Source organism: Antechinus flavipes, chromosome 2, assembly GCF_016432865.1.
Source record: "Antechinus flavipes isolate AdamAnt ecotype Samford, QLD, Australia chromosome 2, AdamAnt_v2, whole genome shotgun sequence".
Lineage (NCBI taxonomy): Eukaryota > Metazoa > Chordata > Mammalia > Dasyuromorphia > Dasyuridae > Antechinus > Antechinus flavipes.
Genome location: NC_067399.1, coordinates 569657547 through 569772908, shown reverse-complemented (window position 1 = coordinate 569772908; position 115362 = coordinate 569657547). Strand labels below are relative to the sequence as shown.

General features: G+C 37.9%; 4 protein-coding genes across 9 annotated transcripts; 2 read left to right on the top strand and 2 right to left on the bottom strand.

The window, feature by feature from the left end:
* The first annotated feature begins 18146 nt into the window (after positions 1-18146).
* On the top strand, positions 18147-37013 carry UNC45A (unc-45 myosin chaperone A). The gene is made up of 20 exons (XM_051981127.1): positions 18147-19265; positions 19393-19554; positions 20439-20475; positions 20778-20953; positions 23868-23960; positions 25445-25612; positions 26053-26221; positions 26566-26736; positions 29465-29636; positions 30079-30379; positions 31705-31799; positions 32120-32261; positions 32889-33029; positions 33445-33572; positions 33759-33825; positions 34777-34890; positions 35056-35171; positions 35475-35592; positions 36107-36262; positions 36384-37013. The coding sequence occupies exons 1-20, from the start codon at positions 19251-19253 to the stop codon at positions 36639-36641; spliced, it is 2799 nt and encodes a 932-aa protein (XP_051837087.1). The 5' UTR covers positions 18147-19250; the 3' UTR covers positions 36642-37013.
* A 101-nt stretch (positions 37014-37114) lies between these two features.
* LOC127546911 (protein regulator of cytokinesis 1-like) lies at positions 37115-65351 on the bottom strand. Its single transcript, XM_051973808.1, has 12 exons — positions 65317-65351; positions 61966-62098; positions 61637-61759; positions 55450-55683; positions 55201-55371; positions 48575-48724; positions 47853-48000; positions 42125-42261; positions 39983-40078; positions 38971-39117; positions 38676-38783; positions 37115-37822 (listed from the first exon to the last, which is right to left on the bottom strand). Exons 1-12 carry the CDS (start codon positions 65349-65351, stop codon positions 37820-37822), a joined length of 1485 nt encoding a protein of 494 aa, XP_051829768.1. The 3' UTR covers positions 37115-37819.
* A 15417-nt stretch (positions 65352-80768) lies between these two features.
* On the top strand, positions 80769-89836 carry RCCD1 (RCC1 domain containing 1). 3 transcript variants are annotated; one of them, XM_051981126.1, is made up of 7 exons: positions 80769-81764; positions 82868-83240; positions 83330-83451; positions 86353-86448; positions 86646-86816; positions 87154-87183; positions 87669-89836. In XM_051981126.1, exons 1-7 carry the CDS (start codon positions 81551-81553, stop codon positions 87815-87817), a joined length of 1155 nt encoding a protein of 384 aa, XP_051837086.1. In that variant the 5' UTR covers positions 80769-81550; the 3' UTR covers positions 87818-89836. The 3 variants fall into 3 exon arrangements, 2 of the variants coding, with proteins under 2 accessions (XP_051837086.1, XP_051837085.1); XR_007951079.1 differs by lacking the exon at positions 80769-81764 and having other exon boundaries at positions 81802-83240; positions 87154-87332; positions 87669-87765; XM_051981125.1 differs by lacking the exon at positions 80769-81764 and having other exon boundaries at positions 81810-83240.
* On the bottom strand, positions 89092-114936 carry PRC1 (protein regulator of cytokinesis 1). 4 transcript variants are annotated; one of them, XM_051981121.1, is made up of 15 exons: positions 114772-114936; positions 107648-107780; positions 107185-107307; positions 105153-105386; positions 104902-105072; positions 103386-103535; positions 102561-102708; positions 95549-95685; positions 95091-95186; positions 94150-94296; positions 93864-93971; positions 93387-93497; positions 92444-92620; positions 92093-92134; positions 89092-90274 (listed from the first exon to the last, which is right to left on the bottom strand). In XM_051981121.1, exons 1-15 carry the CDS (start codon positions 114780-114782, stop codon positions 90203-90205), a joined length of 1860 nt encoding a protein of 619 aa, XP_051837081.1. In that variant the 5' UTR covers positions 114783-114936; the 3' UTR covers positions 89092-90202. The 4 variants fall into 4 exon arrangements, with proteins under 4 accessions (XP_051837081.1, XP_051837080.1, XP_051837082.1 ...); XM_051981120.1 differs by having other exon boundaries at positions 93864-93974; positions 114772-114933; XM_051981122.1 differs by lacking the exon at positions 92093-92134 and having other exon boundaries at positions 93864-93974; positions 114772-114932.
* Positions 114937-115362: the final 426 nt, after the last annotated feature.

Below are 115362 nucleotides of genomic sequence, written 5' to 3'. Positions count from 1 at the left end.
GGGTAAATGTTGAAAATTATCCATGTATATATTTTGAAAATAAAAAGCTGTAATTAAAAAAAAGAAGAAATGATCAGCAGGATGATTTCACAAAAGCCAGTAGAGACTCACAAACTGAAGTTAAATGAAGTGAGTAGAACCAAGAGAACAGCAACAAGATTATACATCGATCAACTCTGATGGATGCGGCTCTTTTCAATAATGTGATGATTTGGGCCAGTTTCAATGATCTTGTGATGGGAGAGCCAGAGAGAGGACTATGGAAACAGTGTGGATCAAAATATAGTATTTTCACTTTTTGTTGTATTGTTTGGTTGTTTTTTGTTTTTTTTCTCATTTTTTTTCCTTTTTGATCTGATTTTTCTTGTGCAGCATGATAACTGTGGAAATTTGTATAGAAGAATTGTACATGTTTAACATATATTGGATTATTTGCCTTCTAGGGGAGAAGGTGGAGGGAAGGGAGAGAAAAAAAATTTAGAACACAAGGTTTTACAAGGGTGAATGTTGAAAATTACCTATGCATCTGTTTTGAAAATAAGAAGCTTTAATAAAAACAAAGAATATAGAAAAAAATAAGTAAACATGACAGTATAAAGCAGGTTGATTACCACATGAATTCTACTGATCAGTATTTCTCACAATGTGTTCCAGGGAACCCTGGTGGTTCCATGTGATGTGAACAGGAAATACATTGGAAAATAAGAATATTATATTTTCCCCCTAAAATACTATGCCCCCTTCTCTCCTCTATAACTGCCTCCCTTGTGGTGCAAGCTATTATCACTTCATATTCATCATCTGATAGATCTGTCTTAAGTGTCTTCCCACTCCAGTCTATCCTCCACTCATCTATCAAAGTTATCATAAATTACCTTCCTTAATCCCACATCTGACAGCGTCAGCCCCTATTCAATCAATTCTTCTCCTCCTCTCCATGTACTCTATCCAGTGACTTTGGTCATCTCCCAACTATACATTTTCACTGGCTGAATTCCACACCTAGAATTTTCTACCTCCTGGCTTCCTTAAAATCTCAGTTAAAGTCTCTTTAACCATTGGTCTTTCCTGACCCTACTCCCCCATAATGCTAGAGCCTTTCCTCTGAGATTATCTTGTCTATAACTCCTTTGTATATAATTGTTTGCATGTTGTATTCCCAGTTAAACTATTAGTTCTTTAAGAGCAAGGATAATCTTTTGCCTTTCTTTGTATCTCCAGGACTTAACATTCTCTGACACAGCACTTAATAAATGCTGGCTAAGCAAAATAACTGTTTGGACATATATACTTATTTTGTATTTAATTTATACTTTAACATATTTAACATATATTGGTCAACCTGCCATCTGGAGGAGGGGGTGGAGGGAAGGAGGGGAAAATTTGGAACAAAAGGTTTGGCAACTGTCAATGCTGTAAAATTACCCATGCATATAACTTGTAAATAAAAGGCTATAATTTTTAAAAGCTAATCAAAATAATAAACAACTTTATCACAATTACAAAATATAAAATAAAAAAATAAATGCGGCTAACTTGTTGACTTATTTCTTTCGATTCTAATAGGAAAGACATGTTGGTCTAACATCAGTTTACCCAACTGTCACTCATTCATCTCAAAAAACTAATCAAAATTGTTTTGATGTATTCAGCCCTCATCAACTTTACTCACATTCCCTAGCATCCTTCTGTCTTCAGCTTTTCAGTCTTACTTGTGTGAGTTTCAATAAGGAACATGCATTCCGATTACAGAATTCTCATTGCCAAATGTTCTTTTCCCTCCAATAAATTATTTTGTCTTGCATATAAATATGTATTTATATATGTGTGTATCTGCATATACATGTGATACATGTATTCACACTTATGTGTATATACAGTTTGCTATTTTCCCCAGGATTTATCTCCATTCATCACTCACAGAATCACAAAATCTCAGAGTTGGAAGGAATCACAAAAACACAATCTGTACCTGAACAACAATAGCCTCTATCATCAATCAACAATTGAGCATCTATCAGGCACTGTACTACATTCTGGGCAAATAGTTATCTATTTTTGGTTTCAAGACTTCCTTTTAATTGTATAAATATGTATGCTTATATTTTGTATATATATATATATATTTACCATGTTTAACATATATTGGATTACTTGCCATGGGGGGGGGAGGGATGCAGAAAATTGGAACACAAGGTTTTGCAAGGGTCAATGGTGAAAAATTATCCTTGTTGTGAAAATAAAAAGCTTGAATAAAAAAAAAATTTTAAGCTTTCTTGGAAGGGGAACCTACTATCTTCCAAGTCAATACATTCCATCATAGGATAGCTAAAGGTTGTATTTTTCCCCCTTATTTTAAGCCTAAATATTCTTCTTTGGATCTCTCCATGTTTCCCCTGGTTCTGCCCTCTAAAGCAAAGCAGAAAAAGCTTAATTCATCTTCAAATGATGAGCCTTGAAACACCTGAAAACGGCAATCATATCCTGCTTCAGTCTTCCCTTAAATCCCACGTCACAACTCAAGCTTCATATACCAGTGTGGTTGCCATATATCAGCATATAATCTAGTTTATATAAAATCCTTCCTAAAATTTGGCATTCAATAGCAATATCATGATGAGGGAGCTATAAACTGGTTCAACTATTCTGTATTCGAGTTTGGAATGATTCAAGAATAATAAATAAAACTAACCATATTTTTGATCCACCAACTACTTTACTGGATATATAACCCCAAAGAAACCAAAAACAGGCATAAAAAGATCCAATAAATACCAAAATTTTCAAAGAAGCACTTGATAACAATCAATTCACAAGTACACATTAAGCACCTATTATGTACTCCACACTTTACTTGACTCTGAAGATAGAAAGACAGAAGTAAAGGCATCCCTAGCTTCAAAAAGTATTGTATCATTGTATCAGGGGAGACAACCAATATATATGTAGATGCATACCAAATACATACAAAATAGATCGAAGACCATTTTGAGAGGAAGGCATTAGCAGTTGAGGGAAACAGTTGAGGAATTAGGATAAGTTCCATGTAGAAAGTGATTCCTGATGGAAACCAGGGATTCTAAAAGGCAGAGGAGAGAAGGGAGTTCATCCTAACTATTAGAAGCAGTCTTGTATGGGGCAGCTAGGTGGTGTAGTAGATAGAGCACCAGGAGATCAGGAGCACTGAGTTCAAATCTAATCTCAGACACTTAACACATCCTAGCTGTGTGAGCCTGGGCAAGTCGCTTAACCCCAATTGCCTCAGTTAAAAAAAAAGAAGAAGAAGAAGAAAAAGTGGTCTGTACGAAGTCAGGGGGAAAGGAGTTTAAGTGACACACGAAAGGACCACCATCTATACCATCAGATTTATATTATCAAGTATGTAAAAGTAACATGTAAAAACATGTTTAAAGGGAAGGCAGGAAAAAAAGGAAACAATCACTTATCAAGCATCTACTATATACCAAGCATTGTGCTAAGCACACTACAAATATTATCTCATTTGATGCTCATGTAAATGCTCTCATAATTTCCATTTTATAGTTAAGGAAATGGAGGCAAACATTTAAGTGACTTACCCAGGTCCATAAACTAGCAAGTATCTGGGGCTGGATTTGAACTCAGGTCTTCCTCACTCCAGCCCAATAATTCACCGTACCACCTAGCCACCTTAGGTTGTCCCTTGGTTTGGAGTCAGTTTATGATGGGCTTTAAATACACAAAAGAGTTTAAATGTATCTTAGAATCAAACTGATTTTAATAAATATGGGAGTGACATGGTCAGACCTGCGTTTTGAGAAGATCACTTTGGCCTCTGGGTGGAAGAGGATCTGGAGAAAGGAGAAATACGGTACAGACAACAAATGGAAGGCTTCTATAAGAAATTAGAGTAAATAAGCAGAAACAAAAGTGAACACTGAGATAGAGGTCTAGTAACTATGTCCGAGAGAAATACAGAACCACAGGAGCAATATATACAAGAACAACAACAATATAAATTAAAAGATCACAAAGAAAAGCTGAGCTCCAAATCATGAAAAAATCAATCATGAGCTTGGAGAAAAAGTAATGAAACATACCTCCCTCCTGATGGCAGAGACATGGGGAGCTAACGGAAGAAACTTGTATACATTGTTAAAGCAGATCATTAGATTAGATGTCTGTGCTTAATTGTTTTTCTTGGTTATAAAAGAGGAACCAATCTGGTCAATAGATAACTACAATTTTTTTTAAATTAAAGTTTTTTATTTTCAAAATATATACATGGGTATTTTCAATCTTCACCCTTACAAAACCTTATATTCTAACTTCTTTTCTCTCCCTTTTCCCTACCCCTTCCCAAGATTCAAATGATTCAATATATGTTAAATATACATATAATTTTTCTAAAGATATTTATGAAATTTTTTTTAATTAGTAAGATGTGCTTTTTAAAAAATATTTTGAGAAAACCAAAATAAATAAACTGTGGATCTTCTGCCTCTTCTTATGTAGCCTCAGATTATACTCAGGGTTTGGGGGATTTGTTAAGTCTTTTTTTATATTGAGTTCGCAGAACATTCAAACTCATAGATCTTTCATTTTAATAAGATTTTGAATTCCCAATTTTCCTCCCTTTTCCCCTTCCCTCTTTCTAAAATAGCAACAATCTGCTTTCAAGATACATTTATCTCATTTTGTATTTGTGAGATTGGTGTTTAAAACCAAATTTATCTTTAAAATGTTGTCTAATTATATTTGGCCCAATATTCTGATCCGTGAAAATAATTTTTAATCCTAAATCTTTCATCCAATTTATTAGTAAATTTGTTACCAGCAAATTTGATAAGCACCTTTGTATGCCTTTATCTAAATCATTAGTTAAAAAATATATATATATATATTTAAGAGCAAAGTACCAAACACAGATCCCTGAACTGCTGACAACCACTAATGCATATTTAAGTTTATTTAATGAGTTCTGAATTAATTTTTTGCTATATTCCTTATCTTTCTATCTTTTGTACAAAAAGAGTGTTAAAAGTCTCTCTCATGTTTTATTAAAGTCTACATAAGCAATATTTGCAATATTCCTTGGTTCTGCTAATCTAGTAACATTGAAAGCTATGCTGACTCAGTGGAGAGGGAATGCCACTCAGGCTGCAGCTTTCCTTATTATCTACTATCTAGAATGTATCTGGTCACCTGTAAAGTAACAATACCAGCAAGGGAGAGGAGCTGAGACAAGATGGCCCATTACTGACTTACCTAAATTGTCAATCTCAACATGAAAATCGTCGGAGCAGATAGGTGCTGCAATGGATAGAGCACCAGCCCTGAAGTCAGGAGGACCTAAGTTCAAATCGGATCCCAGACACTTAAATACTTCCTGGCTGTGTGACCTTAGGCAAGTCACTTAACCCCAATTGCCTCAGGGGAAAAAATTATCAAAGTTGACTCCATGGATAAATGTAAAATATGTTTAGAAAAACTGCACATGTTTTACCTATATTGGATTACTTGCTATTCTAGAGATGAATGATGGGCAGAAGGGAGGGAGAAAAATTTGGAACACAAGGTTTTACACAAGTGAATATTGAAAACTATCTTTACAGGTATTTTGAAAACAAAATTCTATGCTATCTAGGGGAGGGGAAAGGGAGAGAGAAAAACTTGGAACAAGGTTTTGCAAAGAGTGAATGTTGAAAACTCTCTTGGCATGTATTTGGAAAACTAAAAGCTATTATTAAAAAGAAAAAAGGAAAAAAGAAAAGAAAAAGCTATTATTAAAAAAAAAAGCTGATTCCATCTTAAATCTCTTGCTGATCTCTATAGTGATCAACCCTAAAATATATTGTTACTTTAACATTTTTAACATTATTTTTTTCCAATTATATGTTAAGACAATTTTTAGTGTTCATTTTAATAAGATTTTGAATTCCCAATTTTCCTCCCTTTTCCCCTTCCCTCTTTCTAAAATAGCAGGCAATCTGATATAGGTTATACATGAACTATCATGTAAAATATATTTCTGGTTGTGAAAGAAGAAACAGATCTAAAGAAAAAAAGAACATGAAAAAGAATAAAGTTTAAAAAAAAGTATACTTTGAACCACATTCAGAGTGAGTCCATCAGTTTTTTATCTAAATATGGACAGCATTTTCCTCCATGAGTCTTTTGTACTTGTTAGGCATATTTTTTAATAAATTTGTTTTAATTGTCTTTTTCCTGAGTTTTGCCTCATTGATCAGGACAAAAACCTGAATAAATAATTTCCCTTTTAACAGTAATCTTGTCAAAAAAGGGGGGTGTGTGTGTAAGATATTCATCTGGCATGATCTATTCTGCTCTAATTTGTTTATGATATCATCTTTTATATCTAAGTCACTCAACCTATTTGGACATTGTTTTAAAGTATGATAGAAAAATCTGACATAATCTATTCTTAAAAGGTTGGCTAGGGGGCATAATGGATAGAGTGCTGGATCTTTGTGAGTTTAAATCTGGCGTCAGACACTAAGTCATATAATCCTGTCTGTGTCAGTTTCCTCATTTGTAAAATGAACTAGAAAAAGAAAATGGCAAACTACTTCAGTATTTTTGCTGAAAAAAAACCCAAACAGGCTCATAAAGAGTCAGATAGAATTGAAAAACAACATTCTTAATAAAACCTAACTGGTTTTCTGTGATCTCTGCTTCCTTTTCTAGATAGATGTTAACAATCCATTCCTTTATCATGTTCTAGAATTTTGACAAGAAACAAAAGCAAGCTCACCGATTCCATTCTCTTTATGGAAAATCAGAACAACTGAATTTCTTGATCCTATAGCATCTCTCCAATTTTCTTCAATCTTTCAAAAATCACCGAGTAGCTGAACAATAACAATTGCCAAATATTTCAGTACTCCTCTAGATAAATTATCTGTCCTGGGTGACTTTAAACTCACCAAGGATAAGCAGGCTCTTTTATTTGAGTGTCAAATCCCTATTAGTAATTTTCATTCTATCCTTGCCAATTCAAAGATTATTCTCATCAAAGAAAGTAAAAATAAACCAAGAATCAAAAAATTCTGGCACCAGTTTTCAATACCCCTACCCTCTCAAAGCAATTGGCCTAAGCTTTATTTGATCATCCTTTTCCCCAAATTAGCTTTCAAAGCCTTTTTTATTGGCCTTAGGGATTCATCAGCAGGCTTGGCTGATTCTGAGCTTTTAGTACTCCTGAACCTATTCTTATAACCATATCCATACAAAAAAGCCTTCCTTCTGTATTCATCTTCTGTTACCAAACTTCCAACAAGGGCTCTAGTATTCCAGTCCAGAATTTGAATGACCTCATTTCCCAACTGTTTTACTTGACCATTCAAAAGCCACTCCCCTAAAAAGTTCATAGACTACTTATAGAAGTTGAGCCAACAACTCTGCAAAGCTGGCAGCAGGAAATGAGTGGTCAAAGAATTAATGCAACCATGGTGACTGAGATTACTAGAATTTAAAACCTTCATGAAGAAAGTTGGGGGTGGTGGGGGAACTAGAAAGATGAAAGGGGAGAGACACAGACTCACCAGAAGCAAGGTTGAAGAGAGAATCAAGTCAGATGCATGTGGAAGCTCTTTTTTGTTGTTCCTAATAGAACTGAGCTGTCCTCCGGGATTCAATACAATTCAATAAATATTCCAGGAGGAAAAGACTTACCAGGGCAATTGTGGTATTTAGCTTTTGAAGAAAATATATACAAGCCACAAATCTAGTTCTATTCAGCATTAAGTCAGAACCACAAAACTGCCTAAAACTGAGGTGCTAATTCTATTTTCTCAAAGAACCTTGGCTAAATTTACTTAGTTCTGAAAAGCAGCACCCTAATAAAGCAAAGGGGAAGATAATAAAGCAGAAGTTATCTTCAATGTCTATCCTAAATAAAACATCTAAGGAAAGTATTTTCATTTTAAAATTAATTTTAACTAAAATTTATTTAAAATTTTTATTTTATTTATTTTATTTTAATCTTACATTTTTCAATAAACAAAAATATTCTCTCTCTTCCCCCCAATTAAAAAAACACACAAAAATCCCAAAACTTTGTAACAAATAAAACATAGAAAAGGAAACAAATTCCTGCATTAATAGGTCAAAGAATGAGTTCCTAAACTAGGGGTACACAGATTCAGGACCTGTGAAATTCAATAGGGAAAATACACACACACACACACACACACACACATATAAATATTACATATATAATATATGTGTGTGTGCGTATATATATATATATATATACATATACATATGTATATATATCTTTACTTCCATTAACATCTAACTGAAATTTATCATTTCCCTCGATTATTTTAAAAACAGGATTCTGAGAGAGTCTATAGACTTCACCAGACTGTCAGAGTGGCACATGGAAGGAAGAGGATCCCAGATCTAGGGCAGTGTTCTGGTCAATATACTCTATATCCCCTGTGATTGAAGCTTCTGAAAATGTATGCTTTCTTTCTACCTGTTCCCTACATGCTAAGAGTTAACAGTTATTGGCAGTATTGAGTAGCCAAACTCCACCTCCCCTTATCAAATCTGCAGCTTCATTAACTAGAGAGAGAAATCTACCTGATTTTTTTTTTAAATGGCTTGTTAGAAAGTTATTTTAAGTGATGAAATGAAGAGTTAGCCTATGAGTAAAAGGAGCTTAACTGCAGAGGCTTGGAATGCCTTGGTTACTCAGAAATCTGGGGACAAAACTACTTTCTAAACCAGGGGTTCCTAATCATTTTTGTCATGGACTACTTTGGCTGTATAGTCAAACCTACAGACCCCTTCTCTGAATGTTTTTAAATGTACAAAACAAAACACATAGGATTAAAATGGAAATCAATTATATTGAAATAGTTATCAAAGCAGTTTAAAACAACTTTAGAGACCCCAAATTAAGAGAATTAAGCTATAGCTTGCAGTTGTGGTCTCCATATAATCTCATTTCTAGATTAAAGAAATCTTTGGGAAGTATGCCTTAAGGTGTTGGTATTTAATATTGTCTTCTCTTAAAAAAAAAAAAAACACAATGTTTATAAGCTCCTCTTCCAAATTTCACTGTATTTTAAAATGTCCTAGATCATGAGATAGAAGGTCACATCTTTAAGGACACACCCCTTTAAAAAAAACTCTTGTAGAGCTGATGTTCAAATCAGTAGTTTAAATTGCAGGCTCCCCACACTCTTTAGCATGATAAATAGTAACAGTGTATCTTCTTCAATTCAGTCACTGTTCTCCAATTTTCCAAACCGTCTGAGGTCAACAAATGGGCTAGAAATGCAAACCAGCCTAACCAATTCTTCCTAGAATTTTCATGGCAACTGCTCTGTGTCCACAGATGTTTACCTTGCTCTTGATCAGTGGAAATACCTGAAATGAAAAATGTCCTTGGCTCCCTATTTTATATTCTTATGCTGAACTTTGAGCTAAAGATCTGTGGCTGGTTGCCTTGTGTGTGGCTTCTACTGGCACACCAAAGATAAAGATAAGCTAACGGGTTTTCTAGTTTTGTTCTACATATACTATCTCACTTGACCTCACAACCCTGCAAAGGAATGACTATAGTACTTGGGGATTAGCCTTATTTCACAAAAGGTATATAAACCTATGATCCTATTTAGAAAATTAAGGGTCAGGCCAGTTGATTACTTGGCCAGTCATGCAAATGAGTAGGATTTCAATCCTTAAATATTTATTAAGTACCGACTATATGCTAAGTACTGAGTTAGGCAATGGATTTAAACCCAGATCTCTCCCAACTCCAAGTACAGACTTGTTTCCCACACTGAGACTCAACAATGAATAGCACTTTGTGGGAGATTATTCCATTTTTCTCTTTTCTTCTCAAAAGGTGGCAGTTAAGAAATATCTATTGAGTGTTAGTTAGGTTCCCTCAATTATCTCCTTGTCATGCAGCTGTACTTCAGCCTCCATCTCCAACTCCTGGGATTTGAGGTTCTGATTGGTGAATCTTAACCATTTCTAATTTGACCCACCACCGCCCTTTTACTAACCTCCTGCTTTCTAGAAATAATCATCCAATCGACCTACCCTTCTTGGAAGAGAGTCCAAACAACGGTTCTATAGCTCCACACTTGATGCCCTTGATTTCTCTGAAAGTACTCCGCTAGTTATGGGCCACGGACCTCCCTCCCAATGATGTAAGTTTCGTAAAAGCAAGGGAGGTAATATTTCTACACGCATTCGTTAAAGATTCAAAACTTTAATCTGCTCAAGCCCTAATCTCAGCTCAGAGATCACAATGTGACATTTACAAAGTACGCTAACAAATGTCTGCAAAACACTTTGCATGCATTATTTATCTCACTTGAACTTCACAACTCAGATAATATACATAATATTCCCATTCCATACGTAAGAAAACAGCCTCAGAAAAGTTAAATCAATTGCCTGGTTAAGTGACCCAGATAACCGGATGCAAAATTCGAATTCAGGTGTTCCAAGGCAACCATTTTTCCCACACTGCCTTTAAACTTTGTATCTTCGTAAGCACCTAATCCAGTGTTCTGCACGTGTCGACCTCTTAGTTTGCTGAATGCTTGCTTAAAATTAACATCAATAACAGGGAGGGGAGAGAGAAGAAGAGAACGGAGGGAGGGAAAGGAAGGCCATATCGAGATCGGAAAAACGCAGGTGCAACCTAAAAGGGAAGGGGCAAATAACCTACCCAGCAGAACAAGCTGCTTCCTGCCCCATCCGCACAAGTTCTGGCAGCCCAGAGGTCTCTGACCTCTCTATCCCCTCCGCAAGCCCGCACCTCATAGCTGCAGTTTCGAGCCGCTCCCAGCGAGGCTTACAGTCCCGATGGAGCTAGCAGGCAGGTCCGATTCCGGACAGTAAGCAACCTCTGCCCTCGCCCTCACCCGCCCAGTCCTCACACTTGCTCAGATTCCCGGCAAAGCCTTCGAAAAACTGAGCGGCGCAAATTTCAATCAGAACCGCTGGGAGGACCCGCGCTGCAATTGGCCTACGGGTGGGATGCTCCTCCCCTTGCCGGGAAGCGCAGCCCCAGCCGCATTTGAGCCAGAGAAAAGTGGCCGCGATAAAGGCTTAGACTGATTTAAGTTTTGTCCAGTAACTTGGAAGGGCCGAGGAGGAAGGGAGGATGTCCCAGGAACTAAGTATTGTGGAAAAGATAAATTAGGGACCAAATTTCATCACGAACTATGCATAAGATTTAATTCCTTCCCTTCTTCAAACAGTTAACCCCATCAGTGGTTTTTTTTTGTTTTTTTTTTTTCAGTTAACCCTTTGGAAAAGGAAGGATCACTGTGTCGGCGTCCCTCGCAGTGCATTCAGACTTTTTATCGTGAGCTGCTGCAACGTCCTATTTTCAATCTTAACAACTGCACTCTATTCCTCCTCCAATCCCACCTTCATACCACTGCTAAAACAAGCTACCTTTTACACAAATCTGGCTCCGTCATTCTTCCGATCTAAAAACTCCCGTGGCTCCCTATTGTCCACCAAATACAATTCTAAATCTTTTGCCTGGATTAAGGCCTTCCACTCACCTTTCCCACAGAATCTCATACCGTGATCCTTCTACAGTCGAGTCAAAATATACTAGTTCACTTTCTAAATAGACCCAGCACTTAGAAATTTCCTCAAACTTTGCTCAAAATTCTCTTCAGTTGTAGAATTCCTACCCCACTCATATGCCTTTTAAGGGATGAAGTTATTTACTATTTTCCTACACTGATCAGCTGTTTGCATCACACTTACCAGTAAATTAACCTAATTAATGGTGCTGTCACAACCTAATTAGTCAACATTTCAGGATTATCATGTTTTTTGCATGCAATAATCTGTTGGTATGTCTTTCTCCCTTTTTTGCTTCAAATGGTATTTTAACATATTCTAAATTCATTTAAATATATCAAATAACAGTTTTTTCTTAATTTTTTTATTCTGAACTTAAACATAGAAAAGCACTTTCAAATGCACAGCAGCACACATGGGGGGGGGAGGGGTTATATGTAATACCAAGAATTTCCATTACATACTGCTTGGGTTTGTTTTCTTTAACTATAAATTTCACACATTCTTTTCAAAACTGCCTGCATGTCTGTGATTTCTTCTGAACGTCCTTCTATTCTTTTCCTTTCTGTATTTTTTAAAATGCTTCAATTGCCCTTTTTGACATCACTATAACTAAACCCTACTTTCTCTACCTAAATTTCTTCTCCAATTAAAAACTGCAAGAAAAAACCCTTTTAAGAAATAAGCATGAGCACATAAAATGACTCTACAATAGCCGTGTCCAAAAAAAACTATATCTTTTTACCCTGAGTACTCTGAGTCTGTCACCTCAGTGTCAGGAAGTAGATAATATGCTTTATCATAGGTCCTCTCCAAGGAAGACTGCAATTCCTTCACTGAATTTCTGAAGGCAGTAAAAGGATGATGAGACTGGGCTCTCTGCAGTCTTTGAGTACTATATATTGAGTTCATATAAATATTGCTGGTTTGGGGCAAGATTTTTAGGTTCAAAACATAAAGCTACTTTCTTAGTTGCTATGTCTTATTTTAAAGGGGAAGGAGTATTCCCAGCCTTTTAATCAATGCCATGGGTCTTTCCCACAAAAACTGGTTACATAAAAGACCATAATAAATAGCAAGTAAAACTATCAAATCAAATAACCAATATAAAGTAGAGATGCTCTACAATTTAGAATATATCAGAAAATACACAAGCGTGAATGAACACTCTGCCTGAGTATATTTTAAGTCAAAACAAGAAAAAGGCTAGATCTCATGCAAAGGAAAATTCTCCAGCTTCCCAGGGGAAAGGGGGAAGCTGAAAATCAGGGACATTTGTTGAAAAATAATATTCCTCCAATCTACAACTTCCAAAGCTTCTCTTCCTTCTTTCTCTCCCCAGAAAGTGTCTCCCAATGTATTTACAATCTTTAAAAATGACTCTCCTTACCAAAAGCTCCAGTACCAATTCTACCATTCGCTCTCATAGTTCTGCTAGATAGTAATTAGGTCAATTTCAAGCAAAATGCTCCAGCTTTTCCTGAGTTGTATACACAATAACACTATAAATACATACAACTTTGAAAGACTTATTAACTAATTACAAAGATCAAACATAATTCTAGAGGACCAAAGATGCTATTTCCTGACAGAGATACAATGGAGTCAAGTTGCAATTTGAGACATTTTCAGACAAAATGTGGTAATTTGTTTTTCTTTGTTATGAATATTTTTACAAATAATTGTTCTTTTTTTTCTCAAATTGGAAGAGGAGGGGAAAGTGAGAGAAATGAGAGCTAAAGATAAGAAGGAAGGAGGAAAGGAGAACAGGAAGGAAGGAAAGAAGAAAAGGAAGGAAGGAGGGAGAGAAGGAAGGAAGAAAGGAAGGAAGGAAACGAGGGAGGGGGGAGGGGAAGAAGAAGGAAGGAAGCAAAGGAAGAAAGGAGTCACTGAATCACATTTTTTAAAAGTACAGAAAGAAGACCAGAGGAATCACAAACAGGACATCTTTGAAAGTAGCATTAAAAAAAAGAAAAAGATCCACATTTAAAAAAAAAAATGTACATAGCAGCTCTCTTTGTCGAGGCAAAGAATTGGAAACTGAGGAGATGCCCATCAATTGGGGAATGGCTGAACAAATTGTGGTATATGAAAGTAATGTAATACTATTGTGCTATAAGAAATGATGAGCAGATTTCAGAAAAATCTGGAAAGACATTGATGCTGAATGAATTGAACAGAACCAGGAGAGCACTGTACACAGTATTGCCAACATTGTGTTGTTGATCAACTTTGACAGACTTTACTCTTCTTAGCAACATAATGATCTAAGACAGTTCCAAGACTCACGACAGAAGATGCTGACCACAACCAGAGAAAGAACTATGGAGTCTGAACGTAGATCAAAACATACTGTTTTTGCCTTTTTTTTTTTTAAGTTTTTTTCTTTCTTGTGTGCCTTTCCCCTTTTCTTCTGATTCTTCTTTCACAACATGACTAATATGGAAAATTTTTTAATATGACTGTACATGTATAAACTATATAAGGTTGCCTACTGTTTTGGGAGAGATGGAAGGAGAAAAAAATGGAAATCAAAATCTTACAAAAGTAAATGTTGAAAACTAATTAACCAAAAAAAATTGAATTTATTATATACTTAAAAAGAAAGCAAGAGCTAGACACAATATTGGCAATTTCATGTTCAATTTCTCAGTTCTACAGTTTATATAATAGTGCTTGTTTTATTTACTATTTGTTGAGTTTAGTATTAAAAAATAACAAGAAAAAAATAAATTCATGTAATATTCCCATTCTGGTATTACTATTATAAAATTACATTCCTAAAATACAGGCAATCAAATATAACTCCAGCCTTGCTTTGCCAATCTTTAAATGTACATTTGTAACAAGAAAAATCAAATATTTTTAGTATTGTTATGTAACTATCAGACAGATATTACTATAGTCCTTAATTATTCAAAGACTAAACATTTAATTTAAGGGGCAGAGAGGTGGCGCAGTGGATAGAGCACCATCCCTGAAGTCGAGGACCTGAGTTCAAATTTGATCTCAGACACTTAACACTTCCTAGCTGTGTGATCCTGGGCAAGTCACTCAACCCCAAATGCCTTAAAAAAAAAAAAAAAAAAACCATTTAATTTTAATATTATTACCAGATTCAACACAGGCTTGAGAAAAAAAGGCAGGCAGAAGATTGAATTAAAAATTTCCAATTTACCTTAGAAGCAAGATGGGATAGAGCCAATGGAAAGCAATTATCCTTCTCTAGAGGAAAGGATAGACTCAGCTGGATGGGTGTTTTCCAAGCCCCAGAAGTACCAAATGCTGTATTTGGTCTTACATCGTCTTCTTTTAATCTCATGAGGATTTGACTAGGGGTACTTCCTTTCCCCCAGGAAAGGGACTCTCAATTTACCAAGTTTCAGAAAAACCCCTGAGGTGCTTTTTAAACACTTCTCCCAACAGGTTTAGATCCGGTTGCTATGGGGACCAAATCCTAACCCTTAAACCCAAAAGAACTCATTAATAAGAAAATTGCCTAAGATCTAAGCACCAATTATGACTGTTTTCAAATTAGGGCTACAACAAAGGATGATCCTGATAATTATTTTTTATTTGATTTAGGACACATTTTAGATTTAGGAGGATATTTCTGTGGAATCTTCTCTTTCCTCTCTTGTCCAGTGCCTAGGATTGAGCGTTGAGGATGCTGATTTAAATTTCTACTGTTTTCTTCTGTCACTGGGCTATTTCCCCAAACCTTACACACCTGTCCCATGCCTCCTGGGGCTAATCGAGTCTGCTGCTACATTGAGAGGGTAATGTTGTCAAGTTGTATTGTGTTATTGGAATGAGACTTCAGAAACTGGTGGCTGGCCACAAGTCTTACAAACATATCAGCTTTCAATCTGTACCTCAAACCTGTGACTCAAAGGTAAGAGAAATCCAGAGACTAGCAGTTAATGGAATATAAGAGCTCTATTTGGAGATTTAGAAGATGAGACTTCGGGAGTTTCATGGAAGGTATAATGAAAGAACATTTAATTTGCAATGTTTTAGTGCTAAATTCTATGAAACTGATAATCCTAAAGCCCTTTCCTGCAACTGAGAAAAAATACTTAAAAGTGCTGCAAAGTAGTGTACCTCTGAGCCTTTAGAGAATGCTGTTGAGGTCCCTGGGAATTTTAATGTAATGGTTAGAGCTTCCTTCAGTCAAATGCCAAGTTGATAGGGAAGGGTGATAAAGGAATATATATGATGTATATATACACACATTAAAACGTCTATTTTTTAATTTATAAGCATTTATTTTTTTCTCCCTCCCACTTTTTCCTACTCCTATTACTAAAAACAAAAACAAAAAAACTCCTGTAGCAATTATGCCTAGTCAAGCAAAACAAATTCTGAGGGAATATATTTCCAGCATCTGATTTCACTGTAAGAGAGAACTATGCTCACCAAATCGAATTAAAACCTCTTTCTACTTAAAAAGATTTTTAGGAGCTCCGATGAAAATTCAACATCTGGTACCCAAGTCTTTGGTAATCACCCTCTTTGAATTTAGCTATTCTACTTCTCCAATAAAATGTGTTGCTGACCCCACCCTATTTAGTCTTTCCAGCATGATGGGATTTGCCAGAATTTGTATTCCATTGGCATAGCCTTTTAAGAACTCAGGGTCACCTCAAACGGCACAATAAAGCACCAGAGTAGGACTGAATAGGATGATGTCTGTTTTAAAAGTCAGCCAACCACAACTTCTATTTCATTTTACCTTCTTTTCCCCAAATATTATTGCGTTTAACCTAGATAACTGGATAATTTGAACTACTGCCACAAAATCTTGTAAAATCAGGGTTATTAGGCAGCAATTGTGGAGGAAAACAATCTTCTATCCTTACCTAAGTAAGACCTAAGAACCTATAGTGCTTCGGGTCTTTTTTTTTTTTTTTTTAGACTTTCTGCCTGTGGGCCTGGCTAAAGGATCAACAGGAATAATGGCATGTCTAATATTTGAGTTAACATAAAACTGCATGCTTATGAGCTCTGAAACCATGAAGTTGACTCCTTCATTTCTGTCCATTGGGCTGTTATTATACAACTCCTGGGTGGGCTTCGCCTATTTGACCTCTTCTTCAGGTACAGTTTTCTTCCTGACATCTCCTGCCCTTATGAAACACTACCCTAAAGTTTTAAAGGAAATGCTTTCCTACACATGGTTACTTATTGGGGAGGGTGACACTAACACTGCCCACATCATAGAACAGATCTTGGAAACATCCAACACTTTTCTCATTCCCTACAGTTCTGATCCATTATCCACACCTGTGCCAGGCTTCCCGGGACCAGAGTGGGCATTATTATCCAGGTTTCTTCTGTCCTCGGCTTTCTGATGACCCAGAGGAAGCCTACTGCTGCCACTTCCAAGCTTCTCAAGGTTCCTGTTGCACCCAAGCAGACTTTGAGGCACTCAATCAGGTCAACTTGTCAGCACTGCCACCTCCACCCATCTTAAGGTAAGTCACCTACAAAGTCATCCTGGTGTTACCAATAGTCACACAGCCCTAAAACTGAATCAATTTCTAAAGGACTCTCTTCCTTTACTTAGGGCCCATCTTGTACACCAGTTGGAAGGGACCCCAAGGCCATCTAGTTCAAACTATACTGGAACAGAGACCTCTCTACATTACCCACATGCAGTGGTCCAGCCTCTGAAAACCTATAATGAGACAGGCTCACTAGCTTCTAAGGCTGTCCATTCCAATTTTAGATAATTCTAATTCTCTCAGCAGGTTATGGATATTGCTCTTAGTTTCTAGGGAAGATGAGGAAGCAGAAAAAGAATGAATGAAAAAGCATCTATTAAGTGTTGCTATTTGCCAATTGTGGTGCTAAATGCTCAGAATATGACAAAGAAAAAAAACTTTTTAGCTCTTGAAGAACTCGTACTCTTGTGGGAGACAACACATAAAAATTAGTAGCAAGGCAGATTAAAAAGCCTAGAAGTAGGGGCAGCTAGTTTGTGTAGTGGATAGAGCACTAGCCGTGAAGTCAGGACCTGAATTTAAATACGGCTTCAGACACCACACTTCCTGGTTTTGTGAACCTAAGCAAGTCACTTAATCCCAATTGCGGAAGGGAGGAAGGGAGGAAGGGAGGAAAGGAGGAAGGGAAGAATCAGAAAGATTCTGCTTCAGGGGTAGATGGAAAAATCAGGTTAGATGACAGTATTTAGAGGGCATAGAGGTTTGAAGGACATGAGATGCATCAGGAAAGGGGAAAAAAGTTAAGATTTAGGGGTCCTCTACTGGAAGGAACAGAGTAGCTAACTCCCATCTAAGGGTTATAAGTAAACAACACCAGCTGGAAACAAGAGAGTTGGAGGTAACCCCCTTACTCCCCAAACTGAATTTGCCCATGGTCTCTAAAATCCTGACTTCCAGCCTCTTTTTCCAGAGCTCTATTCCTTTTTATTAGAATTACAGGACCTACACCGAAAGTCAACTCTTCCCTATTGGGCTAAATCCCACGGTGATTGGGATTAAGTGTATTTGGATTAGACTCTTTCCACCGAGTCCAGTTCTTGGGGTTGAGGAAGAGGTATTCCTAGGAACTCTGAGGTTTGTAACATTCAAGTGAAAAAAAAACTGGGTGCAGATTTTATTATATCTGATTGATAAATCAAATCTAAGGTCCTGTGTTTCTTTAACTACTCGGTTCCAGAGGAGAAAAACCGAGCCTAATATGGCAATGAAAACCTTTGCAATGATGTAATAGGAGGGGCTCCCAGTAGCGGTGTAACAGCTGAGGCTTTCTCAAAAACTCAGAGGCTAAGGGCAACTTAGAGATTACTTAGTCCCGACACCCTCATTTTACAGATGAGGAAACAGCGTACCGGACTTTATACATGAAGCCCCGGGTTGGCGCCCCAAACACACACCTTTATCAGGTGTATGACCTGGAGCCAGTCGCTTAACTCGTCCCTCACCCGCAAAATGGGGACAACGCTGACCCGACTCTGACTCAGAGAGGGAAGCTGGGTCACGCTCCGGCTACGGCGGCCGCACACGCCCAGTCCCAGCGCGGGGAGACCAAGGCCAGCCGACAAGCGGGCGGGCTCGCGACTCCCCTTTTCTTCTGTCCCCATTTCCCGCAGGGGTCCGGGTCCGCTCGTGGCGCTTGGCCTGTACAGCCTGCTCCTCGTGGCCCTCATGACCACGGACCTCCTGCACTTCTGCTGGGACAAAGGCCGGAGCCGCCAGCTGCACACCTCCGGCCGTGCCAGCCGTCAGAGACGGCGTACGGGAATCCGGAGGGAAGAGGTGGAAAAGTACAGAGCTCGCGGAGCCCCGCAGCACCAGCTTCGCACCCTGCTGCGCCGAGCTGGGTGGGGCCGAGGCGGGCGACGTGCGCGTTCCGCACCCTGAAGGAGAGGAGACGGGGAGCGAGGATTCCCGACCAGGCGCGGCCTCTCGCTCCTGCGCGCTCTGCGGACTATACGTGCGCGCCCGTGCGTGCGGCGAGAGAAATCCTTACAGGCGCGGCTTCCGGCGTTGTGTGGGCCGAGTAGGGCGGAGCCAAGACGAACTTTACGCGCGCGCTACTTAACCTTGTGGGGGCGCGCACGCCTACTGCGTGCCAAGAGAGGGCGGGGCGAGGATTCTTGAAAGGTTCGGGCGACTGCCCCTACACCTTAGCACTTTCTAGGCGGCGCGATGGCAGCAACCGAGGTGAGTGCAGAGGGCCCTGGGGTTTCCCGCACTAATCTTACTCCACCTGGCCATGGTCGCCTGTCCCTCCCTTCTTTCTCCCGGACCTCCCAGTCCCCCGGCTGCTCAGCCTCCTTTCCGTTCCCAGGTGAGCCCGGCGGCGGAACTGCGGGAGGAAGGCAATGAGCTCTTCAAGGGCGGGGACTATGCGGGAGCCCTGTCCTCCTACACGATGGCCCTCAGCCTGGCAGCCACTCCACAGGAGCAGGCAGTCCTGCATCGGAACCGGGCCGCCTGCCACCTTAAGCTGGTGAGTGACCGAGCCGGACCCGGGGAGCGTGAAGTACCTACTGGGTGCCAGGCAGCGCGCCTGGAGGAAGACGGAGAAAGGGGAAGGGAAAAATAAAAAGTAACCCAGCTCCAGCTCTCAAGGAACCCCCTTTTCTAATGGGGAAAAAGTGCAACCGACTGTACCAGCAAGAGCCATCTAGAATGTTAGAAATCATCTTAAAAGGAAGGCACCGAAGTTAAGGAGAACGTTAAGCTTCTTGCTGAAGAAACAAGTTCCTTGACCACTTTGGATTCACTTGGGCTGGGTGATCTTTAAAGTCCCTTCCAGCTCTGAATTCCGAGATCGTAATTGAACTGCTTTGCTACGGGAGGGGGGCTGCCAATTCGAAGTCTCTGAGGAGAAAAACAGTGAATTTATGAATCGAGCTAGTAAAATCCTAGATTTTACTTGTAGAAGTGCAGTCCAGACCTGTCATTTTAAAGATATGGTAACTGTGGCCCAGAGAAGTGAAAAAAAAAAAATCTGACCAAGATTCCAGAGCTAATTAGTGATAGAGCTGAAACTAAAACTCAACTTGCCTCACTTTTTCTACTCTACTAAGCGATTTTGGGCTTTAGGTTTGTAGATCACTCAGATTTTCAGTGGTTTCCTAAAGAGAACTTCCTGATCAATTATCTGGCCATTTGCCCATCTCCAGGTCCATGCTCCATTTGTAACATCCAGAAATTGAGGCTCAGATATTTGTTGTAGATAGCACTGTAATGGTTGTTTAGTAAAATATAAAACAGTTACCTTTTCCTGTCCCTTCCATCATTCCTCCAATACCCACAGTTTAGCACCTAGTTATTTTTTTTTCTTCTCATAAATTAAATGAGTAATTTCATTGTTTATCTATTCTATAGGAAGATTATTCCAAAGCTGAAGCTGATGCATCCAAAGGTAAGGCAAATTAGTCTTTATTATCAGGTTGTGGAATTTTTCTTAAGAAAGAGATTCATTGTATCTATTGGGGCATGGTGCTGGTCACAAGGTTTTCTCCTCTCCTAGGACCACACTTTTCTTCTCTCTTTCCCACTTCCTGGAGCATTTCCTTTTCTGCAGCTGCCTCACCTTTTCTGATGCTGAAGTGCCAAGCCCTGCATCAGTCCCCTTCCACTTCTGGCCCTTGAGATCTTTCCTTGATGCTCTTCTCTGGAGATGGTGGCCTCATGAGTGCTGACACAACTCCTATTTGTGCTCAGCCATTGCAACCGATGGTGGGGATGTGAAAGCGCTTTTTCGACGGAGTCAAGCATTAGAGAAACTGGGCTGCCTTGATCAGGCCATCCTTGACCTGCAGAGGTGTGTAAGCCTGGAACCCAAGAACAAAGTCTTCCAGGAAGCCCTACGGAGTCTAGGAGGCCACATTCAAGAGAAGGTAAGTAAATAATTACAGATGGGGACTGTAAATGAAGCATATCAGGAAAAGATCTGGGGGTCACAGTGAATCAGAAACTGAACATAAGTCATCAAGGTAGTTCTGAATTTTAAGTATGGTAAGTTTTCACATCCTTATTATTTGTATACTTGTCTTATATCTTCTCCTGGACTGCCATCTTCAAGAGAGCAGAGACTCTGTTTACATCTTTGTATGCTTTGCAATCCTAAATCAGGGTCTTCCATATATTTCTTGATTATTAGAATAACAGAATCATAGAATTTTAGAGTGAAAAGGAACTTCAGCATCCATTTAATATAGCCATATCTGAAAAGAATTCTATCTATAACATATCTGACAAATGGACATCCACCCTAAGATTGGAGACTTTCTAGGAGAAAGACCCTACAGCTTCCTGAGGCAGCCCATTATATTTTTGGACAAGTCTGAATTTTAGGAAGTTCCTGCCTTTTCCTGCCTTCCTCTCTTCTTCCCTTCCTCCCTTCCTTCTTTTCTCCCTTCCTCCCTCCTTCCATCCCTCCTCCCTCTTCCTCACTCCTTTCCCCCTTCCTCCTTTCCCCCCCCCCCCCCGCCTCCCCACCCTGAGGCAATTGGGGTTAAGTTACTTGGCCAGAGTCACACAGCTAGGAAGTATTAAGTAACTGAGGCCAGATTTGAACTCAAGTCCTCCTGACTTCAGGGCTAGTGTTCTATCCACTGTGTTACCTAGCTGCCCCAGGAAGTTTTTTTTTCTGACAAATATAAATTTCCCCTTTTTCATACATTGTTCCTCATTCTGCTGTCAAAAGAAATGCAATCCCTTTTCCACATGATAACCCTTCAAATGCTTGAATACAGCTATCATTTCTTCTCTGATTCTTCTTTTTAAACTAAACTTCTCCAGTTCTTTCCTACAGCATAGACTAAGGGCCTTTCACTTTCTTTATTGCCCTCATCTTGACTGATATTTTCTGGTTTATCAATATTTTATACTGTAGTACCTATAGTTGAATACAGTACTCCACATTTATGGTTTGATAAGTTTGATAAATACAGAGACCCTCATATTATTCTGGGAAGCTATCTCTCACTTAATGTTGCCCAAGTTCACATTAAATTTAGAGGCTGCCATATCACATTGCTGACTCACTTTCAGCTTTCATTACATCAAATTCCCACCCCAACTCTTATATTTTTCATATGAACTAGTGTCTAATCATGCCTTGTATTGTACTTGTGAAGTTGATTTTTAATTTAATTGTGAAAATTTACATTCACCTCCTTTGAATTGTCCTATTTTAAATTCAGACCAATGCTCTGTATCTCTTTGGATCCTGGATTTGTCATCCAGTGTGTTAATTATCCCCGCCAGCTTTGTGCTATATGTAATTTTGCTGAACCCATCATCTATACCTTTAGCCAAGACATTTATAAAAATATTAATTAGAACTCATAATCTCTGGGGCTCTCCACTGGAAATTTCCTGTCAAGTTGACATCGAATCATTAAAGATAACTTTTTGAGTTCTGGATAGGTATAAATAGAGAATGGGCCTGTGATTATTCTGAAACAGGGAACTTCTACTACTGCCAATTACTACCTTCTCTGCAACTTACAAATTTAGAGAGTTGCCTAAATTACTGACAGGTTGTGACTTGCTCAGGGCCATACAGCCAGTATATGTCACAGGTAAGTCATGAACATGGAACTTTTCTGTTTTTCAGACCAGCTGTTTATCTGCTGTGCCATACTGCTTCTCCAGCACTTCTAGATCTAATTATATTATCATATAAATCAGTTCTTTCCCCCCCCCCCCACAAAAACAGAATGCAATACTTATCATATGTTTGCTAAAATCTAGGTAAATTATATCTGTAGCATTCCTTTGATCCAGTTTAGTAGCCCTGTTAAAAGGCAATTAGGTTGGTCCAGTATGACTTACTCTTGATGAAGCTATGCTTCTTGCTTTGTAATCACTGCTTTCTATGTCAGACATTCACTAATCATTTTATTAATGATCTGTTCCAAAATTTCCCAGCATTAAAAGTTGAGCTCATTGGCTTATATTTTACCAAACCTTTGATCTTGTCGAATATTATTGTCAGTGGCTTGATTATCACCATTTTTTTACTACCCAAGTAGATAGGTCATCCACATCAGATACCTTGAATTCATCAGGGGCAACTAGGTGCTATCTTAGTAACTTCTGACTTAATCTAGATTATCATCTCCTTGTTGCTATTTTTGTTCTTTTATTTCCAATGCAAAGGTCACGACAAAAGGAAAGCCATAGGGGAGTATCTAGGACTAAAGGTACTTTCATAGATGAAAATAATTAAAAAACAAGGCAAACTAAATGATCAAAGTTAAGTAATATTTTAAGTAATTAATTTAAAGTAATTAAGTAATATTAAGTAATATTTGTAGTAATATACTTTTACCCATATACATCTCTTTTTTTAGAGTTCTAGATTATAGGACCTCTTTGAGCACCCATTAAAAATATTTACTGTAGGTAATGATTCTACTACAATTCTTACTTAGACTTTGTCACACATGGGTGTGAAGGTTGCCAAAGAACTAAATAATAATCTTCCTGTTAATAATATCCTACTTGAGCATTAATACAAGTTGCTACTGTTTTAGTTGCTTATAGTTTTAGCTTACAAGAAAAAGGAACCCCTATAATGTCTGAGAGGGTCTGGTAGGCAAACATTTTCTTGTTTTAAGAATCAGTTTAACCTGGTGGTCATTCCTAGCAGTGGAGATGCTAAATAGGCAACCTATATCTGCTCCTTAAAGATAGTAATTGAAGGATACTGGATTGGGAAAAGTAATAGAAGAGATAGATATCTATCCTTCATCCAAGAACTATGCAGCAGTGATTTTCTCTGTGCTTTTTTGGTTTTTCCAGGTTCGGTACATGTCTTCAACAGATGCTAAAGTGGATCAGATGTTCCAGATTTTACTGGATCCAGAAGAGAAGGGCACTGAAAAAAAACAGAAGGTATATACCTGATACAGTAAATATTGGGGTAAAACTTGTCCAGTGCTCTTTTTATTTTAGAGTTTGCCATAAGTGTTTTTGACATCTGTATATTGCATCTCAAGATGTTTGGATAACTGGTAGCCCTAACTCCAGAAGAAGTTTTACTTCTTATTGTTTATTCCTCTCCAATGTCTAGTTCTGGATAAATTGGTCCACTGCTATATGTCTCTTTCTGTTCTGGTTTATCATAGTAGAGCTGAGGGCAGAGATTATTATTGGGCTTTTGGTTTGAGCATCCTTTGAATACTTTCCCAAAGGACATAGTGGTTTCCTTTTAGAAGCCAAATTAGTACATCAAATTTATTTTGCTCATTTGTAATTATGCTCAAAAAGTTATCCAACTGTGCATACCCTTTGATCCAGCAATGTTTCTACTGGTCTTATATCCCAAAAAGATCTCCCAAAGAGATCTTTAAGGAGGAAAAGGGACGCACATATGCAAAAATGTTTGTGGCAGCTTTTTTTATAGTGGCTAGAAGCTGGAAAATGAATGGATGCTCATTATTTGGAGAATGGCTGAATAAATTGTGATATATGAATGTTATGGAATATTATTGCTCTGTAAGAAATGACCACAGGAGGATTTCATAGAGGTCTGGAGAGACTTACAGGAACTGATGCTAAGTGAAATGAGCACGGCAACAAGACTATACAAAGATCAATTCTGATAGATGTGGCTCTCTTTAACAATGATGATTCAACCCAGTTCCAATTGTTCAGTAATGAAGAGAGCCATCTACACCCAGAGCGAGAACTATGGGAAATGAGTGTGGACCACAACGTAGCATTTTTGCTCTTTCTGTTACTGTTTGCTTGCATTTTTGTTTTCCTTCTCAGTTTTTTTTTCTTTCTTTCTAGATCCGATTTTTCTTGTGCAGCAAGATAACTGTATAAATATGTATACATCTATTGGATGTAACATATACTTTAACATATTTAACATATATTGGACTACCTGCCATCTGGGGAAGGGGTGGGGGGAAGGAGGGGAAAATTTGGAACAGGTTTTGCAAGAGTCAATGTTGAAAAATAACCATATGTTTTAAAAACTAATAATTTTTTTAAAAAATTCATTTTGTTCTCTACAGCTCCTTTCATCCTTTATTTACCTGATGCAAAAGGGGGCAATTGTCAAGTATAGGTAGAGATAAGAGATACATAGAGAACAAGAGCTATGTTGGAAAGACAGAAGATTTCAGGAAGTACCTGGGGGGAAGGGGGGGGAGCACCAGGAAGACATTTACTATCCTTCCTGTAGTTCAAGGAAGGATATGACCTCTTGGTCTGTAGAGTTTGATGTCAAGAAAGAATATATCCTATGTCTCCCAATTCCTTGTCTAGTACTTTGTACTGTACAATCCTGCTTCTGGCCTGTGGTTATTTCTAGGCTGGTGGGATCCCTGGACTAATTTTGAATATTTTTTCTTTTTCCTTTGCTGTAGGCTTCTCAGAATCTTGTTGTACTAGCACGAGAAGATGCTGGGGCTGAGAGAATCTTCCAGAGTAATGGGGTCCAGCTCTTACAACGCCTTTTAGACACAGGAGAGACAGACCTGATGTTAGCAGCTCTACGCACATTGGTTGGAATATGCTCTGAACACCAGTCACGGGTAAGTATGGAGAAATTATTGAAAACTGTAGTTAACTAAGTTAATTACTTCTCTTAATCACAGAGTTCTCCTAAATGTTCAGGTAACACTGAGAATGGAGATAGGTTGATATGTTCTTTAGGATAGGCCGTTAAAACAAGTTTGAATTGTTTCTGTATTTCAGTTTCAAGTTCATTCTAGTTAGGATTTATAAAACTTGCCCTGTCCCAACTTCAACTTCTGTAATGTCCCAGAGTAGACCAATTTGGGGGCTCATCCAGCACCAAAGTAGACCTCAAGACTAGAGAGATCTTCTTTTATTTAAATCCAGATTTCTAGGGCTACTCTGGAATTTTGGTGACTGAGGTGAGGAATAAGGAGTTCTTTGGCCTTATTATTAATAGTAAGAACTATCAATAGGAATAGTTCTCAAGCTGAAGTAGTTGTTCCTTCTATTATAGACAGTAGCAACCCTAAGTGTGTTGGGCACGCGTCGAGTAGTGGCTATGCTTGGGGTCAAGAACCAGTCGGTGTCCCTTGCTACTTGCCACCTACTGCAAGTCATATTTGATGCTCTCAAAGAAGGAGTAAAGAAGGGTTTCCGAGGAAAAGAAGGTGCTATCATTGTGGGTGAGTCAATCAGTTTTTATTTGGGGGTTTTTCTCCGTAGTGCTTCAATGTTATAGATTATATAAAGAGCCCACTTGACAATACAGGTATACTTATGGATGGATCCTAATTATAAGCATTCTAAGCAATAAGGAGAACCAAATAAAAGAGCTCGGGGAGGAACAAAGGCCCTTAATAGAAATGGAAGTCTGTCCAGATCTCAACAACACACATTCTGTCCTATTAGTTCCCTTTCTCTACCCTTTTCCCTTTCCTCTTAGCCTCTTTACTAGGTTGTTTGATAAGCATAGCATTCACATTGGCTATTATGCACCATAGAACTTTTTTTGTTGTTGTTTTTGCAGATCCTTCAAGGGAACTGAAGTTATTGATCAGTAACCTTTTGGAGTTACTGACTGAAGTGGGCGTTTCAGCCCAAGGTCGAGATAATGCCTTAACTCTCCTGATTAAAGTGGTTCCTCGGAAATCACTTCGAGATCCCAACAATAGCCTCACTCTTTGGGTCATTGACCAAGGTAAGAGATTCAAACTTAGGCAATTTCTTTGAGAGTCTGTTTGGTATCTGTCCTTTTGCTTTTGTAAGCTCAGCTGACAATCTTTCTTGTCTTATCCAGAGCTGGTTATTGCTAGTAATAATAATAATTTGAGCTTATATAATGATGTCTTTTTAATTGGAAAAAAATTATACCATTATATTTTATTTTTATATTGCCTTCATTTTCAAATAGATGCCATTTCTTATAATGAAAAATTTAAAGGAGGGTTGAAGAGACACGGGCAGTAACACTGATCAGAAAAACCCCAATTCTGACAGCATATGCCCCTATCTTTACCAAGAAGGAAAAAACATTTTTATTCATTTCTTTGGGGCCAAAATTGGTCATTAAAATTATATAACCTTTAGTTTCTTTTTTAAAATCCTATTTTCCATTTGCACATTTTTAACTTATTTGCTTATAAATAAGATCTGCTGTCTTGGGGAGAGGGGAAGTGAGGGAAGGAGAGAGAAAAATCTAGAATACGTAGTTTTAAAAAAACAAATATTGAAAACTATCTTTACATGTATTCAGAAAAATAAAATACTGTTTTAAAGAGTACGTAAATAACTAATAAAACATACAATTGGAAAAAAATTCTTTCCATTTACATTATGTGTGTTTATTTCCTGGTTCTCTCTATATCGGTTTAAATATTTACTGTGCTTTTCTGAATTTTTAATATTCATTATTTTTTGTAGCACAATAATATCCATCCCATTCATATACCACAGTTTGTTTAGCCATTCCCTAATTGATGGCTATCTAATTTGTTTTTAGTTCTTTGCTACCATAAAAAAGTTCTATGCCATGTTTACAATAATGTAAATGGAAGGAACAAATAATGTAAATAGAAGGAACTTCACACTGTATTATTATTGTAACCTGACTGATCTATGAAGAAGGGAAGGAAAATGTCCCTTCCTCCTTGGTTGGCCAAAATTAGGAGATAATAGTTGTAGAACATGATATATGCTGTCAAATTCAGTTTGTTAGAGACAGTTTCCAAAGGAGAGGGGAAGGTCAATCTTTCATTCAGAAATGAAGGTGACACATGTACAAAAATGTTTATGGCAGCCCTTTTTGTAGTGGCAAGAAACTGGGAACTGGATGCCCATCATTTGGGGAATGGCTGAATAAGTTATGGTATATGAATATTATAGAATATTATTGTTCTATAAGAAACAATCAGCAGGATAATTTCAGAGAGGCTTGGAGAGAACTGCATGAACTGATACTGAGTGAAATGAGCAGAACCCAGGAGATCATTGTCCACGGCAACAACAAGATTATACAATGATCAATTCTAATAGACATTTCAACACTGAGATGATTCAGGCCTGTTCCAATGATCTTGTGATGATGAGAACCATCTACATGCAGATAGAGAAATTGAGGGTGGATTACAACATAGCATTTCACTCTTATTGTTGTGGTTTGCTTGAATTTTTTCTTCTTATTTTTTTGATCAGATTTTTCTTTTGTAGCAAGATAATTGTATAACTATGTATGCCTATTTTGGATTTAACATATTGGATTACATGCCATCTAAGGGGAGGAGGTGGGAGGAAGGAAAGGAAAAATCGAAACACAAGGTTTTTCAAGGGTCAGTGTTGAAAAAAATTGCATATGTTTTGACAATAAAAAACTTCAATAAAAAGAAATGAAGGTGATGTAAAAACAAGATGTCAATAATTAAATTTTAAGTGTTGCTATGAATGTTTTGAATTTTCTTTAGTCAGGCAATAAGCATTTTTAAAAAATTCTATAGTATTGTTTTCCAAATATTTGTAAAGATAATTTTCAACATTTATCCTTGTAAGACTTTGTGTTCCAAATTTTTCTCTCTCCTTCCTCCTCCCCAAAGACAGCAAGTAATCTGATAGAAGTTAGATAAGTGTAATTCTTTTAAACATGTTGGCATGTTGTAGCAAGAGAAATTAAGTCAAAAAGTAAAAAACCATGTGAAAGAAAAAAACAAACAAAAGGTGACAATACAATGCTTTGATCTATATCTCTTCATAGATCTCTCCCTCTGGATGCTTGTGGCATTTTCCATCCCAAATCAATAAGGAAGGCAATAAGCACTTATTACCCTGTATTAGGCATTATGTTAAGGGCTGGATATAAAGAAAAGCAAAAAACGATCCTGCTCTCAAGGAACTTACTTCTAGAGCGGGAGAAAACCTGTAAATAACCAAATACACACAAGATACATACAAAGTAAATGAAAAGAAATCTGAGTATCTTGGCAGCTGGGTAACCTGGGAAATGCCTCCTGCAGAAGGTAGAATTTCATCTGCATCTTGAAAGATGCCTGGGAAACTGAGAGGCAGAGGTATAGAAGGAGAACATTCCAGGCATGGGGAACGGCCAATTCCAAGGCACAGAGATAAGAAATGGAGTGTTGTATTCAAGTAGGCCATGGGAATAAAATATAAGAAGACCAGAAAGGTAGGAGATGATAAGGAACTTTTAAGTGTCATGTTCAATTGTATTAATGGAAATTCTATTGCTGTCTTTTCACTGTGGTTCTGGCTTTGCCACCAGAGCTACTGTTTCCAGTTCCTGCCAATATGTGTGTTTCCAAACTTGTGCAGCGTTCCTTCCTGAAACAATGTCTTTGCCACTCCAGATTGCTACGTGGAAATCTGTTCCTTATGACCTTATACAGACAGCAATTGTGTCTAAATAAAGTCCTTTTCAGGTTTAAAAAAGATTCTGGAAGTGGGAGGTTCAGTTCAGGACTCTCCTGGAGATATTGCTGTGACAGAGAATAGCCGAATGAGTGCTTCCGTTCTCCTTAATAAGCTCTTTGATGATCTGAAGTGTGATGCAGAGAGAGAAAATTTCCACCGACTCTGTGAAAGTTACATCAAGTAAGAAAACATTCACAAACTTAGATTTCCAATGTCAAGCAAAAACAAAAAAACCAAACCTAGTCCCAGGGCAGGGCTTTCAGCATAGAGCAGCTTTGGAAAAGAATATCAGGGTCTAGAAAATAACCCCAGGTTCATTTCCCCATTCCCACGTAACTTCACGGCAGAAGTTTCTTTTTTTGACTTCAAAATAATGTTCATCTTTTATGTCTGTTTCATGTCTGGAAGTAGATGGTGTGTCTCAGATTCTTAGATGACTGAGCCACCATAGTTAGAGTCAAAGTTCTTTCACATTCCTATTTTTTTCATACTTTTATTGTTCAAACGTCCTCTTCTCTGGGTATCCTCATAATGAAGGAATAACCTAGAAGATTAATCAGGGAGGAATAACAAAATGGGGAAGCTCTGGTCTGCACATGGCCATCAGATCTCTTTTCCCCAGGAGCTGGTTCGAGGGCCGAGGGCTGGAAGGGAAGCTACGGGCTATTCAGACGGTCTCCTGCCTCCTGCAGGGCCCTTGTGAAGCTGGCAACCGGGCCCTGGAACTGAGTGGTGTCATGGAGAGTGTGATTGCCCTGTGTGCCTCGGAAAATGAGGCAGAACAGCTGGTAGCTGTGGAGGCATTGATCTACGCAGCTGGGAAGGCCAAGCGGGCTTCATTTATTACTGCCAATGGCGTTTCCCTTCTTAAGGATCTTTACAAGCGAAGTGAAAAGGACAGCATCCGAATTCGGGCCCTAGTGGTGAGGCTGGCTGGCAGTGGGAGGGACAATCCTGTTTTCACTTTCATCATCAAATATGTATTAACATCTATTTATGTATTTATTCAAGAAGCTGACAATCTAGCTAGAGAGACATCCATTTTAAAAAATAACATTGCAAAGTAATTAAGTAATTAAACCAAATGTCATTTAAAGATAACCCATTTTATGCATAAGGAAACAGTTTCACAAAGATGAAGTGGCCTGCCCATGGTAATACAATTAGTATGTGGCAAAGCTGGGATTTGAACTTAGGTTTTCTGACTCCGAACTCTTTCTACTGCTTCTGAGGCAGAGCAATAAGTGCTACAACAGTAAAAAGGGAAAGTTAGGGTTAGTCAGGAAGGTTTTGTGGTAGAGGAGAAACATGAATTGGGTTTTAGATGAATCAAGTCTTCATCAGAAGCAGCTTTTGTGAGGGAAGTTATTTTTCCTAATATTAGTATCTGGATATTTTAAGTATACAAGATAGGAAAATACAAAGGAAACTAATTATATTGAAATTAAAGATGTAATTTTTCACCATCCCTTTCACCTCCCATGAAATCTCTCCATAATTTCCATGGAAGTCCAGCTATCTCAGATTAATAACTGTTAGTGTAGGGGAAAATCAGAAAATTCATTCCTCTCATTCGTATTACTTCACACAGGTTGTTTCACCTCATAATGAGCCAGTTCTATTTGTAAAATGAGGACAATAAAACTTATCTTGCTTCTCCCAGAATTATTGTAAGGGCCAAATGAGATTATATTTACAAAAGATCTAAAGATAGATAAAGCTATTTTGAAAAGAGCTAAAGATAACTATCTGTAACTGTAAATTAATTTTTTAAAAATAACTAAACTAATCTAGCCATGCTTCTGGGATATTTGCTTCCTGAAGGTTTATTATTTAGAATTTATTTGGAGTTTCTATTCCCACAAATCTCTGGGCTAAAAACTGGTAGTTTTTAAGAGTGTGTTGAGAACTAAGATTGAGTGCCACATAAGTTGTGGATACAGGACCTATAGTTGCTGACAAATGAGTTCTCCTCCTCTAGATACCCACTATAGGGTATCTTTTAGATACCTGAATGAATATCCTTCCAAAATAAATGACATCAAGTGCTGATGATTTGTTATGATAGCAGAAGATTTCTTAGGTTTTGTAAAAACCTCCTGGTCTCTTTGATCTTCAAGGAAATGTCATAGAACATCCCAATAAGCACCTCAAAAGTTTTATAATACTGAAATACAATAAGGCAAATCCCTTCCTATATCCTATAGACTAGAGCCTATCAAAAGTTGTATTTTCCTTTCTCTTCCAGGGGCTCTGTAAGCTAGGATCAGCTGGAGGGACTGATTTTAGCATGAAGCAGTTTGCAGAAGGCTCCACCCTCAAGCTGGCCAAGCAGTGTCGAAAGTGAGTTTGACATATTTACAGAATCCAAATGTCATTGCCCACTCAATCCAGCTTAGTTAAATAAATTTTATGGAAAGAATAGGGATATATGTCTTTGTTGAAGAGTATGACATGAATGTAGAAGGGATAGTCTTCTATTTTGTAAACTATCTTTTTTTTTTTTTTCAGCTTTTCAACCTTTCTATTTCATGTATTTGTCTGTTGCAAATGAACTCCCTCTAAGAGCGTTAGAATACATAAACCAAATATGCTTGGGTTTTCCTCTTATATCTTATATCTTACCCCGAACTGAATTTATTGAATTCACCTATTACCTCCAGGTGGTTGTGTAATGATGGAATTGATTCAAGCACACGGCGCTGGGCAGTGGAGGGCCTTGCCTACTTGACTTTTGATGCAGATGTGAAAGAAGAGTTTGTAGAAGATGAGGCGGCTTTGAAGGCCATGTTCCAGCTCAGTAAGGTAATCTAAGTTTTCAGCTGGCAGTGTTGAGGAGCTTCCATACCAGAACTTGTTCATTCTCTTCTCAGAAGTACTCCAATCTCACCCTCCTCCCTCCGCCAATCCCTTTGCTTCGCTGGCCTGAACTTAATGGAAGAATTAGCGAGACTAACAAAGTAGTTTTGGCTACTATTTTTGGAATCTAGCAAATAGAAATCATTCTCCTAAGGTAGTTCTACTCTGTTGAATAAGGTGTACTTTTAGTGTCCATTGTATGCAACTCAAGAAATTTTAGAAATTGGACTACTATTGATGAGGATAGTAAACTGTTTACTTTTATAAAACCCGAGACCATTTTTGCCCTTTGGGAATAATAAATTAATACTATATTTGGGCACAAAGAAGTTACTAGAAAAGGGTGACCCAATTTTTCTTAGTTGAATTTTGGATTAAGCAGTATATGTAGAGGAGAAATGAACCACTCATATATCTAAGGGTAGAACTTTGTACCTGACTGTGGCTTTTCTAGGTTTTCTAATATTTTCTAATCTGAAAAATGTTTCCTCTGAAATAGTTTTTTGTGTGGTCAATCTCCAGGGATTTTCTCCAAAGACAGGTCTAGTTAAATTCCTTTTCCATTCTTTGCAGTTGGAGGACAGGTCAGTACTCTTTGCTGTGGCCTCAACATTAGTGAACTGTACCAATAGCTATGACCATGAAGAGCCTGACCCCCAGATGTTGGAGTTGGCTAAGTATGCTAAACAACACGTACCTGAGCAGCACCCTAAGGTGAGCTGTAAGGGTAAGTGAGAGAGACTCAGTTGGGCACTTTAAATCACAGGAGCATTAGGCTAAAAGGGACACAGAATCCCTAACTCTAGGCAGTATTATTCCCAAATCATAGAATTTTAGAGTTGAAAAAGATCTTGAAATAACAATTGGTTCAAAGTTATCAACTTGTAGTTAAGGTAATAAGAGACCTCAAAAAGTTAAATTATCCTAAACAAATGAGTGTTAGCTATTTTTAAAGATTAACTGGGAAAGATTTTTTGGTAATTAGTGTTTAACAATTCATTATCACTAAATTCTTTTGTTTTTAATTGTCTAATAGTATTATTTAATAGCTCTACTGACATTAAGAATGGGATGCTGTATGTGGTATTTGTTCGTTGTGGTTTTCTGATTAACTCTAATTTTTCCCCAGGATAAACCAAACTTTGTTCGATCTCGAGTAAAGAAGTTGCTTACAGCTGGTGTAGTATCAGCTCTCACATGCATGGTGAAAAATGAAAACCCAGTGCTCACCAATTCCTGCCGAGAGCTACTCTCCAGGTACTCTGGGGGAGAGGGATAGATAACCCATTCAGGGCTAACAGAAGAAAATCTTTGCTTGGGGCAAACACAATAAAACTGATCATTTGACTGTTATATCTAGCATAAGAACAAAAACTTAGGCCAGGAAAGAACTTTGTTCCCTCAAACTCCAAGCCATGACTAAATTAGGTTTCTACCCAACAGGGTCTTCCTAGCCTTGGTAGAAGAAGCAGAAGACCGTGGGAGTGTTGTTGCTCAGGGAGGAGGCAAGGTAAGCTACCACTGGGTGGTTACTTTCTTCTGCTGACCTAAGACCATTAGTTGTAAAAGTGACACTGTATATTAGAGAAAAAGACTTACAGAGCCAGAATTTTAGCAGTTAAAAGGGATCTTCTCAGACATAATCATGTCTAATCCTTTTACAAACCACACAAAACAAGAAAACTGAGGTCAAAATTAACATTTTTGACTAAGACCTCATGACTCTTTTTGCAATGTTGCTTTTTCATGTTCAGAAACTTACCTCAATTCTATTCTGTGTTAAACTGAATAGAAAAAATTGTCACTTTGAAAATCACAATGTACTTACTCCTTGTTCTGGGAATTTTGCTTTGGCCTTAGGTCCAAAACAAGAAAATCTTGACTGAAGAGCATAGATTTCAGTCCGTATTGAGCTTTCATTTGTTTGTATGTATGCATATATGTAGATATATGTATAAAACAGTGAGCTTTCATTTGTTTGGATGTATAGATATCTGTAGATCGTATACATTTGTAGCTTATTATTTGAATGTCATTACCAAATAAAATGAGTGTTTCCATATACAATATAGATGTACATTACATCCCTAACATATTTTGCTAGATTTCTTGAACAAAGATTATATCTTTGAGCCCAATTAAGCATCTTAAGAAAATTTCTGCCAAGTTATAAGAATAACTAAAAAACATTTTGAACAAATTAATGCAGACCCCAGCCACCAGTATTGGAAAAATTATTTCGAGTTTATTCCTTTATTGAAAAGGAGCTATTATTGGTCCATTTATAAAGTGTTCTGTCTAGAAGAAAGTCTTAAAATCAGAACTAATACTTGGTTATTGAGCAACTGACTTACTCTGTCATTTTTCTCATCTTAAAATGAGGATATTACCATGTGTTTCCAAAACCAAATGAGATAAATATTTGAATGTAAACTATTTTTTTGGCCATATTGCTTTTCAGGCTTTACTGCCGCTTGCTCTGGAGGGCACAGATATTGGGCAGACTAAAGCAGCACAGGCTCTTGCCAAGATTACTATCACCTCTAACCCTGAAATGACATTTCCTGGAGAACGGGTATGTTTTTTCTTTTCTCTTTTCTACTTTAACTTCTTCCTTCACCTTCAAAATTGGAATGAATGTAATGCACTTAGTAATGTAATCCTACTCCACTGTCTCTCCGGAGAGATATTCTCTGAGGTAAGGAAAAAAGCTCTAACATACCAGTATTTTGTGTTTCAGGTCTATGAGGTTGTCCGCCCCCTTGTCTCCCTGTTACATCTCAACTGCTCAGGGCTTCAGAACTTTGAGGCACTTATGGCTTTAACCAACCTTGCAGGGATCAGTGAGAGGCTTAGGTAAGATGAATATCCCTGTGCCTCAAACTCATAGCCAGCAAAGTGAGTTCCCTCCTTTTGCAAGTAGGGCTTAGTCTCTTATTCTTGCTTTTTCAGCTTACTTAAATCCTGCTGCATTAATGAATCAGAGCTAATAGGAAATTGAAATCTCTGGATTTTAGTGAGTGATGGTGAACCTCTATTGGAAAATGAGGTTTTCACTACTACTGAGTAAAGTCTCTGGCCTGGGAATACTGAGTTGAGTACGTTAAGAGATGAATATATGTGGTGGGACCTTCAGATTGCTGGTGTCTACTCCCACAGGCAGAAGATCCTCAAGGAGAAGGCAGTGCCGATGATTGAGGGCTACATGTTTGAGGATCATGAAATGATCCGCCGAGCAGCCACTGAGTGCATGTGCAACATGGCCATGAGCAAGGAGGTAAGGGCTGGAGAGGGAGAGTCAGGGTAAGACGGATTTCAAACATAGGGGGCATAAGGGTGTTTTTTTATACCTTACAAGATTTTTACATACTTTGTCTCTGGTACTGAAAACATACTTCTGAGGCACTAGAGACATTATCATATCATATTATGGTTCCTCACTTTCTGCATCATGCTTGATGCCTATTGCTGCACGTGGAACACAGATGTAGAAGCAGCTATCCCTGGCTGGAAAGGCAGTCAGCTTACATAGGGTATCTGGCCTCCCGACACAAGGCATGAATATGACATGAAACAACTGGCCTGAGGTAGATTATAGTTGTCAGGCAAGATGTGAATTCTCCAATGTTTTCTAACTCCAGTGTGAGTATTCTTTCCACTCTGTGTATCAGACAGTTATATATGATCTCCATCATACATGTATCAACTATGTAAACTCCATAAAATTTTTTTAAGAAGGCACATTCTTTTCACTACTCTAGGTTATTCTTCACTGACTTTTGCCATTTTAGGTGCAAGATTTGTTTCTGGCTGAAGGTAATGACCGACTGAAGTTACTGGTGCTGTATAGTGGAGAAGAAGATGAGCTGCTCCGCCGGGCAGCGTCGGGTGGACTCGCCATGCTGACCTCCCTGCTTCCTTCTCTTTGCATTCGAATCACCCAAGTGGTGAGTGTCGTCCTAGGCCCGGTACCTTCCTGTAGGTCTGTGAGAGTGAGAGCCTGTTGGAAGGACCAGCTCCTTCTTTCTCAGGGTAAACCTGTGACCAGGTCTTTTTCCTGTTTCCTAGACAACCCATTGGCTAGAGATCCTACAAGCCCTACTTTTGAGTCCTAATGTGGAACTGCAGCACCGCGGTGCTGTAGTGGTGCTGAACATGGTGGAGGCGTCGAGGGAAATCGCAGTGAAGCTAATGGAGAGTGAGATGTTGGAGATCCTCTCTGTGCTGGCCAAGGGTGAGGCGGGGCCAGTCACCAGGGCAGCAACTGCCTGTCTTGCAAAGGCCGTGGAATATGGACTTATCAAACCCAACAAGGAGCAGGAGTGAGTGGGGGAGTTCACTTCATTAGAGCCTTTCAGCCCTTGGTTCTTCACCTTCTGCATCGTGCTTAATGCACACAGTGCCTGTTGCTGCCCATGGAACAAAGATGTAGAGGCAGCTACTACTGGCTGGAAAGGCAGCCAAATTAGGGAGGGTGTCTAGCTTCCTCCCATCACAAGGCAGCTTTTTGGCCCACAACTGCATGTAGTAGATTTCCCCCCAGGGGACAATCAAATGTGGGCACCTGGGAAGGGCAGTGAGTGGACCATCACTGCCATCAGTCCTATGGTTCTCCAGTACCCTAAAAGGGATTCCAGGATTACTACTTCTGCGTGAGCATCACCTGCTTCCAATGTCATAATAAAATGTGTGAAATTCTCCACTTGTCGCTTGTTTATAGAAAAAGAAAGTGTTCTGGTACCTGGATTCATTCACATAAAACCTCCTTTTCTAATTTTGTATATGTTCAAGCCATGAATAGGCCAAGAAAGAAGGGACCAACAATCCCAGCTAGCTTGATTGATTTTTCCCCCAACTTCACCCTTTCTACTCCTGTGGTTCTTTCCATGTTACATACTTCTATCTAAGGAATGAAAAAAATCCCCTTTCCTTCCAGGACAAGATTTTAATTCCTCTATCCATGTTAGTTTTAAATCTCCTTTTCTATGAACTTTTTGAAGGCATGGACTTTTACTTTACACTTTTTTTGTATACACAACAACAAATCCTTTACAGAACTACTGCTTCTTCCTTTATCTGTGAACTGCCTTCTGTATCTCTAATAACTAGTGATCACCCTAGTGATTGTTCTGTGAAAGGTCAAAGATATTTCTTAGATACTGCAAATTAGTTACTAAATCTCATCTTAATGAATAGAAAGATGACAGGGCAGAGAAGTATTTTATACATTAAAAAATAATTGAAAATATAAAACATGTCAAATACATATGCATATATATTTATAAAAATTACAAACAATAAGTATTAGTCATTAAGGTTAAATTCTGAGGACAATGTGGGCTTACTAACGGACTTTTACAGCAAATCATTTAAAATTTTTCTTGTCCAGTATGAGCAAAAAGAAAAAGCCAAAAACAAAATCTTGTAATGAAGTCCAGGAAATATGAAGAAATAAAAACTAAGAGAACACTGAAGAAATCAAAGTTGGAAGCCTCTGATGATGTTTACTGTTGGAAGAGAAATAAAAAGCAGATGAGAAAAGTGAGGAGTCAGAAGTACATTCCTAGAGAAGCCCAGAAATCTGGCAGTCTTCCTTCTTGTCCCACCCTTCCAGCCCAGCAGCTGCACTGGCAAACCTGGGCTTTATGTCAGAGGGAATGATGTCATGGATCATATCTTAGTTGCCTATACCAGCAGGAATCATGTAAAAACATAAGGTAAGCCGGTTTATACAGTCACATAGCTATGCCGCAGGGCATGCTGAACTATACAAGAAGGCATCAAAGAAATTAGCTATGTCCAGAGGGCACTTTTTAGTGAAGAACTAGTACCAGGAAGGCAGGAAGGGCTGAAACCCCGACACTTAAGCTCCTCTCACAAAGACAAGGTGTGTTCATCACTTTGAGGCTGGGAGTCCTGTTCGGACCTGCTGACAAGCTAATCTTAGCCTGAAGTACATGACTTGAAAGAAATTAGAAGCAAAAGGTAAAGATAGAGGAAGAAGTTAATGGATATTTAACTAAACCATAATAACTAGAAAGAAACATGGTTCCTCAGAGTAAGGGCTGGGAGGAATAGTAGTAGCTATGCAACAGGGAATCCTGTTTCATGAATGTATCTGGCTTGAACCTGACCAAAGGAATAAGCATAATGAGAACACTTGGAGTCAAATAGTGAAAGCCCTAACTAGAGAAAATATGCACTGATTAAGTGAATTGTTCTGTACTTGGGGGGCACTCGCTTAACCAACTTGGATTAAACTTAACAAGCCAGCAAGCAGCCATTTCGGATGTCATTCCTATTATCTTTCCAAATGATTTTTCTGTGACTAGTGTCTGACCTTTTAATAAGCTTTGTTACCTTGCAGGCTTTGCCTAATGCATTAGGCCCCAGTTCTTGCTTCTTGCAGATTGTTTTGGATCTGCTACTATGCATCTCTGCTCCTGTTTGCTGGTTCTTCTTTAGTTGCTATGGAAATAAGAGTCACCAGTAATAAGCACAACATCAAAGCAAAATGGGAGTGGGAAGGTAGAGCCCCAAAAGTAGTAGTCTACAGCACAAAATGGGAGGCAAAGGATGGACATGGGTTATATACTCTTATCATTCATATGGTTTACCATATAATTAAAAACTCAGTTTTCTGTTTTTCACTTACGCGCTGCATCTTTTCTTTGTCTTTCTTCAAATGAAAGGTCTCCCACTCTTCCATCACATATTCTGTGAATTTCTGGCCATTTACCACAAAAGCCTTAGAATATTCTTTTTCCCACATTTCAATCTGTCCTTTTAGCTCCTCTTCCAGCTGAGGTCATTTAAAAAAAAAAAAAGGAAAAAGTTTACTATTAATAACTTGCTAATATCCTATTAATCTTGCTCTGATTTCTTCCTTTTGGAGGCTGATTGTGCTATTTCAGTATGTTTGTGACTAAGCAAAACATAAGAGCAAGACAGAATATGTAAAATTGACCATTAGGAAACAAAACTCTGGTTTATTTAAAAAACACATGATGGATGAAAGAGAAATAAATTGCAGGAATCCCTTCTAAAATTTTCCTGCTTTGATGGCACCTGATGCTATGGTATTCATCAAAATCCAAATCTCAATGGCAGGAAGTCTTCAAGAGAATTCAAACAATTACTGTATACAACTGATTTTCTTTGTTACCCAATGGACAACTCTAGAAGATTTATTCTGCTCAGAGAAATAAATATAGGAAGACCTTTTTATTGGGTAGAAAACTTAAAAAATGGATTTTAAAAGACATTTTATTGGTTTCTTATTTTTTAGCCCATTTATTCCTGAATTTATCACTCTCATTCTTTTCCTTCTCCCGTAAGTCATCTCTTTTAACAAAGAACAAAATGGGGAAGGGAAGCAAAAACAGTTCAGCAAAACTAAACAAGATATCACCTGAGACAAAGCATATGATATATACCACAGCTAAAGACCCCATTTTTACAAAGAAGAGATGTTAAAGGACATTTTCCTAACTTTCCAGACCAAATTTGATCATTATCATTAAGTAACATTCAGCTTCAAACTTTTGTTCTTTCCATTTATATTGTAACCAATGTTTGTTGTTTTCCTGGTTCTGCTTTTGTCAAAGATTTTGAAATGAGGTACTTTCATGCAAAATATGAGGAGTACTCCAAAAAGCATCATCTACCTTAGAAAGTGTTTTTTGGAACTTGGATCGTTGCTTTTCTTCTTTCAAGAGATTTCCACCACGATTCATAAACCGGCTTGGATCTGAAGCTTTTCTCTGTGGAGACAATATATTCTATTTTAATTTGTTTTATTATAAATTTGCTATACTGAAATAGCACAATCAGCCTCCAAAAGGATGAAATCAGAGCAAGATTAATAGGATATTAGCAATCAATTTTATAATGTAGTAAAATAGAAAAAAAGTACTTGCATATGAAACTGCAAATCTATGTATAATTTTCTATTCCTTTAAAATATATATTAAAATTATCACGTAACTTTTTTTTCTTCCTTCTCTACCCTCTCCTAATCTAGAGATGGCTACCAAAACAGAAATATTTATTTATATATAAAATTATTTTACACATACCTTTTATTTATTGATTCTTTCTCTGGATGCAGATAGCATCTTCCTTCATAGGTCATGTGTAGTTAATATGGGTATTTATAACAGTCAAAATGACTTACTTGCTCCAAGTCATTCTTAAAACAATATTGCTGTTACTGCATATTTTGGTTCTGCTCATTTTGCTCTTCATTATTTCATGCAAGTATATCCATGTTTTTCTAGGATCACTGAGCTCTTCAGTTTTTATTGCACAGTAGTATTCCATCACAATCATATACCACAACTTGTTCAACCATTCCCCAATTGATGAACATCTCCACAATTTTCAGTTCTTTGCCACCAAAAAGAGCTGCTATAAATATTTTAGAACCTACAGATATTTTCATTTTTTTCTAATCATCTTTGGAAACACAATAGTATTGCTAAGTCAAAGGTATAGGCAGTTTAATCATTCTTTGGGCATAATTTGCTCTCCAAAATGTTTGAATCATTTCACAGTTCCAGCAACAATGAATTAGTGTCCACATCCCTTCCAACATTTGTCACTTTTCCCTTCAATCATTTTAAGTGTAAAATAACAAAGTTGTTTTAATTTTCTCTCTTTAATCAATAATGATTTAGAATATTTTTACATGACTAAGTATTATTCTGATTTCTTCCTTCTTCTGCCTGTTCATATCCTTTGATCATTTATCAATTAGGGAATGACATTGTATTCTTAGAGACTTGACAGTTCTTTATATATTTGAGTTGCATCTAAGAAACGATAAAATTTTGTTCTCAATTTTGTGCTTTCCTTCTGATCTTGATATGTTTGTTTTATTTGTCCCCAAATTTTTAAATTTAATGTATTTTAAAGTATTTATTTTTCTGAAGCAATCCCAATAGACTTTGGACAGAAAATGCCATCTGCACCCAGGAAAGGATCTAAGGAGACTGAATGTAAATCAACATATAGTATGTTTGCTTCTTTTTTCTGTTTTTTTTATCTCTCCCATGATTTTTCCCTTTTGCTCTGATTTTTCTCTCCCAACATGATTCATAAAGCAATATGTATTAAAAATAAATTTACTGCAATAAAAAATTTCTTTTTAAAAGTTAAAGTATTTATTTTTACACTTCATACTGCTCTCTATTGCTTGTTTATTCATAAACTGTTTACCTCTCTACAAGTCTGATAAGTAACATATTCCATGTTCTTAAATTTTTCTTGTACTATCTCTTTATATCTAATCATGTATCCATTTTTATCTTATTTGGTAAATGTTTTGGGTTTTGGGTTTGTGCCCAATTTCTGTTAAAGTGCTTTCTAGCTTTAACAGTTTTTACTAAATAATAAATTTTTGTCCTGAAAACTTTTACACTTGTCAAACACAAGGTTACATAATTATTTGCTGCTGTAAATTGAGATTAATATATTTTAATTAGAACTACTATTTTACCAATAACTCCAAGTACAGATGGAAGAATTTAGTTTTTGGAAGTCAATTCAATTCCAAAAAACCATGCCTTCCAAGAGCAAGAAAGTTGCTTGCTGAACTTCTATTAGTTCTTTGAACTAATAGAAAAATAATCCAAAGTATCACCCCAAGGAGAACTAACCTTTAAGTAGGTTTGTGAAAAGTCAACAAAACATGGTTTCAGAAATCTCATTAGACCAGAGGAAGGGGGTTTAAACAATTGGGTTTGGGGAAATTTATTTATACTCTTCTTTTCTTGCCTTTCCCTATCTCCTTTCCTCCAAAAAAGTACCTCAAATTCCAGGAAAAATCTCCAGTTCTTTTCCCACTTCAGAACACCTTCAAAGAGTTCTTTGTGCTTCTCATAATACTGTTTTAGCTTCACAATTTCTGCATCATGGAACTGAAGTAAGGTCTCTGAGTAGTCCTCTGTGTGAGAGTAATAACAGTAAAATTTTAAGTCCTCTAAATTTTAGTAGCCTAGTTTCACTAGTTTTTCCTGTTTCCAATACAGCAAAATGCCCAATTTTCCAAGTATAATGAGTCACTTATACTCTTTATTATCACAAAATATTATTTATTATCTCTGCATAATTATAGCTTCACTTGATCCATTTCATCCTGTCTTTTCTAGCAGATTTCCCTGTCTCATCTCTTTCTTCCAAATCTTTCATTTCTCCCTGTGTACTATATGCTTCCATAAAGCATGTCCAATGTCACCTCCATCCTTAAACTCTCCCTTGTATTCCTGATAGCTATTAATCTATATAGCTTTCCTTTCTTTTGTGGCTAACCTTAAGGAAGCTGTCGGCAATCCAAACCTTTGCTTCCTTTCTTCTTACTTTTAAATAAGATTTTTTGCAGTCTGGTTTCTGACCTCATCATTCAACACAGCTACCTATGACTCTTTATTTGAATTTTAACATTTTATTTTCCCCAATGACCATGTAAAAACAATTTTTAAACCTTTACTTTTTACAGTTCTAAGTACCAAATTCTCTCCTACCCTTCCCCTCCCCGCAAGAAAGCAAGCAATGTGATAAAGGTTCTATAGATGTAGTAATGCAAAATACATTTCCATATTAGTCATCTTGTAAAAGGAAGCACAGACAAGGAAAAGTCTAAAAAATTAGCATGCTTTGATCTGCACTGAGATTTCTTTAGTTCTTCTTCTGTAGATGGATAGAATTTTTTATCATAGGTCTATTAGAATTGTCTTGGATCTGTAACAAGACTATCCAATGATCAATTCTGGTGAATGTGGCTCTTCTTAACAATGAGATAATTCAGGCAGTTCCAATGAGTTTGTGATGATGAGACCCATATACACTCAGAGAGAGGACTATGGAATTGCATGTGAAATCACAACATAGCATTTTCACTTTTGTTGTTTGTTTGAATTTTATTTTCTTTCTCATTTTTTCTTCATTTTGATCTAATTTTTTTTGATCTAAGATAATTGTATAAATATGTATGCCTATATTGGATTTACATATTTTTTTTATCATGCTTAACATATATTGTTTTACTTGCCATCTAGGGAAAGGAATAGGAGGAAAGGGCAGGGAGAAATTGGAACACAAGGTTTTGCAAGAGTCGATGGTGAATTCATATGAAAGAGTGTTCCAAATCACTATTGATCAGAGAAATGCAAATTAAGACAACTCTGAGATATCACTACATACCTGTCAGATTGGCTAAGATGACAGGAAAAAATAATGATGAATGTTGGAGGGGATGTGGGAAAACGGGGACACTAATGCATTGTTGGTGGAGTTGTGAATGAACCCAACCATTCTGGAGAGCAATCTGGAATTATGCCCAAAAAGTTATCAAACTGTGCATACCCTTTGATCCAGCAGTATTTCTACTGGGCTTGTACCCCAAAGAGATACTAAAAAAGGGAAAGGGACCTGTATGCGCCAAAATGTTTGTGGCAGCCCTGTTTGTAGTGGCTAGAAACTGGAAAATGAATGGAGAATCAATCAATTGGAGAATGGCTGAGTAAAGTGTGGTATATGAATATTATGGAATATTATTGTTCTATAAGGAATGACCAGCAGGATGAATACAGAGAGGACTGGCGAGACTTACATGGACTGATGCTGAGTGAGATGAGCAGAACCAGGAGATCATTATACACTTCGACAACGATACTGTATGAGGATGTATTCTGATGGAAGTGGATTTCTTTGACAAAGAGACCTAACTGAGTTTCAATGGATAAATGATGGACAGAGACAGGTACACCCAAAGAAAGAACACTGGGAAACGAATGTGAACTATTTGCATTTTTGATTTTCTTCCTGAGTTATTTTTATCTTCTGAATCCAATTCTCCCTGTGCAACAGGAGAACTGTTCGGTTCTACAAATATGTATTGTATCTAGGATATACTGCAACATATTTAACATATATAGGACTGCTTGCCATCTTGGGGAGAGGGTGGAGGGAGGGAGGGGAAAAATCAAAACATAAGCGCACTAGTGCAAGGGATAATGTTGTAAAAAATTAGCCTGGCATGGATTCTGTCAATATAAAGTTATTATTAAATAAAATAAAATTAAAATTAAAAAAAAAAAGAGTTGATGGTGAAAAATTATCCTTGCATGTTTTGAAAATAAAAAGTTACAATAAAAAATAAGAAAGAATTGTCTTGGATCACTATATTGCTGAGAATAGCTAAGTAATTCATAGTTGATCATTATATAATATTACTGTTGCTAAGAACAGCTAAGATAAGAACTGGGTTCTATCACTTCACTTTTGCATCAATTCCTTTAAGTCCAGGTTTTTCTGAAAGCTTCCTGCTCATCATTTCTTACAGCACAATAGCATTCCATCACAATCCTATGGTTTCTTAATTGCCAGATGTAATGGTCTTTCCTCAGTCTTCCTCCTTCTCAAACTCTCTGTGGTCTTGGACACTGTTAATCTACCCTCCTCTCCTAGACATGCTTTTTTCTCTCTAGGTTTCCATGACACTGCTCTCCCGTTGCTCTACCATGACACATTGCTCTACCAATCTGACTGATCTTCCATACTTATCGGATCTTCATCCAGTTTGAATCCACTAGCTACAAGTATTCCCCAAAATCTCTATTCTGGGCCTTCTCCCTCTATACATTTTTGCCTAGAAATCTCATCGGTTGTCATAGATTCAATTATCATCTCTACGCTAATGACTCCTAAATCTATTTATCCAGTTCTAAAAGCCTCTTTTAAATTCCATTCTCATATCTCCAACTGCCTTTTAGACACTCAACTCATGTGGGCCAAACTGAATTTATCTTTCTTCCATCTTCCCCCAAACTCTCCCTTCTTCCACTCACATTATTGTTCTAAGACATCACCATCCTCCTGCTAATCAGGCCCATGATTCCTAATTCTATCTCCCAATATCCCATATGTTGCCAAATCTTATCAATTATATACATTTCATGTATACTCTTTTCTCTCCTCTGACATTTCCAATACCCTACTGCAGGTTCTCAACTCATTACACCTGGACTACTGCAACAGCCTTCTGGTCTCCCTGTCTCGAGTCTCTTTCCCACTCCAGTCCCTCTTCCACTCACCTATCCAAGTGATCTGCCTAAAGAGCAAGTCTTTGTTATCTTTTCTTCAGTAAAATTCAATAAAGCCACACCAGTAGTTCTCTTTACCTCCAGGATCAAACAGAATAGCTCCTATTTGATTTTGAAACTCTTCATGAGCTGGCCCCTATCCACCTTTCCAGTTTTATTTTCTTACATGTAGTTTATGGTCCAGTGACACTGATCTCCTTGTTGTTCCCAGCACAAGATCCTCTCTCTCTCCATTCTAGGCATTTTTACTGACTTTCTTTCCCTCTTCATTTCTGCTTCTTGGTTTCCCTAATTTTCCTTGCCTTTTTTTCTCAATAGAATTTTGTTTTTTTCCAAATACATGTAAAGATAGTTTTCAATAATCATTTTTATAACATTTTGTGTATCAAGTTTTTCTACCTTCCTCCCTTACCTTTCCCTTCCCCAAGACAGCAAAAAATCTGATATAGGTTAAACATGTACAGTTATTTTAAATATTCAATATTCACCCTTGCAAAACCTTGTTTTCCAAACTTTTCTCCCTTCTTTCCCTCTCCCTCCTCCCCACACAGCAAACAATCCAATATATATTAAACATGTGCAATTCTACTATACATATTTCCACATTTATCATGCTGCATAAGAAAAACCAGATAAACAAGTAAAAAAAAAGAAAGAAAAAAATTAATGAAAGCCTTAACTAAAGAGAAAGGAAAGCAGCCTTTCCCCTTAATACTAGTTTCTTCCCTCAGATTATTTCCAATTTGTCTCATATCTTGCTTGTATATAATTGTTTGCATGTAGTTTCTCCCATTAGTTGTGAACTCCTTGTTGAGGACAAGGAGTTGCTTTTATGTTGTTTTTTGTATCCCCAGTGCTTAGCAGAGGGTACATGACAATCTCTATCTAAACTGACCTTAATAAAACACAATAATTACCATATGATCAAAAGTTTTTGAGTCTTAATCCACAGAATAAATTCCATACGCTTTAATTTATTACTTCTAGAGTCAGTAATATTTTTAACCTGAAGCCTGTAAAGTTGTTTAAAAAAAATACATACATGCATATATTGAGTGTGTGTATGTGTATGTATATGATTTCCTTTGAAATCTTTTATGTTTTATTTTATGTAGTTAAAAACACTATTTCGATTAAGGGTCCATAGACTTCAGACTGACAATGGGATCTATGACACAGAAACTAAGAATACATGTTCTCTATGTGACCCTGGGCAAGTCATTCAAACCCAAATGCCTTGCAAAACAAAAAAAGAAAGAAAGAAAGAAAATGTATATTCTAAACCCTCTAATAGCATAGCCTTACCTTTCCCACTCCTCTCCTAAATAGATAATGCTATGTTCATCCTAACCTCCATGCTTTTATTCATACCATATATATTCTATTCCATCCTTTTTTATCAAAGTACCCATCCTTTATGGCTGAGGTCAAATGCTAACTACTACTTTCAGTTTTCCCCTGCCATTTCATCTCAGTTACTGTTTCTCTAGTATTTAATTGTACTATCACTTTTTATATAGCACATTTCTTCTGTTGTATATGGTTATTTCCTGATATTCATCATGTTTATATGCCAGCCACTTCTAATGAAAATAAAAGTTTTCTAAACTACTTTTGCATTCCTAATCTCAAGGTTAAGCATAGTAGGAATTCAGATACTTGATAAGCACAGATGCTTGGATGTATGTATCCTAAAATAGTCTCATCCCAGGTGGTCAGTTATATTAAGAGAATCAAGAGAGAAAATGTTTCTACTCATGACAGCTCTGTCATCTCATTTCTACAGGAAATGCTTCAAATTAGAAAAATTGAAAATCTCTTCCAACAGTCTTACAAATTGTCATCTACTGATCAATTCTGATGGATGGGCCATCTCCAGCAATGAGATGAACCAAATGAGTTCCAATAGAGCAGTAATGAAGAGAACCAGCTACACCCAGTGAAAGAACTCTGGGAGATGATTATGAACCACTACATAGAATTCCCAATCCCTCTATTTTTGTCCGCCTGCATTTTTGATTTCCTTCACAGGCAAATTATACACTATCTCAAAGTCCGATTCTTTCTGTACAGCAAAATAACTGTTTGGACATGTATACATATATTGTATTTAATTTATACTTGAACATATTTAACATAATATTAGTCAACCTGCCTTCTGGGGGAGAGGATGAGGGAAAGGAGGGGGAAAATTGGAACAAAAGGTTTAGCAATTGTCAATGCTATAAAATTACCCATGCATATAACTTGTAAATAAAAAAGCTATAATAATTTTTTTTAAAAAAGATGAAATAAAAAAAATTATCAATTTATGATGATAACCTGAAAAATAATTGACTTTAATTCTTTTTCAAATGTATGTTCTTGTCAGGACATCTAGCTTATAGAAATACAATAGTAAACAAGTCTATTTTGATATATTCCCCTTACTAACCTTCATAATAATGGGTAAAGGCTTCCTTTTCTTGCTGGCTGTAAAAGCATTTTTCCCAATATAGTGCCATCTCCACCCTGATTTCTTCAATCATTTTTTTCACATTCTCAACCTTCAGCTTCTCCAATCGATCCAATTCTGATTGTAGCTACAAAGAGAAGTGTCCATAAGATACATTTCATTTTTCTCTACAACAAGCTTAACACTAGTTTTATGCCAAGCTTCTTCTGCTTACTCAAGTCTCAGTTTAGAGTTTGATTTCACTTAATAATCTACCAAGTTTTCAAGGTTCCAATTAACAGAGAAGAGAACTGGCAGTAAAAGACTGGTTCATAATTCAAGATATTCGATGACTTAAAAGTTGGCTTCCAAGAATGAAGAAGAATGGCTTCCTAAATCTTCCACAAAGTGGAAGCTGTAAATAATTTTCATAGAATAGTAACCAAAACCCAGAAAATCATGAAGATAGAAAATGGTCTGGAAAAAAAGTGCTGGAAAAATATTGTAACTTCTCTCATAAGAGTTGGCGATCCTATGGTATACCCACCAAAGATAATGCACTTTAAGAGACTTAAAAAATTGTCTCACAGCTCAGAGGCTTGACAGCAACAGGCAATCAGTCCCTTCTTTCTACCATGTTTGGAATCCTAATGAAAAGAACCAGCACCTTGACATATCAGGATCCAAATGTTGCCCATTTCTGACCTGTTGCATTTTCTTACCACTTTTCTGATCTTGGTCTTGGAGCCAGTCATGAGCATGGCCAGAGCCTCTCTCTCCTGGGCAGAGATGTATAACCATTCCCAGAGCTCCCTGATCTGTGAGAGTAGCCCTTCACACGCAGCTTCGGTCTCAGCTTTCTTCATTTCTAGCTACAACCGAAAAATGAGATCCAAATCAAAGCAAAATGCCTCCTTGTAAAGAGAAATAGCTGATAATGTGGAAGCAACAAGGTAGAAGACAGGACTGGGTGTCTAAAATCTGACCAGTCTAAAACAGAGTGAATTAATGAAAAAAAAGTTATGTGTTTACTATGGACCAGACCCTGTGCTCAGCACAGGGCAAGCAAGTGTGATAGGTTACTAGGCTCAAGGAGCCCAGTTGTTGTTGTTTTTTTTTTAATAGTTTTTTATTTACAAAACATATGCATGGGTAATTTTTCAACACTGACCCTTGCAAAACCTTCTGTTCCAACTCCCTCCCCCCCCGTCCCCCACTCCCTCCCCTAGATAGATATGTTAAATCCAACATATGTATACATATTTATACAGTTATCTTGCTGCAAAAGGAACATCAGATCTAGAAAGAAAGGAAAAAACCTGAAAAGAAAAACAAAATGCAAGCAAACAATAACAGAGAGTGGAAATGCTGTGTTGTGTTCCACACTCTGTTCCCATGGTTCTCTCTCTGGGTGTAGATGGCTCCCTCCATTACTGAACAATTGGAACTGGTTTGAATCATCTCATTGTTGAAGAGAGACACAACTATCAGAATTGATTGTTGTATAATTTTGTTATTGCCGTGTATAATGATCTCCTGGTTCTGCTCATTTCACTTAGCATCAATTCATGTAAGTCTCAAGGAGCCTATGTTCTAATGTAAGATAAAAGGGAGATATAAAAAACACACAACTGGCAACATGACTTAGAAATGGCTGGAAGTACTATGGAGGTCTGATCATTCTATGACTCCAGGGAATATATAACAAAAGCTCATCCGTCAGAATTCTAGGGACAGAAACCATTCCAATGGGAAAGGGTTAAAGCTGATGTTAGAGTGCAGGCAACATGGTTTGGAAATAATTAGGAAGTAGGTAGAAATTGGCTAGAAATAGGATTCCTCTTCAAAGCCTTTCAGACAACAGTTCAGTCCTGCTTCTGTTTGTGTTAGGGCTTTAACAGAAATATTAACAAAAATCCAAAGTAAACTGATGGAGCAAACTGATGAAAAAAGCTGGAAATCTTACTAAAATAAAGTTCTTTCAGGAGCCCAGAGGGAGTGAATGGGTAGGAACAAACAGCCATTCACCACAAGTTATTTAAAAGAACAAAAAACAACTGGGACTATCACTTCCCACAAGTTTGAAGAACAAAGGGAATTTTATAATAATCTCAAGAAAATGCATTATGCTTATTTGTTAGTGCCAAGGACATATGCACAAAATGCAAGTTGATCCCCATGCTATAGAATAAAATATAAGGGCTAATGGCATGCCTCTCCCCAAATAGTCAACAAGCATTTATTGAATAACTGCGAGATGTGAGGAATAATTTGAAACAAATGAGTTGAGGCTACTGATGAATCCTAAAGAAAATGAAAGGGTCTTTTTTTAGTCGTGTAGGGACAAAAAAATTAAAAAGAACAGAGATAGGACTACTATTTGTGATGGAATAGAAAAAAAAGGATAAAAGAATACAGAACCGTGCAACTCTTGTTTTGTTTCTCTTTGTTTTATCAAGAAGAATGACTTTCATCTCAAGAGGGATAAAACAAAATATGGTTGTCAGGGAATTGAAACTGAAGATAAATGAGGTCATGGTAGCTTCCTTTAAAGAATTAAAGTCACAAAGCTCAAACAAACATCACAGTCTGAAATATGACAGTAAACTATCAAATGTGACCTCTGAAAATGGCAGTGAAATCTGAAAATTCAGAAGAGATACTACAAAATTATAAATCAGCAGATTTTCCATTTTACCCTCCAAAAAAAGGATAGCCTTCAATATGTTAGTAAATTTGACTTGGTGGCTAGGAAAATATAAGAATGTATTTTGGGGAAAAGTTTTCTTTTTTATTATGACTTTGATAAACATCAACAAACATGGATATTTCCATATATAAGGAACAAAAAAATGTTTGTGTAAAAGGAAACTTTTTCACTATCATATATAGTTTATTTTTTCAAATATATATCAAATTTTAAATGTGGAAATATGTTTAGAAAAATTGCACATGTTTAACCTATATTGGATTACTTGCTCTCTAGGGAAGGAGAGAAGTGGGGAGGGAGGGAGAAAGAAAAAGCATTTTTTAAAGCATATTAAATTTAACATAGAAGTACACTATGTCCATATTTCTCTATATTCACTATTGAACTTCTCCTACATTTATCATTTCCTTTTTCATCAAATTTACCAATCTAATGGGTCTGAGATAAAACCTCAAATTGCTTTAATTATTATTAATTTATTATTATTAGGTTATTAGAACAGCTAGGTGACTCATGGATAGGACACTGAGCTGGGATTCAGGAAGACTCATCTTCATGAGTTCAGATCCAGCCTCAGGCACTTACTAGTTAAGTGACTTACACTTAATTCTGTATCAGTTCTTCATTTATAAAAGTGAGCTAAAGAAGGAAATGATAAACTTCTTTGTGTGAAGAAAACCCAAAGTGGTGTTCTAAAGACTTGGACATGAGTCAAAAACTACAATAATTAGTGATTTGGAGTATTTAATATTAGTGAGTTGGAGTATTTTTTCATATGGTTACATAAAAATAGCTTCAGTTTTTTCCCTTAAGAACTGTATGTTTTATGGCAGAAACTAGGCATTGACCCACACTTAATACCGTACACCAAGATAAGGTCAAAATGGGTTCATGATCCAGGCATAAAAAATGAGATTATAAATAAATTGGAAGAGCATAGGATAATTTACCTCTCAGACCTGTGGAAGAAGAAGGAATTTATGACCAAAGAAGAACTAGAGATTACTATTGGCCACAAAATAGAAAATTTTGAGTATATCAAATTGAAAAATTTTTGTACAAACAAAACTAATGCAGACAAGATTAGAAGGGAAACAATAAACTGGGAAAACATTTTTACAGCTAAAGGTTCTGATAAAGGGCTCATTTCCAAAATATATAGAGAATTGACTCTAATTTATAAGAAATCAAGCCATTCTCCAAATGATAAATGATCAAAGGATATGAACAATTTTCAGATGAAGAAATTGAAACCATTTATAGACATATGAAAATATGCTCCAAATCATTATTAATCAGAGAAATGCAAATTAAGACAACTCTGAGATACCACTACACACCTGTCAGATTGGCTAGAGTGACAGGGAAAGATAATGCGGAATGTTGGAGGGGATGTGGGAAAACAGGGACACTGATACATTGTTGGTGGAATTGTGAACACATCCAGCCATTCTGGAGAGCAATTTGGAACTATGCTCAAAAAGTTATCAAACTGTGCATACCCTTTGATCCAGCAGTGTTTCTACTGGGCTTATACCCCAAAGAGATACTAAAGAAGAGAAAGGGACCTGTATGTGCCAAAATGTTTGTGGCAGCCCTGTTTGTAATGGCTAGAAACTGGAAAATGAAAGGATGCCCATCAATTGGAGAATGGTTGAGTAAATTGTGGTATATGAATGTTATGGAATATTATTGCTCTGTAAGGAACGACCAGCAGGATGAATACAGAGAGGACTGGCGAGACTTACATGAACTGATGCTAAGTGAAATGAGCAGAACCAGGAAATCATTATATACCTCAACAACGATACTGTTTGAGGATGTATTCTGATGGAAGTAGATCTCTTCGATAAAGAGAGCTAATTCAGTTTCAATTGATCAAGGATGGACAGAAGCAGCTACACCCAAAGAAAGAACACTGGGAAATGAATATAAACTGCTTGTATTTTTGTTTTTCTTCCCGGGTTATTTATACCTTCTGAATCCAATTCTCCCTGTGCAACAAGAAAACTGTTCGATTCTGCACACATATATTGTATCTAGGATATACTGTAACCTATTTAACATGTAAAGGACTGCTTGCCATCTGGGGGAGGGGGTGGAGGGAGGGAGGGGAAAAATCAGAACAGAAGTGAGTGCAAGGGATAATATAAAAAATTACCTTGGCATGGGTTCTGTCAATAAAAAGTTATTTAAAAAATAAAAAAAATGAAAAATAAATTAAAAAATAAAAAGGAACTATACGTTTGTATCTTTTAACCATTTTTAATTTTAATTGCATTTTGTTACAATTTCATGAAATCAAAACTGTCCATATCTATGGACCTTCTATGAACCTCTCTATTCCTTATCTGGTCTTTAACTTTTCACCTAGAGTTGTGAAAGATGTTTTATTCCTTCTCCTCCAATTGATTTATGATGTAGCCTTGTATATCTAGGTATAACTATTTAAAATTTAAGTATATGGTATGAGATCTTAGTCTAACTCTTTATTGCTAGATTATTTTCTATTTTTCCCAGAAATTTTTATCAAATAATGAGATCTGATGTTTTCTTTTACAACATCATTACTATGGAAATGTTTTTCATAACTACACATATAAAACTTATAGCAAATTACTTGTCTTCTCAAGGAGGAGGGAAGAAGGAAGAGAAAATCTGAAAGTTTTACAAATTAATTTTTTAAATTGTTTTTACATGTAACTGGGGAAAAATAAAATACTAAATAAATGAAAATTAATTTTTTAAAAAAGGGGCAGCTAGGTGGCATCTAGGATAGAGCACTGGCCCTGGAGTCAGGAGGACTTGAGTTCAAATTCAGCCTCAGGCGTTTGCCACTCAATGAGCTTTGTGACCCTGGACAAGTCACTTAAGCCCAAATGCCTTACATACATACACAAAGCAGAATGAGACCTTATCCCAATAGTTGGGGTCTTTGATTAAATATTCCTTTTCCATTGTCTACCCAGAGTTTCTATAATATAAAATAAGAATGAAGAGGAGGAAAAAAAGCACATCTACAAAACTAAAAGCGGTATGGTATAGAGCACGCTGAACCTGAAGAGAGAGAATTGAAAAACCAACTCTGCTATTACTGCCTGAGTGACTTTGTAATATATATGTAATGCTCCATATCCATAGTCCTTCATCTCTACAAAGGTAGGAAAGTACACTTTCTCATTTCTTCTTTGAGAATGAGCTTCATACAATACTTAAATAGAATTCAGTATTTTTTCTGCTCCTTCCACTTACATGATGGTAGTCATCGTGTATATTTTTCCTGGTTCTGCTTATTTCACTCTGCATCAACAATTTATTTAAATCTAATTTACCATTAATCTTTGAATTCTTATTGAATTCTTCATATTCAACACATCTTATAATGTAATAATATTCCATTATGTTTTTGTAACACATATTGTTTAGCCATTTCCCAAACAATGGTTATCTACTTTGTCTTTACTATCACAGAAAGTTCTGCCTACATGGCTGATGTGAAAATATGTTGCTTGCTTTGTCAATGGGTGAGGGAGGGAGAGAATCTGGAATTCAAACTTTTAAAAATTAATGTTAAAAATGAAAAAAAATTAAATTTTAAATTAAAAAAAGTTTTTACTATGTATAAGTTAAAATAAGGAACCTTAAAAAAAATCACTGGCCTACTTGGAATATATACCTAATAGCTGGATCTCTAGATTAAAGGATATGAACATTTTGATCACTTTATTTCCCAAATTGTTTTTCAAAAATGGTTAGACAAATTTTATTGTGCTCATCTTTGTGTAGCTCTTTCAACATTAATTATTCTCACATTTTACTTCTCCTATGTTACTTCTGCCAAATTGCTGAGTGTTGCCAGACATTTTGTGAACAAACCAGTTTGCAAACCATAAAGAACTATATCAATGGGAATCATGGTTACTATTTTGGTTACCGGCTTGCTACTTTTTTATAAATCAGGAAAAGAAAGAAAACTATAAGTTCCTACAGTTAATATGAAACTATTGGGTCATACCTAGTGAACCCCCATCTATGAATAAAGCAAACATCGTCAAGACTAGCCATTCCTTACAGAGAGGTTTGGAGAGACCTACATGGACTGATGGTAAGTGAGATGAGCAGAACCAGGAGATCATTATACACTTCGACAACGATACTGTATGAGGATGTATTCTGATGCAAGTGGATTTCTATGACAAAGAGACTTAACTGAGTTTCAATGGATAAATGACGGACAGAAGCAGCTACACCCAAAGAAGGAACAGTAGGAAACGAATGTGAACTATTTGCATTTTTGATTTTCTTCCTGAGTTATTTTTACCTTCTGAATCCAATTCTCCCTGTGCAACAGGAGAACTGTTCGGTTCTGCAAATATGTATTGTATCTAGGATATACTGCAACATATTTAACATATATAGGACTGCTTGCCATCTTGGGGGGAGGAGGAGGGGAGGGAGGGAGGGGAAAAAACAAAACATAAGCGAGTGCAAGGGATAATGTTGTAAAAAATTACCCTGGCATGGATTCTGTCAATATAAAGTTATTATTAAAGAAAATAAAATTAAAAAAAAAAAAAAGACTAGCCATTCCTTCCAAAGTCCTATATTCCAAAGTTCCTAATATTTGCAACAGTGTACCTGTAAAAGCAGATTTTTTAGGGCTGTTATGTTCTCCAATGACAGACAAAAGGTCTCTTCCTCCTTATATACCACATCTCTCTCAAAATTCGTTTCTGGGGTATGGTCCAGATCTTCCATACAAAGTAGGATCTGCTTCTTTGTACTGACAAATGCTTCCCATCGGCTTGCCTATGAAAGCAAAGATGTTACACAGCATTCCAGAAGTGAGGGAAACGCAGAGAGAAGAGTGTCAAGAATCAGTTGTACCTTTGTTTTCTCCAGGGCTGCAAGGTGATTTCTGAACTGATTCAGCTCCTCTATGCTGAGGACGGAATCACTGTCAAGATTGTATGGGAGCACTTGAAGCATCTCACACAGTTTTTGGTCTTGTTCTCGCAGTAGTTTTTGTTCTTTTATCCTTTCTTCCTTCTGTCTTTTCAATTCCTGTATCTGTGTTTGAAGATTTTTCTCTAGCTCCAAGATTGTAATCCCCTCTCCTTCCTGTATCAAACAATAATGCATCAGAGTAAAAACATTAAAAAACAATCTTGTTCAGAAGTAAAGGAAAGACAAGTGATGACAATTCAACTTATTTATGAGTTATCCCACAGCAACAGGGATTTTTTCCAGAGTTTTTCAAAGAATTTTTCCCTCCCAAGAGTTATTTAGAGAGATTACTATAGAAGAAATAAACAATGTGGATATTTTAGAGCATGATAAATTGTTTTATTAATATCTTTAATTCTTCTAGTTTTAAATAAAACTAAGAAGCTTGGTTTTGGTTAATTCTAGGATAGTTCATTTAGCTTATATGTGATCGCCCTTTAGGTATGACAGAAATTTAAAACCTCTGGTTTTTCTGTTTTAGTCTTACATCATTCAACAAGCTATTTTTAGTTTTGTCACATCCCGTTCTCTTGCCTAGTTATTTTTCTCTTTCTACTTTCTTCCTTTTTTTTTTAAGTATTTTTTAAATAGCTCTACCCACTTCCCAGTTTGGATCTATGCCTGGAAGATTCCAGGCTAGTTGATTGCCACATCCCTGTCTGTGATATCAGAAGTATGAAGCAATCAATAAATCAATAATCATTTATTAAAAGCTTACTACTTGCCAAACATTATATGAAGCATTAAGTATATAAAGAAAATGCCAAAACAAATTCCACCTCAAGAAACTTACAGTTGGAATGGATGCCCATCAATTGGAGAATGGCTGAATAAATTGTGGTATATGAATATTATGGAATATTATTGTTTTGTAAGAAATGACCAGCAGGATGATTTCAGAAAGGCCTGGAGAAACTTACATGAACTGATGCCGAGTAAAATGAGCAGGATCAGGAGATCATTATATACTTCAACAATAATACTATATGATGATCAATTCTGATGGACGTGGCACTCTTCAACAAGATGAACCAAATCAGTTCCAATAGAGCAGAATTGAACCAGCTACACCCAGCGAAAGAATTCTGGGAGATGACTATGAACCACTACATAGAATTCCCAATCCCTCTATTTTTGTCCACCTGCATTTTTGATTTCCTTCACTGGCTAATTGTACAATATTTCAGAGTCTGATTCTTTTTGTACAACAAAATAACTGTTTGGACATGTATATATATATATATATATATTGTTTTTAAGTTATACTTTAACATATTTAACATGTATTTGTCAACCTGCCATCTGGGGGAGGAGGTGCGGGGAAAAAAGGGGAAAAGTTCGAATAAAAGGTTTTGCAATTGTCAATGCTGAAAAATTACCCATGCATATATCTTGTAAATAGAAAACTATAATAATAATAAAAAGAAAGAAACTTACAGTTGAATGGGAGAGACAACATGTATAAAGGTAGGCAGAGCAATAGAAATGACAAATAGATAGAAAATAATCTTAGAGAGAAAGGCTAGAACAGTTGGGAAATGAGAAAGGGTGTAGATGAGGGGGCTTGAGAGAGGAGAAGCCAAGAAAAGCTTCCTGCGGAAAGCAGCTGTGGGAGGAACACTATTCTAACCATTGCTTCCATGTAAGTTAGCCTAGTTTTTCCTCAGAAGGTACTGTAACCATCTCTGATACTTGATTAGCTAAGGTGGCTAAAGGGCCATCACTTCCCAATTACTTAAGTACAGAGCAACCAGAAAGAGCTCCAGAAGCTATCTGAGCAAGTTTGAACTGAATCAAACTGAGAGGACCTCAAGGTTTATCCTTACTGAACATCCTTCTGTTATACTAAGTAAATCTCCTTTGGCTATTTGTTGAATGAGGTACAAGTGTTTCATCTTTCTCTAATAAAGAACTTAAAGTTACTAAGGTTTTAGCCTTAGGCAGACCAAGCCAAAAATAATTGATACATCATTCAGGATTGGAAGCTTACTGAAATGAAGGGATGAGCAGTAAATGCAAAGAACAATGAACTCATCAGCAATATTTCTGATGATGCTTTCGGGGACAATAATAATAATAACTTACATTTATATTTTAAGGTTTGCAAAGTATTTTACAAATATCTCATTTTACCCCCACAGCAACCTTGACAGATATGTGCTATTATTATGCCCATTTTGTAGATGAGGAAAATGAGTCAGGGATGGTCATTTGCCCAGAGTAACATAGCTAAGGATTTGGGGCAAGGTTTGATTTCAGATTTTTCTGACTTTGGGATCTATTGCACCATCTCTAAATCCTTTTAGAAACTGTAGTTGCTTACAGTGAGGTGCCTTCCACTTCTAGGATAGCAGGAAAAAAAAAACTGCCTGAGGCCATTCAACAAGGAAAGACCGAGGTGAATATACTTTAATCCTCCAAAAGAACTATGACTTGAAGACTAGCTGCTTTAAAATATCTTTTAAGTGCTCCAGCTGTGTTGTCCCTGTGCTCTATGATCAAAGCAGAATTTCAGTAGCTCAAAAGAAACATGAGATGGGCATATTTAAAGACATCTCCACTCCAAATGTTCATATGGACTCTTTGTGCCCAAACTGTGACAGAGCCTTCTGAGCTCATATTGGTCTGATCCGCCACACTTGAACATACTGTACCTTGACTCCAACACAGTGATATCATTTTGGTCCTCTTCAACTGTGAAGGACAACAATCAACCATCCTAGGCCTTTCAAATGAGTAATTTAAGTCTTTCCTCAGTTCTACCAGGGTACCTCCTCAGAACTCTGTTTACCTTTGAAGAAACAGAGGGACTAAATTTAGGGGAATTGAAAGAGATTTCCCCTTCACTTAAAAGAATGAATTGTGTTCCACCATTGCTGAGACTGAATACTTTTGAATTTCCAGGTTGCCTCATCAAAGATCTAATGAAAGAAGATACCTCCCAACCTTAAGGGAGTCATATCTATATATACATAAGGGAGGAATGACTGTTAATGGCTTTGGGGAAAAGACTGAATAGCAGAATAGCAGTCTCCAGTCCTTTAAGTGTATGAAGACAAAGCCCGCAAACTGAGAGATAGCATAAAGAGCTCCAATAAAGAAAAAATGCAGAGTCCTGACACAGGATTGGAATTTTAATATAGTTAAAATTTAAATGTGCTGAAGAAACTGAGTTTTGTTTTTGTTTTTGTTCCCCTCCCTTCTTTTAGTTAATCTATATTATCTGAGAATTGTGACTACGCAAGGGTAATATAGAATTAAACAATCATCCTTAGAAGAACACCAATTTAATCTGAAATAGCCAGATAATAGTTAAATCTCAATGACTGACCTGATTGTATCTTATATAGAGAAGACACACACAGAGACAGAGAGAGAAAGAGAGAGAGAGAAATAAAGGCTTTCTTGGTCTTCCAATTTGAAAGTAATCATTCATACTGGAATATAAAAGGTGGAACATAATTTAAAAACAGATTTCAATTGAGAAGAAAAATTCAGTCAACATTTTTTCCTCATCATAAAAATTCCTGTTTCTCATGACCATTTAGTAGCATAGGAGTAATACAATATTATTTAACTCCCCCTTACACTGACTGAACTAGGGGCTGATTGAGCATGCTTCACATATGACATCAGGATGTCAATGTAGATGGTGGCCCTAATGATAAGGTGAAAAAAATACAAAAGAATCAAATATCGTTTTATACTTATAATAATGCTTTATTAAGTTTCATAAAGTTGTCTGAGTAGTTTGACAATGCATGGTGAAAATATCCTCAGTAACACAGACAGGAAGGTATATGATTGTAACCAGAGAGGGAACGTGACATTTGTCTCCACAGAAAACTGTTAACTACCTTGAGTAAATGTAAATAGCAAAAGAAATCACAGCTGTCTCATGGGAAAACTTGCCCGTGACCCTAAACCATCCTGGTACTTTTCTTCTTTGTCCTGTTTGTATATAATACTTGACTTGGTCTGGGGTTGGGGCAAAGATCCATAACGTAACTTTGTCCTGCTGCCACCCAGAATGGCTGGCCTCTTGCAAGTAAACTCCTTCAATTAACCTAAATAACCCAATAAAATCCATTAATAACCAAGCTGGCTTGAGTCTCTCTTCCTTTGGCATTCATTCAGAGGCTATGTTACCCCACGATTTACATGAATCGAGCAGAACAATTCTGTCCCCTCACAGGTGGTGAAGGCCATGTGACACAGATCATCCAATAACCATAACATCTTAAGAACATAAATGGCGGGACTGCCCGGTGGCTAGTTTAATCTCCTCATTCTCCGTATGATAAAACTGAAGTCTAGGCAAGTTGAGTGACTTGCCTAACATCACACAGACAGCAAATGGCAGAAATAAGATTTGAATCTCAATCCTTTGACTATAAATTCATTGTGCTGTCGACTGTATGTTATGGATGGAAAAGAAGCTTGATCAAAGACATAGCATTGGGAGAGAATAATACATACAGAGACAAGTGACTACTTAAACTAAAATATGGGGTCCATGAAAGGGAATGATCAGCTATAAGACTGGAAAGGGAGATTAGGGCCATATCAGCTGAAAGTTTTGAACATCATACTAAGGAATTTGGACTTTAGATAAGGTTAAAAACAATTTATTTTTTTAAACAGAGATTGACATGTTTAGAACTATTACTTTGGGGAAAGGACTAAAAATGGTGCATAGGATTAATTAGAAAAAGCGAGCATTACAGACTAAGACATCTCTGAGGTACCACTTCACACCTCTCAGATTGGCTAAAATGACAGGAAAAGATAAATGATGAATGCTGGAGGGGATGTGGGAAAACTGGGACACTAATGTATTGTTGGTGGAGTTGTGAAATGATCCAGCCATTCTGGAGAGCAATGTTTGGGTCATTGTCCCAACTCCATCAACAATACATTAGTGCATGTCCTTTGATCCAGCATGTCTCTCTTGGATCTGTATCCCAAAGAGATCATAAAAAAGGGGAAACGACAAATATGTGCAAAAATATTTGTAGCAGCTCTTTTTGTAGTGGTAAGGAACTGGAAATTAAGAAGATGACCATTCAGAATGGCTGAATAAATTATGGTATATGAATATAATAGAGCATTATTGTTCTATAAGAAATGATAAACAGGCTGATTTCAGAAAAGTCTGAGAAGACTTACATGAACTGATGCTAACTGAAGTGAGCAGAACCAAGAGAACATTGTACACAGTAACAATAAGATTATGTGATGATCAATTCTGATGGATGTGGCTCTTTTCAACAATGAGGTGATTCAGGACAATTCCAATAGACTCGTGATGGAGAGAGCCATCTGCATGCAGAGAGAGAATTATGGAGACTAAATTTGGATAAGTCATAGTATTTTCATTTTTGTTGCTGTTGTTATTGCTTATTTGCTTGTGGGTTTTTTTTTTTCTTTCTCGTGTTTTCTTTCCCTTTTGATCTGATTTTTTGGGGCAGCATGTTTAGAATTGCACATGTTTAACCTATATTGGAGTGCTTGCTGTCTTGGGGAGGGAAGTGGGGAGGGAGGGGGAAAATTTGGAACACAAGGTTTTGCAAAGGTAAACATTGAAAACTATGTTTGCATGTATTTGGAAAAATAAAATACTATTTTAAAAAAAGAAAAGAAAAGGGAAGCATTGGAAACTGAGAAAATAGCAATAAGTCCAGACCCTAAGCCAGCATTGTGAAGATAGGAAGGAAAGAAGAAAGAAGGGAGAGATTGAACACTGCTTTGTTACGTGATTAGATGTGGGAACAAGAGAAACAAAGGCAGCCAAGGTTGTGAAATTAAACGAGAGAGAGGATGGTAGTACTGTTAACAGAGATGAAGAAGAAGTTTAGGAAGAAAGAGTTCAGTTTTGTGCATGCTGAATTTGAGATAATGGGTGGATAATTAAAATGACTATGTTTAGCAACCCAATGCTAAACATAGTGACCTAAAGTTCAGAATGTAAATCCGGCAGAGCTACAGTTTTTAGATTTTAGGGATGGCCTCAGCATCAACCATTGATAGCTACATCTTTAGAGACTATATTTACTATAATACTTACTAAAACTGGCTCCAGTTTTAACTCTTTGAGCAGAATGTTCTGTTCTTCTCGATTCGAATCAATTTTTTTTAGGATCCTCTCCTTCAAGTTCTTTTCTTCTTCAATCATCATGTCCAAGAGGCCCTATAGCAAAAAAGAATCAGAACACAGAATACCAAAGAGTGGTTAGGAGTTTTAAAAAAGAAAGAAAGAAAAAAAAATTTCATAGTGTTCCAATAACAGAGGATCCTTACAACAGACACAAAAGTCAAAGTGGCAGAATATACATCCTGTTTCTGCAGATATGAAGTCAGCCCTGAAGCCACAAATGAGATCACAGCTCCACTTACTTGGACATGTTCTCTAACAACTTTAAGCCTCTGAAGCTTTTGATCTTCTGGAATTCCAATGAAGTCCCAGATTTCCTGAAGTTGATCCAAAACTTTATAGAAATAGGCCACTAAGTCTTCCACCAAGACTTCACTAAGCAAAAAAAAAGAAAAAAAGAAAAAACATGGACTTGCCAAATTAGCCATTGACTAGACTGGAGAGAATACTTTTAAGCACAAAATTAAATTAATAAATAAAAAGCATCAACTTAACTCAGATAAATCAGATCATTCTGATCATAGAGATTACTTCTCCATCTACAAATTAGCTTCCAGAATGTTCCCACAATAATAATGATTTGATAAAAGCAGAAAAGGAACTGCTGATACTACAAATTCTCCCTTATCCAAAATAATAGCCAACAATGAGAGATTTTTTTAAAGTTTGCAAAGCATTTTATATGCAAATTTTTCATTAGATTCTCACAGAATGATGTATGTCATACATTATTTTCCTTATTTTATAGATGAGGAAACTGAGAGTTAGAAAAGGTCTAAAATTTACCCTAATTAACCACTAATATATAAGATCGAGTTTTATATATATATTTATAATATTCAACATTCACCCCTGCAAAACCATGTGTTCCAAGTTTTTCTCCCTCCCTTCTCCCACTTTCCTCCCTTAAGATAACAAGCAATCCAATATAAATTCTTCTATACATATTTACACATTTATCATGATGCACAAGAAAAAAACAATCAAAAAAGAAAAAAACGAAAAAGAAAAGAAAAAAAGCAAGCAAATGACAACAAAAAAAATGCAAATATTATGTTGTGATCTACACTTAGTCCCCATAGCTTTCTCTCTGCACATGGGTCTCTCCAACACAAGTTCATTGGAACTGGTCTGAATCATCTCATTGTTGAAAAGAGCCACATCCATCAGAATTGATCATTGTATAATCTTCTTGTTGCTGTGTACAGGGATCTCCTGGTTCTACTCACTTCACTTAGCATCAGTTCATATAAGTCTTTCCGGGCCTCTCTGAAATCATCCTGCTGGTAATTTCTTATAATATTCCATAACATTTATATCCCACAATTTATTCAGGCATTCCCCAGTTGATGGGCATCCACTCAGTTTCCAGTTCCTTACCACTACAAAAAGGGCTGCCACAAACATTTTTGCACATGTGGGTCCTTTTTCCTTTTTTATGATCTTTTTGGGATTTAAGCCCAGCAAAGACATTGCTAGATCAAAGGGTTTATAGTTTGATAACCCTTTGGTATAGCTCCAAATTTGAATTTTGATGAACAAAGATATGCATATTTGCTTCCCCAATATGCTCGATGTACATTTTAATTATGTATGCTTAATATATTCATACATCTGCTTTCAAAGAAACATTTCTGAGACTATGAGTCACTGGGTATAATCTGCCAAGACGCACAATTTCCAAAGTTAATAAAAATCCCAAATTGGAAAATGAGTAGATACCCATTAATTGATGAATGGCTGAATAAGTTATGGTATATGAAAGTAATGGAATATTATTGTTCTGTAAGAAATGAACAAGCAGATTTTAGAAAGGCCTGGAAAGATTTTCATGAACTGATGCTGAGTGAAACAAGTAGAACCAGGAATACATTTTACACAATAACAGCAAGATTGTGAGATAATCAACTATGAAAGACTTGATTCTTCTCAGAGGTTCAGTGATCCAAAGGCTAGAAAACACCATCTGTATCCAGAAAGAGACTGGAGACTGAATGTAAATCAATACATGCTATGTTCGATAGTTTATCTCTCAGACCTGTGGAGGAGAAAGAAATTTGTGACCAAAGATGAACTAGAGACCATTACCAATCACAAAATAGAAAATTTTGATTATATCAAATTAAAAAGCCTTTGTACAAACAGAACGAATGCAAACAAGATTAGTAGGGAAGTAACAAACTGGGAAAACATCTTTACAATTAAAGGTTCTGATAAAGGCCTCATTTCCAAAATATATAGAGAACTGACTCAAATTTATAAAAAATCAAGCCATTCTCCAATTGATAAATGGTCAAAGGATATGAACAGACAATTTTCAGATGAAGAAATTGAAACTATTACCACTCACATGAAAGAGTGTTCCAAATCACTATTGATCAGAGAAATGCAAATTAAGACAACTCTGAGATATCACTACACACCTGTCAGATTGGCTAAGATGACAGGAAAAAACAATGATGAATGTTGGAGGGGATGCGGGAAAACGGGGACATTGATGCATTGTTGGTGGAGTTGTGAACGAATCCAGCCATTCTGGAGAGCGATCTGGAATTATGCCCAAAAAGTTATCAAACTGTGCATACCCTTTGATCCAGCAGTGTTTCTATTGGGCTTATACCCCAAAGAGATACTAAAAAAGGGAAGGGGACCTGTATGTGCCAAAATGTTTGTAGCAGCCCTGTTTGTAGTGGCCAGAAACTGGAAAATGAATGGATGCCCATCAATTGGAGAATGGCTGGGTAAATTGTGGTATATGAATGTTATGGAATATTATTGCTCTGTAAGGAATGACCAACAGGATGAATACAGAGAGGCTTGGAGAGACCTACATGGACTGATGCTAAGTGAGATGAGCAGAACCAGGAGATCATTATACACTTCGACAACGATATTGTATGAGGATGTATTCTGATGGAAGTGGATTTCTCTGACAAAGAGACTTAACTGAGTTTCATTGGAGAAATGATGGACAGAAACAGCTACACCCAAAGAAGGAATACTGGGAAATGAATGTGAACTATTTGCATTTTTGATTTTCTTCCCGAGTTATTTTTACCTTCTGAATCCAATTCACCCTGTGCAACAAGAGAACTGTTCGGTTCTGCAAATATGTATTGTATCTAGGATATACTGCAACATGTTTAGCATATATAGGACTGCTTGCCATCCTGGGGGGGGGGAGGAGGGAGGGAGGGGAAAAAATGAAACATAAGTGATTGCAAGGGATAATGTCGTGTAGAAATTATCCTGGCATGGATTCTGTCAATGCGAAGTTATTATTAAATAAAATAAAATTTATTAAAAAAAAAAATACATGCTATGTTCACTTTTTTATTTTTCTTATTATTTTTTTCTCGCATGGTTTTTCCCTTTTTTTTTCTGAACATGATTCGTCAATAAATGTGCATTTTAAAAAATAAATGTACATGTATAACCAGAAAAAAAACATAGCAATAAAAAAGGGGAAAAAATTCCCAAATTTTAAGAAGCTTTTTGGCAAATGTCTAAAAGAAACATATAATTATAAGAATCTTGTTAATGACAATTTATCTGGGCCTCAGTTTACTCATTCAAAAAAATGAGGTCATCACAAAATGGCTTTGAAGGTCTTGTCTAGCTCTACCATTTTGATGCCAGGCAAGCTTGTCACCCAATTCTGACCCAATAAAAGACCCTCAAACAGTTTTGTCACATGACAAGAACTTTGGACACTTCTTTAGAGAATGGAAGAGAAGGAAAAGAGATGGGGTGTGAAAGCTCTATTTTTCTTAATATTCAGTTCCCTGATACAAAATTATCTCAATTCTTCACTTCTTCCTGCTCTTGTCCTACTTAAAACTGTAGATACTGATCAAACCTATGTACACAGCCTTTTCTATTTTTTTTTAAATATCTTCCACTCCTACTATAATCTTTCACTGAGATCTTACTCCTAAACTCCAGATCCATATTTTTTTACAATATTATAATATTTTATTTGGAAGGAACTTCCTTCTATCTGAAAGACTAATTCCATCTATAAAATTCTCAGGAGATAATTATTCAAGTAAGAGATAATTAGTACAAAGAAGGGAAAGGGACCTGTATGTGCCAAAATGTTTGTGGCAGCCCTGTCTGTAGTGGCTAGAAACTGGAAATCGAATGGGTGCCCATCAATTGGAGAATGGCTGAATAAATTGTGGTATATGAATATTATGGAATATTATTGTTCTGTAAGAAATGACCAGCAGGATGAATGCAGAGAGGCTTGGAGAGACTTACATGAACTGATGCTAAGTGAGATGAGCAGAACCAGGAGACCATTATACACTTCGACAACGATATTGTATGAGGACATATTTTGATGGAAGTGGATTTCTTTGACAAAGAGACCTAACTCCGTTTAAGTTGATAAATGATGAACAGAAGCAGCTACACCTAAAGAAAGAACACTGGGAAACGAATGTGAACTATCTGCATTTTTGTTTTTCTTCCCGGGTTATTTTTACCTTCTGAATCCAATTCTCCCTATGCAACAAGAGAACTGTTCGGTTCTGCAAACATATATTGTATCTAGGATATACCGCAACATATTTAACATATATAGGACTGCTTGCCATTTAGGGGAGGGGGTAGAGGGAGTGAGGGGAAAAATCGGAACAGAAGCGAGTGCAAGGGATAATGTTGTAAAAAAAAAAATTACCCTGGCATGGGTTCTGTCAATAAAAAGTTATTATAAAAAAAAAAAAGAGATAATTAGTACCTAAATTTGGTATTTCTTACCTGCAACTTCCACAAGAATTCAAAAATCAATGTACCTAAAACTTACTTGATCATCTTACACCAAAATCTTGCTCTTTCTCCTGATTTCCCCACTCTGTCACTTAAGAGAGAAAGACCATATGGTTTTGCATAACATATTACAATATACAGTGTTCCAAAAGTCTTGGTACATTTTTAAGCTGGCTGAAGTTAAAAACTGCACTGAAATTTTGGGGCTCTATATAAATGTGAATCTCTACTCCCTTTCTTGCTCCCTACATTTCAAACAATCAACCACTCATTAATGTGAATTCTAATATATCTACGTCCTTTTCTTTTCATTCTGATAGTTAAGGCCCTCTTATTTGGATTACTATAATAGCTTCTTCCCTTCTTTTTTTTGTTTTTTGTTTTTTTCTGAGGCAATTGGGGTTAAGCGACTTGTCCAGGGTCACACAGCTAGGAAATGTTAAGCATTTGAGGCCAGATTTGAGGTAAATTTGAATTCAGGTCCTCCTGATTTCAGGGCTGGTGCACTATCCACTGCGCCACTACAATAGCTTCTTAACAAAACTCCCTACTTCCAATCTAGTTTACACACTGCTACCACATTAATCTGCAAGGCAGAAGAGAACGAGAAGACTGAAATAAGAATGATTAAAAAAAAAAAAAGATCAGTGTCCAGAGTTGAACAACATGATCTCTAGTAAAGCAGACTTTTCAAATCGTAATGCAATAAAAATTACATTCAGTGGGAAAGATAGATTAAAAATTCATTAGAAACTAAACAATTTCATTCTAAAAAATAAGTGAGTCAAAGAACAAATCATTAAAGAACATGACAACATGAAATAACAAAATTTATAGGGTGCAAAGTAGTACTTAGGGGAAAATGTCTATATTCTGCAATATATATTACTTATATCAATAAAATGGAGAAGAAACGGATTAATGAATTGGGCATACAACTAAAAAACTAGAAAAACAAACTAAAAATTCACAATAAAATGTCAAATAGGAAATCCTGAAAAATCAAAGGAGAGATTAATAAAACTGAAAGGAACAACATGATCAAGAGAAAGAGTTCTGAAAGCATGTTTAAAATCTCTTTTTAACATTCTTTAAAATATTAAGAATTATTTTCAGATTTGTCTTTTTAGATAGTCAAGGTCAAGAATAAAAGGTCTTTCTTAAGGCCTATGATGTGTGTTGCATTCTGGCCTATTCATATGTACCAGAGGTCTTTCTACAACCGAGCAATAACAATAATTTTCATTTCTTCAGAGACTAGTGTTCCATAATCCATAGCCAATAAAAACTGAGTAAGAAAATGAGTAAAATTGACTCAAATTTATAAAAAATCAAGCCATTCTCCAATTGATAAATGGTCAAAGGATATGAACAGTTTTCAGATGATGAAATTGAAACTATTACCACTCACATGAAAGAGTGTTCCAAATCACTATTGATCATAGAAATGCAAATTAAGACAACTCTGAGATACCACTACACACCTGTCAGATTGGCTAAGGTGACAGGAAAAAATAATGATGAATGTTGGAGGGGATGTGGGAAAACAGGGACACTGATGCATTGTTGGTGGAGTTGTGAACGAATCCAACCATTCTGGAGAACAATCTGGAATTATGCCCAAAAAGTCATCAAACTGTGCATACCCTTTGATCCAGCAGTGTTTCTATTGGGCTTATACTCCAAAGAAATACTAAAGAAGGGAAAGGGACCTGTATGTGCCAAAATGTTTGTGGCAGCCCTGTTTGTAGTGGCTAGAAACTGGAAAATGAATGGATGCCCATCAATTGGAGAATGGCTGGGTAAATTGTGGTATATGAATGTTATGGAATATTATTGTTCTGCATATAAAGGACTGCTTGCCATCTAGGGGAGGGGGTGGAGGGAGGGAGGGAAAAAAATCGGAACAGAAACGAGTGTCAATATAAAGTAATTATTAAATAAAAATTTAAAAAAAATATATTATTGTTCTGTAAGAAATGACCAACAGGATGAATACAGAGAGGCTTCGAGAGACCTACATGGACTGATGCTAAGTGAGATGAGCAGAACCAGGAGATCATTATACACTTCGACAACAATATTGTATGAGGATGTATTCTGATGGAAGTGGATTTCTATGACAAAGAGACCTGAGTTTCAATGGATAAATGATGGACAGAAACAGCTACACCCAAAGAAGGAACACTGGGAAACGAATGTGAACTATTTGCATTTTTGATTTTCTTCCCGAGTTATTTTTACCTTCTGAATCCAATTCTCCCTGTGCAACAGGAGAACTGTTTGGTTCTGCAAATATGTATTATATCTAGGATATACTGCAATATATTTAACATATATAGGACTGCTTGCCATCTTGGGGGGAAGGAGGGTGGAGGGAGGGAGGGGTAAAAACGAAACATAAGCGAGTGCAAGGGATAATGTTGTAAAAAATTATCCTGGCATGGATTCTGTCAATACAAAGTTATTATTAAATAAAATAAAATTAAAAAAAAAAGAAAAAAAAAAGAATGTAACTAGTCAAAAATTTAAATAAATAAATAAATTTAAATTTCAAAAAAAAAAAAAGAAAATGAGTAAATTTTAAAAAGATAGGCTTTGGTTTCAAGGAGAATTTTAGATCATTCAAAGAACTATTAAATTTTTCAAAAGCATTATAGTCCATTCTATAATTCTAGACCCAAATCAGTATCCATTTGCTATTTTTGTCCAAGATATATAAACTGATGAATAGATCTAAGTTTGTTTATTATCATATTCTGAGCAATAAGCACTCTTTATTTATTTGATTTTTCTTGTGTTCATGATTAGGCCAAACTTTTTCTGAATTATGATAGATCTCAATCAGGAGTCTCTGCAATGTTCAGAGGCTTAATGTAACCAGCACAATATCATCAGCCAAAAGGAACATCTGGACCTCATCATCTTTAGAAAATCCTCCTTTGGAGTGAAATCTGCAGCTGGATCTCCTCCATGACGATTCTAAACTTGTGGTAACTACACATCTTCCTGACATTAATGATCAGAGAGAGTCATTGCACCTACTGTGCAATTTGCAAGATTTGGATTGCCACCCTTAATGTATGTTGAACCAAACATCTGAAAATCCTGACTCACATTGAGAATTTCCCCTTTAAGAAAAGAAGGCAATAAAGAGAAACACCCAAGTTTTAACATTACTGGTAAAATTGGAGCAGAAGACAAAGCAAAACCTGATGTTTCAGAATACTATCCATATATCAATGCAAATCAGGTCTCCACCATCACAAGTAGATGCTCTGAAGAAACACTATTTCAGAAAAATATTCATATAACAAGCACTAAAATGTTTGTAGCAACCCTTTTTGAACTGGCAAGGAACCGGAGACTGATCAGATGCCCAACAGCTGGGGCTGAACAAGTTATGGTATATGAATGTTAAGGAATGTTATTTTCTGTAAAAAATGATCTACAGGATGATTTCAAAAAGGCCTGGAAAGACTTAAATGAACTGATGCTGAATGAAGTGAGCAGAACCTGGAGAACATTGTACATAGCAACAAGATTATGTGATGATCAACTATGATGGCTTGGCTCTTTTCAACGATGAGGTGATTCAGGACAATTTCAATGGACTTGTGATGAAGAGAGCCATCTGCATCCAGAGACAGACATATGGAGATTGAGTGTGGATTAGGCCCTGATATTCCCCCACCACCACCTTTTTTTTTTTTTTTTTTTTTTTGGAGTTGCTGTTGTTTACTTGGGGTTTTTTTTCTCATTTTTTTCTTTTTTATTTTTCTTTTGCAGCATGACGAATGTGGAAATGTGTTTGGAAGAATTGCACTCATTTAGCTGATATCTCATTGCTTGCTATCTAGAGGAGGGGGAGAGGAGAAGAGAGGAAGAAAAATTTGAAGCATAGGGTTTTCCAGGGGTGAACAGTGAAGACTATCTTTGTATGTGTTTGGAAAAATAAAATACTATTTTAAAAGGAAAAAAAAACAGTAAGCACTTAGCACAGTGCCTAGCACACAGTAAGTGACTCATAAATGCTTGCTCACAAGTATCCTGATGACAGGATGAGAGAAATCTGGGGAACTAGAAAAGCTACATTTGGTTCCAGATCAAGGAAAGCAATAGACCCACTGTATTTAATCAACAAGAATTTATCTGTTGACTACAATATGCTAATCTGTAAACCCCAAGATATCTTTGGAGGTTTCAGTAATGAAAATTTACATTCATTTGGGCAGAGCACCCAAGAATAATATTATGACATACCTATGTAGACAAAGAGAAGAGAACAGAAAGAAGAAAAGAGCAATGTTGTCCAACTGGTCAATTCCACTTGGGTCCCCAATGGGCAGCTCCTACTATTATATTCAGAGATTATCATTTGTTCTTTGTTCTATAAAAGGACGGTTGCATTAGGGAAGTGATGCTAGGACATAAAAGTAAATTGAATTTAAATGAGGGAGAGCTGGCTGGGCAAGGTCACCTGCCTCATTTCTCCTCCTTAGTCATCTGGGTCCAGTGGCAAGATATAGATTAGTAGTGGTAAGATATATATCAGGATGACTGCAGATGGCCCTAATTGTAGAGGGAGAACCTGGAAATGAGGTCGAAAATGGCCTCTTTTATCTAATCAAAAAGAAAAAATAATCTGATCGAAGACCCTTTGGTTTTCTGCACAAAACAGAAAAAATTGCTATTTACATTCACTCTGAGCCCATCAGGACCCAAACAATGACTAAATAGAACTTGATCTGGTACTTATTGTTGGTCAATCAAGGAGAAGCATAGTGATTTAGATTTAAAGAAAGGTTTAAGAAAGATCCACAACTGTGATGAACTTGGCTCTTTTCAACAATAAGGTGATTCAGGCCACTTTGAATAGGACATTTTGGAGAGAGCCATCTGCATCCAGAGAGAGGACTGTGGGGAATGAATGTGGATCACAACATGGTATTTTCACCTTTTTTGTTGCTTGTTTTTTTAAATATTCTTTCTTATTTTTTCCCTTTTTATTCTGATTTTTCTTGTGCAGCATGATAAATGTGGAAATAAGTTTAGAAGAATTGCATATGTTTAACCTATATTGGATTACTTGCTGTCTCAGAGGGAGAAAGGGAGAAAAATTTGGAGCACAAGGTTTTGCAAGAGTGAATGTAGAAAACTCTTTTCATGTATTTTGAAAAATAAAAAGCAATTAATATAAATTAAATTTAAAAAGAGAAATCAAAATCTACATAATTTTAAAAAATGAAATTTAAAAAAAAAAGAGAGAGCAATCTAGCCTTAATCACAAAATGAGCTGATGACAGGGGAAAACTTAAAGCTTAGCCTTAGGGCAAGAACATGGAGCAAGGAACCTGGGTCCCCACTATTTAGTCTTAACTCTGCCCTTCCCAAGTCATGTGATCATAGACAAATAAAATCAGCCCTTTGGACACCCCCCCCCAAAAAAAATGCTTAGCTTTAAAAGGCCAAGATCTCCCACTGGATTCAGGGCCATCTACAGTCATCCTGATGATGGTCATAGGAAAAAGTGAGGCTGGTGACCTCACACAGTCCTCCCTTACTTAAATCCATTTCTGGCACTTGTCTTGACACCAGCTCTCCGATGTCATGATCATCTTTTAGAACAAAGGACAAACAACAATAACTACATACTAAATACTGGTCAAGTCAGAACATGGTATTAATTGATGCATCTTAAGAAGGTTATTGCCTTTCTGTATTTGTATCTATTAATTTATTAATCAAGAAGATAATTGGAGCTCAAATCAGTGCCATATGAGGATTAGTAAGGAAACTGGAGTATTTACAGACCCTATGATCGTTATATTCAAATATTTTAAGGCTATCATGGTAGGGAGATTAATTTTGCTTAGCTTAGCTACCCAGATCAAAACTAAGATAAATGGGTAGAAGCTACAAAATAACTGAGTCTAGTTCAGAATTAATTCATTTATCAAAAAAAAAAAAAATAGATGGAAGGGACTAATTTAGGAGACAGCAGTGAGTTCTAGCCCAGTAGAGATCTTCAAGGCGAAGCGGAATGATCTCTTCAAGGATCTGATAAAAGTTTCTGTAGATAAAAGTCTCCGGGGCCCCTCCCAAGCACAGGCCTAACTCCATCATTTTTCACCTGAAAAACCCTTCTTGGAGATCCACATCTAATTACAGATCATTCCCAGGTGGTTCTAATTTACAGCTTTACTATAATACCCCTCCACAAACTGAATCAGTCAATGAATCTTTGTGCCAAGCACTGTGCTAAATTCCACGATTACAAAGAAAGGCACAGGACAATCCCTACTTTCAACTGTCATGACCTCCCAACAATTCCCTCGCTCTCCATTCTCCTTAAAAATTCCCTGTGATTGGAACATCCTTCTCCTTCATACCTACTAAAATCCTACCTATTCTTCAAAAGTCAAGAAGCCTTCATGGCGCACAATCATGCTCCGTGTGCCCGCCACCCTTCTTCCCCCTTACCCGTAATTCTGAAATTTGTTCCCGAGCACTAATAGAAGAGCAGACAGAATTGAGAGGAGCAAGTTCCCTCCGTTCAACCTCTAAACATTTATTAAGCCAAACACTGCTGAAGTTTGGGGCTGGGGCTTATTTGCCAGAGTAAAGCAAGGTCTCTGCTGTCCATGCCCTTTCCTGATTCTAGGGCAGCGATTATTTCATCCCGGGCCTTTGCCCCCAGGGCTCCACCGTAGACCTCACCTCATGGCAGCAGGTTAGGGTCTGGTCCTTTCCCAGCTAAATTGAGCACGGGTTCCAGTCGGTTCCGATCCAAACACGTCCAATCCTGGATGTCCTGGTCCACGCCCGTCTGAGCCTTCGAGTAACACGCGTCAATTCCCCAAAACCTTATAGTCCCTACTCCCGGCACAACTTTCACAAAAGTCTGTCCTGTCCTAAACGAGCTCTAACTCCCCGCAAAATTTCCTTCAAGTTCGTCCAGACTTCGCAAGCGTTGAAACAACTGACAAAGGTTTCCCGAAAGTCCACTGTGAAAGTGTGGAGTGTCAAAGTCATGGCGCTCTAGCCAATAACCTAAAAGCCTTGCTCCGGTTTAACAGTCAATCCTCCCGGTGGGGTGGAGCCTCCCTAAAAAAGGGACGCTTCTCCTTCGCTGGAGGGAGTGGTGGGTGGGAAGGCTCCAGCAATTTGGTGTGGATTCTGGGCGGAAAGACTAAGGTGAGAAAAAGAAGCATCACTCAAAGACTAAGAATCTATGTAAAGTGAATATTGTCCAGTTCAATAAAGAACTTACTTACCTCAAGAAACAATGTGTGGAACTGACGTCAGGAAAGCAGAACAAAGAGGAATTTTTTAAAATGTACTTTTTTCTCCAATATGATTTTGTTTTTCTAATTATAAGTAAAGATAGCTTTCAACATTCATTTTATAAGATTGTGCGTTACAAATTTTCTTCTCTCCCTCGCCTCCTCCCTGTCCAAGACAGCAAGCAATCTGATAGAGATTATACATAAAATCATTTAAAAATATATTTCCATATTAGTCATGTTGTGGGGAAAAAAAAAAACAGATACAAAACAAAACAAAACAAAACAAAAAAAAAACCAAGATATAAAAGACAATTTTTTAAGAGGTGAAAATATTATGTTTGATCCGTATTCAATCTCCATAGTTCTTTCTCTGGATGCAGATGGTATTTTCCATCCCAAGTCCATCCAAGTCCATCACAATTGAATATCCCATAATCTTGTTACTACATACATTGTTCTCCTGATTCTGCTCACTTTACTCAGCATCATTTCATGTAAATCTTTCCAGGCTTTTCTGAAATCAGCCTACATATCATTTCTTATAGAACAATAATATTCCATTACATTCATATACCACAAATTATTCAGCCATTCCCCAGTTTATGAACATCTACTTGATTTCTAATTCCTTGCCACCACAAAAGGAACTGCTACAATCGTTTTTGCACATGTGAGTTCTTTCCCTACTTTTATGATCCCTTTGTGATACAAACCCAATAGTAACATTGATGGACCAAAGAATATACACCTTTTTATATCCCTTTAAGCATAGGTCCAAATTGCTCTCAAAAATGGCTGGATCAGTTCACAACTCCACTAAAATTGAATTAGTGTTCCAGTTTTTCCACATCCCCTCCAATGTTCATTATCTTTTCCTGTCATCTTAGCTGTTCTGATAGATGGGTGTGAGATAACTCAGAGCTGTTTTAATTTGCATTTCTCCAATCAATTAGAGCACTTTTTCATATGACTATAGAAGACTGTAATTTCTTCATCTGAAAATTGCCTGTTCATGTCCTTTGGCATTTATCAGTCACTATTGATTAGAGAAAAGCAAATTAAAACAACTCTAAGGTGCCACCTCACACCTATCAGAAATCATAAATACTGGAAAGAATGAGAGAAAATAGGTACTTTAATGAATTGTTGGTGGAGTAGTGAACTGGTCCATTCATTCTGGAGAATAATCTAGAATTATACCCAATGAGCTATAAAACTATACATCCTCTTTGAATCAAGAATACCTCTATATGGTGTATAATTCAGATAGATCAAACTATGTTTGTTTGGAAAAGGAAAAGGACCTATGTGGACAAAAATATTTTTATCAGTCTTTTTTATAAAGGGGAAATTTATGGAAAAAGTCATTCTCCACTTTGCTCATTTGAATCTTATTTTTATAAATTTGATTCAGTTCCTCATATATTTGAGATATGAAGTCTTTATCAGAGAAATTGACCATAAAACTTTTTCATATTATTTCATTGTCTATGAAGTCTTTTAGCAAAATTGTAGTTTCTCTTCTTATTTCTTTTCATTAGATCTATTTTTGCTTTTGCTTTGTCTGAGATCATGATTGCTACTGCTGCTCTTTTTACTTTGGTTGAAGCAAAATAGATTCTGAGCCAGTCCTTTATTTTAACTCTGCATGTGTTTTTCCATTTCCAGGGTGTCTCTTTTATACAACATATTGTTGGATTCTGATTTCTAATCCATTTTTCTATCCACTGGCATTTTATGAGTAATTGCATCCTATTCATATTCACAGTTACAATTACTAACTGTATATTTCCATCCATCCTATTTTCTTCTATTTATCCTTTTCTTTTTTTTATCCTGTCTCTCTTCAAAAGTCTGTTTTTGCTTCTGATCACTGTTTCCCTTAATCTGCCCTCCTCTCTATCTTCTTTCACCTCCCCCCAAAAAAATCTCCTCCTGAGATTTAAAATCTCAGGAGTCTATTAAAATGACTCATAGTTACTTTTTTTAATATTTTTCATGAGTCTTCTACTAAAATGTCAAATTCTACTGAACTCTGATCTTTTCATCAGGAATAGAAATAGTCCTCTATTTCATTAAATATCTTTTCCCCTAAGGGATTATACCTCAATTTTGCTGGATAGGTTATTCTTCGTTGTAATCCTAATTCCTTTGCCTTCCAGAATAAGCTCTCCATTCCTCTAATGTGAAAGCTGCTAAATGTTGAGTGATCCTGACTGGCTCCATGATACTTGAATTTTTTCTGGGTTTTTGAGATATTTTTTCGTTGATTTGGGAGCTCTGGAATTTGGCTATAATATTCCTGAGAGTTTTCATTTGATTTCAGGGGTTATTTTAAAGTTATTTGGAGGAGAATATTGAGAGAGTTCAGTTAGGTCTCAACTTGTGCTCTGCCATCTTGGTTCTATCTCTTCCATATAACAAATGTTTAATAAGTTCCTATTGATTGACTCACATTGAGATTATTCTTGAATATCATCTATATCATTTTCCATGCTTTCTCACTTTGTAAATTTTTTGTCTAGGTCTTTCGGTAAATTTTCCTTTAGAAAATACACAAAATTGTTGGAGGCCTTCCTATAGTCCTTTTACTATTTTATAAATGCTAACTGTAGACTTACATGAACTGATGCTAAGTGAAATGAGCAGAACCAGCAGATCATTATACACTTCGACAACGATATTGTATGAGGACATATTTTGATGGAAGTGGATTTCTTTGACAAAGAGACCTAACTAAGTTTCAATTGATAAATGACGGACATAAGCAGCTACACCCAAAGAATGAACACTGGGAAACAAATGTGAACTATCTGCATTTTAGTTTTTCTTCCCGGGTTATTTATACCTTCTGAATCCAATTCTCCCTATGCAACAAGAGAACTGTTCGGTTCTGCAAACATATATTGTATCTAGGATATACTGCAACATATCCAACATATAAAGGACTGCTTGCCATCTAGGGGAGGGGGTGGAGGGAGGGAGGGGGAAAAAAAATCGGAAAAGAAACGAGTGCAAGGAATAATGTTGTCATTATAAAGTAATCATTAAATAAAATTTTTTTTAAAAAATAAATAAATAAAATAAAGCAAAAGAAAAAATAAATAAATAAATGCTAACTGTAATGTTTAAAATTTCAAGACTGTTGTGTTTTTCTTCTTGAAAATAATAGGTTCCAACACAAGACAATTTCTGGGTTGTCATTTTATTAATAATGTTACTATTTTAATAATAATAATAAAAAAGGTCAGTGTCATTCTTGATTGCTAAAGATCATCATGGCAGATGGGCTTTTTGCCCTTGGAAAATAGGTATTCCAGAGGATGGCAATCAACTCTGATTCTAAACAAACAATGAAGGAATTAATCTTACACTGAGGGGCTGGATCTATTCCAGTGAATTCTGATTATGCCATTTATGTCTAAATTATTAATTTTGGGCAATCTAATCAAAGAATTTATCCCTACCCAAACCTGAATAGAACACAATGGGATTAAATTCCTTGTAAGGTTAAGTGGGGTCTGAACAAAATTGGTGAAAGCCAATTCAATATCATCAGTAATGTCCCTCAAAAAAATTTCAAAATTTTGAAATAAGGACTATAGAAAAAGAGGAAACCCTGAATTTCTCCCAAATCATTGGTTTTTAATTTTTTCTCATAATACCACATTTGGCTTGTCTACTTGTGATCATCCTGTAATGTAAACACTACTTCACTTTTGCTATGTGACAAACTCAACTCGTTTTCTGTAATCCATGTCCTTGATTATGTCATTTATGCCACTTGAATGCCATTCATCATAATCTATGTCCTATTGCCACTATTTTTCTTTTTTTTAATTTGTTTTATTTATTTATTTTTTTTTTTTATTATAGCTTTCTATTTACAAGATATACGCATGGGTAATTTTTCAGCATTGACAATTGCAAATCCTTTTGTTCCAATTTTTCCCCTCCTTCCTCCCACCCCCTCCCCCAGATGTCAGGTAGACCAATACATGTTAAACATGTTAAAGCATAAGTTAAATACAATATATGTATACATGTCCATACAGTTATTTTGCTGTACAAAAAGAATCGGACTTTGAAATAGCGTACCATTAGCCTGTGAAGGAAATCAAAAATGCAGGTGGACAAAAATAGAGGGATTGGGAATCCTATATAGTGGTTCATAGTCATCTACCAGAGTTCTTTCACTGGGCGTAGCTGGTTCAGTTCATTATTGCTCTATTGGAACTGATTTGGTTCATCTCATTGCTGAGGATGGCCACGTCCATCAGAATTGATCATCATATAGTATTGTTGTTGAAGTATATAATGATCTTCTAGTCTTGCTCATTTCACTCAGCATCAGTTCATGTAAGTCTCTCCAGGACTTTCTGAAATCATCCTGCTGGTCATTTCTTACAGAGTAATAATATTCCATAACATTCACATGCCACAATTTATTCAGCCATTCTCCAATTGATGAGCATCCACTCAGTTTCCAGCTTCTGGACTATTTTTATATTATTCTTTGGGACTTAGACACTTTTATTCTGAGATCATAGTGTTCCAGAATTCACAGCCAGACAGCACCATTGAGAGAAAGAATGTTAAAACAAAACAAAACATTGTTTCGTTTTGCAGCTTGAGATCATCCAAAGTATTGCTCAATTTTTCCAGACCAATTTTCTCTTTCCTTTTTAGTTCTGAGTCCTATTTATTATACATATGTGACACTTGTTTAAGAATAACTCAGTGGATTACATTTTTGGTGAAGTCAAGAATTGGTCTAGTCTTTCTAGATAATGACTCTTAAGTACAAAAATATTCACAACAGCTCTTTTCAATATAATTTCAAACTGGAAACTAAAGGGGTGTACACTTATTAGGAGTGTCTGAAACAAGATGTGGTGTAAACATACAGTAATGATCTATTATTGTGCAGTAAGAAATTATTAAATAGATATAGAGGAAAGTGGGAAGGTCTCAAAGAACTAATGCAGACTGAATTGAGCAGAAATAGAATAATTTACACAATGGTAATCTTATAGAGACAAATAACAACAAAAGCCTTTATTTAATGCCATGACTAACCAACAGACTGAAGTGAATCACACTAACCATCTCCTTCCAGAAACTTTAAAATCCAGAATGGATTTAAATGGATCAAATAGATTTAAAAATCCAGACTGAGATATAGATGTGGCCAAGGTGGGAATTTGTTTTGTTGAACTATGTACACTTTAAAAAAAATCATGGGGGAGGGGAGAGGGAAGGGAAGATAATGGGAGGGAAAGATAAATCCTTCTCCCTCACCTCCTAATTTAAAAAAAAAATTTTTTTAAACAAAAACCTAACTCAATGGACTTTCCTTAAGTTGCTCATGGAATTGCATATTATAATTGTTTGTTTTTCCAGTGTGAATAGTGACGACTATTTTGATGACTAGTTTACTGAGGAGGCTGTAAAATATTTGAGTCTGAGCATATTTACTACAATGCTATTTGTGAATGGAATTCTAGATAACTTTTGATTAAAAGATTTTATTTTGTTTAGTCTGTAAGCCTTGGTTGTTAATTCTTTTGATAAAGTAAAAAGGGTACTTGCTTTCAAATTTCAAAAGTATTTATTAATACTTTCTATTTACTTATCTATCTATATACATCTGTATTTTTTCTCTACCATATACATATATAAGTGACAAGACGCCCTTATTTTTCAGAGGGGGTAACTAGGGGAAGAGTAAAACATCTAATGTCTGAGTTAAATGCTTTATTCATAGATTGCTATAAATTTAGTTTCCTCCTTTGAAAATAAGAGGTCTCATATTTCTAAGGTTTTTTCCCAGCTTTAAGTCCTATTTTGATAATATCCTACAATATTAAGACTAAAGGTCAACTACCACATCGCCATACTTAGTGGTCCGTTCCAATGCTTTTTTTTTTTTAAAGGACAAATGTTCTTCATACATGTTTCATCTTCCCAAGGGAGGTACCAGTGGATTGGCAATAAACACATCAAGGAGTTCAGATTGTTGTTTGTTGTTTGCCCTTCCTTTTAGAAGAGGATGACGATGTCTGGAAATTGATGCCATATCATGCAAGCGAATTGGATTTAAATGAGGCAGAGTCTCACTCTTCTGGAGCCCTCTGGATCCAGTGGAAAGATACAGATCAGGATGACTAGAGATGGCCCTGGATATCGTGGGAGACCTTGGCCTTTTTAAGCTAAGGTCTTTAGCAGGTCTCAGTTTGAAACCTCCCATTTATTCAGTGATTAAGGGTATGTAAGAACTGAGCAAAGAATGGCCACTTTAACCTAGTCAAAAAAAAAAAAAAAATCAACCTAAGAAGGGAAAACACTCAGGGTTTCAGACCAAACCATAAACAATTGCTATTAATACTCATTTTGAGTCATTAAGACCCAAAGACTGAGTGAGGCTGGGGAGTGGGGTGGGGGAGCATGGCACTATTAGTTGGTTGGTCATTCAATGAAAACCATCGAGATCTGAGTTTAAGGCATGATCCTTAAGAAAGCAAGCTAGACGTAAACTCTTGTTGGTTTCAGTGATCAAAATTTATATTCCTTTATGTAAAGCATCCACAGGTAAAGGTATGATACCCTATGTGGGCAGAGAAAGAGCAGGGAGCAAAGAATTTCACTACCTATGATTTGAACTCTGCATTCTTCTATTTCTCACATTATAAGGAAACAAACAGGGTCATTTTCAACAATTTATGTAAGATACTTATCATTTATAACAATAGCACCTAGATCCCAGAGTTGTGAGGATCCAATGAGATAATATTTATGTGTGGAAAGGTGAAGAACTTACAGATTAAGTACATTTTGATCAGAGACTGTTAGCTAAATTGACTGAAGCCTTAAGGCCTCAGATTCAGCCTTTTTGGAGTCATACGATTTTAGATAAGGCCTGAACTACATGCCATTGTCCAAAGAAGAGATTAAAAAACTATAAGCGAAGGAAGAAGCTGTACATCACCTTGTCTACTGCGTTCCAGTGACCAAACGGGAATAGAGGCTTATCACAACATAGAGAGGGTGGGATTTGGGGGGGTTCTTTGTCTGAAATGTATAAAAGCTGTGAACAATTTCAAGGGAGGGGCTCTCCTCCTGTGGGCATCTTTACTGTCCTTTCGGGCCAGGACGGTCCGCTTCTCAAGATTCTAATAAATTCTTTCTGTACATCATTTGGAGCGACTCCTGAGTAGTCAATCTGGGTAGAGGTATTTGTCCCGAACACTTATAAGGCACTTTGTAAACCTTACAGTGCTATTATGTTGGCGTTCTTATTTTTACACATAATTGTCACAATGCAGTGATCATTACTTTATAATTATATATTACACTTCTATATTATATGTATCAGAAGACATTACTACATTATTTCCATTTAGAACTGGGGCAACTAGAGTCCTGAGTGGTAAAGCCGCTTGCTCAAAGACAAACCGCTAGTTTTTGGAAGATATTAAAAAGCGTAGGAAATTTACAAGCGTAATTCAGTTTCACTCTTTTCAAATGCAACACTATGTTCCCCTTGAATGCAAAGCACTATACAGGGCTACAGCCCAGGGACTGCAAGGTTCAGGCGGCGGTTCGTTCCCAGCCAATAAATGAACTCCAAGCTTAGCCCCGCCCCTTGGGAGACTAGACTCGCGCTCAGAGGCGCGCTGCTCCACGACAGCAGAGGGCGCTGTCCGCAAGGAGGCCGCTGTCCGCAAGGAGGAGGCCGCCTGGCCGGCCGCAGCGCGCGCCCGGTATGGAAGGTCCGCCCCGACCCGGATGGTTCGGCTTTGGGTTCTGCGGCTTCGGCCAGGCCCTGGGCTCGGAACGAGGGCTGCGGGGCAGCTTACATGGGCCCGAGCCACTGGTGGTGGGAGACATCGGAGAGGGAGACCCGGAGAAAGCGCAGGCTGCCGCCGCCGAAGTTATCCACGTGCGGCCAAGCTGGAGCTTCACGGGCTTCCTGACTGGTGAGCGCGGGGGAAGGGGGTGGGGCGCCTCCTGTCCCTCCTCCCCTTCCTCCCATCGCTCCCCTTTCCCCCTTCTTCGGCCCCGCCTTCCTTATGCTCCTTTCTTCCTCTCCCTTTTCTCCCTACGGTCTTCTTCCCCTCCTTTTTTTCTCAGTTCCTTCCTTCCTCTTTCTTCTTTCCCCCCTCCGACCCGTCTCCCTTTCCCCCTTTTTCTGCTTCCTTCCCCTCTCCCTCTCTTCCTCCTCTTTTCTCCCCCTCCTCTTTTTCTCTTTCCTCCCTCCAGTTCTAGTTTTCCTCTTCTCTGTCCTCTCCCCCCTCCCTCTTTCATTTCCCCCTTTCCTTACTCCCTCCCCATTTCCTCTTTTCCTTCCACTCCTTTCCCTTTCCATTCTCCTTATCCTCTTCTTTCACTTCTTTTTTAGACCTTCCCTCCCCCTCCTCTTCTTTCAGCAGTCCCCTACCCTTTTGAGCTTGCAGCCTCAGAGCTTCTCTCCCCCATTCCAGTGCATCTTCTTGTTGTACCCCTCCATCCCAGTGAAGCTCTTGGACTGATGCGCCTCCTCATGGGCATAAATACTGCTCTGACACCATTTTTATTAGATAGAAGAAAGCTTGGAAGGCTACAAAGATTTCCCATAAACTTTCATACAAAAATTGGGCGGGAAATAATTTTCTTTTAAAAAATGCTAGCTTGTCTGATGCTACAAAGGTGGGTTTTGTTCATCTAGCAAATCATAAAATAATAATTAATTTTTGGTTTTATAGCTGGATGAACAGCGTGAAGAACAGATGTAAGACAGGGTAGTGCCAGTTCAAGTTTAGGTTTTAGAAGAAAAGCAGGAAGTAATAGTGATGTAACTACCATCATAGCCGAGTTAGGGAATGGATGGCTCATGGGGGATCACAGGCCTGTGCGGGTCATGATTTCTTGGGGAGATCTCTGCCTATAGAGCTCTTTGATTTTCATTTGTACAGCCTCCATAGGGGTATGCACACGTCCCACCTCAGTGCGCACAGTTCTACACTATCCACAAGGCCTCGGGCGGGGTGCCCCACCCCCTGCCTCCAGCCAGCCCCAGAGACCAAGGTTTCTCCCTCTCCAGGAGACAGGCGCCTGGTGCTGTCTGGCTCTGTGAATGGCCAGCTCTCGGGTTGCGGGGACCTGTTGGCCTCGGAGCAGCACCTGCTTGTGCTGCGCATGGAGACAGAAGGAAGCCCAGCAGAGATGCAGGCCTGGGCTGCAGCCCCTGAGCTCCAAGGCACACCCCTGTGGACACGACAGATCCTGCAGCGGGGAGGCCCCCTGAAACCTGCTGTGCTACCCTTAGCTCCTGAGCCTGGGTGGTACGTGAGCCCCACGCAGCCTTTCTCCCAGCCCCTGTGTCCTGATCTGAAGGCCCGCCAGCTGGTGTTGGGGGCAGAGCATGCCCTGCTGCTGGGTGGAATGGGGCAGGTGTATACGTGGGGCACAGGCAGGTAAGTGGATGGGAGCCCTGAGTCTGCAGTGGGCATCCCCAGGCAGAGAGCTCTGTAACCCCAGTGCCCGTCCTTCATTCTTTGCTCAGACTCGGACAGCTGGGCCACGGGGCCCTGGAGGCAGAGCTGGTGCCCCGACCAGTGGAGGCACTTCTGGGGCTAGCCATGGCTCAAGTTGCAGCTGGCGGATGGCATTCCCTCTGCGTGAGTGGTGAGCTCCCTCTCCTTGTTCCGTGGTAACTTGGGCTCCTTCCCTCCACCCAGTTAGAGATCTCCTTGGGGGGAAATAAGCAGAAAGCCCTTGGACAGGGTCTGATGATCAGTTAAATATTTATTAAGTAGCTATCACATGGAGCCCACTGTGGGGGAAACAAAGATGTTAAGTTGTGGCCTCCTCTCAAGGACCTACTTAGTACATCAGGAGCTGAATGGATTAGTAGTCCCAGCATAGAGGAGGAGGTTCCATCATCCAACCTGCAGGTTGCAACTCTTTCCAGCCTCCCCATCTATTGAGATTCATCTCCCAACCTTATCTATATCTTTGTCCAAGTCTTTGGCAACTCAGGGAGACACAAAACCAACTCATGTGTCACAATCGCTTCCAACAGTGGTCATCCCCTCCCTTCCTTCCCTCAACTGTGATAGGTCTTTTGTCTTCTTCATGTGACACAACTTATACCCGGTTTTCCTCCCTTTCCTCTTCTCCCATTCTCATCCCCAATTTCCTTTTTATATAATCACATTACAGTCATTTTATACTTATACCTTCTAAGTATACCCCTTCTAACTATACTCCTAAGTATAACCCCTTCCTGACAAAGTTGCAGTTCTCAAGAGTAACACTAGCATCATCCCATATATGAATGTAAACATTTTAATCTTTAAAACAAAACAGTGGGTTTTTTTCCTTCTGTTTCCCTTGTTATACTTCCTTGAGTTTTGTATTTGGAGATCAAATTTTCTGTTCAGCTCTGGTCTTTTCATCAGAAATGATTGGAAATTCCCAATTTCCATTTTTTTCCCTGAAAGATAATACTCAGTCTTACTAGGTAGTTGATACTTGATTATAGTCCAAACTTCTTTGCCTTCTACAATATCATATTCCAAGCTCTCTGATCTTTTAATGCAGAAACTACTAGATCTTGGGTAATCCTAATCATGGCTCCTTGATGTTTGAATTGTTTGTTTCTGTCTGTTTGCAGTATTTTCTCCTTGATGTGATAATTCTGAAATTTAGCTACTATGTTTCTTAAAGTTTTCATTTTGGGGTCTCTTTCATGAGTTGATCAATGTATTCTTTCAATTGCTGATTCATCACAGTTTTCCTTGATGATTTCACAAAAAAGATTGTTCAGGCTCTTTTTTTTCATCATGACTTTCAGAGAGACCAATACTTCTTAGATTGTCTCTTCTAGAGCTATTTTTTTCTTTTTTTTTTTCATTTTTAAAAATTTTGTTTGACTGATTCTTGATGTCTCCTTGAGGCATTTATTTTCATTTGTCCAAATCTAGTTTTTTAGTCAACTATTTTCTTCAGTTAGTTTTTTTACCTCCCTTTCTTTGCATTTGGCCAATTTTACTGTTAAAGGAATTTTGTTCAGTGGATTTTTTTTTTTCATTTCGCCAATTCTATTTTTTAAGGAGTTGTTTTCTTCAATTAATTTATGTGTTTCCTTTTCTAGACTGTTGGCTTTTTTCTCCCAAACTTTCATATCTCTCCCGAATAGCTCTCATTTCTTTTCCCAATTTTTTTTCTATCTCTCTTTTAAGATTCTTTTTGAACTCTTCTAAGAGAACCTTTTTAGCTGGAGAACAATTCATATTCCCCTTAGAGGTTTCACTTGAAGACATTTTGTATTTGCTGTCCTCTTCTGGATTTGTGTTCTGATTTTCCCTCCTCCATAGTAGATCTCTAGGTCAGAGCTCTTTTTGCTTTTTCATTCATTTTTAAATGTTGAGATCTGCTCCTAGAGCACAAGAAATTGTCCCACTGTGCTGGATGGGCCTGGCCAAGTCCCTTCTATTACAATTTGCTTTCTGTAGTTGCCTTGAAGGTCTGGCAGCTGGTCTGCTGATCCACTGGCCTTCTAAACCAGGCCAGAGTAGCCAGTGCTGCTGTATTTTGACTACCCCTGCTACATTATCAGTTGCTGGGCCTTTCCCAGGCTGTATCTGTGCTGGGCCATATGCCCACCTACCCAGTGAGACAGACCGTTCTGCAAGTCCATCCAAGAAATCTTAAGCTGGAAAATTATTACACTCCTAATATTTGTGGGTTCTGTTACTCCAAAATCCATTCAGAGGCTTGATCTACTGTCACATTCAGTATATTTGTTTCACTGTCAAGTCTTATTTCTACCTTTGCAGCATATATAGTCCTGTCCCCTCCCAAGCTCTCATCATCTCACACCTGCACTACTGCAATAGCTTTCTACTTTGTCTCCTTGCCTTAGGTCCCTCCCCACTCCTATCTAGCCTTTACTTAGCTGCCAAGATGATTTGTCCTAAATTGCTGGTCTAGCCGTTGGCACCCCTAACCTCTAGAATCAAGTATCAAGTGCTGTTTGGCATTCGAAAACCCTTTACCACCTTTCTCACCTTACCAGGTTTCTTACACTTTTCTCCCCTTCATGTTATTCTAAGATCCAACTGCAGTGGCTTCCTGGTTGTTTCTCAGACACTACATCTCTTAGCGCAGTTCTTTATCATTAGCTATCTGCCATACCTGGAATGCTATCCCTTCTCACTTCCACCTCCTAACTTCTGTGATGATTCAGCCCAAATCTGACTTTTTAGAAAGCCTTTTCTGGTCCATTGGCTGCTGCTAACACCTTTCCTTTGATAACTCTCATTTACACCAAATAGATTTTGTATGTACAAGGCTGTTTGCATTGTTGTCTTCTCCAATAGAATTGGAGTTCCTTGAAGACAGGGTAAATAGTATTTTTGCTTTTCTTTGTATCCTTGGCACTTGTGGCTGGCACATAGTTAAGTCTTAACAAATACTTGAGTGTTGACCAGTTTTAAGTCCACCACCCTGCTGAGAAGGTATGTACTTCCATCTACTTTCTATAAGTGCTAACTGTAAAAAGGTTTTTTCCACTCCCCCCAGAGGCCGGTGATCTCTATATCTGGGGCTGGAATGAATCTGGGCAACTTGCATTGCCTTCCAGAACCATAGCAGAAAGAGAGAAGACAGTGGCAGGTGGTAAGGGATTACATTTTTATTATTTGGCCCCTCTCATTTCTTTCATTCTGGTCCCACAAGATGCCCACTTAATTATAGCATCTCTAGCCATCCTCTCACCACAGAATCCACCCAGTCCCTTTGAGTCCATTTCAGATACTATGCCAGCTTTTGCTGTTGATTTTCTCAGTAAACAGAATTGCTTCTTTGTCCCTGAGCTTCTGGGCTCTCCTCGTGCATGCCTGAAGCAAAGATACCAGCCACGGATGGGGATGGAGATCTTGCTCAGTTCATAGCAATCCAGCCTTTCCCAGCCTTACTAGATCTTCCCAGTGGCTCCGAGGTCATCAAGGCCAGCTGTGGATCCCGACATACGGCTGTGGTGACTCGTAAGTAAGGCTGGGCCTGAGATTACTTGATGACTGTGGCACTAGCCAGCTTCATCAACCTCTGGCTGGGAGGGTAAATGGAGGAAGATAAATAATGAGGATTAGAGGCTGCCAGTAAGGCTAAGAACTTCTGATAGGACTGAGGCAATTTTCCACCACAGCAAAAAAAAAAAAAAAACAACAACAATATGAACACAACTCTATACCTCTAATATTCACTATGAGAAGCTTCTGGATATCCTAGAGAACCTCTTTAGGGTCTTCAAAGAGGGTTAAACTGTTGGCCGATTGCTAAATGCTTTTGTGAAAGGCTGTCTCACTTTTGTTTCAATTGTAGGAGATGGTGATCTCTACACTTGGGGCTGGGGTAAGTAACCTTACTTGCAGGAAAGCCAGGGAAGAAGTACCGGCAGAATTCATGCTCACAATAACAAAGGTGAAAGACCCAAAGACTAAGGAGGGGTTTTAGGAAGTCCACAACTAAGTTTTCTGGCCCTGAGGACTGTGTAGTCCAAGGTAAGAACCTCAGAGCCAGTAGGCCCTTCTCTGTGTTGTCTACAAAGGCTCTGTGTTGCCATTAGAGAAAGGCTAGAGAGGTGACCCTTTTAGAAATTTGACTTGGAACCCTTTGACTTTTCCCAGATTTTTCAAGTAGTACTTGGTGTTCTGGGGTTTTTAGATGTTCCAGTTACCATTGGTATTCCAGGGCTGATCATGGCAACTTGAATTAACTCTTTCTGTTAAGGGACTTGGGAGGTAGGGGTGGTGACGAGGGAAAGATGAGTTATTTCCAGATAGTGAGGTTGGTGAGAGTGAATGGCAGAGGACATTTGTTTTTATATTTACTTCCAGGTAAATATGGGCAACTTGGCCACAAGAATACTGCCAGTTTGGATCAGCCCCAACGGGTAGATTATTTCACAGATAATCTGCTCCATGTGGAAGCTGTGATCTGTGGGCCATGGAATACTTATGTGTATGCTGTGAAAGGGAAGACCTGACTTCCTGGATAATTGGACAAAACCCCATTGAGGTTGAAGAATCTTGAGGCAATTTTGTGTACTCTTTTTATAGGTACAGAAAACAAAATTAAGGAAAAAAGGATGGAAAACTCTTGCCCCTGTTTACCATCTGTATTGCTACTGGCAATTTAAAAGTCAAGAAACCAAAAGATTAGTGTAGGATAGCCCTACTTCCTCTAGCCCAACCCTGAAATTTGCTTGATTAAAAGAAAAAAAAAAATCTTGAAAACTTTCAGTAAGATAATTCAGGTCTTATTTTTGGCAGTTTTGAAATGCTAATGACATATGTAATTTTATACTAAAACTAAACTCTGGGGGTCATGTAATTGAATATCGGAGTCACAAAAAACTTGCCAACAGTAAAAAGTTTCTTAATACAACCATTAAAAATCTTAAAAATGCGTGATATATTCAAGGTATTTCTGGCAACACTTAAGCCAAAAAAAATATTCATAACCCAAGTGTCTGGTAATGTACCTTTTTTCCACTTGAATCACGTTTCAAAGTTCTAGATTAGGAATTGAACTTTACTTAGGAAGCAGATATATTTAGAGTGAAAGGAAGACAGCACACTCTTTAGAAAGACAAAAACCTTGACACTTCCTACTTTGTAGAGATGTTTGATGTTTTATTTTATTGAAATGTTTTACTTTCATGTTAAAATTCCTCCAACTTAGACCATTTTTTAATGCATGAAATATGGTATTGTGATCAACTTTTTTTTTTTCTTTTAGATACCAGATAAGCCAGTAGGGTCCCCCCCAAAAAGGGACTCTTATTGAATTATAGAACTGTATAGTAGAAGATATAGCACTGCAGCCTCTGTCTTCCAACTTGTTAGTTCAGAGTTAGTTTCCATTGTCTCTTTACTCCTCTCTGTCTTCTCATCTTTAAAATGAGGTCTCAGGTTCCATGTGAGGGAAGGATGGTTGCTTCAGTGCATGTGGGAAAACATTCCCACTTTGTAAAGTTTACATATTAATACATTGATAGTTTCTTGTAGTGTAAAAGGCTCAACATTTTCCTGATTCCAATTCCAATTTATAGTATTCTTAGAAAAAAGAACTATTTTTTATACTTAACTTTTATAAAGTAAATAAATCATTATTTGTTTTATATGATGCATACTCTTTCATTAGGAAACAGCTCGGTACAATGGAGAGACACGGGTTCAAATCAGTTTTACCTCCTTGAATTTTCTAATTTGCAAAAACGAAATGTCCACTGTGAAATGACTAGATATAGAGGACAAATTCATATACAAACTTTTGACAACCATTTAATGTGACGAACATAGCAGCATGTGCTCAGGCATACAAATTAAAAAAAAAAAAACCCAATTAGAGAATAAAAAGTGCTATGGGGGGAAGTCAGAGTGATAAAGTACATAAGCATGATTCTTCAGCATTGTGAATGATAACCAAGGCAGTTCCCTAGCACTAGAAATAGTTTCAGATTTTTACTCTTAAAATCAATAACCAATTTTGTAACTATCCCTCCACCTCAATCTTACTGTACAAGAGGAAGGTAAACATGAACAAGGACACTAGACTCAGACTTGAGTTGACTAAAGAGGACATGACCACACACATAACTGCAAAGCTAAGAGGCTTAACTCAGGGAGGAAAGAGACATAACAACGAAAATAACTAAAAACAACATAAATGGGGGGGGGGGGGGGGGGGAAGGGGCAAGTTCTCTTCTTTCCAGGGATTTAGCCTAATCTTTCTAGTCAGTTCTTTGGCAGTATTTTATGTTTTTCTTATAAACAGTTTCAATTTCAAATGTAGATTACATGTACTGTACTTATAGTAGACTGTCCTAAGTGATATTGAAGGGGATATCCTTTTGAGAAGAGATAACAAAGCTAAAAAGGGGTTCATTAAAAATTCACAAATCGAAAGTTTTTTAAAAGTATGAGTCAAAATTACACCATGAAAAAGTATAAGCTATACAAGGGAGGGATTGATTCAACCAGCCATCTTCTGTTCCATAAAGGAACAAAAATGACACCCTTAAACTCTTTAAGCGAGTCAAGGAATAGGGCTAAAAACTATAGGTCTTTTAGAACATTCAAATTTACACTTTGAGCTATTTACATTAAACTAAATTTACTTTATTTAGAGTTAATGAAGAATTATTGATTAAGACTAAGTCCCTACGACCAGCTGGACCTATAAAAGGTATATGCACCATGGCTGTTGCCTTTTATCAGTCCTTGAGCTTTGGGTCCAGTCATTAGTTTAAATGTCTCCTTAATTGAAAATAAGCCTGAAATAAAAGATATATATAGATATATACACAAGCCACCCCAATGTCTTTACATCCAGTGTTAGCACAGCGGGGAGGATGCTGAAGGCCTTCTCAGGACTGGATATTGGTAGAATTGAGGATTCGAGAAGGGATGTCAGATCTGGAAGCCTTTGAAAGTTCTCGCTGTTGGAAGAGAAAAGAAGTCAGGAAAATTGAGGCGGAGGAAACTGGTGGGATGGGGGTGGGAAACCCAGGAAGCTGTCAGTTCAATGAGGGATACCTCTTTTTCTCTCCCTTTTGGCACAGCAGCTCTGGGAAATCCCAATAGCAGGAGATTGTCAAGCTTCTCATAACAGCAAGCGGGGCAGGGGTGGGATTGAGGAAGTAATATGGCCTTTTGACATGGGTCATATTTTAGTCATCAGTCCCATCAAAAGTTGTGTTAAGGACATGATTCAGGGTGATTTGTTCATTTGGTCAGTCACAAGAAATACTTAGGTGCACATACACATCCCCCGAGTCACAATGGACTGGGAAAGATCTTGTCTGTGGAACAGAAATGGCCAAAATGTCCATAGAGGTGAAGAGCTAGTGCCCAGGGAAGTAAAAGGGTCAGAAAGACTGGCCTTTCCTCCTATAGACCATGGGTCGGGCATATCTACCAATCCCTGGGGCTGGAAGCCCTGTGACCTGCTGATGATTTGATCTCATGCTGGAGCACATGGTATGAGAAGGTAAAAGGTAAAGACCAAGTTATGGGAAGATGTTAATGGTTGTTAGACTGAAACAGGTAGTACCAAAGCTAGGAAGACAAAGCCATGCCAGAGACTCCTAAGGATCCCTTCCAGGAAAATTAAGCTGAAGGGAATGCCAGGAAAAGAATAGTGGGGTTTGTAGGGATTAAACTGCTCAAACACGTCAGGTCTGGTCTATACAGAGAACAAGGGGTGACGCTTCCCAGTTCCTCAGTTATCATATCGCAGATACAAGGACTATCCTTTTGTAGATGGAGCTACTACCCATGGAATATGCTGCTGAAAAGAAAACCAAGCAACTTCCATTTCACTAAGTGAAGAAGCAATGATGCCCAACGTGTGACCAAACTCCTAAACTATGATATCATGCCTCCTGTTGACACTGTAGCATAAGCCATCGAGTGAAAACGTCATCTGGTCCCTCCCAAACTTAGTCTCCCTGGGCCTGGGTAGCCTATAACATCTGAACAGGAAGGTCCTGAAAGAATAATAACAACAGCTGCAATTACAGTACAATTGCATTGTGGGATTTCATTGTTAGAACAAAGGTGTTAATAGCTATTGTTAGGTGTTAAACGGGGATGAGAATATCAAACCAAGACAGAGGGCTCTCGAACCAAACCGGTGTGGTGCTTTGGTCGGCATGCAGTGCTATTCTGGAAAAATCTCGGCCCTTCAATGCCTCAAATATCCAAGCAGCTTCATGCAGCAGAAACAGGGAAAGCAGGCAAGTGAGCATTAGCTAGCTTACAGTAAAGGGAAATGAAACAGTCTAGTATGATAAAGGTTAGTGAGGCATATACTCCATGAAATAATCAGCACACAGGCCCAAAGGAACTAAGTACTAGAAGCACACAGTCAGGGTTTCATCCCTTCGTTTCCCAAACAGTAATTGGGTCATCTTATGTTATTCTTTTATGGAATGTGCTCACACTAGGGTGGGTGAGTTAAGCTTTCCAAGTCAGAAAACTGCCATTTCAAGAAATTTGCCTGGCTTTAAATGGAGCTGGGAACATAAGTCACAGCAAGTTTTCATAAGATGATTCAATATTTGAGAGCTCAAGAAACCTGATAGTTTCAAGTTTAAAAAATCTATTCATTCTGCTTCCCCTTGCCAAAGGACTCTCTTTGGAAAGTAAATGTGATTAAGCCCCTTGGTTAGTACATAGCATTTCCCAGATGGTAATGAAGCTGATAGCTGTTAGGTAGGTTTGAAAGAAGAAGGGACATGCAGGGACATACAGACCTGAGACCCAATAGATGAGCAGTCAAAGGGGGAAGGGTCCTTCTACAGAATAAAGAATTAAGAGAGTTACCAAGAACTCCACCAAGAGAACACTAAGGTAGTCATTGCACTAAGGATTAAGAGTTTAGGGGAATTTTCTTCTGCAATCAAGGAATAATTTATCTCAGATAGAAGGATTTGATTTGAAAGTCCAATCATAATCAACTTTCCCACCAAGACAGGAAAGGCTTCTTAGCCCCCAAAGCTGACCCTGTCCTATCTAGTATCTTGTGCTCCCCCTGGGAATTTCCCCCATTCCACCCTGACTGTGTGCTCCCCAGGGATTGGTAGATTTTAGAAAAGAAAAATTACCGCAAACTCAGAATAGGTGCTGGCAACAGAATTAATGGTGAGGTTACGCTGGAGAGGGGCCGAGTAGGGACACCCACCAGTCAGGATGCTGCCACTCAACTCAATGTTCTCTTTGTTGTGCCCCTGTCTGCTCAGGGGGGCTGCCTTTTGCCCCAAACGGCTCGGAGTCTTGGATGGCTGGTCAAAGTAAGCAGAAAGAAAGAAAGAAAGGTGAGATATCCTTCCCACAAATTGTTAATTACAATTTCAAAAGTCACCAAAAAAGTTCAAAAGATTGGTCATGTGTCCTTGTACTAAAATGCTTCCAAGATCTGTGATTTCATTGGTGTGGGCCCTCGCTTTCACTGATACAGATTGCAGCCCTTTGTGATGCCCCAACCAGGACTTGGTGGGGGTGAGCCTGAAATCATGGAGCGTGAGCAGCAGCTGTCCCAGTTTGGTCGGACCTGCCGGACCTTGTCTTTGAGAACCCACGGCCACTAGGGTAGGATGCAGTGCTGGTATATTCTGGAAGAGCTGTGGTATTATTCAGAATGGGAGGACCCAATGTGACACTGAACACTCACATCTGACAGGTGCTTTACAGAGCCCTCACCTAATGTTTTTTGCGGAGCGCTCCTTCCCCACCTTTAAACTCTGGGAACACAAAGGACCCCAAGCTGGACAACACGGAAGCACAGTCTGTTCCCAGCAACGATCTAATGAGGCATGACCTCAAAAGTGGGCCCCCAAGACAATTCTATCACCAAACCCTTATCCTCCTTGTAACCCAGTCACATCACCATCCTTCTGTGACTATCAACTGATACTACTGTCATAGGCTAGTGCAGCCCGCAGTTAATGCTCCAGGATCACTGGCAAAAGCCAGTGACACGAGGAATTACAGGGCCTAAGGTGGATGAATCAGTGACAGCATGAATAGTGAATGTGCAAACAAACTGACCTTGCCTCCAGCAGGTGGAGGGCGGGACATTGGGGAGTGGTAGACAGTCCCAGCGAAGACAGAGCGGATGGTGCTATTGGGAGTGACAGTGGAGACTGTGGTGGTATTAAGCTGAAGGGGAAGAGCAGGGAAGTTAGTGGCATGATTGTTTGAGAGCAGCAAGGTGTTAACATCCTGGAACATCTCTGGAAAGCACTCTCCTCTACAGAATGGACCAAAACAGACAGCTATGCCAGCTGAAGCATCCGCCATGTTCGATAAAGGGACCATAGTTCAGGGACCTATAAAATTCTACAAGGCATAATGTTCAGCTGGAATTAACATAAGTTTCAAGTTATGACTAAGAAGTAAGGGAGAATAATTTTGATACAAATTCAGGAAAATAATTAACTTTTCAAGGTAACCTTGCAAAGGAAGAGTTATCAGTAAAATACAGCCCCACCACCCCGGCCCGTGCAGAAAGTGGCCTCGCTTTACCTTTCGGACTTTGCCTGGCGTGTTGGGGCCCAGCACGCGCCGCTTGCTGGGCGTCCGGGGTGTACTGCCGTAAAGCATTTCTGTTTCTGTTTGCTGGGTCTTCTTGAGCTGCTGAAAGAAAGTCACAAAACCAGGCAGTCAGCCACCAGTGCTCCAGCACATGGGGAGGTAGGAGGGAGCGAGGAAAGCCACAGGTCAGTAGAAATCACCACTAAGTCCCTCTTTGTGCATCCACAAAGGGAGCTGTATCAGCCCCAAACAGCTGTTGTCTTTTTTCCAAACTTACTCTCTCCTGCTTTGCTTTCTCTTTCTCCAAACGATGCATCTCCCATTGTTCCGTCACATACTCCATGAATTTCTGCCCATTCACCACAAAGGCCTTTGAATGCTCTTGTTCCCATTGTTCAATCCGTGTCTTCAACTCTTCTTCCAACTGGGGCCATAAAGACAGACACCATTATTATTATCAAACCTTTCTCATAACTTATACCCTACTGACTGATCCCCTACTTCTGTCCCAGCGAAGCTGATGGAGAAAATCAAGGGAAGACCATATGCCCATGCGGGCAGAGCTTCACAGTGGAAGGACACAACCTTCCAAATCAGCCCCATCCCTTATTGTGCGACTTTCGGGGAAGACATTTCACTGTTCAGGGCCTCAGTTTCCACATCAGTAACAAAAGGGGATTGGACTCTCCTCCAAGAGCCAGACCATAAAGCATAGTTCATTCGAAACATCAGAGGATGAAGGGCTAGGATGAACAAGACCCACAGCCTTCTGTCCTCCTTCCTGGATGGTCCATGGTAACTCTGATAGCCTCAATCTCTCTCAAGTCAGCCTTCATCAAGAAAACTTTAGTCCAGGTTAAGAGTGCTTCCAGGCAAATGGTAAATAATAGAGCAGGCTGTCTCTCTGGTGGTGAAAAGGTTATTTAATAAATTTCGATTTTGTTTACCTGAGATGAGTTATTGTTCCAAAGGAACAAAGCTAAAAGAGAGCAAACAGGTTTTCCACGAGGTTAGGCAAGGTATAGTTGAGATTTATTAATCCAACCTTAAAAAAAAAAAATTATCAGCATTCTGCAGGGTTCTCCATCTATTCAGAGGCATTAAGTGAAATGAAGCGAATTAATTTTTAGACAAAAGAAATCTCAAGTGACCGTTTTCTAGAGTGAGTAACCAACTCTTAAAGTTTTCATGGTGAGACCCAAAACATAATATACATACCTTAGGCAGAGTTTTTTGAAGCTTGGCTCTTTGTTTCTCTTCCTTCAGGAGATTTCCACCCCTATTTGTAAAGCGGCTGGGATCTGAAGCTTTTCTCTAAAGAAAAAAGACTTGGATTAGAACTCGTGGTCAGCCAACACAGCAAGAAATTATTTCCTGGAAATCCTTAAATCCTAAAAAAAATTGTACTTTTCAGCAGATGGAATATGAAAGACCAATAAGGTTCTTTTTCCATGCTACACTGTAAGAAAATAAAAGGTAGTCTCAACTCAAGTAGAGCCTGAGAGAATAGGAAAAGGCAGAAAGAAGTGGTTGGTGGTGGTTAGAAGGTCTCACAGCCAGGTTCAGAAGCCTAATGTATACCTCCAGGGAAAAGGGATATTTATTTGTGTTCAGGACTGTATATGACAAATTCAAAAAACCTCAATTCCCCTCCCTCCAAAAACCAAGAAAATTACCTCAAATTCCAAGAAAAGCTTCCAGCTGTCTTCCCATTTCTGAACTCCTTCAAATAGCTCTTTGTGAGTCTCATAGTATTCTTTTACCTGCACAAGTTCTACATCATGGAGTTGGAGCAGGGTCTCTGTATATTCCTCTGCAAAGGAAAAAAGATCCAACGTAAGCAAGTAGCATTTTTCTTTTTATTATTTCAATAGCATTACAATAAAGTTACCCTTTCTGAAAACAATTAGAACTTTTCCATTCATCCCATAATGAGAAAAGCCTATTTTTACTTTAACTTGCTGGCACCTGGCCTCTATCTACTAAAAAGATCTCTAATCAAATCCAATGGCTTTTACTACTAACTTTGATTAATTAATATTCACTAAGGGCCTATATGCCAGGTACTGTTGTATTCTGGGCATACAAATAAAAAATAAAAAAAGCAAATCTCTACTTCTATCAGAAGAGACATGGAGCTATAGTATCAACAGAATAAACACTAACTAAATACTAGGTAGTTAAGGAGAAAGGACAGATAATCTAGTTGGGAAGGTTCAAGAAAGGCTCCATGTAGGAAATGCTTAAGTTATGTCTTCAAGAAAGTGAGGGGATTTTATTCCCGTCCCCACTTGAATATTTTATTTTCCCAGTTACATGTAGTTTTTAGCATTCGTTTTTCTTTTTGCTAAGGCAATTGGGATTAAGTGACTTGCCCAGGGGCACACAGCTCGGAAGCGTTAAGTGTTTGAAGCCACATTTGAACTCAGGTCCTCCTGACTTCAGGGCTGGTGTTCTATCCACTGCACCACCTAGCGGCCCCGCAGCATTCATTTTTCTAAGATTTTGAGTCCAAATTTTTTGTTCTTCCCTTACCTCTCCCCTCACCAAGGAATCTGATATAGGTTAATTCTATTAAATATATTCCCACACTAATTGTGAATACATCCAACCATTCTGGAGAGTGATTTGGAACTATGATCAAAAAGTTATCAAACTCTGCATAACCTTTGACCCAGCAGTGTTACTATTGGGCTTATATCCCAAAGAGACTTTAAAGAAGGGAAAAGGACTTGTATGTGCAAGAATGTTTGTGGGTAAATTGTGGTATATGAATGTTATGGAATATTATTGTTCTGTAAGAAATGACCAGCAGGATGAATACAGAGAGGCCTGGAGAGACTTGCATGAACTGATGCTGAGTGAAATGAGCAGGACCAGGAGATCATTATATACTTCAACAACAAGAGTATATGAGGATCAATTCTGATGGACGAGGCTATCTTCAACAATGAGATGAACTAAATCAGTTCCAAAATAGCAGTAATGAATTGAACCAGCTACACCCAGCGAAAGAACTCTGGGAGATGACTATGAACCACTACACAGAATTCCCAATCCCTCTATTTTTGTCCGCTTGCATTTTTTATTTCCTTCACAAGCTAATTGTACACAATTTCAAAGTTTGATTTTTTTTTTTTTTGTACAGCAAAATAACTGTATGGACATGTATTCATATATTGTATTTGACTTATACTTTTAACATATTTAACATGTATTGGTCAACCTGCCATCTGGGGGAGGGGGTGGGAATGGGGAAGGGAGGAAAAAATTGGAACGAAAGCGTTGGCAATTGTCAATGCTGAAAAATTACCCATGCATATATCTTGTAAATTAAAAGCTATATTATATATATATATATATATATATATATATATAATATATATATTCCCATACTTTTCATGTTGCAAAAGTAAGATCAAAAGGGGGAAAAAGACATGAGAAAAAATTCCAACATAAAAAGTTGAGAACTATTGCTTTAATCCACATTTGATTCAGATTTATTTTTCATAGTTCTCTCTCTGGATGTGGATGGTATTTTCTATCAGTCTATTGGAATTGTCTTGGATCAGTGTATTCCTGAGAAGAGCTAAATCTATCATAGGTGATCATCACATAATCTTGCTAATTCTGTGTATAATAGTTTCCTGATTCTGCTTGAAGTGAAGCAATTTTAAGAAGCAGAGGTAAGACAGTAACTTTCAGGCATAGGGAGAGCCAAAAGCAAACACATGGAGTAAATAATATGTGAGGAAGAAAAATGTCAGTTTGGCTGGCAATAGAGAAGTTAAGGATAATGCTTCGATGTGGAAAACAGTGATACTTTTCATAGAATTAAGATGATGGGGAGAGAAAGACCAGTTTGAAAGATCTTTGGCATATATAGTTTAAAATGTCCAACAGGCAGATGGCAAAATAGGACTAAAGTTTGAGAGAGAAAGCCTGGGACTAAATATCTATGGATTGAGAAGTCACCTGCATAGATAGGATAATTATACCCATGGAAGCTGGTGAGGGGTCCAGGAGAAAGCCAAGGGGAAAATCCATAGTTGGGGAATTGCAACATGGAACATCAGAGACCAACTAATTCAAGAGCTAGGAGGGGATCATGATTACCATTACTCAGGGAACAGAGAGGATTTAGGAGAAAAGAGGGTTGGAAATGGTGTCAAATTCAGCTGAGGAGTTAAGACTGAGAGCTGAAAAAGAGAAAAAAAAACCATCACACTTGCCAATCAAGAGGTCAGTGGCAACGTGAAAAAGCAGTGATCTCATAAAGTCAGAAGTCAGACTGCAGAGAGTTGAGAAGGATGTAGGGGAGAAGCAGCAGTCAGTGAGCATGGACTAAAGCTAGAGAAGAGCCCCAAGACAGCAGGAGGGGCTGGTCATTTCATTTTGCTTTTAAAGGATGGGAGATGTTATGGGCCAGAACTCTGAATCTGAAACAAGGATTTTTACAAGGTACTAAATGGAATTGATGAGATGATAGTTATCTAGTTTAGCATGGTTCAGTATGATTGATTTAATCTTACAATAAATAATGGTTCCCTACTGATATAATGATTGGTTTATACTCGGTATAGAGCCTATAAGCTAGGGGCCTCAGCCAGGTTCAGTGATTGAGAGGCAGAGAAGACAAAAGAACTGGAGGCAGAACTTAAAGCTCTCAGAGGCTCAGATTGAGAGCCAAAGAAGACCAGCGCACTGGAGGCTGAAGCACAAGCCCAGGGACCCAGAGTCAGATTCATTCATCCCATCTCACACCATCCTTGGTGGCAGGATCTTCTCCTTAGTTTCCCCACTGAAACCAAGATTCCAGAAGGCCTTTCAGAAAGCTAACCAGGCCCCAGGAAAGGAGACAAAATTTTGAAGAACTTTGTCAATCTATTAAGTCATTCCCCCTTTTATAAATGATCAAAACATATATAGAGGCAGTTTTCCCATAAAGAAACCAAAACAATGTAAAATCACATGAAGAGATGCTCTAAATCATTATTAATTAGGAAAATGAAAATTAAAACACTGAGATATCATTTTATACCTAACCGGCTGGCTAAAATGATTGAAAGGGAAAGTAACAAATGTTGGAGAGTTTGTGGAAAAAGTAGGACATCAATTCATTGTTGGTGGAATTGAGAACTAATTTATACATATACCCTTTGACCCAGAAATACAATTACAACATCTATTTTAGAAGATGATGAGGGAAAAAAGATGAGAATCTATGTTTTAAAACTTTTATAGCACCTCTTGGCAAAGAACTGAAAATTGCAGGAATGCCCATCAATTGGATAAAAAACTGAATAAATTGTGCTTATGATACCAATGGAATATTATTGTGCTATAATAAACGAAGAGCTCAATGATCTTAGAAAAAAATAGGTACATGATATAATGAACAAAATGAGAAGAACCAAAAGGACACTGTATACAGTAACAGCAATATTGTTTTATAAACATCTTTGAGTTTTTTTACTACTATAAATACTCAAATTAACTACATGTGGCCTATGAATATATGCATTCAGAGAAAGAACTAATAGATGTATAAATTACTTACACACACATACCCTCTGTTTGTATCTAATCTTTAGGGTGGGATGAGAAGATGGGGAAAAAAAGATTTACACATGCTAATTTTGTTGTATATTTGAAAGAAACACCAAGTTGTGCTTAGTAGATTTGCAGTTTCATGTACAATCATCTTTGATTTTACAACGTTATAGAAACGCTTGCTTTATTCCCTAAGTATATATTAATATAAAAAATGGAAAGCAAAAGAATGATTAAAAAAAGACTCAACAGCTAGAAAAAGGACAGATTCTTATTTCTTATAGATATTATTCTTAACTATCTTTCTATCCCTGATCACACCCTTTCCTTCCCAGAAGATGACCAAGCCAAGGAGATTTGGGTCATCTGACAATCCAATTCCTTTTTGGCATCCTTTCTCCTCCATCTCAGAGGACATTTCCCTGCTCCTTGTTGTGGGTAATTACTTTAGCATCAATACCAGTAACTCCTACTCCTCTTGGATCTTCTTTTCCCCATCACTCCTCCTCTCCCCTGCATTCTTAATCCTTTCCTGTTTCTTTTGCATTGCCCTACAAACATATCAAAGATCTCCCTAAACCTAATAGAGCCTTCTATAGGCTTTCCTTCTTTGGTTCCCAGTCAAGGTACCCCCTTCTCTCCATCCCCCCTTCCTTTCAGCCCCTACCTATTTGCCTTCTAATTCTCAGCCCCCAAAGGAATCTTCTCTTATTTAGGCCTTGTCTTCCTTGACCTCTCAAATGTTAACCATATCTTCTTTTGGATTCTCTCTTCGCAGCTTTAAGTGCTCCACAGACATTCTAAGTTCTCTTGGTTCTTCTCTTCTCTCTCTAAATACTCATTTTCTGTTGTCAGCTCCTCAATCTCCAAAGGAAGGTACTGCCCAAGGACATCTTTTGGCCTTCCTTTCCCTTTCCTTTACAGTCTTAATCTTCATAACTATGGCTTCAAAAGTCTCTTCAGCATACATAACTTCCAAATCTATTTCTCTTCTGAGGTCTAGACCCACACTTCAATGGCCTATAGGACACCTACAGCTGAATAGTCAACGAACAAATTCAATATGTCCATATCTGAATTTACTTTCCTCTCCAAAACTTGTTCCCTCTTTTGGCTTCACCAGTGGTACATCTCCCATATTGGAAAAACCTTAGGGTTCACAGGTTCTTACTTCTGAGATTTAGTTAACAAGACTCATAGATGCGCTCTGTGTTACACCTCTGTCATCTGTTCTCTCTCTTGCTATTACTCTTGCTATCATCTTAGCACAAATCCTCACTCTTAAAATATCTAGATCACAACAGCCTCCAAATAGGTTCAACAATTCACCAAATATCCAAAGCAATCCCAAAAAACTTTGGGCAGAAAATGCCAACTGCATCCAGAAAAAGAACTATGGAGATTGAATGTAAATCAACACATGCTATGTTCACTTTTTTCTGTCTCCCCCTACCCATGGCTTTCCCCCTTTGCTCTGATTTTTCTCTCCCAATATGATTTATAAAGCAATGTGCATTAAAAATAAATAAATAAATAAAGAACAAAAAAAAAAAAAAAAAAAAACCCCACAGGCAATTCTCTGAGGCGATTTCCTAGTCCACAAAATGAATGAAATAGGTCCAAGATGTGCCTCACTTTCCACCTTTTTCTCCAACCCCCAAATTGTGCAATGTACTGGGTTAACACATACCAATGAAGCAAAAAAAAAAAAAAAAAAAAAAACCCACCCACAACGTTCTTTTTGAAGTGTTGGGTTTTTTGTTTTTGCGGGGAGAGGGGAAAGTATAAACAGAGAAGTAAACACAAAGCAATTTCAGGTAGCCAGCACTGACAAATGAAGGCCACATGGTAAAGGTGGTATCTGATCTTGTTTTCCAGTAAGATAGGATCCCCTAAGAAAAGGGATGAGGAGGGAGTGTGTGGTACACCCAGCAAACACCCCATTTAAAGGCAGAGATGATGGAATGTCAGCTACCAAGAAAAGCTCATTCAACTGACTGTCTTGGAGTAAGAAAGGTTGAAAAACTAGATGGGAATCAGATGGCGAAGCCCTTATACCACTCTTCAGTTAAGAGATTTCAGTCTTCCTCACATACAGAACTGGTTATTACATTGTTAATCTGCTCCAAACTTTCACAAGGTCTCTTTATTGCCTACCACTTAGGAGTTGATTCTCCTCTGTCAGCATATGAAGGTTCTCTTACAAGGTAGTATCACCCTGCATTTCCAGCTTCATTCTACTTTCTCTTCCTTCCAGACAAACTGGACTAGTGCCCTGGCTCATTCCCTATGACTAGATTTTCCTAGAAATGCCCTGTGAAATCTTGGCTATTCCTTAAAAAACCTAATCAAACATCACTTTTTCTAGAAAATCTTTTTTACAGTAAAGATATAATGGGGGAACTTTACCCCATTTCAGACCTCACAAAGCACTCTGGATTTAATATATATTATAGCTATTTGTAAATAGGTCACAACTTCTCTACTTGACTAGAAATTTCCTATGGGTAGATACTATGTCTTATTTAAACTCTACTTATATCTACTTGTGTCCTTAAGAGTTGATATTCTTGAAACTCTTTAAAAGATACTATTTGTTATGAGAGTTGACTCTCTGACAAAAAAAAGACTATGTGGAAAAACAACCTATATCAAATACTTATATTTGATTGATTTGAATTTTTTTGGTGGCAATAGAGTTAAATGACTTAGCAAAATCACTTTTCAGTGACACTTTTTCAGTGTCTGAAACTGAATTTGAACTCCAATCCTACTAATTCCGGGGCTAGTGTTTTAATCACTGTGCTATCTTCTCTGCCCCAATAAAGACTTATTTTTAAAAACTTCTTGACATCTCCCCAAGCTCTTTTTAAGAGGTGGTGGTAGACTGCTCTATGGGTAATAAAGAACATTTTTTTAACATATGCTGAACAGCTTTGCAGATTATTTTTCTTTACTAAGTCATTACATGGGATGGTTTTCCGGGAAAGAGAAGAAATTTAAGTGTGTCAAAAGATATTAATAAAAATCATTTTTAAAAAGATTAATGATTTTTTGAGAGTACTCCTGGCTTATAAAAATACCAAGCATCAAGTCCTTCTTGATTATCAATAAAATTATGTGCCCCATACCAACCATCATAATAGGGTGCAAATGCTTGTTTCTGTTCCTGGCTAAAGAAGCATTTTTCCCAATATGCAGACAGCTCCACTCGGATTGCTTCAATCACTTTCTTCATGTTTTGAATCTTTAGCTCCTCCAAACGATCCGCTTCTGATTGCAACTGCAAAGGAAAAAACACCCAAAGTATTTACCTTCTTAATGGGGTAAACAATGGGGACTGTTCCCTTCCTCATTGACTGACTGCCCAGATTTCTTCCCATGGCCAGAAAGGCAAGTCGTGTCTTTCCAGGCTGACCTCACAAAGCATCCTGCATCTCTTCAGTACTTGAGCACTGGCAGTTAACTGGCACACGCCATAGTTCCTGACTGAACTGTTGATTCCCTAAGAGGAATCTCATCCAGCACAAGGTCGCAGCAATAATAGTGAACAGGGAGAACAACGAGAACAGAAGGCCAGACTGGCATTCAAAGAAGTCAATTATAATGGTTTCTCGTATGAAAGGCTTGAAGGAGGCTCACTAAATCTTGCAAATGTCATTAAGAAATTATAGATGTGTCTATAACAGCTTTCACAATAGGCAAGTTTCTATTCCAGGACTATAACTCAAACCAGCAAGTCTTGGAGGTATGCTCATATTCTAGGAAAACTAAAATTTGAGTTATAAGGTTCTGAAAACCTCTGGCACACGCACACATCCCCTCCCCCTAAATTATCACTTGGGATGACTGTCACTACATAGTCCTTCCTGCTGTGCTTTGACATCAGCTAGAATGATCATAATTCTAAGCATAATACTTTTAAAAGGTATCGGCCTCTCTCCTCCCAGGTTTTCTTACCGCCTTCCTTATCTTGGCCTTTGACCCAGTCATGAACATGGCAAGAGCTTCTCTCTCCTCAAGGGGTATTTGTAACCTGTCCCAGAGTTCTCTGATGCGAGATCTCAAACCCTCACACACAGCTTCATTCTGAGCTTTCCGCAGTTCCAACTAAAGAAGAAAAAGCCAAGAATTAAACAAAACAAAGTCATCCAAGACTTAAACCTTCCCCTCAAAAAAACAAACAAACAAAAAAGCAACCTGTTTGTCAAGTAAGAGTAAAGTCTTTAAAAAAAAAAAAAAGTGGGGGGGAGGGGGAGGGCAGCTAGTTGGTACAGTGAATAGAGCTCTAGCCCTGAAGTCAGAAAGGCCCGAGTATAAATTTGGTCTCACACACTTAACAATTCCTAGCTGGATGACCCTAAGGCAAGTCACTTTAACCCAATTGCCTCAGCAAAAAAAAAAAAAAGTCCAATAAGTAGTCTTGTATTCCAATTTTCAATTCTATGTCCGTGTATTTATATGTTTTAGTCAATTTCTGAACATCTGGGATATAAATGTTACTGACAACTTTGTTTTTTATTTAAATTTTTTCCTACTTCACTGTCTACATATTTCCTTAGCTAAGCTAATTTTCCTTAAAATAGGGTAAGGGGGGAGGGGGAAAGTAAAAGCAGCAGTTTTCTGAAGTTTACAAGTCAAAGCTGAGAATCTCAATTCTGAAAATAAAAATAGTTTCAAAGCCCTTACCATAATTTAAATTGAACTTGAATTAAAATTAACTTGAAATCAACTTGACTGTAAACTAACAATGCTAAGATACATTTCGCATTCATCAATTTGATAAGAATGGAAAGATTCAGCATTGATAGGAATGAAACCACTGAGCTGCTGAATCACCAAGGCTGGCAGAGCTATAAATTGGTCCCACCATTATAGTAAGCAATTTGGAACCATGAAAGCAAAATCATAAAACTATTCTAGCCTTTGGCCTGGGTTCTATTGGCTCTGTGACTCTCAGAGATTAATGAGGATAAGAAAAAAAAAAAAAAACAACTACCTGCCCCAAAATATTCCTAGCTATTTATGTCAGGAAAACAAACAAAAATATCCAAGTACCCACTGAGAAATGACTAAACACATTTTGATTATGAAGACAAGGGACTAACAAATATGAAGTATACGAAGAACTCTGGGGACATGTGAATAAAATTATATACACAATGTAATACAGAGGGGGGAAAAATTCTCTTTAGATATAAATATATAATTGCTATAACTATGTAAATGAAGACAATTTTAAGTAGCAACAAAAGTCAAATTAAAAATTTTGGATAATACTGGCACTAATTTAATCAAGAATTAACACGAGTTTTCTTAGCAGGAACAAGAAATTAAATCTAAGAAGCGAGTTACAATCCTCTTTATTGTTTCACTTGTTTTTAGGTAGAGTGTATTGTGGAGGATTCAAATGGAGTTGGGAGAGGGTGGTGTGACTTACTGAAACCAAATATAATCAACAAAAGACTTTGCCTACCTGGCGGAGCAGCGTTTGTAGTGCAGTTATGTTCTCGACTGACAGGCAGAAAGCATCCTCATCCTCACATACCACATCTCTCTCAAAGCTCGTGTCTGGGCTGTGATCCAATTCTTCCATACAGAGGATGATTTGTCTCTTTGTGCTGATAAATTCTTCCCGTCGACTTGCCTATGAAAAAACAAGGTAATTATCACAGCACCCGCAGGTGAGCTAAACAGAGACCACAAGGGGGAGACAGACAATGATACCTTGGTTTCAGCCAAAGTTTCCAGGTGCTGCCTAAACTGGTCCAGCTCCTCCAGGCTGGGGACTGAAGCAGTGTCGATGCTGTAGGGCGTCATACAAAGGATCTCACATAAGTCTTGGTCTCGTTCCTGAAGAAGTTTCAGTTCTTGCATTCTCTCCTTCCTTTTCTTGAGCATCAGTTCCACCCGAGTGCGCAAATCCTTTTCCAGCTGCAAAATGGTGCTCTCTTCTTTCTCCTACATCGAACAAGGGCTTATCAATACTCTGAGGCCCCCAATGGCCTTCTTCAACATCAAGCAAGGACAGGTATTGTGGACAGTTTCTATCTGTTAGGCAAGAGCCAGCTTAGCTAACAAAGACTCTGACCAAAGACTTTTGCTGTGGGAGAAGTACTGGTCAACACAGGAATTTTCAAATGTCTCTACTGAGTTAAAGGAACTGTGATCTGCATTGCTCAAATAACCAAACTGAGACCAGCCAAAGAGGCAATGCCTCAATGAGCATTGCACTTAGAATGAGCAAGCACTTAGAAACAGGGGAAAGAGTGACGCCCAAGAAAAACTGGAAAAGTGGGTGGGTATTCAAAACATTACAGAATGTTTGCAAAATCCTTCAGTTTTAAGTGAAATGAGAGATGATCAGAGGCAGGATGACCCATATAGCTGATCATGAACCTTTTGATAATCCTGCTAATAAGGAATTTACCTTATCCAGGACTCAAGTATACAAAAACATTCCCTTCCCCTAACGAAGCTCACATTGGAATTATATATATAATGTGTATATATGTGTATATATGGGGGGGAGGGAGGGTGTGTATATATGATGAAACATGTTTTGATTTAATCTCATTGAAAAAGTCAAGCCCCACATTTTACTTATCAGATTGGTTAAGATGACTGGAAAAAGAAAATGATAAATGTTAAGAGATATAGGAAAACTGGGACTCTATGCATTGTTTGGTAGAATTTGAACTGATACAACCATTTTGGAGAGGAATTTGGAACTACTCTCAAAGGGCTATAAAATTATACATACCCTTTGATCCAGGAGTATCACAATCATAGGAAATGGAAAAGGACCCACATGTGGAAAAATATTTTGTAACAGCTCTTTTTGTAAGGTCAAGGAAATGGAAATTAAGAGGATGCCCATCAATTGGGAAATGACTAAATAAGTTATGGTATATGAATATAATGGAACACTATTGTGGTATAAGAAATACCAAGCAGGTGGATTTCAGAAAACCTGGAAAGTTTTACATGAACTGATGCTGGGTCAAGTAAACAGAACGAGGAAAATACTATACTAAGTAAGAGCAACATTGTGTGATATCAATTATGATAGACTTAGCTCTTCTCAGCAATATAGTGTTCCAAAATAATTACAATAGATTTCTGATGGAAAAAATCATTCACATCCAGAGAAAGAACTATGGAAACTGAATGCAGATAGAAGCATATTATTTTTCCTTTTTTGGTGGTTTTTCCTCTTTCAGGTGGAACTTTTCTTTTACAACATGAATAATATGGAAATGTGTAAAATATATAATTCAGATTGCTTGTCTTGTAGAGGGGAGAAGAAATGAAGGAAAAGGGAAAAATTTGGAACTCAAAATCTTATAAAAATACTGAAAAATTATCTTTACATATAAATGGAATAAAATACTATTAAGTGGGGGGGGAGAAGGGGGGAAGGAAAGGGGAAGAAAAAAAAGTACAAGCCTTCAACTTCCAATAATAATATATTAATTAATAATATAATAATAATTAGTAATATATTAATTGAGAAAGGAGTACAATTTCTTGGTCAGCTCTTTCTTCAGAAAAAGGCAGTTTATCACTGCTTCAACACTAGCCTTCTTGTTTTGTTCCTGCATTCTATGATCCCTCTCATTCCAAGAAATCATCCTTGCTTTTTTTTTTTTAATCACTCCAAGTTTAGATTCTGATTTGGCACCACACATCCAGCTCTCAGTGCTGAGGCCTGACTTCTGACGACTAAATCTCTAGAGAAAAGACACATAAAACTTACTTCAAAGGTTTCCACGCTTAACTCCTTGCACAGAGTGTCAAGCTCTTTTCGACAAAAGCTGATACTTTTTAAGAGCCTCTCCTTCAGACTCTCTTCTTCTGCAATCATCATATCCAACAGACTCTAGAGCAAGAGAGCATCACCCACAAAATGATTAGGACTGTTTAGAGGGAAGAAAAGAAAAGATAGATCTTCCCTACTCCCAAAATGCCATAATGTTATGTTCAGGCTAGCTCTCTGGAGGACTTCGGGACCAGCCACCTTCTTAATGAAGGAGCGCAGGAGGCAGGACGGCCACCACGAGACTGGTCAAAGATAGAATGTCTTCCTACAACAGGAAATCTTTCTGATCATATAACTTCATGGAGTGGACAAAAGTCTCTCCTGTGTGTCCTGTACCTCAACCAGTATCAAGTGCCTGTCATCACACAGCAAGCTCACAGATTAGATCAAAGTCCCTCACCTTTATGTGCTTCTTGACAACTTCAGTCCTCTGTAATCTCTGATCTTCTGGAATTCCTATCAATTCCCAGATTTCTCGAAGATGGTTCAGGGCTTTTTGGAGGCAAACCACTGATTCCTCTGCCAGCACTTCACTGAAGAAGAACATAAATCTGATTAATTCCAAGACTCGAAGCAGTATTTACAAGGACTAAAAATAACATTATTTGTATTTGTACCTTTACTGTTTGGCCCAGTCCTAAACCATGGTAAATGCGCAATCAATTTTTGTCCACTATATGTTATATATGTTGCAGTATATCCTAGATACAATATATGTTTGCAGAACCGAGCAGTTCTCTTGTTGCACAGGGAGAATTGGATTCAGAAGGTAAAAATAACCCGGGAAGAAAAACAAAAATGCAAATAGTTCACATTCGTTTCCCAGTGTTCTTTCTTTGGGTATAGCTGCTTCTGTCCATCATTTATCAATTGAAACTCAGTTAGGTCTCTTTGTCAAAGAAATCCACTTCCATCAAAATATGTCCTCATACAATATCGTTGTCAAAGTGTATAATGATCTCCTGGTTCTGCTCATTTCACTTAGCATCAGTTCATGTAGGTCTCGCCAGTCCTCTCTATATTCATCCTGCTGGTCATTTCTTACAGAACAATAACATTCCATAACATTCATATACCACAATTTACCCAGCCATTCTCCAACTGATGGGCATCCATTCAATTTCCAGTTTCTAGCCACTACAAACAGGGCTGCCACAAACATTTTGGCACATACAGGTCCCTTTCCCTTCTTTAGTATTTCTTTGGGATATAAGCCCAATAGAAACACTGCTGGATCAAAGGGTATGCACAGTTTGATAACTTTGGGGGCATAATTCCAGATTGCTCTCCAGAATGGTTGGATTCGTTCACAACTCCACCAACAATGCATTAGTGTCCCAGTTTTCCCGCATCCCCTCCAACATTCATCATTATTTTTTCCTGTCATCTTAGCCAATCTGACAGGTGTGTAGTGGTATCTCAGAGTTGTCTTAATTTGCATTTCTCTGATCAATAATGACTTGGAACACTCTTTCATATGAGTGGTAATAGTTTCAATTTCATCATCTGAAAATTGTCTGTTCATATCCTTTGACCATTTATCAATTGGAGAATGGTTTGATTTCTTATAAATTAGGGTCAGTTCTCTATATATTTTGGAAATGAGGCCTTTATCAGAACCTTTAACTGTAAAGATGTTTTCCCAGTTTGTTGCTTCCCTTCTAATCTTGTTTGCATTAGTTTTGTTGGTACAAAGGCTTTTTAATTTAATATAATCAACATTTTCTATTTTGTGATCAGTAATGGTCTCTAGTTCATCTTTGGTCACAAATTTCTTTCTCCTCCACAAGTCTGAGAGATAAACTATCCTATGTTCCTCTAATTTATTTATAATCTCGTTCTTTATGCCTAAGTCATGGACCCATTTTGATCTTATCTTGGTATATGGTGTTAAGTGTGGGTCCATGCCTAATTTCTGCCATACTAATTTCCAGTTATCCCAGCAGTTTTTATCAAATAATGAATTCTTATCCCAAAAGTTAGGATCTTTGGGTTTGTCAAACACTAGATTGCTATAGTTGACTATTCTGTCTTGTGAACCTAACCTTTTCCACTGATCAACTAATCTAAATTCGCTGCTTGCCATCTAGGGGAGGGGGTGGAAGGAGGGAGGGGGAAAATCGGAACAGAAACGAGTACAAGGGATAATGTGGTAAAAAAAAAAAAAAATTACCCTGCCATGGATTCTGTCGATATAAAGTTATTATTAAATAAAATAAAATAAGAAAAAAAATTTTTGTCCACTCCTTTATTCTTACCAACTCATGAAAATACAATAATCTGAACATATTCAATGTTAAATCTTTTTTCTAGGAGACACATATGATAATCACTAACAACATTTACATAATTCTTTAATTAATTATCTCTACTGTTTATCATAATAATCCTTTAAGAAAGATAGTATAGATATTATTATTGCTAATTTACAGATGGGAATACAAAGACCCAAAATAGATATGGACTGCCCAAGATCATACAGATAGTTGCTACCTGGCAGAAAGAGAAGTGGAATTCTACACTTCCAATTTCAAGACTGATCTACTAGACTGAAGCAAGAGAGGAATAAAAGAAAATACCAGTATGACAACATCTATCCAGAATACAGACAATTAAGCTAAAAGCCAGATTTTTTTTCCTCCATATTATATTCTTCCAAATTACAGAATTTGCCCAGGAGTCAGTCTCCCAGGAAAAGAGAAGACCATTCATGTGAGTTTCCTTAAACTTTGCTTCTCAAAATTCATCAGTGTCTTCACATCCCCCATCTTAGGATAAGAAGTAATTTAATAAAGTTATCCTTTCTAATTTGTTTCTGTGATTCCATTCCATCCCCTTATTTCTAAAATGTTTTCCATTTATCACCCCTTTAATATCCTCCTCCACATCCTCTTGTCTCCTTCTTGTCAAAGCTATCCTCTTCTACTTGTTTCTGCAGACTCCCCAGGAAGGAAATGACAGACCTAAGCATATTCTAATGTAGTGAGACTTGAACTATCAATGCATATAGAAAAAATACACACAGATGAACAATGTCCATTTCCAAATCATGATTTTATGTCAAATTGACAGCCCACTGAATTAGTCTATCAGTATATTTATCTACATAAAGTAAATATAAGAAACATTGCTCAGAAGCTTAATGTGGCTGGGGACATCTTCATGACTTTTGCATCACCAGCACTTAGCACAACTTTTAGCCTGGGTTCATATAACTGAAGCAGAACAGACCCTATTTTACTTGTGAAAAAAAATAGAGGCCAAGAAGAAAATGATTTGCTCAAGATCTCCAAAGTCAGGACTTATATACAGGGTTTTTTATTATTTATTACCATTGCCAAATAAACCCACATATTGATGGCTTTAAAAGTTTCCATTTGATGAGTCAGAAAAAATAACTTTCTATATTGGGATATGATTTCAACGAGAAACATAATTTAATTACTAAATCGTTGTATGTAAGCTTCTTTAAGACAAAGATGGTATTTAATCTGTGAAATTACAAAACTCTCATTTAAAAAAAAATTGAGAGACAGACAGACAATTCATGGAGCTTTTAGGACACTGCCCTTTGGGGGAGAGGTAAGGGGAAGTAGAAAAGTTATAATTCCAATCCTCTAGGACCTTCTTTAAGACAGATAGAAGTGCCATTGGTGAAAAGATAAAGTTCATATGAAAACTAATTTTCTCTTAAAGGTGAATGACTCACTAGAGAAATGAATAATCAAATATATGAGAAGTCACAGGGTTAATCTACTCTTAATCTTTCTTCCCTTTTATAAATGATTAAACTGGCAGAGGATTGTTCACAATGTACTGAAAGTCAAAACAAATTAATGAAAGAAATCTAACTCGGGCTTTCCAATTTCTAATTTAAGATTTTCTATTCTAGTAAGATGCCTTTCTTTGAAGGCCACCTACTAAAAAAGAAGAAGCAATTTAAATTTAGTCTTAGACTTATAATAAAAATATTTTTGATGAGAAGACTAAGAAGAGAGAAAAAAGATCCCTATATGCTGGTTCAGATATATCCCAAAACTAATGGTGCTTTCTATTTCTCCAAGTGTTGCCTATAAAGTTATAAACTGAGACCTTTGGTTCCCCCCTCTCTCCATTCCCTATATTATTCAATTCAAAGTGCTATTCAATTTCCTCTCAAGTGTCTTTTGGAATCACTCTTGTCTATTCTTTTTGCCCTCACTTCCATTAGACCCTAATAAAATTGGACCCAGAGTCTGTTGGACCCGAGTCCATGTAAGGGACTAACTAGCTATTTGACCCTAGACAAGCCATTTAACCTATGGCACAACTTCCTGTAAAGTGGTATAACAAACAGCTCCAGCAATACAGGGTGGTTTGGAGGATCAAATGAGATAACACAGATACAGAGTTTTATAAGCCTTAAAATGCCATACATTAGCTTTATTATCATTATTACTACAACTGAATGATGGCAAGAACTTCCTAGCTGCTTTCTCTCTACTTGCTCTCCTAGAATCTTTCCAAGAATTTCTATTTCTAATCTCTCACTGTTCAAACCATCTAGATTTGAGAGGAAAAGCACAGCATATACAACATATACCTCCAGAGTTTACCACAGTGCCTGGCACACAATAGGCACTAAATGTTTGTTTGTTTGGTTTTTTTGATAAAGTGATATAACCAACAGATAGTCCACCATACCTATAAACATGCTTGTATCTTTCCCCATCCTCAAAAGGCCTGAGAAAACCTTTGACAACAGGTGTCTGTTCACTTTCCTTCCTCTTACTCTCTTGACTTGCTGCAATCTAGCTTCCAACTAGGACTGTTCCTTCCAAAAATGGTTAATAAGTCTAATGCCCTTTTCTTAATTTTCGTCTTTCTTGATACTGTCAATCACCTCTTCTCCTTGATGTTCTCTTCTGTCTAGGTATTATTTTCCCCTCCCCAAATTCTTCCTAATTTCCTTATTAATGTCAAAGGTACCATTATTCTACTAGTTACCACGGCTTTCAATTTAGCTATTATCCTGTACTCATCTCTCACCCCCCCAAAATAGAATCTGTTGACAAGGCTTTCCCTTTTCTAACACCTCTTATGTATGTTCCTTTCCTCTCCTCTGCAACTAGCATCAGCTTGGTGAAAGACCTTACAACCTCTCGCCTAAACTCTGCAAACATATTGGTTGGGCTCCTTGCCTCAAGCCTCTTCCCCAATCCAGCATTTTTCCACTCAGCTACTGAAGTGACTTTCCTAAAGAGTAAGCCTGACCATGTCATTCCATAGCTCCCTATCAGATAATTAGTAGCAATATTTATACTGTTAAATCACATTGCCTGCAATATTTTCCGGGGGGAAGAGGGGGAAAAGGAAGGAGGGTTTTACCAATTATAGATATTCATAGTAATACCCTAAAAACATCAAGTATTATATGTTTGGTCCTTTTTATAATCTCAAGTATAAATTACAAGCCTGGAAATGATCACAAGAGGTTTCATATTCCCCTCCATGAAGGCAAAGCTTTGACTCATCTATTTGAGCTATCAGTTCTATTTTTTAATAAATCTTTTCTATAGGATCAAGTGATAACTGTTGACCTGAGGATGTACTCTAGATAATAAAACTTTGAGATCATCGTGCCCTATATTTCAGTAATAAAGCCAGTCAATATCAGCATTCAGGTGATCAATTTTACACACCAGTTTCAGTCTTAAAATCTTCTTATAGAAGAACTTGATTAATTTTGCTTCCTCCCTCTCTTTGTTCACTTCTTCATAGTATGATATGGTTAAAGCAGATGAAGTAAAGATTCTATAAAGTATAGATGCATCCTAAATAGCAGTTTCCATTATATGTTTCATAAGGCTGCATGTCATACCAAAATCCAACAGTAACTATGAAAAACAGCTTTTCATACCTAAACTCCCATTCAGATAAATCATTTTAACTATAAACAATAGAGAAAGCCACTTCTTGAATTGCTATTTCTAGAACAGTTAACAATTCTGCCTCTTTTTGCTTGGGCCTCCTTTGCCCACTAATTATTTGCAAGATGGTTGGCTGCCTAGAGTTAAACTTTAAGGACTGAACCACTGACCTTACTTAGCGGCTTGTCCTAACAGGCTGAGCTAACTAGGCAGGCAATTAATTGCTACTCATGCACAAAACTTTATTTCAAGTTATGTTAAATTTAGGCTTAAAATAATTCAGGCAGGGAGTCAGGACAAGGGACTTCCATAAGACTGAACATTTTGTTCTAGACACTGGCTGGACAAGGAAATTTAAAGTAGGGCCTACCCACTTGGCACTGTTTAGTGCCACACCTTAAAGGGCTGACAATTCCTTATCTGACTGTACCAAAAAGTGAACACTATTGCATAAATAAAGCTGTGTGGGCTTTCCATATATAGCAAGTCAGTCGGTGGATCAGCATTTATTGAGCAACTACACTGTATCTGATACCAGGCTAAGGGGCTGGGGATGCAATGGCCAAAAACAAAGCCAGCTCTCAAGTTGTTCAAAGTCTATAGAGAACAAACACCACTTGTGAGTTAGTCCACGTGGTATTCAAACTCGGCAGTTCAGCTGCCACTCCCCTCTGTTATGGGCCAGAACTTGAAACAAAGTGCTAAGTCAGTGGAATTGATCGAGACAGTAGTTATTTAATTGAGGATGGTTCAGGATGATTGATTTAATCCTACAAGGAGATGCTATGGGTCAGAACAGGCTCAGGAAGGGAGCCCCCTCTGTTACCCGGGAAACTGCAAAGATTAGCGCACGTAATCCCCACTCAGTTCCAGCCCCCTTTTCCCAAACGTCGGCTTTAGGTTTCCCCTCCCCGAGGGCTCATCCCAGGCTCCACACCCACTGGGAAAAAAGCTTCAGCGCAGACTTATCCCCTTTCCCCCGAGGGGCGTGTCTCCACGTCCCCGTGGTGGGCCTTCAGAGAAGCGTGCAGGAGGTTTCCCAGAGCATAGATGAGAATCAAGTTTCCCCACAAAACAGCTGCTGAGTCGGTTGGCTCCCCGGAAGCAGTAGCCCAGAGTTGGCAGCGAGCCGGGAAAGCTGCGTAAGGGACGTGGCCTTCAGGAATCTCAAGGATGAGGGGGGGGAGGTATCGAGGGCAAGCAGCTCCCAAGTCAACAAGCATTTTTTAACCGCCTACTGTATGACAGGCACAACTGCTCAAGGCTGGGAGATACAAAGGAGGAGAAAAAAGACTTTCCCGGTTCTCAGGGAGCTTATTAAGATCAAGGCTAAATAAAGGACTAAAGGCTAAAGAAGGCCCTTGAGGGCTGTTCCGTGATCCCTAAGCAAGGAAAGTTAGGATCCAAGTCAGCGCGGTCACTGCCCACCCCTACCCCTCCAGCCCAGGTGACCAGCCCCTTCCCCGACCCCCGGGACTCAGTCTAAGCAGGTGCCGGGCTTCAAAGAGCAGAGCCTCTCGGTCTTCCAGAGGCAGCCGCGACCCCGGGGTGGGGCTTAAAAGCCCTTGCCCTCTCGACCTCTCCCCTCAGATCCCGAGGCCAACGCCGCGCTCACCTTCTCCTCATGGTGGCTGCTTCCAGCCGAAGCCTGTCCCAGCTCAGACTCAGTGCCGGCGGAGTAGCGACCCCCCTCCCTGCCGCTTCCTATCCGACCCCAAACTGGGCCAGCCAGCGCCCACCAGCTCGCTCCAGCAGAACAGTTCAGCTTCTGACTCCCGGCTAAATCAAGGAGAACCGTTTGCCCTGCGCAGAAATTTCAAACCGGCCCGCGGGGTGGGGCCGCTCTGTGATTGGTTAATACGGGACGCTTCCTGGTTACCCTAGAAACACAGGCTGTGCTGCGCAGGAGAGGAAAGCCGCGTCGGCCTGAATGCGTTCCGTGTGCCGGGAGTGGATGGGAATTTTGGAGAATTTCCGGGACTGAGTAGCTCTATTAGCTATAGTTTTGGGGGCGAAGGGGCTCTAGGGACCCCCGGGGTCTTTGATGACTAGGCCATCCATCAAGCCCTTCGTTTCCCCAGACGTCGGCCTCCTTGGTACTGCCCTTACTAGTTCTGCCCCCAATGGAGGCACTGATGCACTCCTGCCCGCACGAAAGGAGTCCGCCGCCCAAAGCCGCGCCCAGCATGGATCCCGTCCTGGGCTT

Excerpts from the sequence above, each read along its gene's own strand:
- UNC45A (XM_051981127.1), top strand. Across the intron at positions 33,030-33,444 it reads TACCTGAGCAGCACCCTAAG|GATAAACCAAACTTTGTTCG; the intron begins GTGAGCTGTAAG and ends ATTTTTCCCCAG. Across the intron at positions 36,263-36,383 it reads GCATTCGAATCACCCAAGTG|ACAACCCATTGGCTAGAGAT; the intron begins GTGAGTGTCGTC and ends CCTGTTTCCTAG.
- PRC1 (XM_051981120.1), bottom strand. Across the intron at positions 107,308-107,647 it reads TTGTCAAGAAGCACATAAAG|AGTCTGTTGGATATGATGAT; the intron begins GTGAGGGACTTT and ends CTCTTGCTCTAG. Across the intron at positions 95,686-102,560 it reads ATTTGCACCCTATTATGATG|AGGAATATACAGAGACCCTG; the intron begins GTTGGTATGGGG and ends TTTCCTTTGCAG.
- RCCD1 (XM_051981125.1), top strand. The coding sequence starts at position 82,651 with ATGGCTCATGGGGGATCACAGGCCTGTGCGGGTCATGATTTCTTGGGG. Across the intron at positions 86,449-86,645 it reads AGAGAAGACAGTGGCAGGTG|CTTCTGGGCTCTCCTCGTGC; the intron begins GTAAGGGATTAC and ends TTTGTCCCTGAG. Across the intron at positions 87,184-87,668 it reads TCTCTACACTTGGGGCTGGG|GTAAATATGGGCAACTTGGC; the intron begins GTAAGTAACCTT and ends ATTTACTTCCAG.
- LOC127546911 (XM_051973808.1), bottom strand. The coding sequence starts at position 65,351 with ATGGTAGAGCTAGACAAGACCTTCAAAGCCATTTT. Across the intron at positions 55,684-61,636 it reads TAAAACTGGAGCCAGTTTTA|GAAGGAGAGGGGATTACAAT; the intron begins GTAAGTATTATA and ends TGTTTGATACAG. Across the intron at positions 38,784-38,970 it reads ACAAAGAAAAGATGCAGCGC|CAACTAAAGAAGAACCAGCA; the intron begins GTAAGTGAAAAA and ends TTATTTCCATAG.